The sequence below is a fragment of the Typopeltis vanoorti genome, chromosome 3 (genome assembly GCF_054136105.1).
Source record: "Typopeltis vanoorti isolate ZY-2024b chromosome 3, IOZ_Tvanoo_1.0, whole genome shotgun sequence".
NCBI classification, from domain to species: domain Eukaryota; kingdom Metazoa; phylum Arthropoda; class Arachnida; order Uropygi; family Thelyphonidae; genus Typopeltis; species Typopeltis vanoorti.
Window position 1 is genome coordinate 87,643,310 of NC_143551.1, and position 144,179 is coordinate 87,787,488.

The 144,179-nt window shown below is 35.1% G+C and overlaps 1 protein-coding gene across 1 annotated transcript; it reads right to left on the minus strand.

The window, feature by feature from the left end:
- Positions 1-4,915: 4,915 nt before the first annotated feature.
- LOC150108357 (protein phosphatase 1H) lies at positions 4,916-117,526 on the minus strand. The gene is made up of 11 exons (XM_090415760.1): positions 117,221-117,526; positions 105,501-105,840; positions 101,204-101,305; positions 92,351-92,539; positions 73,251-73,363; positions 66,342-66,426; positions 49,215-49,333; positions 38,108-38,171; positions 25,819-25,926; positions 19,890-20,053; positions 4,916-5,607 (listed from the first exon to the last, which is right to left on the minus strand). The coding sequence occupies exons 1-11, from the start codon at positions 117,457-117,459 to the stop codon at positions 5,403-5,405; spliced, it is 1,728 nt and encodes a 575-aa protein (XP_090271886.1). The 5' UTR covers positions 117,460-117,526; the 3' UTR covers positions 4,916-5,402.
- Positions 117,527-144,179: the final 26,653 nt, after the last annotated feature.

A 144,179-nucleotide genomic window follows, 5' to 3' on the forward strand; every position in this document is an offset into this window, starting at 1 on the left:
CAAAACAGAGTCAGATGGAGACCCGTGGTCGAGACCCTATGCTCCGAATAGAGCGAAGAGGAATTATGTCAACATTATAAAAATGGCGCTGATATGCACAGAGATATTTAGTAGTTCTGCCAACCTGTTCTCAAAATGTTGCACTAACATTTATTTAACGGGAGCTGTTCTGGTGCAAGAGAAAAGATGAAAAGAAACCTCCCTTGCAACGATCGAGTACGTTTTTGTAATAACAGCATAAAATGTAGTCGTTTTTTTTGTTGTTGTTGCAGTACAGAAATGTTGCAACCTGTTGAAATATGCGTGATGGGTTTGGCTCAGGGAGAATACTAATTTGATTGCTCTCTTCTGAATAGCATCAAACATTTCTAGTGAAGCTTCTTCGGATGCACCAACCCAAATATGTGTGAGAAGTATTCCATATCTGGGACTTATAAAGTTGATAATTATATAGGTGATAGGTGAAAAGTACACCAAGGTTTGGGCAGCTGCAGAGGCTATGGCTGAGATGAGAATGTGCCAGAAAATGCTGGAGTTGCAGGTCAACCCAAGAATAAAAATCTCATCGTATTTTGATATCTGAGTGCTATCGAAACTAAAGGGAAGTGACATGAAATCTTTCTCTAGAAATTATAGAAGATCGTGGTTTGGTAGTGGTGAAGTTCAAGATTATCTTCATCTCATTGAAAAATAGAATATCAAAATAGAAGGCAATAGCTTCAATGATCGAGAGCTACAAGATTGGTCAAATTAGATAGAAGAGTGGAGCACATACATCAGCATTGCTGTGGATAGGATTTAAATTCAGTGAGAGAGAGAGCGGGTCGTTTATGTATAGGGAAGAGAATGGGTGAAAGTACAGAGCCCTGGATTACTCTTGTGGAATATCTGAGGAGAGAAACATTTCCCATTACACGTAGTGAGCGATCAAACAGGAAGTTGGATATAAAGTTGATAAATTGAAAGCAGGCCATAGGTGATGAGCAGTCAGTCCTTTGTGCCAAACACAGTATCAGATGTCTCAGAAATGTCGAGAACGACTGCTTGATATTCATTCCATGTGAAATTACAAGTCATTTGTTTTATGTTTTATACAGCTGTCTGAAGGAAAAGTGCTGTCTGTATCTCTTGAAATGGATAAAATCGAATATCGCGCCATTATAAAAAATTTATAACGCCACGAATAATGGAGAAGTCATATTTACCTACAGTATATCACCCCCTCTGGGTGTGGCTCCCACTGATGAGGCCTCAATAAAGGTGAAAACCAGTCTGCGTAGTGGCCCTTTCCTTAATGCATAGCATTATACATGTCTGCAAGATGTGCTTTGCGTTATGGAAGATACTAAGGCAAGTGATGAGAGCTTAGTCCACTTTTACGAGTTGCCTGTCCTGAAGATAGTTCAGATGAAACCGGTCTAGGTAGTGGCCCTTCCCTTAATGCATATCATTATATATGCCCGCAAGGAGATGTGCTTTGCATTATGGGCAGTGGGGACCAGTGAAATTTTAAATGGGGATGCTACTTATACAAAATAAAAAAAATATTTTTTTCCCCCCATCAGTAACCAATTTATTAATAAATTGGTTACTGATTAGGAAATAAATCTGTAATTTATTTATTAATAAATTAGTTACTGATTAGAAAAAAAAATTTTTTTTAATTTTGTATAGACAACATCCCCACTTAAAATTTCACCTGTCGCCACTGATTATGGGAGATACTAAGACAAGTGATGAGAGCTTAGTCCACCTTTACCAAGAGTTGCCTCATAGCATACTAGCATTGAAGTTGATCCACATGGACGTTCAAAAAGTGAACCACCACCAGAAATCATTGATCAAGTGCATGATTGACAGTATTGGATGACTGGCGACTCAAAAGAGTGCGAAATTGCTGAGACTATAGGCATTTCAAAAGAACGTGGATAGTTTGCATTTAGAATTGCAAAGGAAAAAGCTTTGTGGTGTGCTTGCTCACAGCAGATCAAAAACACACTCGCATGAAAATCTCTCAACAGTGCTTGGAGCGTTTTAACAAGAACAAAACTGATTTTGTGCGTTGATTTAATATTAGGGATGAGACCTGGAAAGTTTGTTTTTTTTTGTCCCCCAGAACAGGCAAACGGTACTCATGAATACACATGGCTACAGTCAGACACTCCTGGAATAAGCAGTAACAAACCTATTCCATAGGATTTTTGGTTCCGAATGCCTACACAGTAAAAAGTAGGTCTACGCATGAGCTAAATTAGGACTAACACAGATGGAAAATTTTAATCCAGGATAATGGCAGCAAGATTTGCTAGCTGACCAAGAAGCTTCCTAAGCATTATCATTAGGTTTCATTAAGTATACTAATAATCAAATACAGACTGTCACTAGTATACTATCTAGTGACACTTCTGCAGAACCAGTTTTAAAATTGTAACACACACACACACGTAGATTAGTTTATCAGTTTCCTCAAGTCTAATGGTTTACTGCAGTTTCCCAAGGCTGGGCCATTCAGGGGCACATGAAAAATAATCAGTAATGGCAGAAAAACAATTATTTTCCACTATTTTACATTAAGATAGACACTGAACAAAAGTGTCAGTATTTAAAAACAAGGGGGGGGGTACAATTTATGGAAATGGATTTAAAAGGGGTACACAAGTGAAAAAGGTTGAGAACCACTGGTTTACTGCAATGTTGGCTATGGATAAGTATATGCAGGGTTACTAACAGGCCTGCCAACATGAAAGTGCAGACAGTTTGTCTTCTGCATACCAGTTGGACTTTGGCATATTCCACATAACAGTGGTTGGAACACCACTTCAGTGTTTTAACCTTAGACAATGCAGTTTATCATGGCTATCTCAGAGATCTTTGGTCCTCTCATCTATAAATAAAAATCCTGCTAGTTTACTAAATATATCATTTTATGCTGGTAGTATAAAACAAGGAAAGGTTATTTTTCTAGATGACTGGGGAGGGAGAGGATGCAGAATTATGTACCTTTTATACTTATACTGCAAGTATTTTTCTGTCCATTGGAGAGCTGTTGGAAGTTTTTCCACTTGGTTAAAGATACCAAGAAATTATATACTTGGTTTAATCCTTTATCCAAGTGTAAGCAAATAAAGTTTGCTCCTCAAGTATTTTCAGGACTGGAGAAACTCGTATATAGAAGCTGATGACGTCACATCACTTAACTTAGTATCCCATAATGCAAAGCGCATATCCTTACGGGTATGTACAGGTATGTTAAGTCATTAGCTTCTACATACAACTCGTATCTTTAATTTATATATATAAATTAAAGAATTAAAGATACGAGTTGGTATCTTTAATTTATAGTATAACCAAGTGGAAAAACTTCCAACAACTATCTCTAATCCAGAGTATTTTAATAAGGTGTGACACTTTTTGGCTACTCGTATAAGAAATTATGACTTCGGCATTACTTCAACCTTAGTATCATCTGTGGGTCTGGCTCCCACTGATGAGACCTCAATAAAGCTTGAAACCAGTCTGGGCAGACCCTTCCCATAATGCATAGAATTTTACATACCTGTAAGGATACGTGCTTTCCATTATGGGATACTAAGTGATGTGAAGTCATCAGTTTGTACTGGTGAGCTATATAATGAATTGCTATAATTTATTTCCAATTCCACAAATATTCTATCTGCACTTTTTAAAATATTTTTTCCCATTAACAAAATGCTTATATTCTGAATGAAGCATTTCTAACGATAACGGAGAAGAATCCATGTGCATATTAATCATGGTTCTTAATTTGATGAATTATCAAAGCAATTTCAAATACTTCTTATATTACAATGTTGAAATAATTGTTACAAAAGCATGAAATTTTGCATTGAACGATAATTCAATACTTTCTGTGAAGTAGCAGTGTAATTTCCAGTATAATTTAAATAAATGGAACAATCTTGAAAATTTCAATGTAGCAATCAAATTATCATTATAAATAGAAATTCAATATATACATATGAAACATGATTTAAAGGTTATTTTATTGCATGCCATCTTCATCTCATCAACAAAATATGAGAACAATAACATAAATAGCTTAGCATTTGGAGCAGTGTTCCAATAATTTATGCAATTTTTGTAAATAAAATTAATTTTTGTTCAATCTCAGAACAATAGCAATTCCACAGAAACTCAAATATCTTCAAGTGATAAATTACATTACAAAATATTTTTTGGTATAACAGTAATTGAGCTTATTACATCAATGCAGTATTAAATTTCCTAATAACTTGACAATTGTACATATATCCTGATAAAGAATGATACCTAAAATATACTCTTTTAAAGTCATTACTACCCCCCACCCCAAGTTCATATATTAACATAACCACAACTGTTATATTCATTTATTTAAAAATAAATTTGTGGCAAAAAAAAAAATTACATCACAGAAAATGAGCAGATGCAGAACATGAAAAGTGGTATGTGTATATAGTATATGTTTTCACAGATTTACAGGAACACGTATACGTGAAAGCACATATTTTATAAGAAAATATAATTATTATAACCATAACCTAGTTTCCTTATAAAAGGTATTACAATTCACTGGTGTTGCATCCAACTTTGGTATTTTCCCCCCCTTCCTTTACAGTTCTAACAGAAAACTGTTTACTCACATGTAGAAAAAAATTATTTGAATTTCTTTCATATCAGCATATGCTATTAATTATTATGTACAAGCAGCATAACAGATATGAAACAAATTTGTCTTATATTATACATATCTTTCAATTAACACTTAACTTGAGCACATATATCTAGACATTTCTGAGGATGGTGAAATACATACAGTACACATTTATTTAAAAAAAAAAAAAAAAAAAAAAAAAAAAAAAAAAAAAAAAAAAAAAAAAAAAATATCATATGAAGATATACCACTCCCACAATTCTAAAATACTAAACACATAAGCATGGAAAACAAAATTACAACAAAAATCTGAAAATGAAAATCATAAAAAAAAAGGTTATTCATGTGCAATTGTACATACGGTGTGTTTGTGTGTGTGTGTGTGTGTGTGTGTGTGTGTGTGTGTATATATATATATATATATATATAAACCATCTTATATATATAAGATGTTTTTTTTTAACCTTCATTTATTCCAAAGGCCAGATTATTTTTAAAACATGCCCATAGTGACTTATTTTCCAAACTAAAACAATTAAAAGCAGTGTGTGGCTGATTATCATAATGCACACTTTAGACAATCTGAAAATAAAACTTCAAGGAATAAAAAGTCCAATTTAAATATATAAACCGAATATACATAAAGTGACATTCTCTACATGCAACATCGATGGCCTCTAGTATAAAAGACTTCTAAATCTTTAACATGACAATGAAGTAAAGGCAGATATCACTTTAAATCACCAAGCATAATAACAGGGTGAATTTCACGATTTGTTTTCCACAGTAAATATTCTTCCTTGTAGTGACGTAATGGTATCACAAAAGCACTAATGTCATCTATAGTGGCTGCTTTGTTTTCTGCAGTTCTCCAATTACGCTCTCGTAATTTACCCCTTGAATGCATTACCAAATCTTGTGCTGCTGATGTATACCTTATAAAGTGAATAAATGTGATACAAATGAAATGAAAATGCACAAAAAAAGTATAAAGCAAAATTTTATGAATGAACACTCAATTTCTTTCCCACATTAATCAACAACTTTTCTATTCAGTATTATCCAACTACTGCATTCATGGCACCTATTTAAACAATAATTCCTTATCTACTACCCACCTAATGTGAATACGAACCTGACAGTGATTAGATGACAAATATCATCCAAATGCAATGAACATTTTAGATGTCTGTAGTAATGATTATGAAATATTATTAAATTAAACCAAGTGATAGAACAGGGGTAGAAAGCATTCAAGAGGAATGCATTTAAGAGCACACATCAATACTAGAAATAAAAATGCAATAAAAAAACTCAAATACAGAAAAGGCTGGAGTGGAAGCTCTTCAACCAGCAATGATCAGATTTATGGAGGTTCAAAATTTTATAGTGGCTGCAGTACACATGGTTAGAAGGTTAAATTCCAGATTATTGGAATAGGGATCTCAGTACCCTTCTCAAACCCTTTCATTTTTTCTTCAATAATCTTTATGTATTTTAGTCTACAGTTCACATCTGAGAGCTGCTCAACTTTTATTCGCTTTAAAACTTTCTTACATGTTATTCTTTTCAATATGAAATTCAATTTCATCCTTCTGAAGACTAAATACTGAAAACTTCCAATTTCGTCTTTTTTGTTTCAGTCACCCCTATTATGTCGATCTGGTACTTATCTAATTCCTCAGCTAGCTCCATTTCTTTGCCATTCTGGCTTCTTATGTTGATAGGCGTCGCCCGTTAAACAAGGCCCCGGTTGTTTTCACCAGAGAACCAGAGCGAACAGCGAAAAGTCAGCTAATGGAACAAATCTGAAAACGCACCCGAACACAACATCAGAGTTAAAGATTGGTACTATCAACATAAGAAGCCTGAACGGCAAAGAAATGGAGCCAGCTGAGGAATTAGATAAGTACCAGATTGACATAATAGGGGTGACTGAAACAAAAAAGACAAAAACTGGCGAGATCTTTCTGAGCAATAAATACAAAATGTTATATTCAAGCAATGACAATCAAGGAAAAGAAGGAGTAGCCATAGTATTCAACACAAAATACAAGGCTAATCTTCTTGAATGGCAGTCAGTCTCGAGTAGAGTAATGTGAGCAAATATGAGAATGGGGAACTGGACAATGAGACTAATTTGTGCTTATGGTCCCACAGAAGGGTCTACTAAGGTAGAAGTGGAGAAATTTTTTGAGGCTTTAGAAAAAGCAACTGACACAATAAAAAGGAAAAGTTGGTCTTTGTTGGGGATCTAAATAGCAGAGTAGAAAATGATTGTGAGACATACAAAAATATTTTGGGAAAATTTGGAGAAAAGAGCAAACCTTGACCAGGATAATAATAATGGCAAATATTTGTGGGATTTCTGCTCAGGACATAGACTGGTTATTACTAACACCATGTTCCAACATAAAAATGTGCACAAATTCACATGGAGAAAAGGGGCAAGGAATAAGAAAAGTCTTATTGACTATGTTATTGTTGATAATGATGTTTTCTCCCTGGTGTAGGACACCAGAGTGTACAGACAATTTGAAATTGGAAGTGATCACTATTTAGTCTTGACCAGGATAAAATTGAATTTCATATTGAAGAGGGTTTAATGAAGATGAAGAATGACATGTAAGAAAGTTTTAAAGTGAATAAAAGTTGAGCAGCTCTCAGATGTGAATGTAGACTAAAATATACAAAGATTATTGAATGAAAGAGTTTGAGAACAGGAATCAAACCTTGGAGATTCAGTGGCAAGCCTTGAAGAAAGCCCTGACTGATTCAGCTAGGGAGGCATGTGGTATGGTTGTCTGCAAGGATAGAAAAATTAGAACTCCATGGTGGCCACAGGAAGTTAAATAGGCAGTGAAGGAAAAGAAGAAAGCATATCAAAAGTTCCTGGCAAATAAGTCAGCTTGTGCTCTTAGAGAATACAGAGACAAATGCAAGATTGCTAAACACTGTGTAAAACTAGCTAAACAAAAGTCATGGGAGGACTTTGGCAAGAATACAGAAAATAAATATCAAGAAGATGGCAAAGTATTCTGGAGGTTGTTGAAGAAACTTAGGAATGGAGGAAAGAGTGCTGTAAAAGAAGTTAGAGATGATAAAGGTGACATGAAAATGGGAGAAAAAGATATCCTTGAAGTATGGAGTAATTACTTTGAAAAACTGATAAATGAAACAAGCAGTGATGACAGCACAGTGGTAAAAAACACTGACCAGGCATGCAGTCAGGAATACATATCCATACTTGAAGTAGAAAAAGCTATCAAAGGCTTGAAATGTGGAAAGGCAGCAGGAGTAGATGATATTCGACCAGAAATGCTGAAGTATGGTGGTATAAAAGTCTTACAGTGGCTGCACTACATTGTTCAGAAAGCCTGGACAGAGGGACAAATTCCCAATGATTGGAGTAGAGCTCTCATAGTACCCATATATAAAAAGGGAAATAAAACTGAATGTGAGAATTACAGAGGTATTTCCCTACTGAGTGTTCCTGGCAAGATCTATGCAAGTACACTTGAGAAATGGTTGAGAAGAATTGTTGAAGAAAAGCTGGATTCAGGCCAAATAGAGGCTGTCCGGATCAGATCTTCACTTTACAATAAATAGTCGAGAAAGCATGGGAATATAACAAAGATCTGTATTTAAGTTTTGTCGATTTGGAAAAGGCATATGACAAGGTGCCAAGAGAGAAGCTATTCAATAAGCTACAGTTATATGGTTTCAATGGGGCATTATATCAAGCAATACTTAGTCTTTATTTGAGTTGTAAGTCAGCAGTTAGAATTGAAGGAAATACACAAAGATGGCTTAATGTTAAATCTGGTGTGAGACAAGGATGTACATTATCCCCTCTGTTATTCATTATCTATATGGATCACATTATGAAGGAAAGTGGTATTAAACATGATATCAAAATTGGAGATGTTAATGCCAGCTCTTGGCTTTATGCGGATGATGTTACACTTCTAAATAAATCCGCTGCAAGATTTAGTCTGCTAGATTCTCTGACTAAATTGAATAACTGTTGTAATAGATATGGTATGAAGGTCAGCAATAAAAAGACAAAGACAATGAAAATAGGCAGAAGCATTGAAAATGTCAATTGTGTTGTGAATGGAGAACCTGTGGAACAAATAAAACATTTCAGTTACTTAGGCACGAGTTTTAGTGAAGATGGTAAATTAAATATAGAAATAGACAACAGAATCAGCAAAGCTCGTATGGGGGGAAGTCAATTGAATAAATTCATATGGAATAAGAGAGAAATTAGTCGGAACACTAAATTAATGCATACAAGACAGTGTTCAAACCAGTTTTAACTTATGGATCTGAGAGCTGGGTCAGAAGTAAAACACATGACCAAAGACTAGAGACCGCAGATATGAGAGGCCTAAGAAAGATAATAGGCGTGAACAGATGGCATCAATGGCAATATCATATTAAAAACGAGGATATTAGGAAAGAACTTGACATTTTCAGCATCCAGGAATGCGTTAGCAGAGCTAATCTCAGGTGGTATGGTCACTTAAACAGAATGGGCAAAGAAAGATTAACAAAACAAGTAATCTTGATTAGACTTTCCCAGATTTTTGATATAGATATACAGTCATTACGATTCAGGTTGGGGCGATGGAGCAAGGCCTCCATGCTTTCCTTGAACAAACGTTCGAACCTATAACGGGATCCGTGTAAGAAGCGAGTCCTGGACCAAAAGATGCTATGGTCAGTTTCAATCCCTTGTTGAGCCAATCCAGACTTTTCAGGTTTGTTGTGAAGCCTCTTATATAGATCCCATTATAGGTTCGAACGTTTGTTCAAGGAAAGCGTGGAGGCCTTGCTCCATCGCTCCAACCTGAATCGTAATGACTGTATATCTATATCAAAAATCTGGGAAAGTCTAATCAAGATTACTCATTAAGTTTTTTTTTTTTTTTAAAATAGCAAATTCAATCATGTTTCTACTTCAAAATATTCCGTTTCGTACTTAGTGATATAACATCATGCAGCGTGTTCTAATTTTAACAATTATGTGAGTATTCTAGCTTGTATTTTTTAAACTGTTCTTGTAATACCACTGAAGATGGTCTGCTATTTCCAGACCAAAATATTTGGTTAAATAAATATCTTTCTTGTGGTTACGTGATTATATCATTCAGTCTTATGTCACAAGTATCCTTGAAACAACAAATCAATACTCATCTATAAAAAACAGAAGGAATTTCCTTATAGAATGTACCAGGTAAGATTTATGCTTATCTAAGAAGAGGTTAAGAAAAACTGTGGAAGAAAAACTTGATGAATAAACTGGGTTCACACCAAACACTAAGACAAAGAGGTGAAATATCAAGAGCATATAACAATGATCTGTATTTTAGTTTTGCAGATCTGAAAAAGGCACACAAGGTGACAAGAGTAAAACTGTTCAAAAAAATACAATTATATGCTGTGTGTGGAACATAACATTACAGCAGCAGTTCTCAACCCTATTCCCATGGATGCATATGGTCCCAGGGAGCTATTTGCATGCATCCACTGTCAATTATTAAATAAGAAAAAATAAAATTAAAACTGGAAAATATAAGTCTTCTCCTAGTAATAATATTTATTGAAAATGTAAAAAATGTTAACATTTATATTATATTATGAACTTTTTGTAATTCTTCTGTCTTTGAGTATGATTTCAACTTATGAATGCTAACCTTGACAATTTTTTACAAACAGGAACATTATCATACTCCCACTGTGAGAAATTAGTCAATGAAATGCAATGCCAAAGATCACACTAATTTAATTAATTTGGTGATATACAATATTTTTTATGCTTTTATAATATTTTAACTACATTTCTATATATTTTAAAATAAATCTGAGGAAAAATCTCTTATGTGTTTTGATATTTTTAATAATTATAATGGCAAAGAATGATTATCAAATAATTTAGTTGTATAATAAATGTTACGTGTGTATTTATCCTGCTTTCATAGTTAATTTGTTAATTGTTATCATTTGATATGATAAAAAAGTATACATTTTCATAGAAAAAATACTAATGCCCGCCACTCTCTTCCCAATCAAGAGTGTGACAATGGTACACATTATCTGCATTATTCATCAATATGGATTATACGATGAAAGAAATGTGACATTAGGCCTGATACAAAAATTGAATACATTCAAACTTGGTTCTTTACTTCATGCAGATGATGTTATACTCATAAATAAATACAGTACAAGTATACAAGATTCATTAATGAAATCAGATAACTGCTGTAATAAATTTCACATGAAAGCAATAAAAAGACAGACCATGATAATATCAACTGCATCCAGCATGGGAATCCTATAGAAGTAAAATATTTCAGCTATTTAAGCACAATTTTTAGTGAAGATGGAAAACTAAATATGGAAACAGACAAAACAATTAGCAAAACTGATATGAAAGGGAATGAACTGAATATATAGGGTTATTCAAAATGAAGAAGCAGATTGTACTTGTTTATGAATTCTTTATTCCCAGCAATATAAACATGAGTTATACACTACCTGACAGGAAAATTGTCAGATATTCAGGCACTCTAGGTATGCACCACCTCCTTTAATATGACACATATCAAAATGATAGTCCATTTCATGTCAAACTCTTTGTAACTGGTGGACAGTTATTGAATTCACTGTTGCTACAATTCAATGCTGAAGTTCTTGCAATATAGTGGCACAAAAAAATCTCTAAGGAATCCCCAAAGATAAAAAAATTCACAAGGGGATCAGGTCTGAGAACCTGGGTAGCTTGCACAGCACAAGATCATCTGTCTCACTTTGACCCATCCAGTGTTAGGAAGAGTAGCACTGAGTCATGAAGTCAGCAGAGTCATCTTCGAGTTGAGGGAAAAACCAAATTTGTAACATATCAAAGTATGACAACCCAGTTACTGTTGCCTCAGCAAAGAAAAAAAGCCCATGAATTTTCCTGAGAGAAATGACACAAAACACATTCACTTTCGGCGAGTTTCTTTCACGTTCAATGTTTGCATGTGGATGTTCTGTTCCCCAAAAAGAAGAATCTTTTTTGTTACTGTAGTAACAAGAGCCCGTTCTTAGAATGTGGGGAAAAAGTAAACTCTCATAGTTTTACTTATCAGATGATGTACAACATGTGTTTGTATCACTGGAAATAAAAATTTTTCAAACAAGTACAATTTGCTCCTTCATTTTAAATAACCCTGTATTTATATGGAATAATAAAAAAATGTCAAAACACTAAATTAGCTGTATACAAGACAGTGGATATGAGAAAATAAGGGGAGTGAAGAGGACATAATTGACAATCATATTAAAGATGAAGATAATTGACATAGTTAGCATTCAAGAATGTAAGCACAGAACTAACCTGTTAAGCCACCTAAACATAATGCAAGTGGAACGGTTATCAAAGCAGATGTTTGTTGCCAGGATGTCAGCTAAAAGATACAGAGGAAAACTAAGATATAGATGGATACTCACCTTGATGTTTAATAGGAAAAAACAATGTTTAAAGATAATTATATTAATTAATAAGTTTTTTAAATATGAGTATGTCCTTCTTCCATCAACTGTTGGATGTAGAGGGATGACTGTCTTGTGAACTTTGGCCATGCCATATAATCTCAGAGTGATCAAGTGTCTGGATTTCAGTTGTTTTTTAAGGTCTTCTGTAAATTCAAGAGTACCAGAGTAACAGCAATTAATATCAAATGTTAAAAAACGTTTAATTTTCTTGACTAAAAAGCTCTGGAAGACACTTATCAGATCCTTCAACTCGCCAGAACTGAATTATAGTGCCAACTATAGAACGTTCCTAAATAAAAACAAGTGATATCATCCAAGCTCTATGAATGTATTGTATGCGCTCTGTTCTTTGTTTAATATAATTGGAATCGGTTGATTATAGTTTGTAACAGTTTTTTACTTTTTAGTGCCTTACATTAGTTATGTAAACTGAAGATGCCAACAGCCTTAATTGGTGAAACTAGTTGGTATAACTTAGTTGTTTATTATATGCACTTGATCAATATAATCCCATTAAAAGTCTTTCCAGAGCAATTAATATCTATAGTTGAAAATACAGGAATGAGTCTAGGAATGTTACATGCAGTCTCTCCACTGTTTGTAAACTCTGTAAGTGATTGCTGGCATAGGAAAGGTCTTTAATTTTACAAATGTTAATTAATGATTTACAGATGTTACCAGCATAAGAAGGATCATTCCTTGATTTCTATTTAATGTGCCTTTTGAGCAAATGACTTAGGATTTCTTGAACAACCTTTTCTCTTCTAAGTATGGCATGAAGGATAATGATGCCTGATGATATACATGAGTTGACTATCATTCGTCTTTTCAACCATAGGTATTAATTTTTGCTATTTATTATTTGTGTTAAGTAATCTCCCAATGATGCTGTTAATCATATAGACAGTGAAACATGTAGAGGAAATACATCTAGTATAAATCAACAATTGCATATGATAAAATCCTGGTTATTATCAATCAAGCAAATCTACTTATACTATGCAAAAAAAGTATATAAGTTTGAAAAAAATGTGCTATAAAATGAAAAAAGGACAATTAAGACATAGGTTCTCACTTCAACTGGTTCAATAAGTTCTCCTGCTTGAGACAAACAATGCTCTTACAAGCCACTTCAGACCTCCAGTATGCTGAGTGGAGATCTCACATGGCATTGAAAATCAGCTACTACCCAAAACTTTTATAAGCTTCATCCATGCCATACTGAAATTTGAATTCAAAGCCTGCTGGATGGAGCATCTCCATGGACCACAAGAGCATGTATACTATGTCTGTTAATTATGCATGTTCTCTGACTGGTTTATCTGTTCTGCAAGAGAAAACACACCTGAATTTTGTGAGTTTTTTCCCCCCTCACATCTTATCTGGTTTTTGCATTCTTTCTCATGCTCTACAGGATTCAAACCCAGGTCTTTCCCACTGAAAGATAAGTGGTAAATGTATTGCATCATCTGAGTGAAACCTCCCAGCTTAGTGGAAATCTGAAGCAGTTTAAAAAATAAAGTTCCATGTTTTGTCTCTAGAATAAATAGGTTTTCCAAATTATCTAGTCCTAACTCATCCAAGCATTAATACATGATAGGCTTATGGCAACTCTTCTTGAGTGGAATTCACATAAAAAAAAAAAGTTGCACTGCATGTCCTTGCAAATACACTGCACAAAAACTTCTCAATGGTTACATTACTTTTCAATGGTCAGCTGAAACCTACTATGTTATTTCTTCTGTACTATTTGTGTTGAAGATGTGATGCGTTGCACATAGATTTTGGACTAACTCTGTTACCCTGATCCAATGCTTGCATAGCCACAGGAATAAGAAAATGTGATGATTCTGTGATCTTTATTTCATCTGAGTCTCCAAGCATTCTTAAGCTGCTTCAATTTCATAAGTGTCAATTGAAGCTTTTTTTTTTTTTTTAGATTCTATATCCATTAGAATATGTTCATTTCAACATCCTTTCCTTTTATCATAATATCCATTAGCACAAACTATAACAAAAAAACAGAAACTAAACAAGTGGTTCTTCAATCTAGTCAATTTGGCAATGGTTCATGTTTATCTTTAATGTAATGGTGTCAGCATATTGCAGAGTTAAAGATCTTTTTAATGGCAATTTGTTTGCACAAGTCTTCAGGATTTCTGTGCAAAATATGTTTTTTCACTTATTTGTGCATTTTATTTCAGTGAGTTGATTTATCTCAATTTTGAACATGATTTGTTTTCCTGTTCGTTTGTTAATGCTATGGTTCAAGTGATAAGTTCTGCTACTTGGAAGTGTATTCTATTCACTTTCATCTTCCCTCAATGCATTAGACCCAACTTCCTGTCATGGATATAAACCTAATAGACAAGCTTAGGTGTTGGACATTCTTCATAACTTACTTTAATGATATAAGATCATTAAACAAACTAATATATTTTGCCTGATTTTAAACCAGCATCTTCCAAGCAAACAACGTACTACAATTTACATACGACAATGAATAAGTGAAACGATCAATTCAAATTGTAACGGACAAAAGATCTAAAGTCCTAATTTCAAACCCTTTAATGGTGTAAAAATAGAAGTATTACAATTGTGTAGGAATTTAGCTTAGGATAAGAGTGCCTCAAATTTTTAGCAAATTAATGTAGGCATACTTTTCAAGGTTAGAAGAATGCTTCACAGCCATTGTTAACTCTAAAAATAATCTTTCGAACCTGTAACGACTTCTATATAGCACACTGGTTTTTTTAATCTAATCCTGTGTGAAGGGGGATGTCCAAAGCATGGTCTGCCAGTCTAGAATTGCCATAACAATGATAGCAAATGTATTTCTTATGTTCTCCAAGGCAAATGTTAACATCTTCCTGTTGTCCATAGTAAGACAAGTCACAGGAACTTCATACAATCAAGGATATGCTATAGGATGGAGTTTGCCCTTAAGAGAGTGGATGGATGGATCATGTCTTATTTTTTACAGTAATTTACAATGTTATGTAATTAGTCTGATAAGAGATGAATTTCTCAGTTTGTGCAAGAGCACCAAGCAGAGAAATCTTGCTTAATGTTTCTATTAAGATTAATGGAAGTCCGAAATGGCTTCAAACAGTTCCATGTTTCAGCTCTTGAACAGTTTCTGGATTATCTTTCTGGAGTATTGGTTTTAAAATGTAAATATAGTGTGGCTTTTTGTCTCAAATTGTGCTGCAGTTGTGCATCGGTTAGATACAAGTGTCTTTCAGTGGTGTTATTGTTTGGAACTGTGTTGTATATTGTGTTTTCGCTGCCGTTTGTTTCACTACTTCAACGTGTAAAGATGGCGTCCAACAAGAAATGTACGTCAGCGGTGCGCAGGACTTCTACACGAAAGGCTGGCTCAGCATTAGATTTTTTGCAATGGATGCATTGCGGAAACCGCTACACATATGCGCCGAAGAATGTGAAGGATCTGTGGTCGGTCTGGCTAAATGAGAAGAACGAAAATGTCGACGTATATGAGAAGTGTTGGGATAGGCTGGAGCATTTAGGAATGGAAGCTGACATTGGGACCATAGCAGAAGGACTTCGGCAGAAGTTCATGAAAATGAAAAATGACCACCTCCTGCATGAGGAATTGGAAGTGCTCAGTAAGGAGATACTGGAAGTTAAAACTGAGTTTAATGTGTTAAACAGAGAAATTAGGACTATAGAGATTACTTTAGCTGAAGTAACTAGAACAAGATTACATGTGGGTGAATCTTTGGTGAATGATGCAGTAATAAATAGTATGGGAGTGATTGGGAGTCAACAAAATAAAACCACAAGAGGCCTAGAACAAACAAGTTCTAGGCCTCAAACATGTCGTGAGAGTGGGGGGGGGGTAAGTAATAGAGCATTGAGTAATGAAACTGGGAGAGTCATGTTGAATAGCATAGAAAATGAGTACATGAGTGAAGCTTGTGTGGACTTGAATGAAGTTAAGAGTGGTAAGATATATGGTGATTCTATGATTAATTAAGGGTATGGAGAGTGGTATGCATGAGGAGTGCTTGGCTGGTGGGACAATAGAAAGAGTGGCTTTAGCAATAAAGAGAGGCCATGAAGCAGACAAGATGATAGTTATGGTGAGTACAAATCAGGTAGGAAAAGATTTAAGAACATTGTTAGATATTGTAAAGAGGAAAAGTGTCAATGGGAGGATAGTGTGTGTGCTGCCTCGTTTTGACAATTACGAGTTAAGTAGACGAGCGATGATAATGAATGATATGATTGCAAGAATGTGCAAAAAAAGAGGTCTGGAATTTGTTGATATTTGGAGTGTGTTTGAAGGAAAAAGACAGTTGTATGCTAGAGATGGGCTGCATCTGAACATGGAAAGACATAAGCAATTGAAGAAGTTACTGTTTTCTGAACAAGTTGAAGTAATTGGGCAGGGAAACTAATATTGAAAAGGTTGAGTGTAAGAGAGAGAAACTTTAGCACCGATTGTATATTTATTGATCCTTATTTGCAGAATAAATTGCGGAAGAGAGGGGATAAAAATCGGCATGGGACTACTGAAATTAGTGACATATATCAGTTCTAAAGCTGGTACAAGATCTAGAGGGAATCTGCAATTTTTGTATACCAATGCAAGCATTCGAAATAAGAGAGAAGAATTTTTGGCATTAGTCAGTGCAATCTCACCAAAAGTTGTAGTAGGCATTAGTGAAACTAGGCTGTCAGTAGAAGATGTGGTCACTGGAACTGAATGTGATGGGTACAGTATTTTCAGGGAGGATAGAGAAGATAGAACGGGGGGGAGTACTGTTGATGATAGCTGATGTGTTGCAGCCAAAGAAAATAGTATATCAAGATGATAGACATGTGAATGAGAGTTCATTTGAGGGTCTGGTGCGAAATAGTGGCCAATGCAACCAAATATACAGTTGGATGCTGCTATAGCCCAGGGAGTACAGGGGGGAGATACTGAATTCATGCATCAGCAAATTAGTGCAATAAGTGCAGGTATAGTGATTATTATGGGGGATTTTAATTATGGTGATACAAATTGGAAGGAGGAAATATCACGTATCAAAAAGGAAATGGAGTTCATACATCTTCTGCGAGATAATTACTATTACTTGAAACAACACGTAACTAAAGGGACATGTGGTGTGAGAGTGTTGGACCTGGTTATTGGTTCAGAGGATATATGCATAAGTAAGGTGTCCTCGTTACCTCCAATTGGTGAAAGCGATCATGTGGTATTGACTTGGGAGGTTGCAAAATCTGTGGATTTTTCTGTTAAGAAGGGGTATATACGCGGAACTACAGGTTAGGCAATTATAACAAGCATCGGAGTGAGCTTGCTGCCACCCCATGGCAGAACATATTGCAGGGGAAAGATGTTAGCAGTGCATGGGATAAAATCAGCGGGTATCTGAGGAAACCAATATCAGATTGTGTCCCCATGGTCAGGAAGTCAAACAAGGCAGGCGTTAGATGGATGAGCACTAGTATCAAGCTTGACCTGCAAAAAAAGAAAACGTTATAGAGAATTTACAAGGAGAAAGGCGATCAGTACACCCATGAGCAGTACAAGGCTCAAGCTAGGAAGGTTACCAGCATAGTAAGAAAAGCTAAATCAGACCTTAGCCAAAGAGATCAAGGGTAATCCCAAAGAGTTCTTCTGCTATGTGGCAAGTAAAAGGAAGAATGACTTCGGAAGGATAACTTTAGTGGGTGCTGATGGCATTGAGGTAACAAAATCAGATGTAATAGTCGAGTTACTGAGTGATCACTTTCCAAAAGTCTATCACCCAAGTGAGGATATCTCTATACCTGTAGCAATAATTAATGTGAGAATTGAAGCTAAGAAATCAGAGGTATTTATTATATTGCAAAATTTAAATGCAAACACTGCTGTAGGCTTAGATGGAATAACAGCTCAGGTGTTGCGTGAATGTGCAAATGAATTGCCAACCCCTCTTACTTGGATATTTAATTTAAGTTTGAACTCTGGTATGGTCCCTATGGAGTGGAAGTTAGGCAAAGTGGTTCCTTTGTATAAGGGTGGCTCTAAAACTGCGGTAGTTAATTACAGACCAATCACCATCTCAGGAGTAGTGGTAAAAGTATTGGAAAAGTTGGTTAAAGACAAAATTCAAGAATGGGCAGATCAGGATATGATACTCTATAGAGGCCAACATGGTTTTGTTAAAGGTAGATCCTACCTTAGCAATCTATTAACTTTTCAGAATAGAATGACATCTGAGTTGGACAAAGGAACTGGCTACACAGTGGTACTTTTGGATTTTGCTAAGGTTTTTGACAGGATACAACATGGAACACTGTTACACAAATTGGAGCAGATGGGAATGGATACTAAATTGGTGATATGGATAGGAGAATGGCTCAGGGAGAGATACCAGAAGGTGGTGTATGGAGGAGCCGAGTCCAAGGCAGGTGACCAGTGGTGTGACTCAGGGCTCTGTGCTTGGGCCATTGTTGTTTAATTTGTATATAAATGATATAGGAAATGGCTTACACGAGATATTCAGTTATTTGACGATGATGCAAAGTTGGGTAGCGCAATAAAAAATCAAGATGATGTTGAAAGTTTGTGGATGATTTAAATAAGAATGGGCAAAAGGCAATGATGTAAAAAATGCTCCCTACATTGATAGATTGAGAGCTTGTGGATTGCAGAAGTTGATTGATAGGCAGAGAAGAGGGGATATGATAGAAACATTTAAATTACTGAAAGGTTTTTATAGGATTGATGCAGGGGAAATGTTTCAACTGTGTGATAGTGATGGAAGAACAAGAGGTCATCCCTGGAAATTAAGGAGAAGCGTGGTTAACAAGGGTGTGAAAATGAGGCTTTTTGCCTGGAAAGTGGTGAATGAGTGGAATGCATTGCCTGACTCAGTTGTGAGCTCTTCATCTGTAAATGAATTCAAGAAGAGATATGACAGATATGATATTGTTTTGCTAGTTTGGGTCTCCCGTGATGAGTCTACTGACTCCGTGGAGATACCTGTAATAATAATAATCTAATCTTAACTTACCCATAGTATTAATGTACTATAGGTTAAAAATCTTGTATGGGTAGAACTTGCAAAGAAAAAAAATAATAATCTGTCATTTATCTTTTAACTTCCCTATAAGCTTGAAGATTTCAGAGGCACAGTTAAGGAGGAAAACTGAATTCTCTAATTCAGTTTCCCTCATTAACTGTTATCTCCATTTCACACATAGTATTTTTTTGTTTATTAAGGCATGTTATGATGTGCAAACATTTATTTATTTAGTATATGATGATACAAAAGCCATAAGACTTATATAGACAGGTACAGTTCCATCTCATGAAAGCAACACAGTGCTATTGGTTGTATTGTACTTTTATTTGTAAATTGCATGTGTTCTCCTAGCTAGTAAGTGATCAGTGATAAGTGTAATGATTACTTTAGTTGTAACTAACTTTTTATCAAGTGAATATAAGTAAACAAAAGTCACAAAGTAAGAGCTGATGAAATCAGATATCCAACAAATAGAAAAAAAAAAAAAAATTGGAGGAAAATGGTTACCAGGAAACCAGAAGTGAAATATTGTATTGGGCAACCATAAAATCTGCTAAATTAACATAGATACAAGAACGTTATAATGATAAGAAAAATGCTTGATCCTATAAAGTTATGCTTACCTGTACTTATATCTTTGAATGTCATTTGCTGGAAAATGATCAAGAGACTTCTGTACAACCTCACCTACTTTCTCATTAGATGTAACATCCCAAAGGCCATCTGTTCCCATTACAAGGACATCACTATCAGTTAGTTCCTCAGAAGCTAAATCAAATACAAGTACCTAATGGGAGATAAAAAAAAAAATACTATTTTGCAAACCAACAGTTCATAAATAAAAATTTGCAATTATCAACTTGCATTTCTCCAAGTATTTGCAGTACTACTTCTGTAACAGAAGCATGAATTATACAGCAGACTTGATGCCAACAAATTTTGCTATACAGACTTAATTTCCTTCTGGATCATTGTCCATTATGCATGTTAGTGGTAGGGGTTTTCATATATATGATACTTGGACACTGTGTTATGTCATTTTTCTTTCAGTCAATTTGCATATTCTTCGAATGTCTCATTTTAATGTCACATAGTTATCTCTTTCGTTAGAGACTTCTATGGATGGGAAGTATGCTGAATTTTATGTCTGGTTTTTAAACCACAGAAAGAGACTGTTAGATAATGCAATTTTATTCAACGTAACAAGAAACCAGATATGATCCTACATCAGGTTTGGTTGTCTTTTATCATAAACCTTGTGCACACTGATCTCCAATACAATGCATCATATGAATCATGCATGTGCAATATCATTAAGTCTATTTCAAACATTCTGTCCCACTGGCACTGTTAGCTTGCTTTTTACAAAACTCAGTCAATGTAATGTCATTTTAGTTTATGTATTTCACCCTCCTGAAGAAGTGTATACAAGACAGCATTCAAACAAGTTTTAAGTTATGGGTGTGAGAGATGGGTTAGAAATAGAGTTCTAAGAAAAATTAGGAGAGTGAACAGATAACATCAATGGCAGAATCATATTGAAAGTGAAGTTATTAGAAAGGAACTTGAAATTGTGAGCATTCAAGAATGTGTGAGCAGATAATCTAAGGTGGGTATGGCCACTTAAACAGAATGCATGAGGAAAGGTTATCAAAACAGGTGTTTAATGACAGGATAGCAAGAAAGAGACCCAGAGGAAGACTAAAGTCTCTAGGTGGATTGATTCAGTCAGAAGTGCCTTAGAAGCAAAAACATTAGATATGATACTGGAGTGCTGATAAGCAACAGACTAATTTGGAGGAAAATTGTTGGCAGGAGATTAGTAATGATATAAACTGAATCATGTAATGCTGTCATAGTAACCTGAACATCCCTTGAGGGTACATATCAGGAAATTGATGATGATGATTTGTCTTATAATGAACACAAAACTGGTCAAGATTAAAACTTGGTGTCAAACACTCCATGTGGTTTAGACACCAGACAAATGTTCAGCAATTATAATCTGCGTTAATTTCACTTACAGGGCAAGCATGATGCTATCTATGTCACTTATCAATCTGTGTGGCCAAATTACTGATTTACTCATATCTAATGAACTCACACAGGTTAATATGCACTGCAAGACATAATTCAAATTTAGTAAGCAAAGTGTGACTTTAATGATATCTAAGGTTCTGACATAATATCAAAGATATTAGGTTATTACTAATTAAATTAAGGGGAAAAAAATCAGAATGATTAATTCATTCCATCTTCATTGCTGATTGGATCAAATTATAAATTATAGAAAAAAAAATTTAAGTTGCATAATTTAAACCTGGCTTTATCATAAAAGATAGGTTTAAATAATGATGTAATGAATTAATCATTCTGAGAGAGATCTTTCTGAGCAATAAATACAAAATGTTATATTCAGGCAATAACAATCAAGGAAAAGAAGGAGTAGCCATAGTATTCAACACAAAATACGAGGCTAATCTTCTTGAATGGCAGGCAGTCTCAAGTAGAGTGATGTGGGCAAATATGAGAATGGGGAACTGGACAATGAGACTTATTTGTGCCTATGATCCCACAGAAGGTTCTACTAAGGTAGAAGTGGAGGAATTTTTTGAGGCTTTAGAAAAAGCAACTGACACAATGAAAAAGGAAAAGTTGGTCCTTGTTGGGGATCTAAATAGTAGAGTAGGAAATGATTGTGAGACATACAAAAATATTTTGGGAAAATTTGGAGAAAAGAGCAAAGCTAATAATAATGGCAAATATCTGTTGGATTTCTGCTCAGGACATGGACTGGTTATTACTAACACCATGTTCCAACATAAAAATGTGCACAAATTCACATGGAGAGAAGAGGCTAGGAATAAGAAAAGTCTCATTGACTATGTTATTGTTGATAGTGATGTTTTCTCCCTGGTGCAGGACACCAGTGTGTACAGAGGATTTGAAATTGGAAGTGATCACTATTTAGTCTTGAGCAGGATAAAATTGAATTTCATATTGAAAAGAATAACATGTAAGAAAGTTTTAAAGCGAATAAAAGTTGAGCAGCTCTCAGATGTGAACTGTAGACTAAAATACAGAAATATTATTGAAAAGAAAATGAAAGAGTTTGAGAACAGGAATCAAACCTTGGAGATTCAGTGGCAAACTCTGAAGGAAACATTGATTGATTCTGCCAGAGAGGCATGTGGTGAGGTTGTGTGCAAAGATAAAAAAATCAGAACTCCCTGGTGGACACAGGAAGTTAAAGAGGCAGTGAAGGAAAAGAAGAAAGCATATCAAAAGTTCCTGGCAAATAAGTCAGCTTTTACTCTTACAGAATACAGAGACAAATGTAAGAAAGCTAAACAGTGTGTAAAACTAGCTAAACAAAAGTCATGGGAGGACTTTGGCAAGAATATAGAAAATAAATATCAAGAAGGTGGCAAAATATTCTGGAGGTTGTTGAAGAAGCTTAGGAATGGAGGAAAGAGTGCTGTAAAAGGAATTAGAGATGATAAAGGTGAAATGAAAACAGGAGAAAAAGATATCCTTGAAGTATGGAGTAATTACTTTGAAAAACTGCTAAATGAAACAAGCAGTGATGACAGCACAGTGATAAAAAACACCGACCAGGCATGCAGTCAGGAATACATATCCATACTTGAAGTAGAAAAAGCCATCAAAGGCTTGAAATGTGGAGAGGCAGCAGGAGTAGATGATATTCGACCAGAAATGCTAAAGTATGGTGGTATAAGAGTCTTACAGTGGCTGCACTGCATAGTTCAGAAAGCCTGGACAGAGGGACGAATTCCCGATGATTGGAGTAGAGCTCTCATAGTACCCATATATAAAAAGGGAAATAAAACTGAATGTGAGAATTACAGAGGTATTTCCCTACTGAGTGTTCCTGGCAAGATCTATGCAAGTATACTTGAGAAACGGTTGAGAAGAATTGTGGAAGAAAAGCTTGGTGAAGAACAAGCGGGATTCAGGCCAAATAGAGGCTGTCAGGATCAGATCTTCACTTTACGACAAATAGTCGAGAAAGCATGGGAATATAACAAAGATCTGTATTTAAGTTTTGTCGATTTTGAAAAGGCATATGACAAGGTGCCAAGAGAGAAGCTATTCAATACGCTGCAGTTATATGGTGTCAATGGGGCATTATATCAAGCAATACTTAGTCTTTATTTGAGTTGTGAGTCAGCAGTTAGAATTGAAGGAAGTACAGGAAGATGGTTTAATGTTAAATCTGGTGTGAGACAAGGATGTACATTATCCCCTCTGTTATTCATTATCTATATGGATCACATTATGAAGGAATGTGCTATTAAACCTGATATCAAAATTGGAGATGTTAATGTCAGCTCTTTGCTTTATGCGGATGATGTTATACTTCTAAATAAATCCGCTACAAGTCTGCAAGATTCTCTGACTAAATTGAATAGCTGTTGTAATAGATATGGTATGAAGGTCAGCAATAAAAAGACAAAGACAATGAAAATAGGCAGAATCATTGAAAATGTCAACTGTGTTGTGAATGGAGAACATGTGGAACAAGTAAAACATTTCAGCTACTTAGGCACAATTTTTACTGAAGATGGTAAACTAAATATAGAAATTGACAACAGAATCAGCAAAGCTGGTATGGTGGGAAGTCAATTGAATAAATTCATATGGAATAAGAAAGAAATTAGTCGGAACACTAAATTAGCTGTATACAAGACTGTGTTCAAACCAATTTTAACTTATGGATCTGAGAGCTGGGTCAGAGGTAAAACACTTGACCAAAGACTAGAGACCGCAGATATGAGAGTCCTGAGAAAGATTAGAGGGGTGAACAGATGGCATCAATGGCAATATCATATTAAAAATGAGGATATTAGGAAAGAACTTGACATTGTCAGCATCCAGGAATGCGTTAGCAGAGCTAATCTCAAATGGTATGGTCACTTAAATAGAATGGGAGAGGAAAGATTAGCAAAACAAGTGTTCTCTGCCAGGTTGGCAGGAAAACGACCCAGAGGAAGACCAAGATATAGGTGGATTGATACGGTTCAAAGTGCCTTAGACAATAGAAATATAAGATCTGATAATGTTGGAGTCTTGACAAGTAACAGATTGATTTGGAGGAAAATTGTAGATAGGAAGTTAGTAATGATGTAATTTTTTCATGTAGTACTGTCATATCCTGTACACCCCTTGAGGGTACATGGCAGGAATTTGATGATGATGATGAATTAATCATTCCCAAAAATTAGCAGTCCACCCTACTAATGTCTTTTATTCCCTATAGAGAATAAGTATAAGTATTCAAGCATAAAATTTAGCTATGATCACCTATCTGATATTGTGTCAGATTATTTTCTACACAGAAAAATGGCCAACACCTGCCTTGGCAACGATTTCACTAGATACATAATGATGGTATTGTGAATTCATAATCCCAAGCTGAATCAATAGTACAGTGTTTACAGAATATGTAACGTGCTTGATTATTTGAGTTCCTGAAAATTGGTTAGTCAAATCAAGATGGAGGAGGGGAGATGTCCTCCATGTTTCTCAAATTAAAATTCATCGTGGAGAGATCACTGATATGTTGCATTATCATCCTGGAAGAGTGCATGTGGTCTACTATAATATTAAATAGATAGTAAACATAGTACTGATGTTTACTAATCTCCCCCCCCCCCCACCCACAAAGACTCTGTGTGATCAAAGTATGCTAATTATACTCAAGAATCAATACTGGCTAAAGATAGAGGTGAAAGTTTGTTTTTCATAGTTGAACACATATACTTCAGCCAGAAAAATAATATCTACAAACAGACTAAAAGGTATAGTCATAGGGAGCCTTCAATACCATTCTTTGCTAATTACTCTTTAAACCACCTGGAGGATATGGATTTGTTTTCCACCATTTGTCAGTCCTCAAATCTTCCTGATTCACTATGTAGATGACATATTTGCCGTTACTATAAAAAAAAGTATAGCTCTGGGAGTTTGCAGGTCTTAAGGCATCCTCTTCACCCACACCATAGTTTCTAGTACCTTGTCAACCAGTATTTAATGTAAACTACCTGCAATGTCAGATATATACAAAGTTCTTCTCATCATGTCTCCCAGAGGACTGGAGTTGTCAAAACTTTAATTAATAACACACAAAATATTTGTTCCTCTCCATCTTTACAGCAAGATTCTCACAATCACATCAATAAGGGAATTAATATTTTTTATATGAACTGTTACCATCCAACAATGCAACAGTTGATTAGCCTGTAATACACTGTACTCTTTTCAATCACCAAAAGCATCCACTTCCTGTGCTTTTGTTTTAGACAGAAAGTGAGCTTTCTTTTTGAGCACCCAACACTTGAGTCCTCATGAGAAGGTACCTCTAAAGGTCTGTCATATTGTCACCTTTTCTACATGACTACAACAGTAACACTGCTTTGCATAATTATATAACCAATTACTCTAAGGTCCACTATAGATGAAGGTGGTCACAACTGAAAGAGAAGTAAGGCTTTACAGCAAGTTCAATAATAACATAATGGAAAAACTTACTTCTGGTTGTGGTGTGAGAAAAGGCTTAATATCAATATCAGTATTCAATGCCTTCAAATCATGGTCACCAAATCCTCTAGTAACTCCAATAGTTGCCAAGACTCGACTCTAATAATAAAAATTATAGATATTATTATATGCTTTTATAGAGACAGTTCATTTTTTCTTTTTTTATATATATTCATTATAATTTATTTACAAAGACTAATTATAGTAATAATAATAGAAAAATAATTATGTTAATTCTACATTATCAAGCATATACACACTAGTGTTGTATTGAAATGTAAATGCAAAAAAAAAATGTGACGGAGAGTTGTAGAGCAGGTGCCGTCCCTCGATGAGTCTTTGGACTCCCTGGAGGTGTTATAAGTAATAATAATAATAAAAACATTGTATTTTTTTTTTGCGTAATTACAAAGTATATATATTTGATAAGAAATTATATTTTTTTTAAATCCTTTATCCAAACAAAGTGTAAGCAAATTTGCATGTGAAGTATTGTCGTGACTAGCCACTTGTATATTGTTATGCATTATGGTAATGGTCACTATCTAAACACACTATCCACTGCTAGAAATTTAATCTAAATTTGACTATCTGAATATACCACCCACTGCTACAAAGTTACACAAACTGCTATGCAATTTGTGTAACTTCCTGAGTGTAGCAGAGGAAGCTATACACCTAGGAAGATAAAAAGTTAAATCAAAATTTCAAAACAGCAATATCTCATCATCTTCATCAAATTCCTGATTTGTACCCTCAAGGGGTGTACAGGATATGATAGTACTACATGAAAAATTTACATCATTAATAACTTCCTATCTACAATTTTCCTCCAATTCAGTCTGTTACTTGTCAAGACTCCGATATTATCAGATCCTATATTTCTATCGTCTAAGGCACTTTGTACCGTATCAATCTACCTATATCTTGGTCTTCCTCTAGGTCGTCTTCCTGCTAACCTGGAAGAGAACACTTGTTTTGCTAGTCTTTCTTCGCACATTCTGTTTAAATGACCATACCACCTCAGATTAGCTCTGCTAACGCATTCCTGGATGCTGACAATGTCAAGTTCTTTCCTAATATCCTCATTTTTAATATGATAATGCATTGATGCCATCTATTCATGCCTCTAGTCTTTCTCAGGACTCTCATATTTGCAGTCTCTAGTCTTTGGTCAAGTGTTTTACTTCTGACCCAGCTCTCAGATTCATAAGTTAAAACTGGTTTGAACACTGTCTTGTATACATTAATTTAGTGTTCCGACTAATTTCTCTCTTATTCCATATGAATTTATTCAATTGACTTCCCACCATACCAGCTTTGCTGATTCTGTTGTCTATTTCTATATTTAATTTACCATCTTCACTAAAAATTGTGCCTAAGTAGCTGAAATGTTTTACATGTTCCACAGGTTCTCCATTCACAACACAGTTGACATTTTCAATGATTCTGTCTATTTTCATTCTCTTTTTATTGCTGACCCTCATACCATATCTATTACAACAGTTATTCAATTTAATCAGAGAATCTTGCAGACCTGTACTGGATTTAAACATTAAACCATCTTTGTGTACTTCCTTCAATTCTAACTGCTTACAACTCATATAAAGACTAAGTAATGATTAATATAATGCCCCATTGACACCATATAACTGTAGCGTATTGAATAGCTTTTCTCGTGGCACGTCATATGCCTTTTCCAAATCGACAAAACTTAAATACAGATCTTTATTATATTCCCATGCTTTCTCGACTATTTGTTGTAGAGTGAAGATCTGATCCTGACAGCCTCTATTTGGCCTGAATCCAGCTTTTCTTCCACAATTCTTCTCAACCATTTCTAAACTATACTTGCATAGATCTTGCCAAGAACACTCAATAGGGAAATACCTCTGTAATTCTCACATTCAGTTTTATTTCCCTTTTTATATATGGGTACTATGAGAGCTCTACTCCAATCATCGGGAATTCGTCCCTCTGTCCAGGCTTTCTGAACAATGCAGTGCAGCCACTGTAAGACTTTTATACCACCATACTTCAGCATTTCTGGTCGAATATCATCTACTCCTGCTGCCTTTCCACATTTCAAGCTTTTGATGGCTTTTTCTACTTCAAGTATGGATATGTATTCCTGACTGCATGCCTGGTCAGTGTTTTTTACCACTGTGCTGTCATCACTGCTTGTTTCATTTAGCAGTTTTTCAAAGTAATTACTTCATACTTCAAGGATATCTTTTTCTCTCATTTTCATGTCACCTTTATCATCTCTAACTCCTTTTACAGCACTTTTTCCTCCATTCCTAAGCTTCTTCAACAACCTCCAGAATATTTTGAATATTTTGCCACCTTCTTGATATTTATTTTCTATGTTCTTGCCAATGACTTTTGTTTAGCTAGTTTTACACACTGTTTAGCTTTCTTACATATGTCTCTGTATTCTCTAAGAGCACAAGCTGACTTATTTGCCAGGAACTTTTGATATGCTTTCTTCTTTTCCTTCACTGCCTATTTAACTTCCTCTGGCCACCATGGAGTTTTGATTTTTCTATCCTTGCAGACAACCATACCACATGCCTCCCTAGCTGAATCAGTCAGGGCTTTCTTCAAGGATTGCCACTGAATCTCCAAGGTTTGGTTCCTGTTCTCAAACTCTTTCATTTTTTCTTCAATAATTTTTGTGTATTTTAGTCTACAGTTCACATCTGAGAGCTGCTCAACTTTTACTCGCTTTAAAACTTTCTTACATGTTCTTCTTTTCAATATGAAATTCAATTTTATCCTGCTCAAGACTAAATAGTGTTCACTTCCAATTTCAAATCCTCTGTACACTCTGGTGTCCTGCACCAGGGAGAAAACTTCACTATCAACAATAACATAGTCAGTGAGACTTTTCTTATTCCTTGCTGCTTTTCACCATGTGAATTTGTGCACATTTTTATGTTGGAAGATGGTGTTAGTAATAACCAGTCCATGTCCTGAGCAGAAATCCAACAGGTATTTGCCATTATTATTAGCTTTGCTCTTTTCTCCAAATTTTCCCAAAATATTTGATTGTATGTCTCACCATCATTTCCTACTCTGCATTTAGATCCCCAACAAGGACCAATTTTTCCTTTTTCATTGCATCAGTTGCTTTCTCTAAAGCATCAAAAAAATTCTTCCACTTCTACCTTAGTAGAACCTTCTGTGGGACCATAGGCACAAATAAGTCTCATTGTCCAATTCCTCATTCTGATATTTGCCCAAATCACTCTACTTGATACTGCCTGCCATTCAAGAAGATGAGCCTGGTATTTTGTGTTGAATACTATGGCTACTCCTTTTCCATTATTGTCATTGCCTGAATATAACATCTTGTATTTATTGCTCGGATAGATCTCACCAGTTTTTTCTTTTTTGTTTCAGTCATTCCTATTATGTCAATCTGGTACTTATCTAATTCCTCAGCTAGCTCTATTTCTTTGCAATTCAGGCTTCTTATGTTGATAGTACTGATCTTTATCTCTGGTGATGTTGAGTTGGGGTGTGTTTTCAGATTTGTTCCAATAGCTGACTTTTTGCTGTTCACCCTGGTTCCCTGGCGAAAACAACGGGGACCTTGTTTAACTGGGCGATGCCCCAGCTGGCATTAAATTTTGTCATTTTGTACCATCATTTGTATATTGGTTTAAGCCAATAAGAATACAATTTGGTCGGCTAAATCCCAAATTGCCAGCCCATCCTCTTTCATTCAGTATCCAGGTAGATACCCAACAGGGTGCACTATGAGATGGTGAGGATTGGACATTAGGTCAGAAGCCCTGGTCGCGTCTCCGCATTCCTTTAAAGGCTATGTGGAGATCTCTCAGTTATACAGCTTTGCACCTGAAGCACCCCTGATGTTTTTGTTCCAATCGTAAATCATTTATACTAACTAAGCTATTTGTTATTGATACGCCTGTGATGTTTTCTGTTATTTATTATCAAGTTACTTCAAATTTGTTTTTATAATACTTTTACCTGACTTTACTGAAAGACAATTTTACTGGAATTACACAACAATAAATTTTTTACAGCAATAATTTTCTAAATAAATGAAGATAGTCATTGTTATATGATTAGTAAGATATATCAAAAATACACCATTATGCAAGGTACATTAACTTATTTAGTACAAATGAACATACTAAGTATTTCTTTAGTCTCCACATATCACTGCATGCCAGATACTGATCTCCGAATGTCAATTCAATGGAATCCAAAGCTACATCTTTTGGATTAACTATATTGACTATAACTTCTCCATAAACTATAAGTTTGAAAGTGCTATTATCAATTTAATTTTTTTTTGAGAAAGAATGATTACAACAGCATATGCATTGCACATATAAATTGGTACTGTATTATGAATAGAATAAATACTTCTTCAATTAAGGAAAAATAATTTTTAAAATCAGTTTATTAGGTTTCATTAATTCTGCAATGTAGTTTGTTTATTTACTTCTTCCAATATGTGTATTATTATAAACATAGATTATGTGATGTCTTCCAGTGAGGAGATCATGGACTCAGTGAAGGTGTCATAATAATATGTGCAATATATACACACACACACACACACACACACACACACACACACACACATATACATATTTTTATATACTGACTATAACCGAGACTAGAATAACAATTAAATTTATTCAAAGCGCAACATGTTTCATCGGATTGTCCGACTTCTTCAGGCATGGGAACATAGAAAGCAAATAAACACTATAAGAAACATCGTACCACTATACAAACGACTATTATAAAATTCAATTAGTTTTGAACTGTAGCTGCTGTCCATGTTGAAGTTCTATTGTTAAGCAGCTGCGTGCGTCTGATTTTTCATGAGTCTGCCAATATCGGATAGCAGAGCTGAAAGAGTCCGGTAGATTATAGCTAAGGTTATTATTTATGTGATGAGGGTCCATAACAATTTCCTAATTGAAAAAAAAAAAAAAAAAAACTAATTGAATTTTATAATAGTTGTTTGTATAGTGATATGATGTTTCTTATAGCGTTTATTTGCTTTCTATATTCCCATGCCCGAATTACCACTATACAAACGACTATTATAAAATTCAATTAGTTTTGAACTGTAGCTGCTGTCCATGTTGAAGTTCTATTGTTAAGCAGCTGCGTGCGTCTGATTTTTCATGAGTCTGCCAATATCGGATAGCAGAGCTGAAAGAGTCCGGTAGATTATAGCTAAGGTTATTATTTATGTGATGAGGGTCCATAACAATTTCCTAATTGAAAAAAAAAAAAAAAAAAAAAAAAAAAACTAATTGAATTTTATAATAGTTGTTTGTATAGTGATATGATGTTTCTTATAGCGTTTATTTGCTTTCTATATTCCCATGCCCGAAGACGTCGAACAATCTGATGAAACATGTTGCGTTTTGAATAAATTTAATTGTTATTCTAGTCTCGGTTATAGTCAGTATATATAAATATGAAATAAATACTACAAATTGCTATATATATGTATGTGTGTGTGTGTGTGCGTGCGTGCGTGCGTGCGTGCACGCATGACCATGTCTCTCCTTTGCTATGTCACACCTGCAAATCTGATATCATCAATCCACCATGATTTAGGTCGACATCATGGTCATTCTTCCTCTTGTGGAATCCGATCCAGTACTTCTTTTGCCCATTGTTGATCCTGTCTTCGAGCAATTTGACCAGCCCATTACCACTTCAGATATTTCACTCTTCCTATGATGCCAGAGAGACTTTGGTTTGATTCCTTATCCACATATTCCTTTCGTGATCAAGTCTTGTGATATCCAACATACTTCTTTCCATACTAAATTGTGTTATTCTTAATTTTTGAATTTCCTTTGCATTTAGTGTTCATGTTTCACAGCCATATGTCAATATAGGAAGAATACATTGGCTAAAAACTTTTCTTTTCAGACATAATGGTAGTTGGCTTTTAAATATTGAATGTAATTTTCCAAATGCTTTCCACCCAAGCATGATGCGTCTTTTAATGTCATCCATGATATTTTGTTCCATTGATACCTGTTGGCCTAAGTATATGTAATGATCTATTTGTTTAATTTCATCATTATTGATTTTTATTATTTCTGGTTAGCTATTAAACATGATTTGGGTCTTCTTTAGGCCAGCTGTTTTTCCAGCAATTTGGAGTTCATTGATAAGAGCCTGTAATTCATCAAGTGAAATTCATGCCAAGACTCCAATATTGCCAAATCTTATAATCTTATCTTTTAAGGCACTTTTTACTATATTGATCCACTTGGATCTGGGACTTTTTCCTGCCATCCTAAAAAAGAACCCTTGTTTTGCTAACCTTTTTTCTCTCCCATTCTGTTTAAGTGGTCATACCACCTGAGATTAGCTCTGCTAACACATTCCTGGATAATAACAATGTCAAGTTCTTTCCTAACATCCTTATTTTTAATATAATACTGCCATTGATACCATTTCAAGCCCCTTAATCTTTCTCAGAACTCTCGTTCTAGTCAGAGATCATTTTATTTCTAACCAGCTTTCAGATCTATAAGTCAAAATTGGTTTGAACACCGTCTTGTATATAGCTAGTTTAGTGTTTTGACTAATTTCTTTCTTATTCCATATAAATTTATTCAGCTGACTTCCTACCATACCAGTTTTGCTAATTTTGTTGCCTATTCTGAAGTGTAACATCATCCGCATAAAGTAAAGGGCTGAGATTAACATCTCCAATTTTGATATCAGATTTAATACCACTTTTCTTCTTGTTCTTCACCAAGCTTCCCTTCCACAAGTATCCCAGCCATTTCTCAAGTATACTTGTATAAATCTTACCAGGAATACTCAATAGGGAAATTTCTCTGTAATTCTCACATTCAGTTTTATTTCCCTTTTTATAGATACTATGAGCTCTACTCCAATCATCCAGAATGCAACCCTCTGACCAGGCCTTCTGAATTATGCAGTGTAGCCACTGAACTTTTATACCACCATATTCAAGTACTTCTAGTGAATATAATCTATTCCAGCTGCCTTCCTAAATTTCAGGTTCTTAGTAGTCTTTTCTACTTCAAGTATTGTATGCATTCCTGCCGAGTGTTTCTACCACTATTCTGTCATTCCTTGTTTTATTTTGCAATCTTTCAAAGTAATTATTCCAGACATTTAGAATATCTTTATCTTTAATTTTTCACCCCTAATGATTACAGTTATTGATCATGAAATCAATAACTGTAATCATTAAACTGGTACTTCCCAGAATTCCAAAGACTTCCCTTTACACATACCTAAAAAATTAATTCATTGATAAGACAGGCATTCACCACTCCTATATACAAGGAAAAATTATATAATAGCTACATTTTTACTCAACTTTTAGAGATGACTATTTTTCTTTTCCCTATTGCTTATAAAATTTTATAGCATGATATTTTCTACTGTATATCTGCTTCACCAAGATCTGTAATCCTTATTTCCTTAAGCCAGTGTTTCTCAATGTGTGGTACGCATACCCCTGGGGGTATGCGAAAGGTTGTTAGGGGGTACGTGGCAATTTTAGGCTATGCATAATTAAAGGAGTCATTAACTTTTTCAACAAACAGTACAATTAGAGACAACCGAGATAAAAGGGCACTAACTAATGAATCACAGAATTTCAACTCAACTGTTGAAATGCTAATTTGCCTTTGGTTCGCGTGATCTTTTGTTAATACCACACCAATCATATGCAGTTCTTCACATATGATTGGTCTCATATGATATATCTCAAGTCTTGTAAATTACTGGTAATTTTTGCTTGAAATAATGGGAAAGATGACTTTGATGATGCACACAAAGAAACTGTTCTTGATGCCAAAAGTAATGATAGTGAGTAGGAGCTTCTTGGTAAGTCACACCATTTTCAGTTTTTTTTCTGAAAACTTTAGTTTCCGAAAATTCCCGCATGTATCTCGTAACACGATTTTTTAGCTTTAATTCTGGGAAAAAAGTTAGAGTTATATTCGAGTAAATACAGTATTTTTTTTAAGCTTTCAAATTCTTACGTATGGATCATTGGTTAAAGATTGGATTTATAAAACCCCCAAAAGGGAGCAATATAGCAAATACAAGTAGCTGTAACCAACAAGAAAATGTCGATATTGCATCTGGATCAAATCAAATTGATGAGAGTGTGTCGTCTGACATCTCTAGAGAACCAAAATTTTAAAAGAAATCATATTTTTTGTTTACATGAACATATAAATTCAAATAAAATAGATATTTAATTCTAATCAATATATTTTAATAAATTAATTAGGGGATACTTGGTAATAATGAAAATTTAAGAAGGGGTACGCAGATATCTGAAGTTTGAGAAACACTGCCTTAAGCTATCCTCATAGGTAGACTATTCAGCAGTTCTGCTATCTTAGTTATCTGTTTTCCCATTATATGCTCCACTTTTTCTTCATCTCCCTTGTAACATAGGTGACTTGAACTAAGCACCATAGTCTGCATAATTTTTTATATCAGAATTTATAAAGTAGCATCATAATTACCTCATTTTTTTTTTTTTTTTTTTTTAGAAATCTGTTCTCCTCACATTGCAATAATCCTTTGTGGAATTTTTCCCACCTTTGTAATGCATGGCTCAAACTCCAACTTGTCCACAAAATACTTTTTCTTAAATATCAAACTGCATAATCATATTCGACAACATTAAACTGATAAAGATAACTAAGCAGGAGTTATTTGCTTAATAGCAGTTGAACTGTCCCGGTTGGCTGAATGGATAGCACTCTAACAATATGTTGCTGTTGATTTAAATCCCACTGCAGACCAGATGTTTTGTGAATATCTTTAGTTAGGAGATGAATTTCAATGTCTAGTATGAACATTACTACTTTGCTTAGTGGAGGTCTGGAATAGCTTGAAAAGTTCCATATCTGCCTTCTAGAGAAGGGTTTCCAAAAAATTTTATTTCACTCCATCCAAAGTACTAATGTACAACAGGAGATTTCAAAATTTCACTGATAGCAGAATTCTCATTATTAAAAAAAAAAAGTTATGGTTTCTTCTTGGAAGATACCAATAAATATAAACTCTTGGCATACTGAGTGCAACTTCCAGTGCAGATAACACACACTAAAGAACAGTAGAGCACTTGCATCAACTATAAATATAGTGGAGATTCTGTTCTTCCTAGCAAACCTGAACATCTTTAAAGAAAGTGCCTGATTATCTCTACCAAAAATTTTGGAAATGGCTTTCAGTAATTGTATTTCTGTAAAACCCCCACACAGGAGAGTAATGATCATACTAAACTGAGCCTCTTAATATACTGTAAGTTTATGCTTACCATTACTATTACAATGGAGTCATTGTTGTAGAGGTAAGCAAACTCATTAAAAAAAAGTAAAATACACACCTCAACAGAGTGGCATGATATAATTAACTACCCTTAATTATACAAATATTTTGGTTTAAGTACTGTAAATATTCAATTAAGCCATTAGGAAAAAGAAAACCAGGATGTCCTCTTAAATGATTCAACAATGACTTCTAAGGCCGGAAAAGGCCATGCTAGGCCTAAATCCTTGATACACATGATGATGATTAAGTATTGTAAATTATCAGTGTATGAAACAGAATTGGGAAATTCAAGCAGCAAGAATGTAGGTAAATGGAGAATCTTATTTTTTTTATTTTTTTATATGTAGTTGCAAGGTAGCCATATGCTATTATTTGGATCCAAATTAGATGTGTGAATGTGTATAACAATAAAAAAAAAAAATAATAAAAATAAAACAAAACAAAAATCTAAGAAATACACTTACTGAGAGCAATTTCCAAAATTTTTGGTAGAAATAATCAGTCACTGAGGATGAGGTTAGAGTGCCAGAGAATGGCTTCGGCACTTTCTTTAAAGAGGTTCAAGGTTTGCAGCAGCAACTGTGTAATAATTCAGATATTCAAAAATGAGTTTAGTGACATAACAGCCTCCTTGACCAAAACTTGCAAGTACATGGAATTGAAAAGACTCCAAGTAGCAGTAAAAGTTGTACTATATCCATAGTAGATGGCAGCAAGGAGCTGATCTGATATAAGGGCTGCCAATTCCAGAGGAGTAATTGCTTCTTGTGGGAGGAGGAGGAGAAAAAACTACTGATTCTCAATAATTTTTGGGCTGTAGCCATTGATAAAGGCAATTTGTTTAATGGTAGAAATTTCTTTGTGCAGCACTTCAAATGGAGAACAGATAGTGTGGTCTTCCAATTTGATAACACCATATTTTTGCGAGGAAACTCGTGCAGATGTGTGATAAATATATCTAATATTTACCACACATCTGTGCATTATTGCTGAATGACTGAATTGTTTTAATGGCAAAATTAGGTTAAACTAAACTATAACATATGTCAAAACACAACTCTAGGTTCAACAGTTTGGGATAATGAATGATGTCATTCGCTATACAAGAATAGAATTACAAAATATAACTTTATGCTTGTCTACAGTCATCTATTTACTTACTGATTACTGCCATGGTTCTTATCGAGAATTATGGCCAAAGCAATTAAAGCTATGGTTATGTCTTATTACAGCATATTATAATCTATTAACTGCACATACTCTTCTGATATGCATGTTCTGGAGGAGGAAAAAACCCTGTACCACTGTATGAGTTTTGCTAACTTAACTCACTCTCAGCTGAAATGTCCTTATTAAGGTTCTTCACATCTTAGACAGGACACAAACTCAGATTTTTCCTAACAAATGTGTTAGTGGCATGTAATCATATTAATTTTTCTGAAGTAGATAAGCACATCTCATGGAAGATGCACTTATCTACTCCAGAAATGGGACATGATTCCAAAACATTAGCTTGCTATATAACTAATTCTAAATCTGTAAAGATTGTGATATATAGGATCATACCTCTATGTCATGATTATGAGGGCTGTTCGATAAGTCCGTGCAAAGTCTAAGGAGATGCCTCTACCAGTATGTATCGAGGTTATTTTTAGTTGCTGGCAACTGTTGGAGGATCACATAATAAGTTTCAGTCAGATAGATCTATTACTCTGTGTTTGGCATTCACTTGAACCGATCAAGTACCGTGATTTGTGAAAAATGGATAAGAAAGAATTTCGTGTAGTGATTAAACATTACTTTTTGAAAGGCAAAATGGCTCAGGAAACCAAAGCTAAGCTTAATAAACATTATGGTGAGTCTGCACCTTCGATTAGAAAGGTTTATAAGTGGTTTAGTAACTTTCGAAGTGGCCATATGAGCACAAGTGACGCTGAACGTTCAGGATGTCCTGTAGGTCACTACTCCAGAAATTATTGAAAAAATCCATGATATGGTGATGGATGATAGAAGAGTGAAGGTGCGTGAAATTGCTAAGGCTGTGGGCAACTCAAATGACTGCGTGCATAACATTTTACATGCGAGAAACTATCCGCAAGATGGGTACATGTTTGGATCAAAAGCATCAATGTGTGAACTGTTGCAATGACAGCTTGAAGCTGTTTTAACAGAATCCAGAGGAATTTTTGCATTTTTGTAACATTGGATGAAACATGGATTCATCACTACCAGCCTGAGACCAAAGAACAGTCAAAACAATGGGTTGCAAGTGGGGAATCTGCACCAAAGAAAGTGGAAATGGTTCCTTCAGCAGGAAAGGTTATAGCCACCATCTTCTGGAATGCTCATGGCATAATCCTCATAGACTTCTCGGAAAAGAGCAGAACAATTACCGGAGTGTATTATGAGTCTTTGCCGGATCGTTTTAATAATGAAATAAATGAAAAACAACCACACTTGGTGAAAAAGAAGATTATTTTTCACCATGACAACGCACCTGCTCACTCTTCTGCAATTGTGACAGCAAAATTGTTCGATTTACGCTATGAAGTCCTTTCGCCCCCCCCCCCCCCCCCACTCTCCAGATTTGGCTCCCTCTGACTAATATCTGTTTCCAAACATGAAAAAAATCACTGGCAGGAAAGAGATTTTCATCAAACAATGAGGTGATTGCCGAAACAACTGCCAATTTTGAAGAATTGGACAAATCATACTACATGGACAGGATCAAAAAACTTAAGCATCGTTGGACTAAGTGTATAGACTTCAAAGGAGACTATGTTGAAAAATAAAAAATTTTTGTCCCAAAAAAATTATGTTTTCTTCATTTTTGCACGGACTTATCGAACAACCCTCATAAATACAGAAATAAATTATACAGAATAATTTTACATGGTTTTGAACATCAATAAAGAATTATACTTACACGCTTGCCTTCTCCAAATATTAACGGAAACTTTAGGTCATCCACAGTGATAGTTTTGTAGGCCCTACATCATGAACGAAAGAACATGACAATGCAAAATTAGTTTGCCAAAATAAACATCTAAAACAAAGTACTGCTAAAATATTGTACTGCAAATAAAGAGCACATTATTTGAAATAATTATATTTCATCATCAAATTCCTGACATGTGCCCTTAAGGAGTGTGCAGTATATTATTATATTGTACTATATGAAAAACTTACATCATTACTAACTTCCTAACAACAATTTTCCTCCAAATCAACATGTTATCTGTCAAAACTACAACATTATCAGATCTTATATTTCTGTCTTCTAAGGAACTTTATACCATATCAATTCAACTACATCTTGGTCTTCCTCTGGGTCTTTTTCCTGCTAACCTGACAGAGAACACTTAATTTGCTAATCTTTCTTCTCCCATTCTGTTTAAGTGACCATACCACCTGAGATTAGCTCTGTTAACACATTTCTGATTATTAGATACTTAAGGAATTGACAACGTATACTAGAAATATAAATTAAATCAAACTTTAATATATATTCCTAGTATATGCTGTCAATTCCTTAAGTACCTAATAATCATGAAGCGTATAAGCCTTTCTGCAAGAATAACACATTTCTGGATGCTAACAACGTCAGGTTCTTTCATAATATCCTCATTTTTAATATGATATTACCATTGATGCCATCTGTTCACACCCCTAATCTTTCTCAGGACTCTCATATCTGTGGTTTCTAGTCTTTGGTCAAGTGTTTTATTTCTAACCCAGCTCTCAGATCCATAAGCTAAAATTGGTTTCAACACTATCTTGTATACAGTTAATTTAATGTTTTGACTAATTTCTCTCTTATTCCATATAAATTTATTCAATTGATTTCCTACCTTACCAGCTTTATTGATCCTGTTGTCTATTTACATATTTAATTTACTATCTTCATTAAAAATTGTGCCTAAGTAGTTGAAATACTTTACTTGTTCTATAGGGTCTCCATTCATGATGCAGTTGATGTTTTCAATGTTTCTGCCTATTTTCATTGTCTTGTTATTGCTATTTTCATAGCAAATCTATTACAACAGTTATTCAATTTAGTTGGGGAATCTTGCAAACTTGTTTAAAAGTATAACATCATCTGCATAAATTAAAAAACTAAGATTAACATCTCCAATTTTGATATCAGGTTTAATGCCGCTTTCCTTCATAATGTGATCCATACAGATAATGAATAACAGAGGGGATAATGTGCATCCTTGTCTGACACCAGATTTCCTTCAATTCTAACTGCTGACTTACAACTTAAATAAAGACTAAGTATTGCTTGACATAATATCCCATTGACACCATATAACTAGTGTTTTTTGAATAGCTTTTTCTCTTAGCACCTTTTCTTATGCTATATTCTCATGACTTCTCTACTCTTTGTCATAAATGAAAATGTGAAACTGACAGCCTCTATTTGTTCCAAATCTAGCTTGTTCTTCACCAAGCTTCCCTTCCACAATCCTTCTTAACCATGTTTCAAGTATACTTGCATAAATCTAACCAGGAACACTCAGTAGAAGAAGAATATCTCTGTAATTCTCACATTCAGTATAATTTCCCTTTTTATATATGGATACTATGAGCTGTACTCCAATCATCAGGAATTCATCCCTCAGTCCAGGCTTTGTAAACTATGCAGTGCAGTACTGCAAGATTTTTATACCTTCTTGCTCCATACTTGAGCCTTTCTGGTCAAATATCATCTATTCCTGCTGCCTTTTCACATTTCAGGCTTTTGATGGCTGTTATGATTGCATCAAGTATTATTGCATGCCTGCTAAGTGTTTTTAACACTGTGCTGTCACTTCTTGTTTCAATTAGCAATTTTTCGAAATAACTGCATTCATCAAGGATATCTCTTTTCTCCATTTTCGAGCTGTTTCAACAGACTCCAGAATATTTTGCCACCTTCCTGATATTTTCTACGTTCTTACCAAAGTCATCCCATGACTTTTGTTTAGCTACCTTCATACATAGCTTAGCTCTCTTACATTGTCTCTGTATTCTCTAAGAGCACAAGCTGACTTATTTGCCAGGAATTTTTGATGCTTTCTTCTTTTCTTTCACAGCCTCTTTAACTTCCAGTGTCCACCATGGAATTCTGATTTTTCTATCCTTGCAGACAATCTCATCACATGCCTGTCTGGCTGAATCAATGTTTTCTTCAGGGCTTGCCACTGAATTTGCACCTTCTTTGGATAAAAATCTCTGTACTACATTCTGTGAAATTCATTTGCTGCCTCTACTGCTATCTTAATGCCACCAACCATTCTGAACTTTTCAATTTCCTTAAGAATTGATATTGTTCAATCCAACTTTTCTAACAGTGAGATCATTTTCCTTAGAGACTTCAATGTCCACAATACCAACTGGCTCTCCTACTTCAACTACGCAGATCAAGCAGGTAGCGTCATCTGCCATCACCAACAACCTTACACAAATAGTACATATGCCTACCAGAATACAGACAACCCTAACTTCCTCACCAATGGCCTATCCAAGCACAGTTGTATGTAGTCCATTCTCTAGGTAGTTCAGACAATAATCTAGTGTTGATCTCTTCTCCCATGAAATGACATGAACACAATCACTCCCATCCATACATTGTATAGCATTACAAGAAAGTCAAGTGGGATAATCTGCACATTTTCTTGGATATATTATTGCTTCTGGCCACCTGACCTAAATCTATGTGCTGAATGCATCACCAAAATAATTCTTATTGGCACAGAAACATTTATTCCTTGTTCCAGAATAAGTTTCTCTCCCAGGTGTGTCAAAGCTGCACAAGAGAAGAATCAAGCATACTATAACTAGCTCACATCCACCTAAACTGTCTATGCAAAAGTCCAGAATAGGTGAAAGAAAACTATCAACATCAAAAACTGACACTGAGAAACCAAAAACAGGAAACCTGCATCCTGGTCTTTACCCAATGCAATTAGTTGCAACTTCTGTCCAACATTGTTCCCACCATTGTTGCATCATCACCCACAGAAAAAGCCAATCTCCTGGCTTCCTACTGCTCCAATTTTTGTAAATGTTAACCATCCCCCCCCCCCCCCCCCCACACACACACACTACTCTCAATGTCCAGTGTGCCCTTTTGCCCAGAGAGCTAAAAATTTTGCTCAAACTAGATACCAAAAGGTCTTCTGGCCCTGATGGCATTCCTCCAATTGTCCAAGATAGTGTAACAGTTGAGTGTAAAATTGTCATTTTACACTCTCTTATTCTGGTACTTATTCCCACTATCCTGCCATCTGGAAAATTAGCCCGTATTCAATCTATTCCTAAAAATGGCAAGAAATCTATACCCTTTCTTTTATATTTGTATATAAAATATAATTTCTTGTATATACTCAGATGATGACCTTAATATGAAGGTCGAAATGTCGGGAAATTAAAATAGTTATTTATAACATGGTTGTAAAGTCTATAATTTCTAAAATAAATGCTGATCAGCATGCAACGCTAAAAGAAAGGATTCTGATAATTCATGGAGATTTGACCCACAAGCGATGCAATCAATATGGTAAGTTAAAGATTCATATTTCTGGTTTGATCAATCGACTGGCATTTTTAAAACGTTGTAAGGACAGCAATATCATTCCGAATTGCATCAAACTAAAGAAAAAATTTACCTCAACAAAGGTGCAACGAATATACCACCGCATGGAGAAAGCGTTACTCAGAGAACAGATTCAGCCTATGAGAAAAAACTTGGCTGTTATTCAAAACCAGGTACAAAATGTAAAATCTGAACTTTCAAGTTACTTGAACGCAGATATTTGGATTATCCTCGAAAAGATCATGGTTCGCCATGTTGTCCGTTATCCTTCAAACTAAGAAAGAAGATCTCATATCCAAATTTCATAGACTAAAAGATTGACAAAACCAACGGACATATATGAATTCCTTCACAGCAAACGTTAACAACCAACCAGAAGCAAGAAACAACAGGAGCCACCAATCACCTGCAGGTAACAATAACATAGTTAACCTATGCAACCACGCCTTAAACAAAGATGAACTCTTGCTACTCAGTAAAGGTCTAAATTTTGCCATAGCACCCAGATGAACAAACTGGATTTTATTTGTAATATTGAAAGAGGCTAAAGATTCATCCCAAATAACATAGCAGATAAAATACATTTAGAAACAGCCAACATTTTAAATATAAATCATTAGAAAATAATAACAAGCAACTTAACGAAACACGAATTAACAGCAGTGAAATCATTAAAATCAAATCCAAACATCGTAATAACCAGAGCCGATAGAGGAAGTGCCACCGTTATTCTAAACCAAACCACTTATTTAGAAAAAATGAATCTGCTAGTCTCGGAAAATAGTACATACCAACTTCTTAACTACAACCCAACCAATAGAATAAAAAAGAAAACAGAGAAACTACTTAAATCAATTACTATATGACCCGAAGATAGTCAAAAAATTACTTTCGCACTACGCTCATTCGCCGAGAATTTATGGTCTATCAAAGATACACAAACCGCACCACTCTGGCCAATAGTCGAAGGTAAAGACAGCCCGAATTATCACCTAGCGAAGAAATTAGTGGCAACACTAAAGAAGTTGGTAGATCATTCCCCCCTCCTATATCAGAAACACAACACTTCATAAACATAATCAAAGACATTACATTAGAAAAAGATAATTTATTAGTCAGTTTTAACATCTCTACCCCCTTTACGAATGTTCCAATCAATGACACAATCCTCCTTTTACAGAACAAATCCCCTCCAGATATCACAGTGCTCTTTGTGCATGTATTACTTTCTGGTTATTTTGTATGGCAAAGCGCTTTCTATCTACAAAAAGAAGGCAAAGCGATTATTCCCCCCCCCCCCCCCAATTGCTAACTTTTATATGGAAAATTTTGAGCAACATGCTCTAGATTCCTCTCCTTTAAAACCCAAAGTCTGGCTTAGATATGTTGACAATGTTTTTGCGATCTGACCCCATAGCCGCCAGACATTAGATACTTTCCTTAGCCACACAAACAACACAAACACAGTTCACAATTGAGATTGAAAAACAGAAGACACTTCCATTTACAGTCTTTCCTTCACTGTTTACCAGAAACCGACACATATTGGCCAATATATACACAAACTCCTACCACCACCAACACAAAAACTAGGCATAATTTCTCTCTCTCTGATCTCATGTCTGAGGACTCGTGACCTTTCTGATGATGCTTCACTATTTCTTTCTCTCCTGTGCCTCTCTTATTGCTTGTTCTAGTTTAAGTTCGGTGATTCTTGATATTTGGTCAATCCACCTGTTTGGGGGGGTTCCCTCTTTCTTTTCCCATGCAGTTTACCTTGGATGATTACTTTTTCTAGGCAGTTGCCTTCCCTTCTACATGTGTCCAAAATATTACAGTCTTCTCTTTTCGATTATGTTTATCAGTCTTGTGTAGATATTCAGTTCTTCTAGAATACTTTTGTTTGTTCTTTTTTCTGTCCAAGACACTCTTAACAATCTTCTCCAGCACCAGAGCTCAAACACCCCAATTCTTCTTCTGTCATAGTCCAAGACTCAGAAGCATAGAGAAAGATTGAAAAAAAACTAAGGTTTCGACAAGCTTAATTTTTGTCTTTTTACATGTGCCTGTCTTTCCAGATCTTGGTTAAATCAATCATTGCTTTTTTAGCTAGTACTATTCTTCTTCTTATCTCTTTTTTACATCCATCTTTTTTTTGTTATCATCACTCCAAGGTAGTTGAAATGGTCGACAATTTCAATTCCTTCTACATCTATCTTTTCTACATTGTTTAAAATCATTATTTTTGTTTTATCCTGATTTATTCTTAAACCGTGCCTTAGGCTTTCCCATTCTAATTCCTGTTCGCTTGTTGTTATTATCACTGTGTCATCTGCATATCGTAGGTTAGTGATTGTTCGGCCACCTAATTTAATGCCTCCATTCCACTTTTCTAGAAATCTTTTCATTATAGTTTCGCTGAAAGTTTGAATAATAATGGTGAGAGTATGCATCCTTGTATTGATCCTTTTTTCAAATTGGAATGCAGGGGACAGTGAGTTTTCAATTCTTACTGTTGCTTGATTTCCTTGATATAAGTTCTTTATGAGGGTTATTAGATGGTTTGGTATTCCTGATTCTTGCATGATATCCCATAAAACATCCCACCTCATGTAGTCAAAGGTCTTGGAATAATCTATAAAGCATAGATTAAAGGCTTAAGTTGAATTCCCTTGCTTTTTCAATTATTTGTCTGATGTTAGATATATGATCTCTAGTCCCTCGACCTTTTCTGAATCCTGCTTGTTCTTCTGAGAGCTGATGGTCTATAAAACTGTGTAATCTCTCCTTAATAATGTGTAGTAAAATCTTGCTGGTATGTGAGATAAGGGCAATGGTGCAGTAGTTTTCACAGTCGTTGCGATTGCTTTTTTTGTAGATTGGGATAATGGTGGAATTGGTCCAGTCATTCGGCCATCTTCCAGATTTTGTTGCATAAATCGTGTATCCAGTTGACTGCATTCTCTCCAAGGTTTTTCAACATTTCAGCTGGTATTGAATCAGGACCTGGGGCTTTGTTTTTCCTTAATTTTTTAATTGCTTGTTCTATTTCACTTATGAGGATCTCCAGTTCTGTTTCCATAGCTCCTTCGTCTTCTTGTTGAATAGCTGGATCCTTGTAAAGCTTGGCACAATACTCTTTCCATCTTCTGGCTATGTCATTAGTGTCATTTAAGATCTTGCCATTTTCCTCTGCAATTATATTAAGTTTTGGTTTGAATTTTTTGGTTATATCCTTAACCTTCTTGAATAAATCTGCTGTTTCATTAGAGTTGGAGTGACTTTATTTTTTACAGATGTTTTGGATATAGCTATTTTTATCATTTTGACAAGATTTCTTAATAGCTTTATTCAGGATCAGGTAATTTGGGTTTTGCCAATTTGTTTCCTTTTTTCAATTAGTTCTAGGGTTTCTTTTGTAATCCATGGACTACCATTCTTTTTTATTGGGATGTGTTTGGCTGCAGATTTTGCAATGGTTTATTTTAGGTGTGTCCAATATGATTCAATGCTTTGTTCCTGAGGTGTGCTTTTTTCTTTCTCGAGCTCTGATTCAATGTCCATTGTAAATTTGTTGTCTATTTGTGAAAAGTCATATCTTTTGTTGCTGTTATTCTTATTTGCTTTCAGATGGATCTTTAAATTAGAGATTAATAATTGATGGTCTGATCCACAATCTGCTCCTGGCAATGTTTTGGTGTTAATGATTAATGTCCTCCATCTTCTGTCAATTAAAATGTAGTCAATTTGATTCTTATATCGATTCCCAGGTGCTACCCATGTGTACAGTCTCCTCTTGTGCTGTTTGTACATTGTGTTAGTGATTGCCAATTCCCTTTCCATGCAGAACTCCAGGGCATCATTAATACTCTAAAAAACAGGGCTTTGAAGATCTGCTCCAATGAACAAGCTCTGAAATATGAATTTAAAGTTATCAGCAATACTTTTCTAAAACATGGTTACAGCCAAAACACTATTAACAAAATTCTCTACAACACCTCAATAAAAAACAAAGATAGACCAGACTACAATAACACTATAACCATTCCTTACATTAAAGGGACATCAGATAAAATAAACAGAATACTACAGAAATACAACCTCAGAGCCACCTTTAAACCTCCTGCAAAATTAAAAAGCTTACTCAACTCATCCAAAGAACTACTCCCTCCAATGGCCCACCTTGGAGGGTACCGTATTTATTGCACCTGTAATCTACCATATATATGGGAAACAAGATGCACAATTCCTATCAGACAAAAGGAACATAAACGACACATTAAATATAACTATGGTGAAGCTAGCCTTTTTGATCATGCTCTGAACACTTTACTCAGAATTGACTGGAAAAGCACCAGTTGTTTACATCATACCAAAACATGGTATGAACACAAATTCAAGGAAGCCTGTGAGATTCTTATCAACCACACCAATCTGAACAATAATGATGGTCTAAAAATCCCAAGCATATGGAAGGGACATATTCTACCCATGGAACCTTTCTCCCTAAGAGTTAACTATGAACAGGGCCGTAGATAATCCAGAATCCTAAATCTAATATAACAATTGTAATTTTAAAAATAGGACATCATTGTTACTGTAAGAAAACTATTTATTAGAAGAATGTTTCTCTCATGTTATCTTAAATAGAATTTAGCTTTGACGTAGTTTTCTAAATAATTAATTTGTAATTTTATCTGTATTTTTTTTTCACTAGAGGTCATGCCAGTAAAATAACCGGTGATCAAATCATTGTTTTTTTTTATCTTACTGTGTGAAATGTAACTCAGCTTATATATTTGTATATACTTCAGATGATGACCTTAATACGAAGATCGAAACACTGGGAAATTAAAACTGTTATTTATAACATGGCTGTAAAGTCCATAATTTCTAAAATGAAATCTATACCCTCAAATTACCATCCAAATTCTCTTACTCGGGTTCTTTCTAAAGTAAGGGAAACAATTATCCCTCAACACTCAACTGTTACAGTATCTTGAATACTCTCGGTTAATAAGTGACCTCCAGCATGGATTCCCTTACTGTTGGTCAACAGGTGATTCTACTCATTTATGTCACCTATCTGAACAAATACCACGGAAAGTTTGGTGAGCCCCAAATGGTTGCCAACGATATCTCCAAAGCTTCTGATCAGGTCTCGACAAAAAAGTAAACTCCCATCATTTGGTCTTCCCCATAAATTCTACAGTAAGACTACCAACTTTCTGACTGACGATGAATAGTTCTCTAAGTATACAACCAATGCAGTGGTTCTACTCACTTTCACAAACACAGGACAGTTTCTGCTGCTTGTATCTTCTACAGATATTTCAACAGCCATTGTTCGTCAGAATTAGCATCAATAATACCTCCAACTCTGTCAAATGAGTTTAAATGCATATAGTAATTAATGAACACTCCCTCACCATTCATCTACAAACTTACAGAACAAATTTCTCCTCCTCTTCATTCACTCCTTTCACTGTATCCCTCTAGAATAGTCTGCCAATTTAGATTATTTTCCCAAGGAATACCATCCATAGCCATCAAGATAAATGTGAACAAGTTCCTTCTTGCACACCCACAGTACTAGTGTACTACAGGTTGACCAATCTCTCATGGATGGGTTCACCATAAAATAAAAACTGCATCAACCCAATATGTGTTGCTGAGTTTGAATAATTTTGTTTGTGTGCTTCTGTTGAAAATATGACTACCAAGTTTTAAATGAGGGTACACTGACATCCATTAACAAAATCATCCCTAATTAAGTTTTGATTAATGCACTGATGCTTGCAAGGAAAAGGATTATTTAGTGTTGTATCTAAATTTTTTATTAATCAACCAAGTTCAAACTGTGTTATGCTGCTTGAAGCAACATAACACAGTTCTGCAAAAGTATTCTGTGAATATCTGGATGCTTTGGGGTTCTAAAATAACCATTTCTGAAAGCAGTAAGTACATTTGCATCCATATCATTTGCATGAAGTACAGTACTTAAGGAGACAGATTATAGTCTGTTAATGAACATTTCATTTCATGCTCACAAATCTTGATGATGTTTTATTCATGAGCAAAACAGGTTGGTGAATTACTTGAGAAGAAATGAATAATACTTGTCATTAGTATTTATGGGTGTTGGTGGCAATCCTCACTAGCAGTGACAGTAAATGTATGGTGCAGATTTGTTAGGAATCATTTAATTGAAAACACTTTTTTACTGCAAAAATGAGCTACTAGGTCTTTTGAAGGATGTTCTTTAATGATGCTACAGCATACAAGTTTCTAAACTGTCATTATACCAACTGATGGTGGTTGAGGAGTCCTTATTCTCAAAGAGCTAGATCTCTCTCACTCAATCTTAAAATTTACTGCATTTGATATCAAAGCAGTGTTACATAAGTACAAGCATTTAGCAATAGGCATGCACTGCACTGAAGAAATTTGGATGCTGCAAAACTAGACAACCAAAGATAGAGAGAACAATAAGCATCTATTATCCTATTATAAGAGCATATGTAATGTTCATTGCTTAAAATAGTTGATTTCCCAACTCTTTTTTTTTTTTGTTAGATTTGAATTTAAAAAAAAAAATAGTAAAAGTAGTTTTAGAAAATAATTTAATTCATTCCAACTTTAGCAAAATATAAAATCTTTAGAACTACTGCTTGATTACCCTACCCTCTAATACATCAAAATCTAAAGAGAATTTAAAACAAAGTTTATATCAAGTATATCTTTCAAAATTATATAGTTATCCAATGTTGATGAAATCAGATGTACACTGACAGAATAGAAATAATTCTCATTTTATGATATTTTACATACATGGGACTTAAAAGCTTGGCAGGAGGAATAAACAATACATAGTTTTTTCCGAGTCCAAATTGCATGGACATTTTTATAATTCTACTATGCAGACACACAAATGTCTGTTACCTCAGTGTTGTTAGCCGGCTATCCCATATTAAATTCCAATGAAGACCTAAATACTAAAGCAAGATATATAAAGAGATTTAATTGCACTTATAAGTGATTTTCACTGTTCAGCCTTTATCTTGAATAAAGGCTGAACAATGATAAAGGCTTTATCTTGTGTTTCACTAAAAACCAGAATGACCAAGTTTAGGCTAAACAGTTAGGTTGTTGGTGGTTTATTTAAACTGTCTCTCCACACAGTATAATATGCTGATATAAGTTTCCAACCTTACATGGATTGGGTGGCTGTCATAAACATAAAGGAAGAATGATATTTGACCATCACTTCTTTAATTACCTATGCAGAGAATTATTTCAACAATTTTTATAAAATGAGTAGTTTCTTGAAATGATTTAAATACAAAAATCAATATTTTCATTAATTTAGTGTAAAAAAGAATCATCCCCAGTAAAATGTTATCTCGCTGTATTTTTAAATTGTGTTTTTCTAGACCACAAACACACTACTTACCATCCAGTCATGTAAGCATCTCTATAAAGTAACTTTTTTCCCAGATCTTTTCTAACTGGACGTCGTATAAATTCTAGATAAGTAAACTCCCCCTTAAGTAATTCTGGACGTAGTAGACCCTGAGTGAAAATGAAAAAATTATGCAAAAAATAATTTCTTGGTAGTTTTTCAGTGAAACACATGAAAGGGAAATTACTTTTTATAAACTTAGCTAGTAAGCTCTTAATTTTTAATAAAATGAAAGGCTACTCTGAAAATAATGAGAGAACTTCATAAAGCAAGATGCAAGGAAATGGTCCTTTTGTGGGGAAGTCACAAAAGAATTATTCTTATTCAGTATGGGAAATACTTCAAGAATTCAATTCAGTTCCATAAAAATCAATCATTTACTTTTATTACCAACTGAAAATCAGAAAATTGATTCTTAATTCTTTCCAATTCCGTGAACTTGCTATTATTATTAAGGTAGTCTTTAAGCAGTATCCTCCTATCTTTTTTTTTTGTTGTTTTTTGAACTACTTTATATACCACAACCAAATTTTTTCTTTCCAGCCTTACACATTATGATCTATACAGAATGGCTCATCACAAAGATGTAGTACAGTTAAAATACCATTTGAGTGACTTATTTCTACATTCTCTACCACTAAGAGCCCAAGTATCAGTTTTTTGCATGCTATGTTTGATTTTCGATATATTTTTTTAATGATCACAGTGATCCAGATGCAAAAGAATTAACATATTTCTATCCAGCACTCTTCTAGAGGTTTTTTTTTTTGTCATTACCTAACCTAAATAATATAATGCAGATTCATATTTCAGCTCTTTACTAAATAAGAAATCTAAATCTTTGGTTTTCTCTACTTTAATAACTGCTACTCTTTAATATGAATTAACTCTCTTATTAAGATAACCAAACTTGGACAAATAAAACTACAATATCTTTTCTGCATATAATGCTTAAACAGTTCAACTTGAAATATCATATTAGCATCATCCATCATTACCACTCTTTATATCACCTGCAAAAGCTGCAATGGATGTACAATGCTTAGGTTTAACTCTAGGAAGATTTAATTTTGCAGCTAGACTCAATATGTCTCCTCCAGTTCTTTCTTCAAAAAGAGGTTTAAATTTGACTGAATAAACAAAATAAGCTAATCTGTCAACAATAGGGAGGGGAGAAAAATGCACTAATCAACATATATACTTAATGGAAGCAACAGTTAATACTTGATACACAAGAAACTACTCCACAAATAAAATAAGGCAGCAGTTTGGAGTTCATTCCCTTTTAATACCACTCACTAAAATCAAGAGTTAAGAATAACACTTAAAAACTTAAAACACTGAAGGCTTTCTGCTTCAGACAAACAAAAATGTTCAATTATTAGCGAAGATACATATACCTTCCACGGAATTAAAAACCATTATGCAGATGTACATAAACATCACTTACACAGAGTATATGTAAAATACTTGGTCACGTTGTCACCACATGATCTGATAGCAACTATTAAAGAATGCTGCTGGTCAATAATTGTCAATAGTGTTGATCACAATAGAAAAACAAAAGATTTTTCAGAGTTCAATAAAGGGCTTATTGTGGGTGCCCATCTCACCAGAGCTGTGATTTTGAAAACAGCAAAGCTAACTGGTTTTTCAAAAGGTGAGATATCCAGGTGTTTAATCAGTGGAAAAATAACCCACATTGCTGTTGTCTGAGAGGGCTTGTACAGACAAACAGAACTTGTGTGCAGCAATTGACTGAAGCATTTAATGAAGGCTGTTCCCACAGAACTATGTGCAGGGATTGAAGAGAAATGGAGAATTGGCAGTTGCCTAGTTATACAGAAACCAAAAATATGTGAAAAATTTCTAAATCAGTGGCTGGTACTGTGTATAAAGAAAACAAGGTACAGCCAAATGCGAAAGCTACATATGGATTTGAAGGCATACTTAAAGCCTTCACTAGCTGCTACTCCAAAGTAATCTGCTACTGAATTACACGAGTAAGAAATAATAGCAGATTGGACAATTTCACATAGCAATAATTGCATGAAATCATCCAGTGACAGACTTCTGCTCTTCTTAGCAGAAGAATGAAGTGGCTTGAATGAACTGGCATTTAGTCTCTATAGGGTTTCTGGATTATCTTCCACTGTAATAATGTAGTGTAGATTTGCAACTTTTCTCAAGTGGGATTCAGTACCACTACTTCTAAATCACATGCATCTTGGAGATGACCTATCTAATTATAGATATTCACCTGCTAATAATTAATATTTTTCTGTAGAAATGAATGTCCACTTTTGCTTCTCATTCATGTATGCTACCTGATGTCAAAATCCAAAGATTTCATTATTATTATGTATGAATACTTGGTTCTTGAACTAATCTTTGTTCATGTTATAGCTAAACATGTGCCTTTATTACAATTAAGTAAACCAAGCTTATTTCACAAAATATTAAAAATTAACCCCCCCTCCCTTAGGGTCTTATAGTTTATCACACAACCATCTGGATCGACACCAGAAATGAATACATATCAATAAAGAAGCTCAGCCCTTCAGAGTAAAAAGTGCCTCTTAAGCAAAATCGGAAGAACGACAGTACGTTGCACCTTCAATTGGAAAAGGCCTAAGTTCGATTCTCATTATGATGAGAGGAATGTTTATATGGTTTTATTTTCAATTGAAGGTGAGTTAGCCGATCTCATATGGAGATAGCAGGGTTTTTTCTCCCAGAAAATCAGGATTTTCATCCTGCATAGAGACAAATCGGCCTTCAGAACACATGCAATTTACAGACAAAAAATTGTATTGTTGGTGATGATGGGGGTAGATGAAGTTGACAGTAGCAGTGTCGTAGTAGGAGAATTAAGTATTAGTGGAGAAGGTGAGATGTATTTAGCGAAGTAGAGTGCCATCCCATGATGAGTCTTTGGACTCAATGGAGGTGTCGCATAATAATAGTATAGTCATCATCATCAAATTCCTGCCATGTACCCTCAAGGGATGTACAGGATATGATAGTACTACATGAAAAAAATTACATTATTACTAACTTCCTATGTACAATTTTCCTCCAAATCAGTCTGTTACTTGTCAAGGCTTCAACCTTATCAGATCTTATATTTCTATCATCTAAGGCACTTTGTACCGTATCAATCCACCTATATCTTGGTCTTCCTCTGGGTCGTTTTGCTGCCAACCTGGCAGAGAACACTTGTTTTGCTAATCTTTCTTCGCCCATTCTGTTTAAGTGACCATACCATCTGAGATTAGCTCTGCTAACGCATTCCTGGATGTTGACAATGTCAAGTTCTTTCCTAATATCCTCATTTTTAATATGATATTGCCATTGATGCCATCTGTTCACGCCTATAATCTTTCTCAGGACTCTCGTATCTGTGGTCTCTAGTCTTTGGTCAAGTGTTTTTCTTCTGACCCAGCTCTCAGATCCATAAGTTAAAACTGGTTTGAACACTGTCTTGTATACAGCTAATTTAGTGTTCCGACTAATTTCTCTCTTATTCCATATGAATTTATTCAATTGACTTCCTACCATACCAGCTTTGCTGATTCTGTTGTCTATTTCTATATTTAATTTACCATCTTCAGTAAAAATCGTGCATAAGTAGCTGAAATGTTTCACTTGTTCCACAGGTTCTCCATTCACAACACAGTTGACATTTTCAATGATTTTTCATTGTCTTTGTCTTTTTATTGCTGACCTTCATACCATATCTATTACAACAGTTATTCAATTTAGTCAGAGAATCTTGAAGACTTGTAGCGGATTTATTTAGAAGTATAACATCATCCGCATAAAGCTGACATTAACATCTGCAATTTTGATATCATGTTTAATACCACTTTCCTTCATAATGTGATCCATATAGATAATGAATAACAGAGGGGATAATGTACATCCTTGTCTCACACTAGATTTAACATTAAACCATCTTCCTGTACTTCCTTCAATTCTAACTGCTGACTTACAACTCAAATAAAGACTGTGTATTGCTTGATCCAATGCCCCATTGACACCATATAACTGTAGTGTATTGAATAGCTTCTCTCTTGGCACCTTATCATATGCCTTTTCCAAATCGACAAAACTTAAATACAGATCTCTGTTATATTCCCATGCTTTCTCGACTATTTGTTGTAAAGTGAAGATCTGATCCTGACAGCCTCTATTTGGCCTAAATCCAGCTTGTTCTTCACCAAGCTTTACTTCCACAATTCTTCTCAACCATTTCTAAACTATACTTGCATAGATCTTGCCAGGAACACTCAGTAGGGAAATACCTCTGTAATTCTCACATTCAGTTTTATTTCCCTTTTTATATATGGGTACTATGAGAGCTCTACTCCAATCATCGGGAATTTGTCCCTCTGTCCAAGTTTTCTGAACTATGCAGTGCAGCCACTGTAAGACTCTTATACCACCATACTTCAGCATTCCTGGTCGAATATCATCTACTCCTGCTGCCTTTCCACATTTCAAGCCTTTGATGGCTTTAGTAATAATAATATAAAAAAAAATGAAAACTTGTTCTTGTTGAAGATCCAAGCAGTAGAGTAAAAATCAATTCCATACATGATAATAAGTATTATAGGAAAATTTGGAGAAAAGAGTCAGACCAATATGCTTTCTGACACAATTCAATTCCAATAATAAATGAAGATACCTAAAGAATTCTGCTCATCATGTAGCCTAGTCATTACTAACATAAAACCTAACATTCCAACATAAAAACCACAAATTCGTGTGTTTAGACTTAAGTGCTGGGTGGAACTTATGTTTGAGGTTTAAAGTGAAAGCACAGGAAAAGAATTCAACAATCGTTTAATGCTTCCAGTATTTCATCTCAGTCATAAACATAATAAGGGAGTACAATATAAATTTTAACCCACCCACACAAGCAACAAAGTAAAGTGAAACTTAATAGACTAAAAGTCTATTAGTCTTAACTGGGAAGGGAGTCCTTTATGGGTACTAGTCAAAAGCCTATGTTATAACATGGATAACTGTTTTCCATATTCTGGGATGTTTAATACATATCTTTAAATTTGGTTTGTTTCTAAAAGCAGCTGCAGATTCTTAAAGTCTTCCATTTTTGAAATTTCTGCAAAGGTGCATGGTATTTTTTTTTTCTTTTTCCATTTTACTGTGTGCATAGTGTCCTGTAGTCATGATCGCAGATGTATTTTTATGTTCTTCCAAGAAGATAAGTGTCTGATCTTCCAGTTTATCCACAGCAGACCAATTTTCAGGAAAATGAACTCTATACACAAAAGGAAAGAAAAAGGAGCTGGTATAGTTTCAAGTTGAAGTCTAAAAGGCAGTGCACAGACTATTCAAATTAAAAAAACTATAATGTTTCTGAGGAGAAGGTCAAGAATTGGGGTAAGATTAAGATTTTTTCTGATTCTATTGAAATTGTACTCATTAGACTAGACAGGAATGCGAGACAAACATGTTAAAGGTCAATTGTAAAAGAAGTCTCAGAGATTGATGGCTCTATTGGTTAGGGTTTTTGAGAAGGAAAGATGGAAAAGTTTGTGAACATATTGTACATTAATGACATTGGGAAGGATTTGACAGGTAGGGTAATCAGGAATGCAGCTAATATGCAATACAATTCCAGAAGATGCTGGAATTGTCGGCATGAAAAAATGGACGTCAGTTCAATGTCATTAAATGTAAAATCATGAACTTGGGCGTGATTAGATATCCAATATTGTATTATATTGGTGGGATTATGCTAGAAGAAACTGATAGCTAAGAATTTTGGAGTATCAGTGGACAGGAAGTTGAAGTTCGGGGACCATGTAGCAAAGACTGCAAATACAACTGAAATGATAATTGCAATGCTGAGAGAAACTTTGACATGCAAAGATAAGGATATCATTTTGCCTCTTTACAAGGCCTTGATAAGACCTCACATGAACTATTGTATGCAGGTCTGTTCTCCATTGTGATTCTTATACAGTGAAGAGTGTGCAAAGGAGTGTATTAAAAATGATAGGATTATGAAATACTGAGACAGATTGAGAAATTGTAGACTGCAGACACTAGCAAACAGGAGAAAGAAGGGTGATATGACTGAGACTTACAAATTTCTGAAAGGTCATACAGGATTTAATCGGTCGATGGAATTTCATTTTATGGAGGGTGAGGAAAGGACAAGGGGACATCCTTGAAAGCTAAGAATGAATGCTGTCTAGATTTTTCTCTCATAGAGTGGTGCATGAATTGCCATTGGATGTTGTTTGTACAAGCAGTGAATGAATTCAAAAACAAGTATGAAAGCTGTCACATGTAGTATATGGCTGCACTCAATGAGTCCCTGACTCCCTGGAGGACTCTTAATAATAATAATAATATATCTGCCTGCATTAACACGTTTTCTATATATTGCAGCAAGGCATATTGCTAAAGCATCTAGAAAAGTTAGATTATTGGTAGTCTCTTTTCAACATGACTTGAGGCAATGGAGTGTGTGTGGGGGGGGGGGGGGGGGGATGTGTCTGGGCCATTAGTTCAAATAGAGAGCATTATCATCTATATATCGTAGCCAGACGGAGGGTTTAAGAGGAGCTGAATCAAAGGTATGCTTTTCAAAACTTTCCCTGGAGAAAAAAAATGGCAAGAGGTGGAGGCTAGGAACCCACTGCAATACACTCATAAATCTATTTGTAAATTTTATACTTCCAAGAGAAGTAACCAGAATGAATGGAAAAGGAGAAGTGATGTGTGATATTAGGAAGATAAAAAAAAAACATTAAAATATTTTTAAAGGTGCTAAGGTGCCATCACAGCATATTAAAAAGTGAATCTTGTTTTAGAATCTACAGTTGCCCTTAAAATCAACCTAAGATACATCTCTTTTTTTTTTTTAACAGTCTTTTAAAAACCCTTGAATTGTCAAGAGTTTTTTATTAATCAAAAGGATCTCAAACCATTCACAGGATAAGGTGGTCAGCCCTATGCCCTGGTGTATCCTATGTCCTGTAGTGTTGAGTTTTCAAGGCCGGTTTGCCAGCTTTGCGGGATGAAAAAATCCTGCTGTCCATGCCCAAGACTGGCTAACTTGGCTATGGTTGAGGAAGATCCTTCAGTTCCTCACATCACCGATGGGAATTGAACCTAGGACACTCATTCCCGAGGCATATGATTGCGAAGCACACAGCCACTAGGCTAACCGCATGGACACCTAAGATACAGGAAATATTAATTCTTAGGCATATGATCAATCAACCTAGGCTTCCAACTAAAGCCCATAGAGTGCACCCAGAGGATACCAGATTTCAGTCTACTAAGTTTCATTTTATGTTGTGTTGCTAGTGTGTATGTGTTACAATTTATATGGTATCCTTCCCCCCTCCCCCACAAGTGATGTCTGTGATTGTGATGAAATACTGAAAGCATTAAATGTTTAAATCTTGCCCCATGCTGTTTTCACTTCACATAAAATCACAGGAAGTAAGGAAATAATAAGTCTTACTGATTACTTTACTGCTAACCAAAATATCTTCCAACTGGTGCAACATACAAGTTGTACAAGGGATTTGAAATAGAAATTAACAACCAATAGCAGAGTAGGAAATGATTGTCAAACATACAAAAATATTTTGGGAAAATTTGGAGAAAGGAGCAAAGCTAATAATAATGGCAAATACCTGTTGGATTCCTGTTCAGGACATGGACTGGTTATTACTAACACAATGTTCCAACATAAATATGTGCACAAATTCAAATGAAGAGAAGAGGCAAGGAATAAGAAAAGTCTCATTGACTATGCTTTGTTGATAGTGATGTTTTCTCCCTGGTGCAGGACACCAGAGGGTACAGAGGTTTGAAATTGGAAGTGATCACCGTTTAGTCTTGAGCAAGATAAAATTGAATTTCATATTGAAAAGAATGAAATGTAAGAAAGTTTTAAAGCGAATAAAAGTTGAGCAGCTCTCAGATGTGAACTGTAGACTAAAATACACAAAGATTATTGAAGAAAAAATGAAAGAGTTTGAGAACAGGAACCAAACCTTGGAGATTCAGTGGCAAGCCTTGAAGAAAACACTGATTGATTCAGCCAGAGAGGCATGTGGTATGGTTGTCTGCAAGGATAGAAAAATCAAAACTCCATGGTGGACACAAGAAGTTAAATGGGCAGTGAGGGAAAAGAAGAAAGCACATCAAACGTTCCTGGCAAATAAATCAGCTTGTGCTCTTAGAGAATACAGAGACAAATGTAAGAAAGCTAAACACTGTGTAAAACTGGCTAAACAAAAGTCATGAGAGGACTTTCGCAAGAACATAGAAAATAAATATCAAGAAGGTGGCAAGATATTCTGGAGGAAGCTCAGAAATGGAAAGCTCAGAAGAGTGCTGTAAAAGGAATTAGATATGATAAAGGTGACATGAAAAGAGGAGAAAAAATATCCTTGAAGTATGGAGCAATTACTTTGAAAAACTGCTAAATGAAACAAGCAGTGATGATAGCACAGTGGTAAAAAACACTGAAAAGGCATGCAGTCAGGAATACATATCCATACTTGAAGTAGAAAAAGACATCAAAAGCCTGAAATGTGGAAAGGCAGCAGGAGTAGATGATATTCGACCAGAAATGCTGAAGTATGGAGGTATAAAAGTCGTACAGTGGCTGCACTGTATAGTTCAGAAAGGCCTGGACAGAGGGACGAATTCCTGATGATTGGAGTAGAGCTCTCATAGTACCCATATATAAAAAGGGAAATAAAACTGAATGTGAGAATTACAGAGGTATTTCCCTACTGAGTGTTCCTGGCAAGATCTATGCAAGTATAGTTTAGAAACGGTTGAGAAGAATTGTGGAAGAAAAGCTAGGTGAAGAACAAGCTGGATTCAGGCCAAATAGAGGCTGTCAGGATCAGATCTTCACTTTACAACAAATAGTCGAGAAAGCATGGGAATATAACAAAGATCTGTATTTAAGTTTTGTTGATTTGGAAAAAGCATATGACAAGGTGCCAAGAGAGAAGCTATTCAATACGCTACAGTTATATGGTGTCAATGGGGCATTATATCAAGCAATACTTAGTCTTTATTTGAGTTGTAAGTCAGCAATTAGAATTGAAGGAAGTACAGGAAGATGGTTTAATGTTAAATCTGGTGTGAGACAAGGATATACATTATCCCTTCTGTTATTTGTTATCTATATGGATCACATTATGAAGGAAAGTGGTATTAAACATGATATCAAAATTGCAGATGTTAATGTCAGCTCTCTGCTTTATGCGGATGATGTTATATTTCTAAATAAATCCGCTACAAGCCTGCAAGATTCTCTGACTAAATTGAATAACTGTTGTAACAGATATGGTATGAAGGTCAGCATTAAAAAGACAAAGACAATGAAAATAGGCAGAAACATTGAAAATATCAACTGCATTGTGAATAGAGAACTTATAGAACGAGTAAAACATTTCAGCTACTTAGGCACGATTTTTAGTGAAGATGATAAATTAAATATGGAAATAGACAACAGTGAATCAACAATTGGTAGGAAGAAATATGGTAGGAAGTCAACTGAATAAATTTATATGGAATAAGAGAGAAATTAGCCAAGACACTAAATTAGCTGTATACAAGACAGTGTTCAAACCAATTTTAACTTATGGATCTGAGAGGTGGGTTAGAAGTAAAACACTTGACCAAAGACTAGAGACCACAGATATGAGAGCCCTGAGAAAGATTAGGAGCATCATACTGGGGGGGGGGGGGCAGTGCCCCCCAGTATGATGTAAATGAGATATTATACAGAGCAATACATAACAGCTTAGCAGTTATGTATCTCACAAGGTTCAGTTCTCTCACAGACCCTCTTCCTTCTATATATCAATGACCTACTTCAGTTGACCTCTAACCCAATACACAGTTTTGCAGATGACAGCACATTACATTCCTCCCTTTCATTTGACAAACTCTACTCTACACAACTCACCTCAACCCACAGAACATCAATCACCACTGCCCTTAATTCTAACCTCCAAGCCATCTGCTAATGGGGTTGAGATAATCTCATCAACTTCAATGCTAGTAAAACCCAGTTCTGTCTTATTTCTCACAAAAAAAATAACTATTTTCCCCAACAGTGATGTTTTCGATAACACTCAAATTCTCAGACAAGAAGAAATTTCTCTTCTCGGAATTACCTTGACACCAAGCCTCTCTTGGCATAAACACATCACAACTATTGCATCCTCAGCTTCCAAAAAACTAGGCTTCCTCTTTTGCTCAAGATGCTACTACTTCACCTCTAAACAGCTGTTAACACTACACAAGTCACAAATCCGTCCAGCTCTGGAATACTGCTCTCACATCTGGAGTGGGGCTCCAAAAAGCTCGACTCAATACAGAGGAGAGCAATTAGACTAATAAATGACCCATCCCTCACCAACTCACTCCCCTCACTTTCACATAGATGCCTGGTCTCCACAATCTGTATATTCTATAAATATTTCCATGGGAAATGCTAATCTGAAACAGCATTAATAATTTCCCACCCTGTACTAAGCCCATTGGAACACGTCCTCTTTCGTTCAAGATGCTACTTCACCTCTAAACAGCTGTTAACACTACACAAGTCATAAATCCGCCCAGCTCTCAAATACTGCTCTCACATCTGGAGTGGGGCTCCAAAAAGCTCCCTCAAAATGCTCAACTCAATACAGAAGAGAGCAATTAGACTAATAAATGACCCATCCCTCACCAACCCACTCCCCCCTCACTTTCACATAGACGCCTGGTCTCTGAAATCTGTATATTCTATAAATATTTCCATGGGAAATGTTAATCTGAAACAGCATCAATAATTTCCCACCCTGTACTAAGCCCATTGGAACACATACAGCTGCCGCCCAACATCCTTTCACAGTACATCTCGAAACCCACAGAACAAGTTTCTTTTCCTCCTCATTCATCCCTGCTACTGCAGTATTGTGGAACAGTCTTCCCCCAGACGTATTTCCCAAGGAACACAACATATAGGCGTTCAAATCAAATGTAAACAATTTTCTCCTTCACAACCCACCACCCATATACGGTACTAACATACTATAGGTTGACCAGCCAACCTCCTGTATATGGGTCCAACATAAAAAAAAAGAAAAGAAAAAAGTTAGTAATGAAGAATGTACGCAGAAAGTTTGATAGCATTTAAGAAACCATAGAAATATAAAAATAGTCTGAATTTAAGTTTTGTAGAACAGAAAAAGGATGATAAAATGCCAAAAGAAAGAAAAGCTCTCAAAATGTCCCAATTATCTACCCTATAATATAAAATGATAAGCTTTTTTTGTAACGCTTTTTGTCAAGTTATTTGAAATGTTTTGAAACTCAGGGTTACCTGAGTGTCGAGTCTTCAAAATTCAAATCATCAGAATTCAAGGAGAACCGGCCTACCAATCCAGAGCTCAGGGGGAGTGGGATACCCCCTTTTGAGTCACCAGAATTCAAACTAATAACAAACTAAAAGCTACTGAATTCAGTCCTTTACTTGACTGTAGATGATATGATACTTCTAAATAAACTAAATAACTGCTATAACAAATATAGTTACAGCAAGGCATGAAAATCTCAATAAATACAGACACTACCCACATTCTCAACAGAGAATATCTAAATCAAGTAAAACATTTCAGCTATTTAGGTGCAAATTTTTTGTGAAGATGACAAATTATATATGAAACAGATAAGAGAATAAGGAATTTTTCTCTGGCAGTAGTTTAAAAAAATTTATGGAATAAACGAGAAATTAGCCAAAATACTGTACTGGCAACAAACAAGGCAATGTTCACAACAATTTTTACTTATGGGTTACAAATAAAATGGTTGATCAAAGACTAAAGATACAACAGAATTCTGGGAATGTTAAAGAAATGAACAAGTGGCATCAGTGGTGGATTAATATGAAAAATGAAGATATTAGTAGAAATGAACCATTCAAGAATGTGTGAGCAGAACTAACCTAAAACGGGATAGTCACTTCAACAAATTTGGAAAAGATATGAGAGCAAAGACTGGTGTTTAATGCCTAGGATGACACAATAAAGACCCAATCTACATAAACTAATGTAGTTAGTAGTGCCTTAGAAGACAAACATGTAAAATTTGACAACATTAAAGACTTCAAAAATAACAGATTCATTTAGAAGAAATTTAATGATAAGAAGTTAGTAATAATATAAACATGTAGTATTATAGTATCTTGTACATCTCTTGAGGATACATATCAGGATATTGTTAATATTAGAGATTTTTATATAGAGGATATTATCATAACATTAATCCTACCGGCTGCACCATTATTTAAATATAGGATTTTTATTAATTTAATCCTGTATATAGAAATGATCTCCGTTCAACAATTATTTTAAATTTATTTTAGAGTGTACCTATATATTATATGCACAAGGGTTCACTCCGATTGGTGCAATGATCTCCTTTTTTACTATTTCTTTTCAGAATTCAGAAATGATCACTGACTCGAGATCAAAATACAAAATAAATACATTTAATAAAACACAAACAATATATATATACACTTCAAACAACTTTACATAACTATGACTAAGTACAGAATTAATTGGATCCAAGGCCTTTTAAAAATAAACTTGCACTTAAGACTAGACTAAACACTTTGTTTTCACAATGACAAGATGTTCATAGCCAGTTCTTTCTCTGTCAAGGCCCTTTTCCGAAGATATATGACTATTCTTCATTTTCACAGGATCCTTTCTTATCACTCATGTAGCACATATTAATTCTTCCTGACTCAATTCTGTCTCCTTTTTAGTAGAAATAATAGTTAGATCCGGCTTCCTTAAGACAGACGAAATTTCCTAATCCGAGTTTTCTCGAACATTCCTTTAGAACGTAAATAGCAACTTCTTTTATTCACTAATGCTTATTGACAGTCTTAACTCATCCACTTTAAAAAATTTACAGTTCTACGATTCCCTTTTTGGAATCTACTATAAATCTTCCAATTAGCGTTTCCTTGAATATTCCTTTTAAAACATAGCAATATTTCCTTTTTATTTATCAATACTTATTCCACTTTAAACTTCATAGTTCCACGATTCCTTTTTCGGAATATACTATTAATTTTCCTCCGACTGTCACATAAAAAAACTCAATTTTCTTCCGAATCTAAATATCTGCTGCCTTGTGTTCTAATTTTCTTCTGAAAGCTATCTTGTTTACTCTCCCGCTACTTCCATACTGAACTTGTCAGCTGTCAATCACACATCAAACTTCTCAGCGAGCATGGACACTCCATAAACTGGTAAGCAAGAAGTTAGGTTTAATGGCTGACATGTTGTCTCCGTTAGCGACAAGAGAATGTCTTCATAAAACACAACTTTTGAGAATTTTAAACTACAATAAAAATTCCTGTAAGTAATACAAATATCAAATCCAGTAAGTACATAAATTTTTTTAAATGCTTTACATATCACTTTGACAAAACAATTTCAATAACGGGAACATCACAAGTGCTGACAACGCGTGTTATGAAACTAAAACTAATAAACATACTAACATAAACAATTCTTAAAAATATTCAGAATTTTAAATTATGATTATTTTTACGTAGGCTGTTCAATAAGTTATAAGACTATATTTATACAGAAAACAGATTACCTTTAATCGTCATCATTTACATGGTCTTTTTCGAAGTAACTACCGTGAGACGTGATGCATTTGTCCCAACATTGCGTCCACTTCTTAAACACATGTGAAAGTCCATTTTTTGAGAGTTCTTTCAAAACTGCCTCCGCAGCTTTTACACATGCTTTGTTGCTTTCGAAATGGCGGCCTCTTAGTGGTTTCTTGAGCTGAGGAAACAGCTAGAAATCGAACGGTGCGAGATCAGGACTGTATGGAGGGTGTGGTAGGATATCTATGTTGTTCTTCTGCAAAACGTCCATTACACAACCAGCAATATGTGGCCTTGCATTATTGTGGTGCAATAAGAAGCCATTGCCATTCTTTAGCAATGGACGCTTCCTTTTGACGTGCTGTACCATTGTCCATAAAACATCCACATAGTATGAGCCATTTGCAGTATTCCCGGGTACTACAGCATGTTGGTAAACAATGCCTTCGTAGTCAAAAAACATTATGGTCATAACTTTACCAGCTGATTTTACAGTTTTTGCTTTCTTAGGGGGGGGGGGGGGTAGGCAAAGACAGATGCGTCCATTCACTGCTTTGTCGTGTGAACTTCATTCACTCATCGTAGGGTCATAGTGATACAACCAAGTTCATCTGCTGTAATGATGAGTTTTAAGTTGTCGCCTTCTTGTTCCAGTCTTTCTTTCCATTCTGTGCACACATCCACTCGATGCTGCATTTGCTCCGGTGTCAAGAGTTTGGGAATCCATCGAGCACAAACACGTTTCAGTCCCAAATGTTCAGCCATGATTGAGTGAACACTTCCCACAGAAATATTCAGAACACCATGCAGCTGGCGTACTGTAATTCTGCGGTCCTCCTTGATTATAATCACTGCTGTGTTGATCATTGTCTCTGCAATGTCTTGAAGGTCTTCCCTCACGTTCAAGATCTTTCACATTTTGCCTTCCTTCCTTAAAAGTTTTATGCCAGCGAAAAACACTTGCCCTTGACATTGCTTCATTGTGGAAAGCTTCGCGTATCATGTTAAAAGTGTCCAATGCCGATTTTTGCAAATGCACACAAAATTTAATTGCATAACGCTGTTGCAAGGACGCTTCAATTTCGATGACTGGTCATGGATCATAGGCAAGCCGAAACAAGCTTGCGTTTAGTCACGTGACACTCTGGCACATCAGTCATCTATCAACCTCTTTTGTTAATACAGACAGCAACATTTCTTTATTACACAGAAATTAATATTGTGATGAGTGGTTTCGCGACAGTAAAATTAGTCTTATTACTTATTGAACAGCCCTCGTACATCAGTTTCGTCTTTCTCTGAAAATTTTTTTGAAAAAAATTTTAAATATTTAACCTATATTAACAAAACTTTTAATGTATAATAAAATTAGTTTAATCCTTTATCCAAGTGTGAGCAAACAAAGTTTGTGCCTGGAAATATCTTCAGGACTGGGGTAAGGTGATACAACACCAGGGCAACTCGTTGCAGGGTGGAGCAAGCTACCAACACTCCTATCTCAGTATCTCCTATAATGCAAAACACATCTCCTTGCAGATATGTCTAATGTTATGCATTAAGGGAAGGTCCACTACCCAGACTAGTTTCGACCTTTACTGAGGTCTCTTCAGTGGGAGCCAGGCCCAAGTGGAGATACCAGGCAGAAGCATTAGCAGGTCATCTCTACCTATAGATAGAGGTAGCTTGCTCCACCTTTGCAACAAGTTGCCCTGGTGTTGTATCACCTTACCCCAGTCCTGAAGATACTTTCAGGTGCAAACTTTGTTTGCTCACACTTGGATAAAGGATTAAACTAATTTTATTATACTCTAACCAAGTGAAAAATAAACTTTCAACATCTTTCTCTAAATCCAGAGTAATTTATTAAAAAAGGGTGGCACACCATTTGGCAACTCCTATAGGTAGAGATGACCTGCTAATGCTTCTGCCTAGTATCTCCACTTGGGCCTGGCTCCCACTGAAGGAAGCTCAATAAAGGTCGAAACTAGTCTGAGTTGTGGCCCTTCCCTTAATGCATAACATTAGACATATCCGCAAGGAGATGTGTTTTGCATTATAGGAGATACTGAGATAGGAGGGTTGGTAGCTTGCTCCACCTTGCAACGAGTTGCCCTGGTGTTGTATCACCTTACCCCAGTCCTGAAGATACTTTCAGGCGCAAACTTTGTTTGCTCACACTTGGATAAAGAATTAAACTAATTTTATTATACTCTAACCAAGTGAAAAATAAACTTTCAAAAACTTTTAATGCTTATTCCTAGGTCTGAAAAAATAACGTGATTCTTGCTGATCATTATTTACACTCTCGGAATCACTGGTTTCAGAATCATCTGATGCTAGATATGATTCAGAATTTACATCTTCTAATTTACTATACTTACAAATTTTATTTCTATACTTTTCAAATATTTCATTTAAACTACTTGAATTATGTCCTAAATCTACAGAATCATCACTATCAGAATCAAATTCTATAGCTGTCTGAGATTCTTTATCCTTATTAACTAAATTACAAGTATTTTCACATTTTTCTGGTTTATTTAACTCTATTTTTATTTAACTTTATTTAAGTTAACTAACCTATGATATTCTGCTATAATTTCATCCATGTTAGAGTCGATTTGATCATCATCACTCTTACATTGTACATTATCTGAATTATTGACCTTGGGATTTCTAAAATTTCCTGCACTAAGTTTTGTTTTACCCAAATTTCTTAATTTTCTCCCTTGCTGTTTATTTGAATTACGAGCTTTAAAACTATTCCCTTTTCTACTATTTGAATGAGATGCACAATTAGTACTAGGAAAACAACTCTCATCCTTCAATATTCTATTCATATTGTCTCCTAATATAACTGAATTTTTACTCCCTAAAAAATACTTTGTGTACTAATTTTCTTTTGAACGCTATCTTGTTTACTCCCCCGCTGCTTCGATACCAAACTTGTCAGCTGTCAATCGCACATCAAACTTCTCGGCGAGCATACGCACTCCATGAAACTGGTAAGCAAGAAGTTAGGTATAATGGCTGACACATCGTCTCCGTTAGCAACAAGAGAATGTCTTCATAAAACAACTGTTGATAATTTTAAACTACAATAAAATTCCTGTAAGTAATACAAATATCAAATCCAGTAAGTACATTTTTTTAAATGCTTTACATATCGCTTTGACAAAACAATTTCAATAACGGGCACATCGCAAATGCGTGTTATGAAACTAAAACTAATAAACATACTATCATAAACATTTCATAAAAATATTCAGAATTTTAAATTATGATTATTTTTACAATATGATGATGTTTAATTTTTCTAAATTACTAATTCATTTAATCTCATGATACCAAGAGGTGAAAGGAAACCAAGTGGCATCATGCAGTAAAAATGTATAATGACATCGAAAATATATTACCAATTTTCTAATCCTTTCCCTCTCCGATTCTGGTGTAAAATCACGTGACATTGGTATCACTTTTGTTCCTCTGCAGATAATAGCCCTGTGGTAGAGAAAGTTATAATCTACAGATGACAACAAACATAAATTCAATCCAAAGAGAGCAAAACATATCATTAGTTAGTAAATGAAAAGTGTCAACACATTTTTAGACTGTCACTATAATACTAGATGTATAATGAACTGCATGTAAACCTAATGTACAACACCATGATGACATGCAATAGCCAAGGTCAATGAAAATTATCTTGCATCCCTATTATAATCTGGCTTTTATTTTGAAGCAATTGTATCATGTTTTAGTTTGTTATTTGTGTGACCAAATACATATGCTCAACAAAAGAAAAGTAATTTCGTGTATCATTTAGATATTTTATTTTTTGCAAATACAATGGTCGATTTTAATTTTATTTATTCGCATATTAATTCACATTTAGACTTTTTATTTTTAATGCTGTAAAAATTAGTAATTAGGGGAAAGATTATACTACTAAACTTCATAAATTAAATTTTAATTACAAACAAGAAATTAGTAGAATCACAAGACAGAATATGAATGCAGTGAACTCAAATACACTGCCAACAAAAGAAAAATAACTGATCATGTCATTAAGATAAAAGTTTATGCCATGTTATTCAAAACAGTCAGTGAATGGGCAAAAGGACAAATTGCTTTTGCAGAAGTGCCCAGTCTTATTGACAGTGCATGGGAGGCATTTAAACAATACTTAAATGATGAGATATTAGAACATGTCCCGAGAGTTCAAAGAATAAATAGGATAAGAGTCAAATGGATGTGTAATCTTATTAAGCAAGAGATTAGTAATAAAAGGATGATATGGAAGGAATACCGTGTGCATAAGGATGATGTCAGTTATGAAAATTATAAGCAGCAAGCTAGAATAGTCACAAGTGTTGTGTGGAAAGCATGAAAAGAAACTGGCTCTGATTGCTAAAGACAACCCACATGAATGCTATCAATATACCGCAAGTAAAAGAAAAAATGATTATGAAAGAATAACTCTTTCAAATGCAGATGGCATGAGGATTGCTGGCCTGATTGGCCAAGTGGTTAGCGTATCTGCTTTCCATCCAAAAGGCTGCAGGTTCGAATCCTGTCGTGGGCATGGATGTTTGTGATTGTCTGTGAAAATAGTGGTGGTCGGCGGTAGATGCCGCTGATGTAGATGATGAAGGTAGTTGCGGTTAGTGGGGTTAGGTGGAGACGGAGCATTGTAGAGCAGGTGCCCTCCCTCAACGAGTCTTTGTAATAATAATAGATGCAGAAGAGAGAATGAATGCCGCTAAGAAGGGGGCGAGGACCAGATTTCTTTTTCATAGGATGGTGTATGATTGGAATGGATTGCCAGTGGATGTTATGAGTGCGAGCAGTGTGAACGAATTCTAGAATAAGTATGATAGCTGGTCCATGTAGTATGTGGCTCTCTCAATGAGTTCCTGACTCCCTGGAGGTCTCTCTTAATAATAAAAGTAAATATAGTATTTCAAAAAGAGCACTGTAGAACATATAACATAGAACATAGATTATATACCATAATCTATAACGGCATTATGTTAAAATCATTACATTTAATAAAATGACATTCAACTGAGAAAAAAAAAAAATATCAAACAGCATGCACAAAATGTCTATGCTCTTAATTATCTATCATGTAATTTCAGGGTACTTTCATCCTTATGAATGAGACATCATCAGAAGCTTGACTGTAGAGAATGTGATGGAGGAGAAAGCAATAGTGAGAAGGAGGCATATGAAGAATTAAGTAACCTTAATGCTAATAAGGCAGTAAGACTTTACAACATATATCTGGATGACAGCAGAATGTTCCAGGGAATTAAGGGTACCTGTGACATAACTGTTTAAAAATGAGTCTTGCAGCAGGGTGGTCTCAAAGAAGTGGAAAGAGTAAAATTTTACACTTCACAAAGGGGATAGGAGAATAATACAGACTACAAATTATAGACCAATCAATGTATCATCTAGAGTTGTAGTTAAGATTTTATTGAGGTGGTGATGACTAGGATTCAGAATGGGGTTGATAATGGTAGTATTTATATAACGGTCAGCATTGGTTTGTTAAAGGAAATTCATGTTTTAGCTTTATGCTTACCATATACTAGGCTTGGTGCATTTGTCATATATACAAGTAGTAAAAAGGTGTATCATCTTATTGTTAAAACACCTTGGACTACAGATCGTTTTATTTTATTTTTTACTTGGTTGCAAATTAAACTTCACAAGAAATTATATTCTTGTTTAATCCTTTATCTAAGTGTATTGCAAACAAACAATGTTTGCACATAATGCTTCTTTCCAATCAGGTTACTTGTATATGCAAAATTTTGTGATTTCTGCATGAATTCCACTTGGTATCTCTTCTGGGATACACAAAAATTATTGAAGAAAAAAAAAAAGAAAAGAAAAAATGAATGAGTTTGAAAACAGGAATCAAAACTTAGAGATTCAGTGGCAAGCCTTGAAGAAAGCCCTGATTAATTCAGCTAGAGAAGCATGTGGTGAAGTTGTCTGCAAGTATAGAAAAATTAGAACTCCTTGGTAGACACAGGAAGTTAAAGAGGCAATGAAGGAAAAGAAGAAAGCATTTTAAAAGTTCCTGGCAAATAAGTCAGCTTGTGCTCTTAGAGAATACAAAGACAAATGCAAGATTGCTAAACAGTGTGTAAAACTAGCTATACAAAAGTCATTAGAGGACTTTGGAAAGAATATAGAAAATAAATATCAAGAAGGTGGCAAAATATTTTGGAGGTTGTTGAAGAAGCTTAGGAATGGAGGAAAGAGTGCTGCAAAAGGAGTTAGAGATGATAAAGGTGACATGAAAACGGGAGAAAAAAAGATATCCTTGAAGTATGGAGTAATTACTTTGAAAAACTGCTAAATGAAACAAGCAGTGATGACAGCACAGTGGTAAAAAACACTGAAAAGGCATGCAGTCAGGAATACATATCCATACTTGAAGTAGAAAAAGCCATCAAAGGCTTGAAATGTGGAAAGGCAGCAGGAGTAGATGATATTCGACCAGAAATGCTGAAGTATGGTGGTATAAAAGTCTTACAGTGGCTGCACTGTATAGTTCAGAAAGCCTGGACAGAGGGACGAATTCCCGATGATTGGAGTAGAGCTCTCATAGTACCTATGTATAAAAAGGGAAATAAAACTGAATATGAGAATTACAGAGGTATTTCCCTACTGAATATTCCTGGCAAGATCTATGCAAGTATAGTTTAGAAACGGTTGAGAAGAATTATGGAAGAAAAGCTGGATTCAGGCCAAATAGAGGCTCTCAGGATCAGATCTTCACTTTACGACAAATAGTTGAGAAAGCATGGAAATATAACAAAGATCTGTATTTAAGTTTTGTAGATTTGGAAAAGGCATATGAAAAGGTGCCAAGAGAGAAGCTATTCAATACGCTACAGTTATATAGTGTCAATGGGGCATTATATCAAGCAATACTTAGTCCTTATTTGAGTTGTAAGTCAGCAGTTAGAATTGAAGGAAGTACAGGAAGATGGTTTAATGTTAAATCTGGTGTGGGACAAGGATGTACATTATCTCCTCTCTTATTCATTATCTACATGGATCACATTATGAAGGAAAGTGGTATTAAACATGATATCAAAATTGGAGATGTTAATGTCAGTTCTTTGCTTTATGCGGATGATGTTATACTTCTGAATAAATCTGCAAGATTCCCGGACTAAATTGAATAACTGTTGTAATAAATATGGTATGAAGGTCAGCAATAAAAAGACAATGGAAAGAGGCAGAATCATTGAAAATATCAACTGTGTTATGAATGGAGAACCTGTGTTACAAATAAAACATTTCAGCTACTTAGGCACGATTTTTAGTGAAGATGGTAAATTAAATATAGAAATAGAAAACAGAATCAGCAAAGCTGGTATGGTAGGAAGTCAATTGAATAAATTCATATGGAATAAGAGAGAAATTAGTTGGAACACTAAATTAATGTATACAAGACAGTGTTCAAACCAGTTTTAACTTATGAATCTGAGAGCTGGGTCAGAAGTAAAACACTTGACCAAAGACTAGAGACTGCAAATATGAGAGTCCTGAGAAAGACTAGAGGCATGAATAGATGGCATCAATGGCAATATCATATTAAAAACAAGGATATAACGAAAGAACTTGACATTGTCAGCATCCAGGAATGAGTTAGCAGAGCTAATCTGAGGTGGTATGGTCATTTAAACAGAATGTGCGAAGAAAGATTAGCAAAACAAGTGTTCTCTGCCAGGTTGGCAGCAAAACGACCCAGAGGAAGACCAAGATATAGGTGGATTGATACGGTACAAAGTGCCTTAGACGATAGAAATATAAAATCTGATAATGTTGGAGTCTTGACAAGTGACAGACTGATTTGGAGGAAAATTGTACATTGGAAGTTAGTAATGATGTAATTTTTTTCATGTAGTACTATCATATCCTGTACACCTCTTAAGGGTACATGGCAGGAATTTGATGATCTCCTCTGGGTCTGGCTCCCGCTGAGAAGACTCCAATAAAGGTCAAAACTGGTCTGGATAATGATCCCTCCCATAATGCACGGCATTATACATGTTCAAAAGGATATGTGCTTGAATTATGGGATACTAAGGCAATGTGAAATCATCGACCTCTATATACAAGTAGCCTATTTAATTACTAACGAAGTAAAAAAAAAAAAAAAATACTACAGACTAATGGCTGACTGGCTGTCAGATTGACACCAGCAATTATCCATTGGGTGGGGGGGGGGGCATCCCAACCTGGAAGCTGTATAAGGAGTATATGAGCAAGGCAGTGAGTCTCAGTTCGTGTGTTGAGGGTAGTTAGTGAGCCAAATTTGCATGAGATCGAGGACCCCCATGATAAGTTTTGAATCCTTGGAGGTCTGATGTTAATAATATCATACCAATATTTTCATATTTCTTACATGCAGTTCATCGGAACAAATATACTTGAGAAGAATCACATTTTGTTTTGGTAGATATTACCTAATGCACAGCTACTCAAGGTGAACTGTACCATACAGTTTTAATAAATCTTGTTATTTTAAACATTTGTTAACACAAAAATTATTTTACAATTTCAACTATTAACTTATTTTCTAGGTGTTGCTGGGTACACTGCTTGGAAAGATGTCAACAGATACCATAGTGTGAGGAACAAACAGTCATGGCACCCACCTTAAGATGTAGGACCTTTTGCTGCGATGACTGCAGCAATACTTCAAGGCATAATTCCACATGCATACAACTGCGAACAATTGGAATTTAGGACCACTCTTCCTGTAGGCATGTAATGAAGTCCTGGACTGTTGGGGGGGGGGGGTGTCTCTTGATCTCACCCAATGCCCAGTTCATTCCACAGATATTTAATAGAGTGGAGATCAGGGCTCTGTGGAGGCAAGTCAAACATGGTGATTCATGTCCACAAACCACACAGAACAGTAAGAGCAGCCTTATGATACAGTGCACTGTCTTGCTGAAAGAGAATGGTCAGTTCTGTAGAAACACCACAAAGTAGGAAGCATTGCACTGCCAGAATATTCAGATATCTCTCAGAGTTCAATGTTTGTGGCACCACAAACAGAAGTCTGAGGACAAATCAGGAAAAACGGGACCATACCATTTCACTACCACTTCCAAATTTCAAATCTGGAGTTATGTAATCTGGTAAGAGATGTTCACCAGGCATCTGCCACACCTTCCACCTGCTCGGTAAAGGGTGTAGGAATAATTTGTCACTCCATAACAATGGAATATCAAACAACATCTGATATTCCAGCATCATCTCTGCACCACTGAAGATGATGCTGCAATGTTAGTTTGGGTCATGTGAGGCTGGTGTATTGCAGTCCTACTATGAAAAACACATTGTGAACCTTGGTTCTAAATTTTGTTGTGCAAATTCATCTTCCAGTCAATGCCCAGAAAACTCCACGTTCAACATATTGGCCAATGAATGGTAGTTTTTACATATTATCCTTCGTAGCACCTTATGGTCATGTTCAGTGAGCGTGGTGGGTTGCACTTGCAGTTGACTCCATGCACTTCCATCTCAGTATGGTATTACTGAGATGAAACTGGGATGGCCCAATTTGTCAACAATCTGCCAAAGAGATCAGCTTGCAACATGGCATCATATCACAATGCCTTTAAATTCCATCAGTTCCCTTCTCATAGCCATTTCACCTGGACAGTTGCACACTAACTTAGGGAGCATCATGTTCCTCCAATTTATACTGGCTATAAACGACTCGTCACATGCCACAAATCAACTTACCTGTGTGTGTGTGTGTGTGTGTGTGTGTGTGTGTGTGTGTAGGGGTGGCCATTGACTTCTTTCCAAGCAGTGTATAAAGTAAAAAAGAAATGTGTGTGTTAAATCTTTAAGTCAGCCCAAGATTTATCCATGTAGGTCAAAGAAGGCTCAGTTTTAAAGGGCGGTGCTAAAATTTGTTAAAAAAGAACAATCAAACTTGGAAATTGATAAGCAATCATCTTTTTATTTAAATCTGGAATACTGCTGAGAGGCTGTACAACATATATGGAATAGTCCTTTAGATAAAAAATATATATACTTAATACCCCTTATGAATATTATTATAATTCTAGTAGTTATGTTTGTTCTTCTCAGAACTAACAATGCTATTAGCTAATAGTAATATTCTGCCTGTTTCCAACATGCTGATTTTCATGTTTCAATAAATGCAAACTATCTATTACAATATTTATAGACAGCCACCTAATGTCCTTTTGTATAGATGATAAGTGAATTAAAATTAAAAATAATAATAAATCTAAAACTTTCTTTTTTACCTGCTATCTCCAGCATTTGCAATATACAGTTTTCCTAAGATGAAGACTGCCACTAGTACTGTACAACCACCTGTCATTGTAAAATTCTTTTTATCTTTTGCTATAAGCTTGTCCTAAAAATAAGAAATGTCTATCATCTTTAAGGAAATGTTAGAATATAAAAATAGACACACTCCACATTATCCAACCACAAGGCATCCTCATATCTGGCTTGTAGGACAAAAGAGCATCACTGCAACTCGTCAAATTGATAATGAGCTAGCAGATAGTAGTTGCTAATTTTTGACCAGTTTGTCCTATAAGTCAGATATCATGTGGGCTAACAGGGCAGATGGATAACATCCAATTTACTATATGAAAATGACAAATATAAATTTATAATAATTACTTATTTGTTGGAAATCTTGCTTGCAGACACACATTTAAGTCATACTTTATATGTTATACTAAAACAACTTTAAGATTAAAATAAATGAATAATAGAATGATAAGACAAGTTTGGTCAAGAAAGACTGAAAACTGTGCAAACAAACTCCTACTATCAGTTTAGTATTTTTAAAAATTATGCAGAGCTGATTTCACTAATGCAACTTAACAACAGGGGTCATTATTATTAATACATGATGCACCACAGAGAATTATACTGATGGACATGACTCCAGTAAAATTTTCTAATTTTCTCATGTACTGACAATATCATTATACATAATTTGCAACTTCTAATAATCATGATTTGAGTCTGACTAGCTCAACTCAAAGCTAAGAAAGAGGTTAAGAAATTCTTATGGTCATTAGATATAACCAAATCTTAACTACATTCAACAACAACGAACACTAATCCTAATATTTAAAACTGAAATATTGTCTACAAGATTCCCAAAGAGGTGAAGATTGATGAAAGGGCTGTGAAACTCATCAACCCACCTTTTTTTTTTGTGATAGGCCATTCTCTAAACGAGGAAATTTATTACATATATTGCATAACATAAAAAAGTGAATGCTTAAGATCCTCCATGGCTTAATTAATAGTGACACCCTTCGGTTGCAAAGACTAGGTTCAAATCCATATAGATTAGATAAGTTAGCCAGCAGAGTCCAAGAGGGAGACAATCGATATAAGAGATATCAATGGAAAAAGAAATGGAACTAGCAGCAGAATAAACAAAGTACCAGATCAACATAATAGATGTTCATGATAAAACAATAAAACACAAGAGACAAAAAACAGATGAGATTCTTCTAAGCAACAAATAACAAGAAAAAGAAGGAAAACCATAGCATTCAGCACTAAATATGAGGATAATCTGGAATTTCACCCAATATCGAGTAGAGTGGTGTTGGTAAATATCAGAATGGGGAATTGGACAATGAGGCTTATTTGTGTTTTGCCTCCCCAGGAGGTTTTAATAAGTGGGGTAATTTTTCAAAGCATCAGAGAAGAGCTGCCACAAAGAAAGAAGAGTTGGTCCTTGGAAATCTAAAAAGCAGAGTAGGAAATGATTACGAGACATACAGAAATATTTTTTTTAAAAATTTGGAGAAGACAGCAAATCTAATAATAATAATAATACACAGCTGCTGGATTCAGGACATGAACTATTCATTACTAACAATACCTACAAATTCAGATGGAAAGGAGACAAGAAATAAGTCTCATTGTAATTGTTGATGGCAATATCTTCATGCTGCTTCAGGATATAAGGATGCACAGAGGATATGTTAGAGTAAAAAAAAAAAAAAAAAGTTGAGCAGTTAAGGTGAACTGTAGACTCAAAGGAAGAAATATTCAAGAAAAAATAAAAGTCTGAAAACAAGAACCGAACCTTGGAGATTCAGTGGCAAACATTAATGAAAACTGACTGACTCAGCTAGAGAAGCAAGTAGTGAGGTTTTTGCAAGAACAGAAAAATCAGATCCATGGTGAACTGAGGAAGTTCAGGAGGCAGTCAAAAAAGAAAAAAGGAAAAAAAAAAGCATTTCATAAGTTCCTGGCAGTGAGTCAGCATGTACTCTATGAATACTGAGAAAATACAAGAAAGGAAAGCAACGTGTTAAACTAGGTAAACAAGTCATGATAAGACTTATGTAAAAACATAGGAAATAAATATCTGGAAGGTCACAAAGTATACTGGAGGCCTATTGAAAAAGTTTAGAAATAGGAGAAAGAATAATGTAAAAGGAATAAAAGATGATAAAGGTGACACAAAATAACTTAAGATAAAGATATTATAAATGCCTGGAGTGATTAGTTTGAAAAATTGCTGAACAAAAAAAAAGCAATGACAGCACAATGATGGAGTACATAAATACTTGAGGTGGAAAAAGCATTCAAAAACCTGAAATGTGGAAAGGCATCTGGAGTAGATGATATTCAATCAAAATGCTCAAACATGAAGACATAAGTGTTTTATAGTGGTTTACGCTACGTAATTCAGAAGGTTAAATTCCAGATGACTGAGCAGAGCTCTCATAGTACATATATTAAAAAAAAAAAGCCAGCCTGGCTGGCCGAGTGGTTAGCATATCCGATCTCCAGCCAAAAGACTGCGGATTCAAATCCCGCCGTGAGCATGGACATTGCGAGTATCTGTGGAAATACTAGTGGTGGTGGTCGGCAGTAAATGGCATTGGTGTAGTTGCAGTTAGTTGGTGGATTGAGCAGTGGAGACAGAGTTGCAGAGCAGGTGCCCTCCCTCAATGAGTCCTTGGACTCCCTGGAGGTGTCAAATAATAATAATATGAGACAACAATATGAGAATTATCTATGCAATTCTCAACAATATGAGAATTACATAGAAATTTTGGAATTTCCCTACCGGGTATCCTGATAAGATTTATGCAAACTTACTCGAAAAAAGACCAAGAAAAACTGTGAAAGGGGAACTTGCAGAAGAACAAACGTGGTTCAGAGGCTGTCAGGATCAGATTTTCACTTTAAGACAAAACATGGAAATATAACAAAAGATCTGTATTGTATATATAGTAGTACCCCCCCTTATCTGCAGGGGGGGACACATTCCAAAACATCCTGCGGATACCTGAAATAGCAGATAGTACTGAACCCTATATACAGTATGTTTTTTCCTATACATAAATATACCTATGATAAAGTTTAATTTATAAATTACGCACACTAAGAGATTAACAACAATAATGTAATAAAATAGAACAATTATAACAACATGCTGTAATAAAAGTTATCAGAATGTGAATGGAATCTTAGCAACCTCAGCAGACTTTTTTTTTTTTTTTTTTTTTTTAAGCTGCTCTTTGGCATATCCAAATTTACAGCATCACTACTCTTGCACTTTGGGGCCATTATTAAGTTACTTGAACACAAGCACTGCGATACCGCAACAGTCGATCTGATAACCGAGAACTACTCAGAATGCCATGCAATTCCAGATATTCTTGACTTCCAAAAGGCTGCAAGGTGCATGTAGCTTTTTCTACCTTTGCAACAAGTTGCTCTAGTGTTTGACAACTTCTGGGATCAGCTGAATTGTCTGTTACTAAAAGAAAGAGCCATACAGCTTCATTCTGGTGATGTAAAATTAAATAGGCAAAGTGGATATTACATCCAATGTCCACTTTGCTGATGTAATTATAAATTGTTTATTTCTGGAATTTTCCATTTAATATCTTTGGACTGGGGTTGATCGCAGATAACTGAAACTGCAGTTAGCAAACCTGGGGATAAAGGAGGGGGACTACTATACAGGGCAAGTCAAAATAACGCAAGCGATTAGAAACATTTATTGAACACAACAATACGAAACTTGCATTTGTTGAAATAGTAACTGAAACAGTTTTTGTACCTGATTTTTAAAAGTTCAACATCATTGACATCCCTGAGTTGCACTACCTACTTGACTTAAGTAGCTAAGGTAACTGGGAATGGCGATGATTGTATTCTCGTAAGCTCTCAGGTCAACTTACAAAACTTTCATAGTTTCTACAAACATTCGGCTTTGAAATAATGTTGAATCTAATATCCACTTTGCTGATGTAATTATAAATTGTTTATTTCAGGAATTTTCCATTTAATACCTTCGGACTGGGGTTGATTGCAGATAACTGAAACTGCAGTTAGCAAACCTGGGGATAAAGGGAGGGAGGGAGAGACTACTGTACAGGGTGAGTCAAAATGATGCAAGCGATTAGAAACATTTATTGAACACAACAATATGAAACTTGCATTTGTTGAAATAGTAACTGAAACAGTTTTAGTACCTGATTTTTAAAAGTTCAATGTGCACATGTGTTGCATGCCACACTTCAATGAAATGTGACTTCTTGCCACACAGAAACCAACATCTGCCAATCATTTTGAAAGTTTTTTCACTTGGTTAAAATTTATTTATCTGATGGTCAATCATTTCTAAAGCTCTGAATGTGATCCTTCAGATCAACCAAGTTTTTTTTAAGGTTGTGCATAAACTCTGTCCTTTACATACCCCCAGAGGGAAAAAATCTAGGGGTGGGAAGATCTGGTGACCATGCAGGCCAGGCTGTAGGACCATTTGGCCTATCCATCTCCCAGGAAGTTAAATGAATATTCAAAAGGGACATGACTTTGTGATGAATATTCAGCGGTGCTCCATCTTTCTGAAAGATGGTAATCTTGCATAATCTGAAACTCTTCGAGTTTCCTTTTGGCATTTTCCTATTGTTAATCGTTTCTTTGCAAAAACAGGGAGAAATCACTCGCATTATTTTGATTCACACTGCGTGTGAATCAAATATACAGCATATATATATATATATGCTGTATATATGTGAAAATGTGCCAAGAGAGAAGCTGTTCAAAATATTGTAATTATACAGTGTAAGTGGAACATTATACGAGGGTGGTTTGAAATGTTCTCGGCCTCGAACATAGATAGCAACACCATCGGCAAGATTTTTTTTTCTTTCTAAGTTGGTACATCTGTTATAATCATCCATGTGAAATCGCAAGTCATTCTATCAAGTAGTTTCTTTTATAGCTGTCTGAAGCAAAAGTGTTGTCTGTATCCCTTGAAATGGATAAAATTGAGTATCATGCGGTTATAAAATTCTTTGTAAGAGAAGGTTTAACGCCAAAAGAAATTCATTCAAAGTTCATAGGCACTCTTCTCCTTTGTTTTTGACAATTAAGAAATGGGCTGCCAACTTTAAACGTCGCCATACTAGCCTTGAAGATGATCCACGCGAAGGATGTTCAAAAAGTACAACACCACCAGAAATCATCAATAAACAAATGATCAAGTGCACGATATGGTATTGGATGACCAGCAAGTCAAAGTGTGTGAAATTGCTAAGACTATGGGCATTTCAAAAGAAAGTGTAGGATATAGTTTGCATGAAGAATTGCAAATGAAAAAGCTTTGTGCAGGATGGGTACTGCACTTGCACAGAGCAGATCAAAAACGAACTCACATGAAAATCTCTCATCAGTGCTTGGAGTGTTTTAACAAGAATAAAACTGATTTTGTGCATCGATTTATTAGGGATGAGACTTGGATTCACCACTAACACCAGAATCCAAACAGCAGTCAAAACAGTGGACAGAAGCAGTGTTCAGTGCCTCAGTTCCATCAGCATGAAAGGTCATCATGGCATCGGTGTTTTGGGATGCTAAAGGCATTTTGTTTATTAATTATCTTGAAAAGGGTAAAACAATAACCAGGGAATATTATTTCGATCTTTTAACCAGACTAGAAGAAAAAATTCGTGAGAAAAGACCCAATTTGCAGAAGAAAAAAATAGTCTTTCATCAGGCCAATGCACCTGCCCACCAAGTTGTTTTGGCAATGGGAAAATTAAGGGATCTGCACTATGAATTGTTGGAACATCCATCCTATTCCCCAGATTTGGCTCTCTCTGACTTCTATCTCTTCCCAAAACTAAAATCTTCCTCGCTGGTCAGTGTTTTATTTGAATCAAGAGGTGATTGCAGCTGGAGAGGGGTATTTTGCAGATCTCACTGCTTATTACGAAACGGGATAATGGTGCTGGAGCATCGCTTGAATAAATGTATTAGTCTTAAGGGAGATTATGTTGAAAAATAAAATAATTTTAAAATTATAAATTTGTTTTTTCATTGTTAGGCCAAGAACTTTTCAGACCACCCTCGGATAAAGCAACATCATCGTCACAAATTTCATGATATGTACCTTCAAGGAGTAGTACTACATGATTAAGTTTACGTTATTATTAATTTCCTATCAACAATTTAACTGCAAACAAGTCTATTACATGTGAGCAATCCAATATTGTTATATCTAACATTTTCTGCTTCTAAGGCACTTCTGACTGAATCAATTCACTGAGATCTTGGTCTTCCTCTGGGTCTCTTTCCTGCGATCTTAGTGGACCAAATGGTTTTCAGCCAAGAAGCTGCAGGTTCGAATCCAGCCAAGGGTATGGATGTTTGTGATTTTCCTACTAACCAATTACTATATGTACTGCAGTGACCTATGTCTAGGCACAGTATGACTTTGTGTTTTATGCCATAAAAAAATAAAATCCTATCATCTTGGCATCAAACACCTGCTTTGCTAACCTTTCCTTCACCCACTCTATTTAAGTGACCATACCACCTTAAATGAGCTCTGATCTTCATTTTTAATATGCTACTGGTTCACTTCCCTAAAAGATCTGTGGTCTCTAGTCTTTGATCAAGTGTTTTTTTTCTAACCCATCTCTCAGATACTAATTTAAAACTAGTTTGAACACCATCTTGTATGCTGCTAGTTTAGTGTTTTGGCTAATTTCTCCCTTCTCCCATATAACTTTATTTGTCTTGATACCCACCATACCAACTTTGATTATTCTGTTGTCCATTTCCAGATTTAACTTGTCAGTCATCTTCAATAAAAAAAACTGTACCTAAATAGCCGAAATATTTTACTTGTTCTATAGCAGTGGTGTTCAATCTTTTTTACTACTTTTTTACTGATATCTGATTAGGCACAAAGAAACAACTAAAAAAAATAGACAAATACACAACTAAAAACTTTGTGTATTTAAAAATTTATTTATCAATTTTAATTATTTTAATACAACAACATCAAAAAAACAAATATATTGGAATAAAATATTTATTTCTCTATTTTGGAAAACCAAAGTTAGAAAACTCAAGTTACAGGAAATGCTGGTCGATTTAAAAAAAAAAAAAAAAAAGTTAATGTGAAATTTGGCATTGTTTGGACCTCGTAATATTTTCATAGTCAAGTTATGAAATGGCTAATTGCAGACAATCATCCAAATGATCATTTGTAATTTGGTTTCTTAATTGATTTTTATGATGGTCATATTTGAAAAAGCGGATTCTGACAAGTATGTCGATCCGAAACATGACAGAATTTTTCGCACAATATCAGTAAATACTGGGAATTTTTCATGTGCATACTTCCAAATGATTTCATTGTTTATTGATTTTAAATGTAAACTATTCTGAATGTTCATTATCTCAAGTTCTACTTCAGCTTGGTTTACATCAAACAACCCACTAATTTTATTTGAAATTTCTGTGATGTTCAAGTTTTCTTGAAATGGATTATTGATAAAAGATACAATCATTTCAGTTTTATTAAAATCTTGAATTTATTTCTTCCTCAACTAATTCTATTTCACGAATAAATTCTTTTAAATCAGCAAAGCATTTCTCGATTTTGTTCAAAAAATTTTAATAAATAGGAGAGATGTCTAAATTCGCGGCGATTTGTATTTTTCTTTAATAAAAGTAAGTATTGTTGGAAAGTTTTTATTGAACTTAACATGTCAATTAAATTTTTTATCTCCACCTTGTAACTCTAAATTTAAATTGCTTAATTTCGTACAGAAATCTACTAAAAATGATAAGGGTAACAACCATCTTTTATCACTCAATTGTGGATAAATATCTCCTTTTTCATCAAGAAAATTTTTTATATCGTGAATTAATACAAGAAATCTTTCTAAAAATTGACGTCTGCTGAGGCAGCAAACATTATTGTACAACAGAAGTTCCCTATCATCATCTGCCTATAATTTAAATAACTGCCGTTGCAGGGCTTTTCCTCAAACAGAATTTACAATTTTAAATGTAATATCCAAAACATCTTTTGTGTTTAATCTTTTACTACACAGTAGTTGTTGGTGAATAATACAGTGGTACATTAAAAAATCTGGATATTTGTCATCGTTTTTACATAATGAAATGAAGACTGATTTATTACCTATCATTGCAGGAGCACCATCAGTAGTAATAGACACAAGTTTAAAAAGCGGAAGTTTGTGTTGTTTCACAAATTCATCAAATGCCGAAAAAATGTCTTCTCCCCTAGTCCTTCCCAATAATGGTATAACTTTCAAAAGTTCTTCTTTACTTGAATAATCTTGAAATACCATTAACTAAGCAATATCAGTGAAGTCGTTTGTTTCATCAAATTGTAATGAAAATGCAACACACCAGTGAATGTCTGACATTAACCTCGCCTGGAAACTTTTCTCCGGCAATTTGAAACCTTGTCTGTGGCCTAGAAGTAGGTAGTCTCTCTCTAGCAACGTCTCGAACCGAGAAGCTCCTCTCTCAAGCAATGTGGATCCGGCAGTCTCTCTGACGTCAATTCTGGACCGGGCAGCCTCCTCTCTGACAGAAATTCTGGAACCGGGACCCCTTCTGCTTGCTTCAGTCCCTTTTTATTAGGCCTCCTCTGAGACCTCGCATGAAGTTTGGCAACCCCAAAGAATCGGTATGAGTCTTTCACCTTAAGTTTCAAGTTCGACACGGCTTTTGTTCTCCTCTGCTTTCTTTTGATTGCAAGTTGCCGGCCACTGGAAAGTTGTTTCAACTCTTTCTGACTGACTTTTCTGAGATGTTTACACTTAGAGCATGCAAGCCTTTCTCATACATACAAGTTTCAATAACAATCTTTCTAATGCTGTCATGTACAGCTTGGCCGACAAAAACATTGCCTTTGTTTTTAACACTCTAACATATTCTTATTAAAGCAGTATATAAAGCTAGCTTTAAAACAGTTATTTACAAAAACACCTAATACAAACTATACTGAGACAAACAAAGTTTATTTTATTACAATATTCACATGGGACTTAATCTAAGTAAAACATCGATGTAATGTGCTTTGGAATATTTAATATTTAAGCTAAAATTTTACACTTTGCTTATAATCGTATTCACTCGGCTCGCTGTTTGACTTCCACTGATCCAAATTAATTAATTTACCCGGACTTATAAGAAAATTACCGATTTGACAATTTTAATGAAAAATAAACAAACAATAACAATACACTTAAAGCAAATTAAAAATAATACAAAATAATGATAAATAAAATATTATTTTTTCAGTTTTAATTAAATTTGTAAGTAAGGAGGAATACACAAGAGATCAGCCAAAAATCACTCCGTGATCGATGGGTTGAACACCCCCTGTTCTATAGGATTCAGAATGTAGCTGAAGTTTTCTATGTACCTGCCTATTTTTATAGTTTTGGTCTTTTTATTTGTGATTTTAATGCCAAATTTGTTACAGCTGTTATTTAATTTTGTTAGAGAATCTTAACGTCTTGTACTAGATGTGTTTAGGAGTAAATCATCATCTGCATAGAGCAAACAGCTAAGTCTGAAATCTCCAATTCTAATATCAGGCTTAATGCCACTTTCTTTCATAATGTGATACATAGATGAATAAGAGTGGAGATAATGTGCATCTTTGTCTCACCCCTGATGTCACATCAAACTATCTTCTTGTATTTCCTTCAATTCTAACTGCTGACTGACAACTTAAATATAGACTATTTATTGTTTTGTATAATGTTCAATTCACCCCTTTTAATTGTAGTGTTTAGAAAAGCTGCTCTCGGCACCTTGTCATATGATTTTTCCAGATCTACAAAACTTAAGTACAGATCCTTGTCACATTCCCACAATTTCTCAACTATAGTGAAAATATGATCCTCTATTTGGCCTGAACTCAGCTTGTTCTTCTCCAAGTTTCTCTTCAATAATTTTTCTTAATCTCTTTTCAAGAATACTTGCATAAATCTTACCCTGGAACACATAATAGAGAAATTCCTCTGTAATTTTCACATTCAGCTTTATTCCCTTTTTTTTTTTTTTTTAATAGATGGGCGAGAACTCTACTCCAATCATTGGGAATTTAACCTTCTGACCAGGAATTCTGAATTATGCAGCATAGCCACTGCAAAATTTTTTTACTTCCATATTTAAGCATTTCTGTTTAAATATCATCTACTCAATCTGCCTTTCGACATTTCTTCAAATTTTTGACAGTTTTATCTACCTCAAGTTTTGATATATACTCCTCTTCACATTCTTCTTGCAAATTTTCTAGTATGGTTCTGTCACTGCTTGGTTTGTTTAACAGTCTTTCATTTCCACCTTCCCAATATTTATTTTCCAAATTCTTACCAAAGTCTTCCCATGACTTTTGTTTAGCAACTGTTACACATAGCTTAGCTCTCTTACATTTTTCTCTGTATTATTTTAGGGTATCTGCCGATTTATTTCTTAGGAACTTTTTTTGGTATGCTTTCTTTTTTTTCCAGAACTGCTTCTTGTGTACACCTTGCACATAACTTCACCACATACCTCCCTAGCTGAATCACTTGATGTCTTCTTCAGAGTTTGCCACTGAGAAATCCCCCCCCCAAAGGTTTGGTTCTTGTTTTTAATCTGTTTCAATTTTTCTTCAATAATGTTTGTATAGTCAAGTCTACAGTTTACCTGTAAGAGTGGCTCAACTTTAATTCTTTTTAAAACCAATATATATATATACAGGGTGTTCGGGATAAATTTGACATATTTATAATTAATTATATTTTTCCGTAAGTTACATGTATTAACACACACTTCTCTTCATTTAAAAGTTTGGACCCTTCTTCATTCATATACAAGATGTCAGAAAGGATGGATAGCTGGAACCCACCTGAATCATGGAAGAGAATAACTTGTATCATGATGATTCGTGCCCGCCATCAAAATAAGGATATTACGACTGCTGCCCAATGCTCCCTGAATATAGTAAAGACAATCAGGCATGAACTACAGACTTGCAATGGTGACTACGAGGATGTAGCAAGAAGAAAGATCCCTAGCAGACGATCTGATTGCGTTCGTACAGCAGAATTCCTCGCAAATCTGCAGGAACAGGTGTTGAAGAACCCTGGCATTGGAATTCGGGCTTTGTTCGTGGAGTTGCTAACTGTAGTCAAGCCCTGGATAACAAGGGTAGCCAATGGTAGGCCGTATGTATGGCAGCAGGATTCGGCCCCTTGCCACACCTCTGGGAAAAGTCAAAAATCGTTGTCTGAAAATTTCTACGACTTCACCAGTCCAAATGTTTGGCCTCCAAACTCCCCAGACCTTAACCCCATGGATTATTTTGTATGGGGCGCAGTTGAAAAAGACACCAATCGCACTTCCAGTAATACAAAAGCCCAGTTAATGGATAAAATTAAAACAGTTTTTGCGGCCCTTCCCAGGGAGACTGTAGCATCAGCTTGTTCGAGGTTCTTGTTCGAGGTTCGAGGTTCCGAAGCAGAATTGAAGCTGTGATCGATGCTAATGGTGGTTATTTTGAGTAAATCTTGTTGATAGTATTGTAATTAACTCTGCCTGTAATGTTTTTTTTGTCAATTCATTAAATTTAATAGATACAAAGAAGATTTTCTTTTTCCTTACGAAACTGTCAAATTTATCCCGAACACCCTGTATATAGTCTGTATTTGGGTTGTATGTCAGAAGTTACAATTGAAAGAAGTACAAAAAAATGGTTTCATATTGTTAGGTTTGAGATAAGAGGGTACATTAACTTGATATCAAAATTGAAAATGCTAATCTTAGCTCTTTATGAAGATGGTATTATATTCCCAAATATAATCCAGCACAGATCTGCATGATTCCCTAAACTGAATAACTGTTGTAATAAATGTGAGATGAAAATTAGTGATAAATTAGCAATATGAAAATATCCAAGATATTTTCTCCTGCATCTCCTGAATGGAGATGCCTATAAAACAAACAAAACATTCAGCTATTTACAAGTAGACAATTTTTAGTGACGATGGAAAATGAAACATGGAAATTCCATATAAATGACTAAATTTATATAGAATAAGAGAGAAATTAGTCAAAACACTAAACTAGCTGTATAAAAGATAGTGCTCAAACCAATTTTAAATTCTGGATCCAAGAGATGGGTTAGAAATAAAACACTTGATCACGGAATGGAGACCATAGGTGGTATCAATGGTAGAATCATTAAAAACAAGGATATTAGGCATGAACATGACATTGTTACCATTCAGTGATGTGAGACTAAGCTAATTTCAGGTGGTATCATTACTAAAAATGAATGGGAGAGAAAGGTTATCAAAACAAGTTTTTTGACAGAATGATAGGAAAAAAAAGTCCCAGATCTGAAAGATGGATTAATTTTGAGGAAAACTGTCGACAGGAAGTTAGTAATGATGCACACTTTCATGTAGGAGTATCATAATATCCTTCTACACTTCTGAGGGTACATATCAGGAATTTTATAAGTTAATCTATTTCATACAGAAGCAGTAGAATTTTCCTTCCTGGAAACTGAAGATTTTCATCCAAACAGTCAAAGTGGCATGGGAATATGCAATAACAGACAGCTTGTGCACATGCTTCCGTAGCTGCATCAATCAATGTTTTCTTAACACTCAGCCAATAATTCACTAAGGGTTTTATTCTGTTAGCTATTTTCATATTCAATTTGCTATCTTCACTAAAAGTTGTCCTTAAATTGCTGAAATGTTTTACTTCTCTATAGGTTCTCTACTGATAACCTATAGAGAATATGGAAAACAGTTAATGTTTTCCATATTTCTACCAGTTTTCATAGTTTGTCTTCTTATTGCTTATTTTCAAATCAAATTTATTGAAGCAGCTATTCAATTTAGTAAAAGAGACTTAAAGACTTTGAAAGTTTATTTTTGACTTGGTTAGAGTATAATAAATTTAGTTTAATCCTTTATCCAAGTGTGAGCAAACAAAGTTTGCGCCTGAAAGTATCTTCAGGACTGGGGTAAGGTGATAACACCAGGGCACTCCTTGCAAAGGTGGAGAAAGCTACCAACACTCCTATCTCAGTATCTCCCATAATGCAAAACACATCTCCTTGCGGATATGTCTAATGTTATGCATTAAGGGAAGGGCCACAACCCAGACTAGTTTCGACATTTATTGAGGTCTCTTCAGTGGGAGCCAGGCCCAAGTGGAGATACCAAGCAGAAGCAATAGCAGGTCATCTCTATCTATAGGAGTTGCCAAATGGTGTGCCACCCTTTTTTTTTTAATAAATTACTCTGGATTTAGAGAAAGATGTTGAAAGTTTATTTTTCACTTGGTTAGAGTATAATAAATTTAGTTTAATCCTTTATCCAAGTGTGAGCAAACAAAGTTTGCGCCTGAAAGTATCTTCAGGACTGGGGTAAGGTGGCACAACACCAGGGCACTCCTTGCAAAGGTGGAGCAAGATACCAACACCCCAGTCGTGAAGATACTTTCAAGCACAAACTTTGTTTGCTGCTGTTGATAGTCTTAGTCGCTTGTCTCTGGAACCTCTCCAATGTTTCCACATCATATTGAAAACTAGGTGTGGCACAATAGTTCAAGTGTGGTCTGACCAGTGCTTTATACAGTGGCACAGCCACTTCCTTATCCCTACATGTTAGAGCACTTCTTATCATAGTGGCACTAAGATGTGCAGTCTTTGCAACACTTACATATGCCCTCTAAACTTCAATCTACTGTCAACCATCACTCTCAAATCTTGAATCTCATCCACTTCCCACAATATGGCACCGTTAATATAGTACACAGCTTTATATAGTTAGTAAATTTATGCAGAGGATATTATAATCTTAATAATTCATTACAAGTGTTTAAGTCTAATAAATTTAGTTTAATCCTTTATCCAAGTGTGAGCGAACAAAGTTTGCGGCTGAAAGTGTCTTCAGGACTGGGGTAAGGTGGTACAACACCAGCGCACTCCTTGCAAAGGTGGAGCAAGCTACCAACACTCCTATCTCAGTATCTCCCATAATGCAAAACACATCTCCTTGCAGATATATTTAATTTTATTTTATGCATTAAGGGAAGGGCTGCAACCCAGACTAGTTTCGACCTTTATTGAGGTCTCTTCAGTGGGAGCCAGGCCCAAGTGGAGATACCAAGCAGAAGCATTAGCAGGTCATCTCTATCTATAGGAGTTGCCAAATGGTGTGCCACTTTTTTTTTTTTAAATTACTCTGGATTTAGAGAAAGATGTTGAAAGTTTATTTTTCACTTGGTTAGAGTATAATAAATTTAGTTTAATCCTTTATCCAAGTGTGAGCAAACAAAGTTTGCGCCTGAAAGTATCTTCAGGACTGGGGTAAGGTGGTACAACACCAGGGCACTCCTTGCAAAGGTGGAGCAAGCTACCAACACCCCAGTCGTGAAGATACTTTCAAGCGCAAACTTTGTTTGCTCACACTTGGATAAAGGATTAAACTAAATTTATTATACTCTAACCAAGTGAAAAATAAACTTTCAACATCTTTCTCTAAATCCAGAGTAATTTATTAAAAAAAAAGGGTGGCACACCATTTGGCAACTCCTATAGGTAGAGATGACCTGCTAATGCTTCTGCCTGGTATCTCCACTTGGGCCTGACTCCCACTGAAGGGACCTCAATAAAGGTCAAAACTAGTCTGGGTTGCAGCCCTTCCCTTAATGCATAAAATAAAATTAAATATATCTGCAAGGAGATGTGTTTTGCATTATGGGAGATACTGAGATAGGAGTGTTGGTAGCTTGCTCCACCTTTGCAAGGAGTGCGCTGGTGTTGTACCACCTTACCCCAGTCCTGAAGACACTTTCAGCCGCAAACTTTGTTCGCTCACACTTGGATAAAGGATTAAACTAAATTTATTACTTATAACTAAATTAGACGATAGAAATATAAGATCTGATAATGTTGGAGTCTTGACAAGTAACAGACTGATTTGGAGGAAAATTGTAGATAGGAAGTTAGTAATGATGTAATTTTTTTTTGATGTAGTACTGTCATATCCTGTAAACGGCCCAGAGGAAGACCAAGATATAGGTGGGTTGATACAGTACAAAGTGCCTTAGACGATAGAAATATAAGATCTGATAATGTTGGAGTCTTGACAAGTAACAGACTGATTTGGAGGAAAATTGTAGATAGGAAGTTAGTAATGATGTAATTTTTTCATGTAGTACTGTCATATCCTGTACACCCCTTGAGGGTACATGGCAGGAATTTGATGATGATGATGATGATGACTAAATTTATTAGACTTAAACACTTGTAATGAATTATTAAGATTATAATATCCTCTGCATAAATTTACTAACTATATAAAGCTGTGTACTATATTAACGGTGCCATATTGTGGGAAGTGGATGAGATTCAAGATTTCAGAGTGATGGTTGACAGTAGATTGAAGTTTAGAGGGCATATGTAAGTGTTGTAAAGACTGCACATCTTAGTGCCACTATGATAAGAAGTGCTCTAACATGTAGAGATAAGGAAGTGGCTGTGCCACTGTATAAAGCACTGGTCAGACCACACTTGAACTATTGTACCACACCTAGTTTTCAATATGATGTGGAAACATTGGAGAGGTTCCAGAGACAAGCGACTAAGACAATATCAGGGCTGGAATGCTGACTATGGGAGAGGTTGAAGAGATGTGGATTGCAGAGTTTGGTGGATAGGAGGTAACATGATAGAAGCATTTAAGTCTATGAGAGGATTTTATTGAATTAATCCAGAGGGATTATAAAAAGAGTAGAAGGCAGGAGGGGAAGAACCGGAGGCAATTCCTAGAAGTTATATAAGAGTGTGGCAAAGAGGAGTGTGTGAGGAGTAGATTTTTTTACAATGCAGAATTGTCAGTAAATGGTACACATTACCAGAATATGTTGTTAATGCAAGGAATGTTAAGGATTTTAAGATTTGGTATGATAAATATGTTGTCAGCTGAATGAACCTCCCATGATGAGTCTGCTGAGTATAATACTACTACTACTAATAATAAAATAGTAATTATGGTTTTGATATTAGATTTAATGTTGATGTCAAAATCGACACTGTTTCTCATTGCTTATAGGGATTGATTTCTTTCATAATGATCCCTACAAATAATGAGAAGGGGAGAGAGACAGAGAGAAAAAGCATGCACCCTTCTCTTATACATGATTTTATGTCCAACCTAAGATCTCAGATGGTCTGACATAAGGCCTAGAATCTACATACTTCACTTCCAAATGCTGATTTCACTTTCAGTTATTGTTTTCATCACTTTTCTTAAATACTTATTTCACTCCTATTATTTTTTTTTTTTTCACTTATCCATATTCCCACCCCAACCAAAGTCATTATTTCTCTCTTTCTGCCTCTATTTCCTTCTGTTTTTATTTTCTATCCTGTCTTCTTCATCTTTCATTCCTAGTTTGTTGTGTCAGGTCTATAAAGAGCATCCAAATATCTTTTAGCATTTTTATTTCTTTATCCTAACATACTGTTTTCTGAATATTACCCTTCTGATCTTCCTTTTCTTAGTTTCTTATTTTATTTACATCCCATTTAAGTAATAGTAATATAATTTTATATTATTACTTGATTTTTTCTCATTAAAAAAAAAAAAAAAGATACTACCAGAAATGAAACCTTGTTAAACAGAGTGGAATGCTTAAAAACACCATACATGCAGAGCTTGAAATATTTTGTGCCAGCTCATTGGTCAAGTAAATATCTCACTAATCTGATGTTGGCTTTTGTGTACTCCACCATGGTTACCTAAAATATCATAATCATGTTTAATCCCATGGCTAATTTTTACCTTGTATTTATTTACAAAATGTATTAATTACTTTTATATTACTAAAATTTCTCTTAAAAAGAAAATTTTATAAGAGATAAGACTTTTTTTTGATATACTATTTTTTGTCATGTTTTTGCTTCTAATACTTATGTCTTGAGTCACTTTAATGGGAAAAAAAAAAAACACTCAATTTCTTCACTGTCATTATAAACAAATATCAAAACCATAAAGCTTAACAGTATAAGTAACACCGAGAGGAAAAAAATACATTTATTAAACTCATTAATATTTCACTAGTTTTCCACCTAGCATCATCAGAGCACAATGAAACTGTGACACACACAGCACTAAACCAAGTAATTGTAGAAACAATTTAAATTTTAACTGACACCTAATAACCTTACGTGCCACACCCTCTATAGGTTAGATAACCACAAAGCTAATTCTGAGAAATCTGGCTATTAGATCTTAAAATGATAGTCCCCCAGATCTTTGGTAAATTAATGCAAACACATACTTATTCAGGTTGGGAGAATGCTTCATAGCTGATGTTAATTTTAAGAATAGCCTCTCAAGACCTGTAATGACCTTTATGCAATAAAATATGACTATCATTTTAAGACCTAATAGCCAGACTTCTCTGATTTAACTTTGCAGTTATCTGACCAATATATGACATTGTAACTGACATTTAAACTGTTTCTACAATTACTTGATTTAGTGCTGTGTTCCTGTCACAGTTTCATTGTGCTCTGATGATGCTGGGTAGAAAAGCAACAAAAGATTAGCGAGTTTAATAAATGTATTTTTTTCCCTCTTGGTGTTAGTTATACTGTTAAGCTTTATTATGGATAATGAACAATACCTAAGCCTTTCTGTAAAAAATATTGAAAACATTTAGAATTACAAAAAGGTCTACATATAACCAAATTATTTGCATTTTTTAAATTCTAACACTCTCTGAAATAGTCAGTGGACAGGACCTGTGATGTCATATCACATGGCTGCCAACGCAGAAAATCGCTGAATAACATTTTTGATTAGAATGAATATAAAGAAATATTTTTGAAAAATAAATACCTCTTCCTCAAACTTTTCAAGCTTCAATATTCACCATTAACAGTCAAATCCTGCATATTCCTTCAGTGAGTAAGAATTAAGCTAATTACCACTGTCTGCTGCATATTATTATTATATGACATCTCTAAAGAGTCATGTCTCACTGTGGGATGGCAGAACACTCCACTACATCCAACTCTCACTCTCCACTACTTAATCCTCTAACTACACAACGATAATACTACCATCATAACACACAACATTATCTACTGCTCAGCACCACCAATAGTAGATTTTGTCTGTAAATTAGGTGTGTTCACATGGCTGGTTTGCCTATATGAAGATGAAAAACAAGTTTCTGAGAGAAAAAACCCTGCTACCTTCATATAAGATTGGCTAATTCACCTTTAGTTAAATAAAAGCACATAAGGATGCTTCCAATACCCCATATAAAGATTCTTCTTTATATGGGGCATTTGAAAAGACCAAATTGAATTCTCAAGATGAGAAATGAATTCGGGTCTCTTCCAAACAAAGAATGCAATGCTCCATTGTTCTTCCAATTGCCCTATGCCGTGAGGTGATTAATTGGTTACCTCATGGCACAACTGAGCACTCTTGAAAGATAACATGATGCATGTATATCCTATCTTCTCACTGGTAGTAACCCATTGCAGCAAAAATCAGGAATAAATTCCAAAGAATTATAACCCCAAAAGATGCGATAAGTAAAGTGAACATATAAAGAAAAACAATTTATGATATAAAATATGAAATAGAATCAGAATTATGTAAATAAAACTGATAAATAAATCTAAATTGCTCTTCTGATTTCACTTTTCAGTTAAAAATGTTCACTTATCACAATGGCAAGTGAATGAATGCATTTTTCAAGTGCTAATCATATTCATGACTGCTGTGCATTTGAAATTAGAAAACAAACACGTTTGTTAAAAAAAAAAGGATAATTTTACATATATCATAATTTTTAAGTATGCTTCTGATATTCCATGATACTCCAACATACTATTTCAACTCTTCTATTTATTCTATGCAAACAAAAAGAAATATTCAAAATGAATTAGGAATAGACATTTAAAACAAAGAGTCATTTTACTACCAGGATAAGATGGCTGTAAGAAATGAAATGGCTACAGACTTACCATTTCCCAAAATGATGTTTCCAATGCTCCTGTTATAAGACTGTCAACTGTGATTCTTTTTTCTTGTACAGAATGTATGAGGAAATTATTCTGAGGAAAAGATCCTGCTTCTCCTCCACCACCTCCTCCTCCTCTTCCATTATTCTTACATGCTGATAACAACAGTTCACTAACACTTTGTAACTTGTCCTGAAATGGTTAACAAAACATTTAACTACTTTCTAAATGTGTAAGCAAAAAGATGTAAGTTTGTTTGTTTGTTTTAATTTTTAACCTATAAGGATTGCTTGAAAAGTTCTAAACCTAACCAAGAAAAGGTTGTGTATTATTTTTCAATAGAATCCTTGGATGTTCAAGCTTTTCCACTAGCAATGTCATAATGATATAATCCTCCCAGTGAAGAGGATTAATATTGTATATACCAATTAACTATTTTTAAATAACCAGTTAATTCACTTTGAAAACAGATGAAGCATAACTGGAACAGAGAAAAGAAAACAGCATACAGCCATGAATATCACTAGCTGCTGTGCATGACTACAATATGCAAAATCCTATGCATCTCAGAAGACATATGACACCACAAAATAATTTATCATTATCCGATCTAACATACTTCATTAATACCTTTCAAAACCATACCACCTTCTATTGTTTCTTTAAAACAATAGAAGATAGTATATTTCTGTTGTTGCAATTGCAGCTTGATTTTCTACTGACAGCAATATCCAGGTCTCACTCATTATCATCATCAGTTTCCTGATATGTAGCCTGAACACTCTCAAGGCTACTATGACAGCACTATGTGATTAAGTATGCATCATTAATAATCTCATAGCAACAATTTTCTTTCAATTTGGTCTATTACTTGTCACCACTCCAGTATTGTCATATCTAACATTTCAAACTTCTAAAGGCACTTCTGACTGAATCAATCCACCTAGATTTGGTTTTCTTCTGGGCCTCTTTCCTGCCATCTCGGCATCAAACAGCTGTTTACTCATTATTATAAATCATGAAATAAAACATACAACACAAAAGTGCTCTCTTTCTCTCTCTGGACACATGGTCAGAAATATCTGTGTTTTTTGAACTGCTTTATGTTGTAGTCCTTGGTGAAAATGTTATGGAAGTGGCTGTTCCAAAGAACACAAGTAGAAAGAATGAAAGAGAAAAATAAGAAGTTGGTTTATATAGCAATGAAGCTCACTAGATGATAAGTTTGATGCTGAACCATGTACAGACGTTGACTGGCAATGTGACAGAACCATGGTGGCTGGTTGGTTTGATGGAGACACACGCCCATGAAAACACAAAGCAGTAACAAAGTTTCTTTGAAAAAGTAACTGGAGGAAGTATGTGAGAGTGAGTGGAAGGGGGGGGGGGGTGTATAGCAGACTATTCTCTTCCAGATGGTATCAAGTATACTTAGGGAAATTTATGGCGTCCCCACCCACAAATGTGAGAGTGTATTCAAAGATTGGGTAGATATAAAAACTGGAGATATATGATTAAAAGTAAAGGAGAGTAAAGTAAATATTTCTTAAGAGTAAGAAACAAGACTGTATTTATAGCAATGAAGTTCACTAGATTATTCTCATTCCACTAGGTGATGGTGTATTTTTGATCTGGAGTTCAAAGGCTATATTCGTCTTTAATGTCTTCCATGGATGTCCCTGTGTCCCTGAATGCAAAACTTTTCCTCCCCATTCAGTTAACTCATAACTATTGCTGACTGCTCATTTTCCTGACAAGTAAATTAATATACTTTGTATGTCTGCAAAACAAGAATAAATTAATGAAAAAAAAAAAAAATTAATGGCATGGGGAGTACTTCATTTAAAAAAATGGGGGGGGGGGCAGACTATTTTACTTTTGATTTACTTCTGATGATTAATCCTCCAACGATGAAAAATTTTCCTTACTAATTTACAACAATGCATGGAAAAGAAATCAAATTTTGCATGTTATGAGTGCATTTTTTTCTGTTTTTTTTCCTTTCTTCAAGCAAGACTGAAGTTTAACATTTTCTGAAGGCAACAAAGTCTCCCCCCCCCATAAACTCAGCTTCGCATACTGCAAAACAGGTGGTCTGAAAACATTCATTTATAGACAAATATTTAAAAAAAATTTTTTTTTTACAATACCCAAAGACAATGGATGTCATTCAGTCTCCACCTCTCACCACTGTCAAGGTTGTAGTGCATTCCAAGGTATGCTATCATAGATAGCTGTTCATAATCTTAACTGGTATTTATTTATTTGTACTGGTGTTCCATGGTTAATTTTGCAGCACCTCAAAAGTAAAATCTGAAACTTCAAGAAAATTGCTCTGGAAAAAAGCAACTAAGTTTATATCAGACAGACTTGTGTATTATGTCTGGAAGTGCACGTGTTCTGGGTAGCTGGTCTTGTTTTGTAGAATGAAAAACTAGACTTTCCAGGAAGAAAAAAAAAATGGCCACATCCATTTAAGACCAGCTAACTCACTTTCAGCACAAAGCCCTTACTGATTCAGAGCAATATTCAGTAATTATAAGAACACAGACACCAGAAAGTTTATTATTAATCTAAATAACCAAATATATTGATATGAAACTTGCAGGTCATCTTCTATGTACTTGACAATTCAAAAATGTAAAATAACAACTATGGATTTCATAAGAGAAATGAGCTGCATGGTAGAGGTGAGAGACAATAGATGTGAAAATGACATACATATATTATCATCATTACCATTTACAACTGATATGGATAACTTTTCTATATGCTTGGTAGGGAAACAGTGACAGCAGTTGAAGTTGGGAGAAATATAGAAGCACTTCAGAACTCTCTTCAAAAAGCACTCAAACCTGAAATGGCATCTATGTAAAAGGTAGGTCCTACATGAAGATTCTGTGACAGGTGTGATCTTTCTTTATGGATCCAATATTAAAAAAAAACATAAGTTTGTACAAAATATGAGAGAAAACAATCACCAAGGATCTGCTAACCACTTGGGAGAGAGAGGGGAGACAGCTTACCCTTGGTAACATGGAAAGTATATCGATAAGAAAGAAAGTAGGAGCGAGTTATACTTCTGCATGATCTCTGCAATTGTTTCAGAGATTTCTGTGATTTAAGGGATAGGAATTCAATGTAGACAGTAGGAGTTCTTAGGAATAGGTCTGTAAATCTCTATTATGTGCTGGATCTGCTTTAGACGGAAGTCACATGTAAAAATTAGCTTTGGGAGGGGGGGGGGAAATAAGAACCCGTTGTAGTATGATCAAGCTGTTTGTATATTCTACTTTTCCATGACAAATAACCTGAGTATATAATGAATCTGAATAATTCAAATACATTGGCAAATAAGGAAGTCAAAACTGATCATAATGTCTGAATTTCATAGGTTGCAATTCTTTTTTCAATTTTAAGGCGAATACAATTTTTAATGAAGTAGAGAGAGTTGCCCGTGGCAGGGAAGCGATTCTGCTTTCTTAGCAAGTTTGTAATGGGATTGTCTGTATTATAAACTACAGGTTGGACGTGTAATTTTTGTTTTAATAATTTATACACTTTTTTTTTCCTATTTAGATTTTGTGGGATCCTGATCTATTACTTGATAAGCAGAGGATTCTTTCAGAAGACAGATTATTTTTCTGTTACATACTATTTAATTCAGGGGTGCTTAAGGGTCAAAGCTGTATAACTGAGAGGAGACCTCCACATAGCCTTTAAAGGAATGTGGAGAACCGACCAGGGCTTCTGACCTAATGTCCAATCCTCACCTTCTCGTGGTGTACTCTGTTAGGTATCTACTCGGATACTGAACGAACGAGGATGGGCTGGCAATTTGGGATTTAGGTGACCAAATTGTATACTTATTGGTTAAACCAAAATAAAAAATGATGGTATGACATGACAAAATTTCATGGTGGCTGGGGCGTTGCCCAGTTAAACAAGTCCCCCTTGAAGTAGAAAAAGCCATCAAAGGCTTGAAATGTGGAAAGGCAGCAAGAGATTATATTCAACCAGAAATGCTGAAGTATGGTGGTATAAGAGTCTTACAGTGGTTGCACTGCATAGTTCAGAAAGCCTGGACAGAGGGACGAATTCCCGATGATTGGAGTAGAGCTCTCATAGTACCCATATATAAAAAGGGAAATAAAACAGAATGTGAGAATTAAAGAGGTATTTCCCTACTGAGTGTTCCTGGCAAGATTAATGCAAGTATACTTGAGAAATGGTTGAGAAGAATTGTCGAAAAAAAGCTTGGTGAAGAACAAGCTGGATTCAGGCCAAATAGAGGCTGTCAGGATCAGATCTTCACTTTACGACAAATAGTCGAGTAAGCATGGGAATATAACAGAGATCTGTATTTAAGTTTTGTCGATTTGGAAAAGGCATAACAAGGTGCCAAGAGAGAAGATATTCAATATGCTACAGTTATATGGTGTCAATGGGGCATTATATCAAGCAGTACTTAGTCTTTGAGTTGTAAGTCAGCAGTTAGAATTGAAGTACAGGAAGATGGTTTAATGTTAAATCTGGTGTGAGACAAGGATGTACATTATCCCCTCTGTTATTCATTATCTATATGGATCACATTATGAAGGAAAGTGGTATTAAACATGATATTAAAATTGGAGATGTTAATGGCAGCTCTTTGCTTTATGCAGATGATGTTATACTTCTAAATAAATCCGCTACAAATCTTCAAGATTATCTGACTAAATTGAATAGCTGTTGTAATAGATATGGTATGAAGGTCAGCAATAAAAAGACAAAGACAATGAAAATAGGCAGAATCATTGAAAATGTCAACTGTGTTGTGAATGGAGAACCTGTGGAACAAGTGAAACATTTCAGCTACTTAGGCATGATTTTTAATGAAGATGGTAAATTAAATATAGAAATAGACAACAGAATCAGCAATGCTGGTATGGTAGGAAGTCAATTGAATAAATTCATATGGAATAAGAGAGAAATTAGACAGAACACGAAACTAGCTGTATACAAGACAGTGTTCAAACCAGTTTTAAGTCATGGATCTGAGAGCTGGGTCAGAAGTAAAACACTTGACCAAAGACTAGAGACTGCAGATATGAGAGTCCTAGAAAGATTATAGGTGTGAACAGATGGCATCAATGGCAATATCATATTAGGAAAGGACTTGATATTGTCAACATCCCAGGAATGTGTTAGCAGAGCTAATCTCAGGTGGTATGGTCACTTAAACAGAATGGGCGAAGAAAGATTAGCAAAACAAGTGTTCTCTGCCAGGTTGGCAGCAAAACGACCCAGAGGAAGACCAAGATATAGGTGGATTGATACGGTACAAAGTGCCTTACACGATAGAAATATAAGATCTGATAATGTTGGAGTCTTGATAAGTAACAGACTGATTTGGAGGAAAATTGTACATAGGAAGTTAGTAATGATGTAATTTTTTTCATGTAGTACTATCATATCCTGTACACCCCTTGAGGGTACATGGCAGGAATTTGATGATGATGACTATTTAATTCAATGTGACAACTGCATTATTCCTATTTGCTGTGCTTGCAATAATTTTCTGTTATATAATTTTTTAATGCTGCTGTTAGGAAATTTAGATTTTATCAGAAGGCCAGCCAAACAAGTCCAATATTAGTTCGGATGTGATTGACCTACTGGTCTGTCCAGTAGATCAGCTAAAATTCCTCTCAAAAAATATAAAACTACATTTGCAATTACCTGTATGGCAAATGAGGACTAGAAAACTATCCTCTGGAAACTGTGTCACATATGATTAAATGGAAGAAGATAACTGCTGCCTAGAAGTTGCTGCACATCTGAAACTACTATTAAAATTAGCATCAGCTGTGAAATTGAATATTTCTTTAAAATATATATCAGTATTCCAATGAAATAAGCACGATTTCTTTTTTAACATATTTAGGTTAAGCTGATCGTAGCTTGCTTGCCCTGAATCCTGCCATCTGTCGAAGTGAGCAAATTTACCGGCAATTACTTTCCTACATGTCTGACTTTTCATAATGGTTTCTTCGATTGTAACTAATCCTACATTGAGGAGAGGGGGATAGGTAAAAAGGAAGGTTCTTTTCAGAATATATTAAAAAAACAATAAATAAAGAGAATGATATATTTCATTATTAGTTACTATACTTGATTTACTAAAAGATGTAAAGAACAGCAAATATAAGGAAGAGAAAGAAAAGGCGTGAATAAAAATAGAGTACGAATACATCTGTGATATATGTGCGTTGTGTTATAAATATCTGGGGGAGGAGTAAAGAACACGTGATCCTATAAGCTGCAGACTTTCATATTTGCACTTATGATGGGCATAATTAACAATAAAAAAACATGAATAGATGGAAAGGGATTTGCAAAATATAAGTCACTAACAGTTACTATACTGCAGCCACAAGAAAAAGAAGTAGTTTATTGTATCACTGAATAAGGTACAGAGACATTTGCAGTCTGTGTAATATATTTGTCAACAAAATAGTGCAATTAAAGACAAATGGGATAAAAACAGCACTACCTAATGAAACATGTCTCCTCCAACAGAAACTATGCTGCACTGACTCAAAACCGTTTGTTGTACTGCCAAACACAGCATATAACTAAAAACAATTGTTTGAACATTTGTCCAAAATTTCAATTACATAAATAAATGTTCAATTGCATTTGAAATTTTTGATATCATTACGATAGATCTTCAAAGAAAAGTCTGTCGAAAGAGTTGCAATAAACATGGGGCATTAACTTTGTATCAGTGAGGTTGCCTGCCAGCCCAACAGAGGAGCAGCAATAAAATTCTACCGAAAGCTTGCAACTAACACACCACGAAAAATTTCTTCAGATTGGTCCACCCGGAGGATGGGGAAGAGGCACACAAACAGTAACGAGAAGTCCCGTTAGTATGATAAAAATGGTCTGCCAGGCCATATTGACCATAGTCATGATTGCAGATGTAAGATCTGTATTCTTCTAAGCGAATAGTGGCTGATCTACCTGTCTGACAGATCTGCTTAGAACTGGTAGATCAGCCACATCTGCTTAGAAGAACATAAATCATACACATGCAATCACGACTGGTCAATGCAGCCTGGCAGACCATGTTTTGGATACAACCCACAGGATCTCCTGGAAAAAAAACACCACGCTCCACCATAGTAAATTAAAAAAAAAAAAAAAAAGGCTATTTTTAGAATCTGTGGCAGCACTCAGAAATCAGCCAAATTTAAATAAATACGGTTGCATAAAACTTCCCAAAACTTGGGAAACATTAATTATCAGAGATCCCACCTTACATCCTAGGCCACCTATGCCCATAGAGAATGCATCACCTGCATAGGTCTTTAGTGTTATCCACATGATGTCCTCCCAGCACTTAAGCATTAGCACTTGGTACAAGATGCTAAGGCTTAACTTCACAGTGCTTGTTTTAGCTTTCCATAATGCAAAACACATACCCTTTATTACATATTTAATGAGATGCATTATGGGAAGAGCAACTACCCAGACTAGTTTCAACTTTTATCGAGATTGTAATCAATCATGAACCGTTTCAGTACTTGTATATGGGAAATATAAGACTTCTGCATTAATTCAAACTTAGTATCTCTTGTGGGTCTAAATCCCATTGATGAGACCTCAATAAAAGTTGAAACCAGTCTGGATAGCAGCACTTTTATGTAATTTTTGTATGTGGTTTTGATTTCGGTGGAAAATACATACCACTGTACTCAAAAAAAGTATAAAGTTTCTTGTCTCCAGTCCCCATGAATAGATACAACATGAAACAATTTGTCCTTGCTCAACATGACCATGCTAAGAACCTCAAGCTTATAATTGTTTAATAAATATCACATTTGGGGACTAAAGGTAACTAAATTCTTAGCCTTTTATGAGGTTACATTTTGTGGAAAATTCACTTCCCTACAACTTATTTCAGTGTTGCTTTGTAGTATCCCATACAATCTTTAATATTTGGCTTAACATATAGGAAACTTAGCTCAAGCAACAGTACTTATTAGTCAATGATGAAACTGATTATACATTCAATTTTTCATTAAAACATGCAAAGAAAAAAAAATTAAATAAATGAAAGTTAAAATACAACTCAAAAATAATGAAATGCCCAATGTTCTTTTTCAGTCCCCCCCCCCAAATATCTGTCTTCTCTAACTCTCATGTCATGGCAGGATAAGATTACATCACGCTATGACTGCTGGCTGACCTGGACACTCATGCCATCTTCATACCGTGCTGGACTTAATGATATAGCAGTACATACCATATGCAAAATGCATGGTAAACTATGCTTTTCAAAATAATTGGTTTTATGTTACAATCAGATATGCAATTGTTAAAATCAACACATCTGTGTATGAGTTAATGTGAATTTTTTTTTTTACTAACACTATCGCTACTTACAACCTGCTACTAACAATTACTTGCAATTATTACACTTTGCTTATTCATTTACAAGCATACTGCTAGATAATGAACTGCAATTACTTATAGCATTTGAATACTATTTTTACCAGCTTAAAACACTAGTGAAGATTCTGCTTTCATCAGATCTTTAAGAGGATGTTTTTGGGAAAGTCACTCAGCAAATATCACACAATTCTAATCAATGAAAATGAATTTTAACTCTTGCTAAAGTTTATGTAATTCTCTAAAGTGTCATCTACATTAAAGTTCCATCCTAAAACCAAATTCCATCCTAAAGTACACAAATTCCATCCTAAAACCTTTAGTTATGCATTTATTTGGGTACTTCTTATTTTTATCATAGTTACTAAGTAAACAGAGAAAAGCAAAAAATGTTAATGGACTTGGAAACTGTCATACCTGAATTATTTTTTGTAGTGTATTAGCTGCAGCCACAGCTACTCCAGATCCTGCATGACCATCAAATAAAGCAAAATATATCCAAGGTATTGAATGATCAACCTATAAAAATATAATATAAATTATACCATTACATCTGAGAATCTTCTGGCCTGATTGGCTAAGTAAATATCTCCACACTCCACCTAACAAGATATGGGTTTTACTGTGGCATTGATGTTTCAAATTAACAAATGGTAAACACTCTTCACTGCCCAGTATGAAATCACTATCCTGCTAATGGAAAGTACAATGTTTTATTGGAGGATTTTCTCATATGATATAATCTCTAACTCGCCTACAATATGAAAGGTAGTACTGTAGATGAGTTAAGATACGTTTGCCACAAGTTTCATAGGTAGGTTTCACATAAATTCCTCCATGGTGTAATAGTTGAAGTTTAATGTTTTATTGTTGACTTGTGTCTTTATTATTTATAGCAGTGTGTGCTTTTTCTCTCGTAACCTTTCTCACTTATTTTACTGCATACTATGTTTATCCACCTTTCGTATTTACTAGTCGTATGCCTATGAACACTAGAAAATTTATTTATTGAGACTGCACCACCAGTATAACTATATCGGCACAAGACTCAGTAAAACGTATGGTAGATTTCTCTCTCTCTCTCTCTCTCTCACTAGCATAAATTCCTTCAATAAGGTTCACATAAACAGTCGTGGTTTCTCAAGTACTTAAACTACGCCTTTTATGCCTTAGTTCTTTCCCGCTCACAAGTCCGAATTTATTTAGGAACAGTGCATTGTAAAATAAAAGATCAGGCGGCACTCTATTGACATATAATTAAAACATTTATTTACATTAAAAACAAAGTACATACATAGCAATAGGGAGGTTACTCTCTCTATCTATCCTTTAGACTTTTAGCATAAAGAAACAAACTTTCCGTTTTCAATACTAAATTGACTATACAATAATTACTATTACTTCTCTACTTATTATATCAAATTACCGAAACTAATTTACTCACAAAGAGATTATCTAGCTATGCCAAGTTATTTCACAAGTTATATTCTAATTAATAACTAATCAGAGGACTCTCTTATAGATACTTCTTATTACTATTTCTTATCAGTCCATCTATAACATATCTCCTAGATTACTTTTATTGTACAAAAGGAATGTACAATAAAAGATGGAACAAATATAGAGGCTCTTTGTCACACACACACTCTTCCAAAGGTCCTGTATTAAAGTCTTTATACTTTTTCTTTCGTCTAAGGCCTTAGGTTTCCATCTGGAAAGTCTTGCTTTAGGGGGCGTTATGTCTGGATATAAGCTTTGGACTGCAAATTTCCTGGTACTCAAAAAGCTCAGGCAAGAGGTTTCAGCATACAGGCTTGAGGATCGCTCTGCGGCTTTTGGCTTCGGTTGACCCACAGCAAAAGGACATCCAACCGATACTTGGCTTGGGTATTTACATCGGCTGTTCTCTCATCATTCCTACTATTTTCCTCTGGCATGGGTTTGCCGTAACATCTGGTTCTCTGGATCCGACTGCCCACTCTGATAACTGCGTCTCTCCTCTCCTCACGATGTTCGGCTCAGTCCCTTTTTATTTTGCATTCTCTGGGACCTTGCAACAAGGGTTTAACCCCTGAAGAAATCGGCAAGTCTCCTTGATCTTTTGTTAAGGCTGAGCCATTCTTTCTCTCTTCCATGCAGTCTTTTTTTTCTTATCTTGTCGGGCAGCAGAAACTTGTCTGAACCTAGCGGATCTCTTTGATACTAACTTCGAAGGTGCTTATGCGCAGAGCTCGCAAACAACTTTCTCACACACTCAATCATGAACAACTTTCTTGTGCTCTTATATACACAGCTATTATACACAGTTCCAATGGCAAAGCATTGCCTTTGACATTCTAGAAATTTTAGTTAAAGCAGTAAATACAGCCAACTCCCATAGGGTTAATTACATTAATATTTAGCATAAAATACATAGAGACAAACAAGATTATTTTTGTAACAGTTCTCATGAGACTTAACCTCTGTAAAAATTGATGTAAAGTGCTTTGGTATTTCTAAGCTACATCGAGTTTTACAACGGAATCCTAACACTCATTTATGGGAGGCCCACGTTAACTATACCCACATCTCTCCTTAAACTCATTCATTTACAATACACTAATCACTTATTCTCTACTTTGTGAAAATCTAATCTTCACGACCTTACGAACACACTTAACTTTCAAGAGTGAAAGTTGTTCTCTCCCCTCTTATGATGTACTGAAAAATTTCTTCTGCACCTATCCAATAAAATGCATGGTAACTTATGTTTCAATCATATGCACCTTTTTTTCTACTAATTAATCATATTTTATAACCCAAATGTTCAATTTCGCTTATAGTGAGGCAAAATCCTGTCAGTCATGTTTGCACCATCCTTACTTATTAGCTGTGTTTATCAACCATTATTTGAGGTATTTTGCCTACTTTTCTATATGTCACCACTATCTCAATTCCCTGTACGTCACTACTTCCAAATCCTCATCAATTTCTTGCAGTGCAGTGCAGTCCTATCATTGTAACATAGTTTGATTTCTCAACCAAAAGTGCACAACCTTACATTTTGTGTTAATTTATTGTTACAGTATTGATTACAACAAGAATGATATGAAAATAATTAATAATTAACTTATTAATTGATATTATATCCAGCATCTTCAGAGCACAAGAACAGTTTGTCACAGTACACGAAACAACAATTTGGTACAACAGTGGGACTAGTTTAAAAAAATTGTAATAGACAACATAAGAACTAAAGTACTAATTAGGTGCTATCTATGTTGGAAAAGGAGATCAAAAACAAGTATTAATTATTTGCATTCTTGTTGTAATCCATACCGTGAAAATAAATTAATAAGCAAAATGCAAAATAATTGTGTCCCAGATTTTTGATAAATTCATACAGCCATATCTGTTGAGGTTTGAAGTATGTTTAAAAGCTGCTGTTGACTCCAAAAACAATCTCTTGACTTATGTATAATACTTTTGTTTTCTTCCATTTGATCCTGTGTGAAAGGGTACAAAAAATGTGCTATACAGAAGTCTTAAATCAGAGAGTTCTCCAAACCTCAACAAGTATGGCTGTATCAATTTACCAAAAATCTGGGAGTTTTTTGGTCGACTGATGACAACTTTAGTTCTTTGCATTAACTGTTACAATTTTTTAAAACTATTCCCACTGTTATACAATACTGTTGTAATTTCATGTACTGTGACAAAGATACTGGATATAATACCAGCAAAATATTAGCAAATAAGTTAGTTATTTTCTTATATTCTGTGTTGTGAATTAATACCATTAAATAAACTCATGTGCTGTCAACACAAGTTTTTCTACTTGTTTAAGAACCTTACCATCCTGTTTACTCTGTCCTTCCTGAAAATACAATTTCCTTATATACTCACCATGAGCATGAGTGTTTGTAAATCTTTTGGTTGTAGATGAATTTCACTGCCCAGTTACTAGATGCTTAAAGCAGCTTGAAAATGTTTGCTCAGTCTCTAACAAAATTTCTAGATTATCATTGCTTTACATTAACATACTACAGGTTTACAATGATTCCTTCTAATTACTTTCAATCTTGTTTGTTTTCATTGCAGTAAGAAGATTCTTAAAATGTTTCAGAGAGGGTTAAAATTCTGTGTAGCAAATGAGTGGGGAAAGGGAACTGTAATCATTAAGGAGCCATTCTGTTATCCACAGTAAAATATTTATATTACTAGACCTAAAAAATCCAACATCTGCACTGCTGATGAAACTAATGCAGAAGACATAAAAAGTGGAATGCACTTTGAACTTCTCAAAATCCAGTTAGTCTGGGGCACAGATTATCTTCCATGCAACAGGCACTAAAACATCAAGAAGAAGACAATTTCCACATTTTGATGCAGAAATTATCTAGAATGAACTTATATAATACAGAGACAACTTGTTCACCATAACAAACTAAAAATTTCTAGCCAAAGCTCCATAGAATGTTATTTTAAAGAAATTTACCATAATAAATCTCTTTTGATTTCCTCTGAGTCGAATGTAAATATTTGTACTATAATGATCCACTAAAATAATTATTTTTAAAGTGATCTACTTAAAACTTTATTAAATTACAATTAATTTAATATAATTTTTTGATAAAATAATTGAAGAATCAAATAATGAATGAAAATTAGACATTGCACTATTTGCTAGCTTAAGTTTAATGAGATGAAAAGGACAATTAAGAAATAGAACCACCTGATGAGTTGTTTTCCTGCTACCTTCTGGAGTTGATGGTGGAGTACGAAAGTGATGTTCTTCTAATGGATTAGTAAGGACACTACTTTTGCTAACATCTTTACTGTTATCAGACTGTGAATCATTAGCATTTACAATAATTTTGTTTTCAGGAGATACAGAGATATCACCATTATTAACACCTTTCACTTTGGTACTACTATTTGCTTGTACTGGAGGTGGAGAACTAACTTGTTCTTTTGCTACTCCTGGTACTTCAGGATGAACTGTTGGATATAAAACACCTCTAAAAATTGCACCTTGATCTTCATTTCTTATGCTTTTACCAGCATTGATAGCTCTATAGAATAAATATGATACATAGTTATATTACTTAACTAAATATGCAATAAAAAATACACATTATCCAGATCTTTATATTTAGGGAATACATTTTACTTTGCTAAAATGTATGTCAAACATCAGCTGTAAGATGTGCTACAACTTCAGTTAATAATGAAATACAAGTTTATAACTATTAGTTAAAATGACAGCGACAATTATCACAATTTGTGACACTAAAATGTTACATGACATACCTGAACAGTAAACCTGAAGGTCTTACTAGAGTAGAATATGTTGTTGAAATATATTTTATACAAAAACCAACAATGAAACATGTAACCAATTAATTATTTATAACACATCTTTCTGAAATATTCAGAAGGATAATAAAGTAGAATTAACTTGTGGCCTTGTCACATTTTTCAATGAATATATTATCCTTAGACAAAGTTGCAAATCCTGCAGCATATCAGTATCACATACAAGTAGTGAAACATTGATAGCAGAATAATACATCAAACACTATCATCTGAGTAATGATTGAGTAATGATTTTGCTGAAAGAAAGGGAAAAAAAAAAACTGGCATTGATATTATCTGGGATGGAGTACTTATTCTCCCACTCCTGATCCACAGCATTTCCAGTACTTCTTTACTGCAGGACTAAGTAATAAAACATAGGACTGAGGAAAACAAAAACATGCTAATTTTGCAATGTGATTTACTACATCATCATCAAATATACATTTGGAATGCTAATCTAAAAAAGAAACTACATAATAAGAAAACTCATCATTGGGTTAGATTTAAAGGAATTATGCTTTTAGTGAAAGAGTCAAGTATTAGAATAGGCTTCCAGTAAGTACTGCAGAGACAGATACCATAAACCAATTCAAAGAGCTTCTACACAATTATCTACATGTTATTCACTCTTGCTCTATGATAGAAAGAAAAAAAAAATCAGTAAACATTTGGCCCTTGTTAAAAGTATTAAGCATGCATTTGTCTGGAAGGTACAAGAAATTTTTTTTTCTATAATCAGTACTCGGTAGACAATAGGATTAAGTACCAAGAGCCAATTTATTTGACTGATACTAGGCCAAATATATAAACTGAAGACGCTGGTGTGCGATTTTTTTAACCACATATGTCCATCCCACCCATAAAAGGGATTGGAAATTTATAAGTACAGTGGAGCCTCAGTTGTCGAACTTGATTCGTTCCCAAAGGCTGTTCGGAAACTGAAACCATTTTCCCATAAAAATTAATGTAAAATGGATTAATCCTTTCTCGAATCCCAGATGATTGTTTATTTAAACCTTTACAACAGTACTTCATGCATAAGATCGTATACAAACATAATTAAAATGCATAAAATCTTACATAAAAAGAATAAACACAATAAATAGATAAAATATAGATGAAAATTGATCGTCTCTTTATTTTTGAATATTGTACAGATCGTTGATTTCGCCATACCGAACTGCATAGCAAGATCCAAGACATTAACGGCATTTTCATGTTTGGATATGATTTCTTTTTTCATTCTATCGTGGTTCTAACAACTTTTCTTTTCGCTTTGCTGCTATCACTATTCTTCTGCAGCCCCATGGTGGGTTAATTAATAATAATTTATGAAAAAAAAAAAAACTCGCTGCAAATTCGAGCAGGTGTCTGCACTGAATGAAGGCTGTCGCGTAACTGATGCCTTCCCGCTTTACGGTGGAGCATGTGGTTGCCGTTTGCCTGTTCAGGAACCGAATTGTTCGAGAACAGAGGCATTCGACAACCGAGGTTCCATTGTATCTAGAGTACCATGGGCGAGCTTTAAACAATTCATTAACAGCATTTATTCCATAAAATTAGAATTAGAATCCATTAATTTTGCTCTGAAAACAAAATGAACTTTTTCATGTTTAGTCTTTACAGCAAAGATAATAGACTTCAGGCTGCCAATGAGCATTCCAGTAACACCTTATATCAGGTAATGAAACTTAACTAATTTTCATCATCTGGTATAAGAAATTACGTTTTACTAGCATCCATGCCACAGTAGATTTTGAACCCATGGCTATACATTAGAGGAAAGATGCTATCTGCTCAGCCAACCAGGCCAGGTGATGGAGATATACAAACTACTTGAGAAAGAGAATTTCAGCTTTTAAAAGAATCTAAAACAAAGCTATAAGTTATATGATAAGCAATTAAACAGTGCTGCACTCTGTAGCAAATTTTTTTTTTTTCAGTTATTCAGATAGCTGAAATTTTACTTTTATAGGTTCTCCAATGCAAATACAGATGTTATTTTTTATGTTCTTGCCTATTTTTAGTTTTTGTCTGTTAATTACAGATTTTCATTCCAAATCTGATACAGCAGTTATTAGTTTCATTAGAGTTCTAAGGCTTCTGGCTGATTTATTTAGCAGATGACTTCATCATTTGCATAAAGTAAAAAGTTGAGTTTAATATCTTCAAATTTCAAATAGCAGATTTAATACCACTTTCTTGCAAAATGTAATCTATATAGATGATGAATAACAGTGATGACTGCATGCACCCTGATTCTGAAATTGACATTCACTCCCCTAATTTTTCTAACCCTCATATCTGTGGACTAGAGGTACCATCATATCTCTAGTCTTTGATCAAGTGCTTTTTTTTTCTAACACAACTCTCAGACCTGTAACTTAAAACTGCTTTGAACACCACTGGCATTTTTTTCTAATATTCCATATCAATTTATTCAGCTGGCTACCCACCATACCAGCCCTGCTTAGTCTGTCGTCTATTTCTAGATTTAACCTTCCATCTTCACTAAAAGCAATTGCACTTAAATAGCTGAACTATTTTACTGGTTCTATACGATCTCCATTCAGAATGCAGATGAAGTTTTCTATGCTGCTGCTATTTTTATAGTTTGACTTTTTTATTGCTGATTTTCATGCCAAATTTGTTACAGTTATTATTCAATTTAGTTAGAGAATCCTCTTGCACTAGATGTGTTTGGGAATACAACATCATCTGCATAAAGCAAAGAGCTAAGTTTAACATCTCCCATTCTAATTTCAGGCATAATGCCAATTTATTTCATAATGGAATCTATATAGATAGTGGAGATAATGTGCATCCTTGTCTTACTCCTGATTTTATATCAAATCATCCTCCTGTATTTCCTTCAATTCTAACTGCTGACTGACAAATATAGACTGGCTTTTGTTTAGTTACTTTTACACATTGCTTAGCTCTCTTACATTTTACTCTGCATTCTTTTAGGGCATCTGCTTCTAGGATTGATTCTTTAACTTCTTGTGTCCACCATAGTGTTCTTGTTTTTTTTTATCCTTGCAGTTAACTCCCTAGCTGAATCAATCAGTCTCCTTTAGAGTTTGCCACTGAGAGTCCAAATTTTCGTTCCTGTTTTCAATTTCTTTTATTTTTTTTTCTTCGATGTTTTTATAGTCGAGTCCACAATTTACCTCTAAAAGCTGCTCAAGTGTTAATTCTTTTTAAATCTTTCTTACATACCGTTTTCTTTAAATGTGATATCCATTTTTATCCTGAACCATGATGATATCACTATCAACAATGACATAGTCAATGAAGCTTTTTTTTTATTTCTTGTGTCTTCTCTCTATGTGAACTTGTGCACATCTTCATGTTGAAACATGGTGTTAGTAATGACCTTTTCTCTAAATTTTCCCAAAATGTTCTTACAAGCCTCATGGGATTCATTTCATACTCTGCTATTCAGATCTCCAATAAGGACCACTTTTTCAAATTTCTTAATGTCAGCTGCCTATTCTAATGACTCAAAAAATCCCTCCATTTCTTTCTTAGAACCTTATTGTGGGACCATTGGCACAAATAAGTTTGATTGTCCATTTCCCTATTTTGAAGTTTGTCCACATAACTATTTGAAACTACCTTCCAATCAAGAAGTTTATCTTAATGTTTGGTGTTGAATGCTATTGCTACTCTTTCCTTTCCTTGTCATTTCTGAAAATAACATCATATACTTATTATTTAGTAAGCTTTCACTTGTTTTTGTCTTCTTTGTCTCAGTAATACTAATTACGTCCACATGATACATCTCCATTTCTTCTTCAAGTTCAATTTCTTTTCCATTAATACTTCTTATATTGATGGTTCCTATCTTCGATTGTTCTGATGTTGGATTTATTCTTGTTCTAGATGTTGAGTTTGAGCTTCTTCCAGTAGCCGACTTTTCATTAGTTGCCCTGGTTCCCCTAACGAAAACAGTAGGTCCTTGTTTAATTGGGTGACACCCCAACCAGATAAAATCTCATCATGTTGTACCATCATATGCAGTTGCAGTTTAAGACAACAGAGAGTAAAATTTGGTCGGCTAAGTTCCATATTGCCAGACCTTCATTCGTCCAGTACTCAGTAGATGCATACTAATGGGGTGCACCACGTGAAGGCAAGGACTGGAAATACGTTGCAAGTCAGAGGCTCCAATAGGTTCTCCACATTCCCAAAAGGCAGTCTGGCAGTCTCCTCCCAGTTATTTGGCTTTGACCCTTAAGCAGCCCCTTTCAATTTAATTGCTGGTTATATATTGGTCAGTATAATGTCTCAATTATGCCAAATACTTAGAGCATTTTGAAAAAAGAAAGTTCTTTTGGAATCTCATCATATGCCTTTTCCAGATCTACTTAACCCTTGTTATATTCTGGTACTTTCTTGACTATATATCAAAGTAAAAATCTGATCCTGAACCCAGCTTGTGCCTTCCTAAGTTCCTCATCAACAATTTTTCTTACCTTCTCAAGTATGGTTGCATAAATCCAATCTTGACTAGTCAGTAAAGAAATTGTTCTGTAATTTGTCTTGATGAACTATGAAATGTTGCTACTGTAAAACTTGTACATCTCAATATTTCTGATCAAATATTTACTCTGGCTGCAGCATTCCTTTGGATATTTTTTATCAGTTTTTTTTTAATGCATGTACAGAATCCATCAAAAAAAAATGTATACACACTTCAGCACAAGAAAAACCTGTATAAAAATTGTAATACTAAATTTATAAAGACATCAAGGGATGAATACTTGTTACCTTTGACTTCTACAATTACATGAGGTGGTTACCATCAGCATCCAGACACTTATTATGGCGAACTGCTGCTTGGGCAACAACGTTAGCCAAAGTGTCCAGTGGGATTGCTGCACACGCCATTTCAATTTCTTTCTGGAAGGCCACCAGTGCAGCTGGTTTTCTATGATACACTACATCCTTCAGAGTCCCCCCCCCCCATAGGTAGAAGTCCAAGAGTGTTAAATCAGGAGAATGTGGAGGGAAACTCAACTACACCTCTTAATCCAATCCATTGTCCCTTCAAACTCTCATCGAGATAAGTTCTCACATCTCGGTGGTAGTAGCCATCTTGCTGGAAGTGATCATTCCCATAAAGTGCATGAATGGCAGGTAAGATGGATGTGCATAGCATGTCTAGGTACACTTGACCAGTAACAGTGCCTTCAAAGAAAAATGGTCCTATTAAACCCCTAGATGACAATCCACACCAAACATCGAGCCCCAGTAAATTGACTGCCTTGTCCACGTGAATGGCTGGATTTTCTGGAGCCTAGTAAATACGATTATGCTGATTCACTGTCCCATTAAACTTAAATTGTGCTTCATCTGACCAAACCATCTTCCTCACAAACTCCTGATCTACCAAGTGTTGAAACTGCTCACACTACTGCATTCTTCGATCAGGATAGTCTTCATGTAATAATCATTGGATGTAAACTTTCCATTTAGCTGCCTTAAGAATGCAATGAATGTTTGCACTGCTAACTCTTGTCTCACATGCACATTGTGTGGTATACTTATGTGGCGAATGTGTAAACTGTTTCAACACCATAGCTAAAGAAGCAGGACTTGTTGCTGTGCGAGGCCTCCTGGATCTTCTCTTCTGCACATCATGCACAGTACTATGGGGCTCAAACTAATCACGAATACGTGCAATTGTCAGGTGTGTTGGAGGTTGTGTTGCAAACTCATGCCTCCATTGTTGTTGAACTTCAACAACATTCTCAAATTTGAAATACAAGTCACGCGTTGATGCTAGTATTCATGTGAGTAATGACATCTTTTGAGAGAACATCATACTACACAATGCTACCATAATTCAATCCAACTTTGAAAAATGTCCATAGATGACATCTGTTGAAGTGTGTATATATATTTGATGGACTCTGTATATCATTTAATATTTTTCAGAATAAATACCTTAGGCATCGAGAATATCCTTTTGGTCAGATTTTATTATATTTTATCATCTTATCTTTTACAGTATTCTCTCCTACATTTCTAAGCTTTTTCAACAGTCTCCAGAATATTTTGTTGTTTTCATGATTATAATAATAATAAGCTAATGCTTTTTATTCCCTTATAGGGAGTACATGAGGCCTTTTAACCCTTTTTGAAGACTGACTGGGCAGTTCAATCTCCACCAGTAGCCAATCACAGATAGCTGGCCCATGACTATCACTAATTATAGGTGGCCACCAATGAAGAGACCAGCAGTACTTCCATCTCTTGGTACCTAACCCTAACAGGATGTGTTACTGCCTTAAATAGTGCAAGTTCTGTGGTCATTTTTCTTGAGTTTACGGGACAAAAAAACCTGCTTGTCCATGTCAGAGATCAACCAAATCGGGAACCGCTCAAAGAAAGGCTTAGAAAAAGTTCCTCCAGTCGGTGACTAGACTTGAATTATAGGTCTATTTTCGGGCAGCCTACTACAGAGGATGCAAGTGTCACTTCCACTGAGTTACACAGGCCTTCTTCATGATATTTATCTTCCATATTCTTCCTAAAGTCACCTGATGAATTTTGTTTAGCTTCATTTGTTATTATTATCATCAGGCCTCCATGGAGTCAAGAGACTCATCATGGGAGGTCTCATTCACATGCATATCATATCTTACTGTTTGCACCCTCCTTATACAGCTTTCAGGGATGGCCTCTTGTTCTCCCCTATGGATGACATAATTACCAACTTAGGTCTCAATCATGTTGCTGCTCCTCCTAACAAGCTCCAATTTGCATTCTCTCAATCTGTCCTCATAGTCCACATTCCAGAAACCAACTCAGTAAATCATCTCTAAACCTTCTCCAACAACTCATCTTTTTGAAAACCGGGCAACTAAATCTGTGCACCATAACCCACATGCAGTCTATTCATATGACATAATATCTTTACTTTTCTGCATGCCATAATCTGCAGTGCTGTCCTCACAATTTAAGCAAAAGTTCCTCAAAATTTCAAGTGTCTATCCACCATCACCCCGAGATCTTCCATCTCCTTCACCTCCAGCAAGATATTCCCACTAACTTATACTCTGCATCCCATCTTTGCTTTCCAAATTTTAAAACCTAACACTCTGCTACACTGAACTGACATCCCCACACACTTGTCCATTCATACTGTCTATTCAAGTCCTCCTGCAAGGCTACAACATCCATTCTACTACTTATAGCTCTCCCCAACTAACATCATCTGCAAACAACTGTACATTACCAGTCAAGCCCTTTCCAGTGTCATTTAGATACAAATTAAACAACAATGGCCCTAAAACAGACCATTGGAGCACACCATTAGTGACTTCTTCTTTTGGAATATCGCTCCCCCATACACAACCTGCTGATACCTATCAGACAGCCAACCTCCAATCCAACGCACTAATCTACCACCCAATCCCATCTGTTCGAATTTAATTACCAGCTATCATGTGGCAATTATCAAAAGTATGCATCCCCCTTGTTCAATTTATTTATCATCTTGTTATAATAAGTAAGCAGATTGCTAAAACACAATCTAAATCCTGGTTCTCACTAGCCTCTCTAACACCTTGACCAGAACTCCAGACAAGAAGTTTGGCCTATAATTCAAAGCCTTAATCTTATCACCACTTTAGGAAGCGAAACAATTTGTCCACTAGGTTCCACTTCTTTGGAACCTAGGCTAATCTCTAAGACTTATTAAAAAGTTAAAAGATGTTTTTTTTATGGTGATATACCTCCTGTTCACTCAATATCAGTGGTCTACTCCTCTTCCCACTGCTCTCAAATTCACTTACATTTGATTCACAAGGATTGAAAACTGTAACGAATTGCTCATTTAACACCTTTACTATATCCTCTTCAGTAGTTATCATTCTACCATTATCACTGACCAACATCACCATAATCATTCTTCCTTCTACTGGCCACATATAAAAAAACAAAAAACTCCCCAATTTCTTTTGGCCTCATTTGCTAAATGCTGTTCATACTGCAATATCACTACCCTTAACAAAAATTCTGTCACCTTCCTTGCTTGCTCTTTGTACTCCTCATGTAATTAATTATTGCCACTCATCTTGTGATGCTACCACAATACCTTTCTTTCAGATTGCATGCTTCATTCACCTCTTCAGTCATTCATTTTACACCCACCTTATAATTAATTTACTGACTTTTTAATTTACCTTTGGATACACTGTCATTGCCTCTGCTAAATAGTTCCTGAGCATCGACCACGCAACAGTGAATTCCTTCCCATCCAATTCTTCATTCAATGATATAGCTGCAAGCTGCTTCCTGAGTTTGTCAATCATCCACTTTATAGTTCCACATAACCCTTTCTCACAAGTCCTGATATGGCTCATCACCAAGTGATCACTTAATGGTCACTTTCGTCACTGTCACCAAATGAAGGAAGATTTGACACCTGATTTATAATAAGATCCTCTGATGAGATAATGAAATCCAAGAACCTTGAAAACTGCCTATCATTTTTTCTGTATTTTTTTTAAGGACAAGTAAAGACTTACTTGCCAGTAACTATCAATATGACTTCTATACCAGGCCTGCATCTAATCTTCCTGAGTCCACCATAATAGCCTAATTTTTCTATTCTTGCACACAAATTCATGAGATGCTTCCTTAGTTTATCAATGTTTTCTTCAGATTTTGTCACTCAGTCTCTAAGGTTTCGTTCTTGTTTTCAAATAGCTTTATTTCCTTTCCAATAATACTTATATGACTGCTATACATCCATGTAATCTTCTCAACTTTGATTCTTTAAAAGTCCTGGGTAAAATGAGTATCATTTTACCCAGCTCAAACAGAATGGTAATTGCATCGTATTTCATATCTCCCGGAATACTCTTATCCTCAATCAGTGTCAAGCTATCACTACTGACAATAACATAATCAATAGGACTTTTTCCCATTTCTTGTGCATTCTCTCCATGTAAACTTATACAATCTTTGTGTTGAAATACAATATTAATAATGACTTAGAAAGCCTAAACTTCATAAATTCAGCAAGTTCTTACCATAATTAGTTTTGCTCTTTTCTCCAATTTTCTCAAACATTTCTGATTTGTGATTGGCTGTGATGTATATCCTCCTGTGCTCGTTAGGTCTCCATTTTTTTAATTATTTCTTTCCTACTAGAACCTTCTGAGGGTTATTCACAAATAAGTTTCATTGTCCAATTCCCAATTTAAATTTCCTACATCACTGAAAAGTGCCCGTTATTCAAGATGTTTTGTATTGAATACTGTAATGTCTTCATTTCCCTATTTACTATCAGCTGAATATAACACATTAAAATCTTAAAATGTAAAGAGAGATTTCACTTGTTTTGGTTTTCATAAATACCTATTTCTATACCTGACTTTTCACTATTTGTTCACTGGTTTCCCTGGTGAAAACAACAGTGCAGCAATGGTGGGAAGGCTCATCCCAAGCTGGTATATTTGATCCTGGCATATCTTTGTATTCGAGTGCAATTTAAACCAATACTGAATACTATTTGGACAGTCTCCTACAGACAGTCCATCTTCCTTCGGTATTCAACATGAATACCAAAGTATGCCTAGTAACAGAAGGTAAGGACTGAGGATCAGATACCATAGCTAGTTATCTGCATTCCTTAGAGGACACATAAATATAAACTTTGGTTTATCTAAATTCTGTCCCTGGTTTATTATTTTTCAATTATAGGCTGCAAAACTAAAAACTCATCACTGATTTTCATTAAGTTGTCCGTTCCAAACATGAAAATATTATTAAAACAATTTTCTGCATAGGTAAAAATAAAAATCGTTGTGGCATTTTGGTTTTTTAAATCACTGAAGAATCTCATAAGTACTATTTTCTTACTGAATAATAAAAATCCGAAATTGAAATATATAAATAAACTGTAAATCAAAACTAAAAAAAAAAAAACACTTGCACCTGCTAATACTCTTTCTCCTGATATTTTCAGGAATATATCTCCAAAAACAATATTTAGATGTATATATCTTTATATACTTCTTTACATACATGAATCTAAAGGGTCCAACTATTAGGAAAAGTTGCTAGGCAACTTTTTCCTAATAGCTGGACCCTTTAGGGGCAGCTATTAGGAATGCCTAAAGTCTAACTTGCAATATTACTGATAACATTCGTTATTAAATTCATGATACAAAATATTAATTTAATAATTTAATAGCAAATACAAGTTAATCATTTTGAATATAAAATTCTTAATATTATATCCAACTATTTGCAATATATCAAGATGCATATTAATGAGACACTGCCATACATATATGATGCAACGAACATGGCGATATGGTATACTATTCGTTTGATTAATGCATTTTTTTTTTTTTTAAGCAGCATAGTCATATTTCATTAGCCATATTTTCCTCCTCCTCGTCCCAAATATCCCACACAACACATATAATCACACAAAAATACTGCAACTACCCATTTATATTTAATTTTTAACTTATGTATATTATTTCTGGGAAACCTCCCATGTTACTCCTCTTAATAAACTATTATAATTACGGCTATTTTGCCTGCTTCAGTTTAGGAGTGCCCCTGTTTAAATGTCATTGGCTATTTACTCACGGATTCTTAGGGCATTGTAGATGTAAGTTTATGCTACATACGTTTTGGTAAACTTACATCTACAATGCCCTAAGAATCCGTGAGTAAATAGCCAATGACATTTAAACAGGGGCACTCCTAAACTGAAGCAGGCAAAATAGCCGTAATTATAATAATAATCAATTTTTAACAATTTCTTTAATGCTAAGAAACCAAAACATATTTGCGTCACTTACTTAGGTAATAATTATATAATAAAATTTCAATTTGAATAAAAACGCAAATCATCATATGAAGTATACATTTCATGAATACCAAATATTACAAACAGCATCATTTCATAATTAGTAAACAATACTTTTTTTTTTCCTTATGCAAAGGCACAAAAACTATCACATCTCCGCATGCTTTTGGAGCTTTCTGTTTACAAATAAATAAAAACAAAAGCATACTTCCATAGGAAATAAAGTGTGAATAGTTATTCCTACTTACTCTGCATAACCCGAATTCCAAGGAAGTTTAGTAATATCGCGAGGAACTATAATCGGCCTAATTACATGGTCGGCTGACACTTGAACCTCGTCATCTGTTGTTAATTGTAAGAAATGGGGTCTTGTATAACGAAATTTAAGGGGCGGTCTGTCTAAGGGAACTTCCCCATCGCGAATTGCAGGAAGAGCTTCTAATCCACCAACAACATTATATAATACATTCTTCACTCGGTTAAACATTCTGTCAAAATATCATTACAAATCGCATAAGTTAAACGCGCAGGCCGCCATTATGAAAACTGGCATAGTCTCGTTCACTATAATGACCATGGGTACACTAAACATTTTTAGTTCGAGAGCTTCAGTTAAGTTCTCTGTTTTGCATTTGCTACTTCGTATATTTAAAAAAAAAAAAAAAAAAAAAAATCATGAACGCATATTACGAGCATGCAACCATACAGAATATTTGACTGACAAAAATTATACAAGTTTGGTGCAAACGAGCAATTTTTAGTCATCTTTTTGCTTCAGAACTTGATTCCAATATAGGGAAAAACTAAACATTAATAATAATAATATCATTATGGTGTTGTTCTTGTTACGACCAGTAACTTTAATTGCAAATAAAAAATTGGCAAACTGATTCTAATGTTCCTATAACAAATTTCTCTGGTTAATTTGCATAATGCTTATAACACATTTTAGCGTAAGCACGATTTCGCATTTTCTAACGTTTAAAAATATAGTCCCCCTACCCCAGAAATTCTACTTAAGAAATTGTTTCTGTATGCTGGTTTTTTGCTTACCCACCCCCGCACACACACACACACACACACACACACACACACCTACGCACAAACACAACGCAACAGTGTGCAAAGTGAGCATCTAGGTTCAGACGTGACGTAAAATTATTTCTGTACGCATAATTATACAATTCTACTCTTACGCTAAAAAAAAAAAAGCTGCAGATCTGAAATTAAAAGAAGAATTGTTATGGTGAGAGGGGCAATGACATAACTACAGAAGATGTGGAAAGACAGAAAGATCTCCATGACCACCAAAACTGTTCTGGTTAACAACCTTGTATTTCCAGTTGTCCTATATTATTATTATTACGTACCACCTCCAGGATATCCAAAGATTCATCGAGGGAGGGCTCTCTATCACTCTACCACTCTCCCTCTTACCACTCAATCCACCAACTATAGAGAACTTTGCCTCATCTACTGTTGCCATCAGCTGTCCAACCATTACCACTAGTATTTTCACAGACAATCACAAACATCCATGCCCACTGCGGGATTCGAACCAGCAGCCTTTTGGCTGGAGAGCCGACGCGCTAACCACTCGGCCAACGAGGTCGGCATATTAATAATAATAATAATAATAATAATAATCTTCACTTTACATGTTGTGGACTTTCAGAAACAACATGGCAACGCAAATCCAATGCCAAGTGAGAGGAATGGAAATGCCTATACTGCAGAGAGGACAAAGAAACGCCGCGATCCACGACGCAACTGATTGCACCGGACGCAGAAGCGGACGATGAACTGAACAGACAAAAAAAAAATACTGGTTTGTCTTATAATTTGAGTTCTGTAAATTTATTACTATAAAAAGGTTTACAAAATATAAAAGCCAGCTTAGTAGATCTTGTCCAAGAACTATTTGATAAACAGAATAAAGAAATAACAAAAAAATTAGCGAATATGAAGAGTTTGTTAAATTTAATAATTCAAAAGTCGAAGAAGTCTTACAAACGGTAAAAGACATTAAAACCAGCATTAACGCATTAACTGACAGGCAGCACAAATTGATAAAAGACACATCGGAACTTCGTCAAGAATTTAATTCCCTGAAACTACAATACGAATTTAGTTTTAAAGTTAGGCCATGCAATTGGCATCCCCCTAGAGCATAATGATATTCAGACCATAAATCAGTTTCACAGGAAGAACAAAAAACAAGGCTCGCCATGACCCGCACCAGTCATAGTTCGTCACACAAGCAAGGCTACAAGAAACAATCTCATAAAAGCCAGAAGACCAAAAAAACCAGTAGTCAAGGATTGAAATGCATCGCAAGACAATACGATCATCTTTCTATCTGAGTATTTAACACCTTTCAATCAGAATCTTTTGAACCAAGCAAGAAAAGAAAAAACAAAAAAAAGTATCAATTTTTCCGGATCAAAGACGGCAAAATATTCTTGAGAAAATCACAGACTTCAAAGTCTATACAAAATAAAAAGCTCAAAAGATATAGATAGGGTGCCAGAGTGAAACAAAAGACTCCAACTTAGTTCAATAAGAAGATCTCAACACAACAAAAATGAATGTGAACCATCAGATAGATGTAATTACACCAGAATACATCAGTAATTGTACTTTCGAATCGCTTGATGCATGGAAACAACAGACAGTACAAGCGAGAGGTCTCTCAATCTTGCATATTAACATCAGAAGCATCCGAAAACATTGGTTATTGTTACAGGCTTATCTGAGGAATTACACTGATATTATTGATATATTGATTCTTACAGAAGTATCATAACTAATGACGAAGCGACTGCTTTCCAAATTCCAGGCTTCCAACAACATAAATCATGCCGCCAAACAAAAAGAGGGGTGGAATATTTATATTTATCAAACAAAAATTAATAGCAAAAGAAACGGCCTATCAATTTGAGCATGCTGAAACCCTTTGCCTCGAAATCACTAATACCACCAATAGACAGCATCCCAAAATACTAAATGCTATTTACAGGCCATCAAACCTAAACAAGATAACATTCTTGCACGAACTCAATTGCTGGCTTTCAAGCCAAGAAATATGCTCAACCGAATACCTAATGATAATTGGCGCCATAAACATAAATATTGCAAATGAAAACCAGAACAACACTGTACAATACTTAGACACGCTATCCATGTATAATCTAATACCAACAATAACATCATGTACTAGAGAAGAATTATTCGGAAATACTATCACTGCCTCCTGTCTAGATCATATAAACGTCCGAACACTACCAAACAGTTATACTGCATCAGTCATAAAGTGCAGAGTAGCAGACTATTACTTCACCGCTCTAAACCTGCACACCAAGACAATATCCATGCAATGTCCCACAGAAGAAACACGACAGAAAACAATAATAGACGAAGAAATAGTCAACCATGATATAACTGGGAACACCTGGCATCTGATCCAGCAGATATCTTATACAACAACATTAAACTCACACTGGAGGAAATATATAAGAAAGCTACAAAGAAAGTCAGAATTCGTTCAAAAACAACACAAAATCCTTGGATAACACAAAACTTAATTCTAGAAATACACAGAAAGGACGCTTTATGGAAAGAATTAAAGCGATATCCAAATAACACAGCTTTAAAAACTGAATATAAGATAACAAGGAATGGCCTTACAACAAAATCAGAAATGTAAAAAGAAGCTACTACAGAGACAAAACCTCTGCACAAAACAACATGAAACAAATCTGGCATCTGATCAATGAGATGCTAGATTTGGTTCCCAACACCACCACCTCCGAAACCATAAAACACAACTTCATGAAAGACGCAAAACCTATTCAACAACTAGCAAATGACTTTAACCAATACTTTGCAGACTCCATCCAAGAACTGCACAGAAATATTCCCCCAATAACAAAACGAGACCCTCCACTTGGACCACAATCAAAACAGACATTATGGTTCCCAACCATAAAAGAAACAGAACTTCTCTCTGCAATACATCAAATCAAACCAAACAAAGGCCCAGGAATTGATGGTATCCGACCTAAAGATATAAAGCAACATGCAACTAGTTTAAGTCCTATCCTACTAAAATTAATAAATAAAATATTTAAAACAGGACAGATACCAAGTATGCTAAAGACCACCATAATCACACCCATATACAAAACATGGAAAAAGACATTTAATCAGTAATTACAGACCCATAGCAACATTACTAATTATCAATCAAATTATGTAGCAGATCATACTGAAGAAACTCACAGCATATACTGAGATCTTTCATATTATCCCCAAAACACAATATGGTTTTCAGAAAAATAAGGGAACAACATCTCTCTTAGAAGACTTTAACAGACGTAATTAATGCCGCCTTAGACAAAAACAAAATTGCCATGGTAATCTTTATTGATCTAACTAAAGCATTCGATACACTTACACATCAAACCTTGTTAGAAAAGCTGAGGCATGTTGGAATAGATGGGCCTCTTCACAGGTGGTTTACAAAGTACCTTCAAAATAGAAAGCATATCACACGTATCGGGTCAATCCGAAGCAGACAGCTACCAGTAACCTGTGGAGTACCACAGGGAGCTGTACTCTCCCCAACTCTATTCAACATTTACACGCACGATATTAATCAGCTACTACTCAAAGGTAAGATATTCCAATACGCAGACGATACAGCTATAATATCCATCCATAATAACGCAAGCATAGCCCAAACAAATATGCAACATGACATAAATCTGATCATAGACTGGCTCACGAAAAACTCCATACACCTAAACTCAGAAAAGACAAAATTGATGATATTCAGAAATCCCCTGACTCGACCAGTTGATACCAAATATATAACCATCCAACATCCACTTTCCAACATAAAAAACACACAGAACAGCAAAACCACTACAATCACTCAGGTTGAAACAATACGATACCTTGGAATTTACTTCGATGAAGATATAAACTGGAATAGCCACATAAACCCATCTACACAACAAACTCCGAACAATAAGTGGCAAACTCTACAGGTTAAAAGACATAGTTCCCATACGCCTAAAAACACTAATATACAAAGCACTATGCCAAAATATACTAAGATACCCTATAACAACGTATGCTTTCTGTGCACCCTACAAATTAAATAGATTAATGTCGCTACAGTACAAAATGACAAAACTGACCTTTTGGGAACAAAGAGAAAATAACGAACTTGTGTACATTGCAATGTCAGAAAACAAAATATTGACAGCAAAACATTTATGTCACTATGCAGCTTTGCTAAAACATTATTTAGATGCCAACTACAGGACAGTCAGAAATATATACCGTATAACAAGACCTCAGACTACTAATTATGTCACGTATAAATACAATAATCACTACGGAAAGGCCACGCGAAACTTCTACATCCCAGACATGATAAAAAATTTACCTTTTGAATACAGAAACCTTACGAACTACAATAGCCTGAAAAGAGCTCTAAGGACATACAGGGTGTTCGGGATAAATTTGACAGTTTCGTAAGGAAAAAGAAAATCTTCTTTGTATCTATTAAATTTAATGAATTGACAAAAAAACATTACAGGCAGAGTTAATTACAATACTTTCAACAAGATTTACTCAAAATAACCACCATTAGCATCGATCACAGCTTCAATTCTGCTTCGGAACCTCGAACAAGCTGATGCTACAGTCTCCCTGGGAAGGGCCGCAAAAACTGTTTTAAATTTATCCATTAACTGGGCTTTTGTATTACTGGAAGTGCGATTGGTGTCTTTTTCAACTGCGCCCCATACAAAATAATCCATTGGGTTAAGGTCTGGGGAATTTGGAGGCCAAACATTTGGACTGGTGAAGTCGTAGAAATTTTCAGACAACCATTTTTGACTTTTCCCAGAGGTGTGGCAAGGGGCCGAATCCTGCTGCCATACATACGGCCTACCATTGGCTACCCTTGTTATCCAGGGCTTGACTACAGTTAGCAACTCCACGATCAAAGCCCGAATTCCAATGCCAGGGTTCTTCAACACCTGTTCCTGCAGATTTGCGAGGAATTCTGCTGTACGAACGCAATCAGATCGTCTGCTAGGGATCTTTCTTCTTGCTACATCCTCGTAGTCACCATTGCAAGTCTCTAGTTCATGCCTGATTGTTTTTACTGTATTCAGGGAGCATTGGGCAGCAGTCGTAATATCCTTATTTTGATGGCGGGCACGAATCATCATGATACAAGTTATTCTCTTCCATGATTCAGGTGGGTTCCAGCTATCCATCCTTTCTGACATCTTGTATATGAATGAAGAAGGGTCCAAACTTTTAAATGAAGAGAAGTGTGTGTTAATACATGTAACTTACGGAAAAATATAATTAATTATAAATATGTCAAATTTATCCCGAACACCCTGTACTATGAACAAGAAACACGCACCCAAAATACCATATACAAACAATGAAATACAATACATTCGTTCAGGCTTCAAGTTCAGCGAGTATCAATACATTCCAAGTTATTTGTGTGTGTGGAGGGGGGGGTGCGGGCGCGCGAATTTCTCAATCATAGATTTTGTAGCTTCCCAACACAGCAAAAAAAAAAAACAATAAATAATAACCAACTGGTGTCATCCTCAGATAAGCTTACATCTAAGCCTCGAGAATGAAAGCAGAGAAATTAGTTCTCATCCAAGATGTATCATATGTAATCAAATGCATGTAATGTACGTATCACATGTAAACCAAAGTATGTAATGTATGCATTATATGTAAACAAATGTATGTAATGTAAATATCATAAGTAAACAAATGTAAGTAATGTATCATATATAATCAAATGTATGTAATAACAGTAACAAAAGTATAGAGTGATTATATCCATTGATATTGTATATATAGAAACATCTGTAATAATCATCATTATGAATATTATAATAATATATGTTGTAAACAGTTATTGTTATTATTATTATTTAAAAAAAAACTTTATGTACGAGAAAGTATTTGTTATGCATAATTGTCTTCGTATAATGTATGTAATTTATCTGAGAAATAATAAAATGTTAAAAAAATTATTATTATTATTATTATTATTATTATTATTATTATTATTATTATTATTATTATTATTATTTGACACCTCCAGGGAGTCCAAAGCCTCATCGAGGGAGAGTGTGCCAACAGCATCGAACGATTGGTCCCCTTCCAACTACTAACCGCGCTCAAACTTACTGGTTCAGTCATGGACACTAAATAAAAGGTTAAAGGAAGATTCAACTCCTTTGGGATTGGTGGTGTGCAGAAGAATGCTGAGGATTTCATGGATGAAAAAAAAGAACTAATGCTAGCATCATTTTACAACTGAACATAAAAAACACGGCTAAGTGATATTGTTGATAAGAGAATACTTCAATAATTTGGACACATATCTCTAAGGAAGAATGATGATCATGAAAAGATGATGATGATGATGCAGTGCAAGGTAGAAGGAAACAGAAAAAGAGGGGTGTCCAAATATGGCTGGATCAAATCCCCAAAATATTGTTAACAAGGTCTCGAGTCCTCAGCCATGAGCAAACCGTAGAAGAACTCTAACGCTATTTTCTAAGTAGAACACAAGAGCAGAAATAAGCAAAATCACTAAGTGTAATCCTTATTTGATTTTTTTACTGTACATAAAAGAGATTATCAGCATCAGAGTAAGATTGAATAGACTAAGACTCAGTCTGCTAGAGGGCTATGCGGTATGTAGTGTTTGCAGAGAGCTCCCTCAAAGATAAGTATTCTTTTGAGAATAAATTGGCAATATTGATTTAATCTTGACGTCGTATTGTTTGTTTTTGGTAGCTTGGTGTGTCTGTGTGATTTTTGGTGTTCCACCTTAATTAAACTAGTAGTTTAAAGATACGAATGATAGCACATGGCGCCAGTGCGCCGAAAAAACAATGGCGACCAAGACTTCGAATCTTTGTTCAAGAACTTTAATATAAGGGAATTCGTCCAGTGTGACATGTGTGGTATGTATGCATTCCCGAAAGAGGCTGGAGTTTGGATAGCTAATGATAGTGGTGGGAGACTGTGCCGAAAGTGTAAGGAAAGTGTGGAATTGAAGTGTGGATCAGGTCGTGAGATAGTTGTAGAAGAACGCCAGAAATGTGAAAGAAAATAGTGGTTTGACAGTAAATTGTGATGTTGTACAAGATAGCAATGGGAGTGGTGATGAAAGAGAGAGTGGAAGTAATTAAACAGAGAGAGAAAATGGTTTGAATGATGAAAAAAATGAGAAATTAGCTGTGAGATCGCACGGTTACGTGGAGTAATACATAGGGCAAAGCAGCAGTTGGAGAGTCTGCAAAATTCTTTCCCGAGTGCACCGGCAAACAGAAATAAACAAGTGTACGAAAGGAATAATGAGCATATCATGGGAGTGTTTCAGAAATGAAGGAAAGAGTGTTGTATGGTGACTTATTAGTAAGCGGTGTGATAGATGAGAATTTGACTAAATCGTACTTACCGGGTGCGAAAATTAAGGATATAAGTGAGAGTATTAGTGCGCAGAAGCTGAGGGTGAAAGAAATGATAGTCGTAGCGGGAACGAATGATTTGAAAGGAGATAAATTTGATATGAGAGAGGACGTGAAGGAATTATTAGAGGTAGCAAAAGAAAAGAGTGACAGAGTTAGGATAGTGAATCTGTTGCTGCGGTATGACAGAGAAGAGTTTAGAAGGAGGGCCATAATCACAAATGACTTTATGTACAGGTTATGCAGACGGTGTGGTGTGGAGTTTGTGGATGTGTGGAGTGTGTTTGATGGGCGAAAGGATTTGTACAAGATGGATGGCTTACATTTGAATGGATTTGGTGTGCGAAGACTGGAAAAAGTGTTGCTGAGTGAAGTGAGAGTGGATGTGCAAAATCAGGGAAACTAGAACTATTAAGGAGGGGAGGAAGTGGATAGGCAGACATCAGTGAGGCAGTTGAGTGTAAGAATGTTTATAATGTGCCCGAGCCAGTATGAAGGACAAGAAATCAGAATGGGATAGTTAGTATAATGCATCAAGATAGGGGGTGGGACAAATGGACCTCTGCATTTCATGTGTACTAATGCCAGGAGTATTAGGAACAAGAACGAAGAATTTTTGGCCTTGGTTGGCTCTTCCTGGCCACAGGTTATTGGCATTAGTGAAACATAGCTGACAGAAGATGATATAGTTAGTGGGATAGAATGTGTAGGGTATAGTGTGTTCGGGAGGGACAGAGAGAATAAAATGTGGGAGGAGTGTTATTGATGAAAGCTGATGAACTGCAACCAAGGAGAATAGAAGTTGTATTGCAGGATAGTGAAAGGAGCTCATTTGAGTCTATTTGGTGTATGAGATTGAGACTAATGGAACAACATGTACAGTTGATCACTAATACATTTCGTGCTGCTGTAGACCAGGTGATGAAATAGATGGTGGAGATAGTATGCATAGGCAAATTGATGAAATGAGTGGAAGGAGGGTAATTATTATGGGGGATTTCAACTATGGTAACATTGATTGGAAGGAGGAGAGGACACATGTGAGGAAGGAAATGGATTTTATTCAGTTACTGAGGAATAACTATCTGAGACAGCATGTAATGGAAAATACTTGGGATTCGAGGGTGCTTTGACCTAGTAATAGCATTTGAGAATTTGACTGTAATGAATATGATCATGTTGCCACCTATTGGTGAGAGTGATCATAAGGTCTTTACCTGGGAGGTGGCTAAATGTGTGAAATTTTCGGTTAAGACAGGGTACACGTGGAATTACCATGCTGGAAAGTATGACACGCTTAGCAGATTGCTTGATTCAGTGCCATGGCATGTAAAACCGCAAGGGATGGATGATTATAGGGCATGGGAAGAGGTCGAGGAGCATTTGTAAGTGGTTATGGCAGACTGTATACCTAAAGTCCGAATAGTAAATCAAGTAGGGGTTAAATGGATGAATAACACCATTAAACTTGAGTTGCAAAAAAAGAAACAACTGTGGAAGGAATTTAAGGAGAAAGACGACCTGCAGGCACATGAACGATATAAAGCATAAGCCAGAAGGATAACGAGTGTGGTGAGAAAGGCGAAAACGGATTATGAAAGGAAATTAGCCATGCAAGCTAAAGAGAATCCCAAACCGTTCTTTCAATATGCTGCTAGTAAAAGAAAAACTGTACATAGCAGAATGATTTTAAGGAATGCCGATGGCAGGGAGGTCACTGAATCAGTTGATTTAGTGGAATTACTGAGTGAGCACTTTGCAAGTATATATCATCCAGGTGGTGACGTTGAAGGAATGAAGGAACCATTGGTTTATATGGAAATTGTGGTGAATGAAATGGAGGTGAATAGTCTATTACAGAACCTTAATGTTAATACATCTGTGGGATTGGATGGTATATCAGCACGGGTCTTACGTGAAGCGGCTAAAGAATTGTCAGTGCCTTTGACCTTATTGTTTAATCTGAGTCTCGAGTCTGGTTTAGTCCTGAAGGGGTGGAAAGAGGGGAGAATAGTTCCACTGAATAAAGAAGGATCCAAGACTACTCTCGATCGATAATTTGCAACAGTCTTGCAAATTACCGACCGATCAGCATATCAGGAGTCGTTGTTAAGGTCTTGGAGAAAGTAGTCAAGGATAAAATACAGGAATGGATTGATGAAAATGAGATACTGTATGGGGGATGGATGGGACGGTAGTTGATGGAGAGATACCAGATTACTCAGGAGTAGAGTCCAAAAGACGGCCTGTGACTAGTGGTGTGCCACAGAGTTCTGTTCTGGGACCACTGCTGTTTAATTTATTCATTAACGATATAGGGAAGGATCTGAGAGGAACGGTTGATTTGTTTGCTGATGATGCTAAATTGGGTAGGGCAATAGTGAAAGCAGACGATGTCAAAATTTTGCAGGATGATTTGAATAGAGTGGAGGTATGTGCTAAGGAGAATGGATGTCAATTTAATGTGGTAAAATGTAAGGTTATGCATTTTGGGGTGAAAAGATTAGCAACAGTATATCACATTGGTGGAACTGTATACTCCAGGAGATTGATGAGGACAGGGACTTGGGAGTGTTAGTGGATAGGGAGTTGAAGTTTAGGGGAAACATCGCAAAACTGGCTAAATCAGTTTATCAAATCACTTAGATGCTGAAGAATACTTTGACGAGCAGAGATAAGCAAGTTATTGTTCCTCTGTATCGAGCCTTGATAAGACCCCATCTTGATTACTGTGCCCATATATGGCCACCTAGGTTTCTTCTTGATGGGGGAGGAGGTTGAGAGGATCCAGAGGCGAGTGACCAAGATGATAGCACGTCTATGGAAAGAACCTTATGAAAACAGGTTGAAGCTTTGTGGATTGCAGAAATTGGTTGATAGGCAGAAAAGGGGAGATATAATTGAGACATTCAAATTGCTGAAGGGTTTCTATAGGATTAATTCAGAGGATATTTTTGAGAACTGGACTGGTGGTGGGAGGACTAGGGGACATCCATGGAAGCTGGGCAAGAGTGTGGTTAGTAAGGGTGTTAGAGCTGGGTTTTTTACTTTTAGAGTGGTGAATGAGTGGAATAAGCTGCCAGAGTGTGTTGTGGGCGCTATGACAGTGAATGAGTTCAAGGCAAAGCATGATAGATACTGTGTGAATGTCGAATAGTTATGATGGAGATGATGTTTAGGGGCTCCCTCAATGAGTCTAAGGACTCCTTGGATTCGTCGTAATAATAATAATAATAATTGCAGTCATTAATTAAACCTGGTTCTCAGATTCAGATGTATTAACTGGAATCGAGTGTAAAGGGTTTAGTATTTTCAGGAAGAACACAAGAGATACGAGGCGAGGAAGACACTACTAATAATATCAGATGATTCAAATCCAGTGAGAATTGGAACTCATTAAAGCAATAATAGTATTAATAATATTACATGGAGTAGTGAGTTTGAGGTAGGATATTTCTACTTATTTAGGAGCTCAGTTGCTAGGTTTGATGAAAGGCATAGCCAAGTTACCTTGATCGACACGAAACGAGAGTAATCATTAACATAAGTTATCCGAGTATTTATTGGGTAGGAGAGTTTTCTCTGTTTTGCCACCAGTTAGTGACTGTGATCATGCTGTGCTGACAGGTAAATAGTACGTATATCGATGTTCTAATTAAGAACATCCATATACTTATTATATGAATTATAATTATATAAAGTTAGTATGCTGTGTTTGCAAGCAATGCTGAACAATAAACTATATTCTTGTTTTAATACTCTACAAAATCATAACAAAACAACAAAGTTTGTGCTTGGAGTACGCTATCTGATCGAAAATTCTTTGCACGCCTGCTCATTCACACTCTAATATGAAAGGCATTAATGTGGAGTTGGTCCACCTTTTGTTGATATAACATCCTTCAGTCTTTTGAGAAGGTTTTCCTCTAGATTTTACCATATTGCTACACTAATTCCCGTCCATTCTTCTAGAAGATGATCAATGACGTGTCGGGCGATTCAACCTGGCTCGCAACAGCATTTAAATTGGTCTCAAATGTTCGATGGAGTTGAGATTAGGCGAACTTGACTGGGCAAGCCAGTGAAGTTTGTAAACACTAATCTGACCAAACTCTTCCTTAAGAGATCTCACTTTGTGGTGAGGAGCATTGTCATGTTCATACGTTCACCAAACTGTTGCCATATAATTGGAAGAAGATAATTGTCTAGAATGTCATTATAGGCTACAGCATCAAGATTCCCATCATTGGAACTAGGGGGGACGGGGGGCTGCGTCAGAACCATGGAAAACATTCCAGACTGATGACTCCTCCTCTAAATGTGCTGTAGAACGTTACCTAGCATCAATGAAACCCAGACTCGTCCATCAGACTGCCAGATAGTGAAGCGCGATTCATCACTCCAGAGAATGCGTTTCCACTGCTCTAGAGGCCAAACAAGCTCGGCACCACATCACTGGTGTTTTATGTTACCCTTGTTAATGTTAGGCATGTGTGTGGTGGTGCAGCCATAGGAAACCTATTATTCTTCACAGTTGGGTAGAAATGCTTTGGTATTGGGGAAGTTGTAAACGTCACTGGAATCTGCATGGCGCCAGCGGCAGGATATTTGACCAATTATCGAAACTGTCACAATATAAAAGGCTAAAAATTTATTAAGAGAGCTACAAGCCTAGCTATGCTACTAATGCTTCAGCACCCGACGAACAGTTGTGGTGCTAGCGATGCTTGCAAAGATATTTCGAATCTAGGCAGCAAGTCTTTCAACCAAAAGCAGGCCATTTTTTTCGAGTCAGCACTTCAGCACTTAATGGTCCCGCTCTGTGATTTCATGCGACCTAAGAGGTTGCAATAATGCTTTTCTTGCTGCTAGGCTTTTCGACTTTACAATAGCATCACTCATTCTTGATAAGGGCAGCTGCAGCAAGGCAAAAAATTTCCAACCAGAATTATTGCAAAGGCGTCATCTTATTATATTGCCACTTTGAAAGTCACAGCTCTTCATTTCGACTCGTTTTACTGTTATTGTTTCTATGAAGATTGCAAGACTATGCGTTTCCTTTTATACCTATATGAACTATAGTGCGATGTATATAGCCATACTACTAATATGGAAAGGTATCCGGTCAGTGTATCATCACGATTAGTTTAGTTTTGTATACAGACGCCTGACCTCAATCAGTTGCTTCAGTATAACATAATGCAAACTGGTTTTGATCTTTATTCAGGTTTCATTAGCTCGACCCAGGAAGATACTAAGGTTAATTCAATGCAGAAATCATGTATTGTCTATGTGCATTTAGTAAAATGATGTTCATAGCATACATGCATGTTCCTCAAGCAACCGATAGTCAAGAGATCTGCCCACATTGAATATCTTCCTACTTCAGATGATGGTATATGACTGTTCACTGCTGCTATATGCCACTGAATGCCAGTTCTGTTTAGGTCTTGTTTGATATTGTCGATGCATCTCATTTGGAGCGTACCTCGTTTCCTAATGCCTTTGAATCACTCAACATAACCTGTTGACGGACCGAATATCCTGCATTCTGTCAACATGGTCGAACCAGCGTATCCCTTCCCTAAAATAGTGCTAAGGAGTGCTTTGCCATTCTTCAGACGTATCTTATCATGATTCACGCCGTCAAACCATCTTAGTGCCAAAATACTCCTTAAACACCATTGATCAAAACCATCAAGTCTCCGATTATCATTCTTATCCATATCTCAGCTCCATAACGCAAGATAGAGAGAACAAGATTATTGTAGATTTTAATTTTTGATATCACTGATATTTTGCTACCTTTCCAAACTTCCTGTAATTTTTGAAGATTTCTAAAAACCATCCATAAACTTTTATCCGCTTCATGCCCCATTTGACTGATATCAGTTACATATCTATAGCACATCCTTTAAGAAAACACAGGACTCATCATTATCACCTGTTTTTATTATTTTTGTTTCTCAATATTGATAATCAAGCCCAGTTAACTCCCAGCCTCATCAATTACAGCAATAAAAGAGTTTATTACTCTCACGTTATTTATGGATAAGGCCTAATCATCAGCATAATCCAGATTAGATTCTAAGATTCTTAGACCATTTTAACCCCCCTCAGTTTTTCCTTTGCAGAGCTTGTTCATCACAAAATAAATCAGCATAATCATCTTCAGCCATTTTTCTCTCCACTGCTAGACGAAGGACTCTCCCAAAGTCATCTGTTCAGTCCTATCCTGAACTTTTTGATGCCATTGAGTTACAGCCATCTCTTTAATCTCAAGACCACCATCTCTTTGGTTTTCCTGTAGCTTTCTCTCTCCATCTTCGGGCCATTCAGACTCAACTTTGTCTATTTTTGAGTTTTAATTCTTGCATATGACCTGTCCATTGCCATTTGGATCTTTTAATGCTATGATATCTCTCATCATAGTCTGAGCTCTGACCCAAGCATTGCGCTTTCTATCTAGAATGATAATACTGAGTAATGATCTTTCCATTTTCCTCTGAGTAATTATCAACTTGATGGTCAATTTTTTAATCGAAGTCAACGTTCATTCCAATATGTCATGTATCCAACTATTGGATGTTTTTCTTTTAAGGCAGATTAGGATGCTACCTTTAAGTGTTTCAGGTGTTTTCCAAAGGTTATCCAACCAAGTGGAATTCTACGTATAATTTCTTCTTCACAGCTTCCCTCTATCTGTGATATTTTGTTCCTAAGTAAATATAGGAGGTTCCTAAGTAAATATTATACCAGTTTCTTGGTGTTCCATTTGTACAGGGCTTTTGGTGATGTATTTATTATGCATTATTTTGTTTAGTCTTTGTCTATATTCAAGTCGTTCATTTTCACTTTCTACATTCAATTCATTGATCATATGCTGAAATTCTTCTGCAGAGTTTCCTAAGAGAATAATATCATCAGCAAATCGTTGGTGATTTCGTTTTTTCCATTAATTATAATTCCTGTGTTTTTGGCAATCCCGATTTTTAAAAATTTCTTCTAGGGCTGCTCTAAATAGTTTGGGTTAAATGGCATCTCCCTGTCTAACTCCATTCATTTTTTTTTCTTGAAATTTCATATTTGTTCCTGATTTTACAGATACATTTGAAATTTTATATATATATATATAACTAAGTATATTATTATTATTATTATTATTATTATTATTATTATTATTATTATTATTATTATTATTATTATGCAGCAAAACTTTTTCGCAGCAAAACTCTTCCAAGTTAAAGACATTATTCCACCCAACATAAAAAAACTTCTATATCACGGTATCTGCGAATCCCTACTCAGATACGGAATAACAGTCTATACAAATACATCAAACAGCCACCTAACAAAATTAGAAACACTACACAGGAAAATCGTGTCAACAGTGATCTGGACACCTTACACGCAACAACCAATATCCGACAAGCAAATGGCTATACACAGAATTCTGAGCATTGAAAACCTGAAACACTACACGACACTAACAAGGAATTACTTCAACATCATCTATCGAAACAACAGAGACACATATCGTATAACACGACCTACAACAACTCTCTACGTCCCCACACCCTTCAACAACTCATACGGTTCTTTTGTGAGATCACATCAGATACCCACGCAACTGAACAACCTACCAAGAAAGTTAAAACACGTAGATAACTACAGAACATTAAAAAACGAACTCTGGAAATTATACCAACAAAGTTAAGAAACCATTAACACTAATATACACATCACAAATCACTAGCATCCAATGCCTACATCCCATACATAAACAGTAGCAACAACACAAATAGTGAAGGCTAAATCCCACTCTGTTCATAAAAGCTAACCCAAGCTTCGAAGTAGGTCGGATTACCTTGCCTCACTTATCTACATGTAATCCTTATAAGCAAATGCAAAAATTTGTATGTATAATCATTCTTTCTCGAACTTAAAAAAAAAAATAAAATAAAATAAAGTAAAAATAAAATAAAATAAAGTAAAAATAAAATAAAAAAATAAAAAAAATTATACAAAAAATTCAGTATAATCTTCATTGTTAATATTAGAAGAACATGTGTTGTAAATACATAATATAAAGGCAAAAAAGTATTATTAAAAAAATTTAATTGAAATCGAATGTAGGAATTGTAGCACTTAGTGCTGAACTCTGTAAAATTATAAGATGCAATGTCACACAAGATGTTTATTGTATGTATAAATATTTTAGCAATCAATAAAATATATTTATATTAAAAAAAATTATTATTATTATTATTATTTTATTTTAAGAAAAAATCTATTTTGACTGCGAGAAAAAGTTCTGCTTATTTGCTCCTAATATCAACTAATTCTGTAATGGGGCGAGATAAAAGTCAAAATACGAAATAAAAATCTTCTAGTCGGGAAAAAAAAAATTATTATTATTGCTGTTGTTGTAGGGTTGGAATTATTTGTTATGTGGTATTATTAGATATGAACCAACACAACTACCACAACACACTCATAGAACGGAAAGGCTAAACATCATCATCAGTTATCTAGGAGACTACAGGGAAAACACGTGCACAACAATGATCCCGTGGTCTACATAAAAGCTTAACTAGCTTCGAAGATGGTGCGATTATAACACCACGTTATAACCCAGTTCATACGACCATAACCATCATCATCTACAGAACATTGCTCCTGTACTTGACCCTTAAAAATATTATTAATTCTTACACCAGTGAGTCTCATCCCCATTTACATACTTAACTCTGTTTGTGCATATGATAAAATTGCTTTTGTTCTAGTCCACATCTCTCAGTATTCTTTATAACTGAATCTACCAATAACATTATCATCCAATTTTATTATTACTTGTTAATAATAATAATAATAATAATAATAATAATAATAATAATAATAATAATAATAATAATAATAATAATAATAATAATGAGTATAAACCATATTGGTCTGTTCTGGTCTCATTATCCATCCAATATCCTTTTTTGAAGTCTACCCTGCCTTCTCTTTCCAATTGACTTATATTTTAGTATTTGTTTAGGATATCGGGTGTTGGCCATTCGGTTTATATGTTTCATCCTAATAATAACAATAATAATAATAAATTATTTTTATTGTTGCTGGTAGTATGCTTATTGATCTAAAAACGTATTTTGTACTGTACGTTTGTACTAAACAAAAGATTAATATGTGAATTGTGTAAATGTAAATAGTTTGTGTGGTACCACTTCGTCGAACGTTAAAAAATGTAGCATATAATCATATTATCTAATATATGTAACTGTGAACTATAATTGCAAACTACTACTGTGGCTGTTATTATTCTGCTATATGAATTGCATATTGTGCAAATTATAAGCATATTAAGAATCTGAATAAATTATATGTAATAAAAAAAAAGAATGTGACACCTCAGGGAGTCCAAAGACTCATCGAGGGAGAATGTGCCAGCACCATCGAACGATTGGCCCTTCTAACTACTAAACCGCGCTCAAACCTTCTTAACTTTTAGCGAGCCATTAGCAGCAGAGGATCTACCAATCGATCAACCTTCGCTGGCATTAAAAATATTTTTTTTTTCAATTTGTTGATTTTTAGGGCTTTTAAAATATCTAACGTTGAGATTGAATCAAATGCCTTTTCAAAATCAATAAATGTCGGGGGAAGGTCTGAAAAGTTCTGATGAACACCAAGAGCAAAAATGATATTAAAGCAACTGATATAACCACAAGAAAGAACATACGAGGATATAAGAATATAAGTTATCTTCATAACTCTGCTACTAACATGTTCTTTCCTGTGGTTCAGAACTTTCTAGGTTCCTCCTTCGCGCGCGCGCGCGTGTGTGTGTGTGTGTGTGTTAGAATTTTACTGACTAGAAACACCGATTTAAGATAAAAACTTTAATTAGAACACAACTAGTTTCATCGGAATGCCGACTTCTTCAGGTATACATACTATCACAAAAAACAAAAAAACTTGAAAATTAGCAAGATAAATAGTGAACTTTTCACATAAACAATTTAGGAACACAACAGTCAAGTTCGAACTGGCGTCCGCGTGGCAGGTATATATATATATATATATGTAGTAAGGTCTTATTATTTGGTAGTTTTTTTTTAGCCAAATCTTAGTTCATACCAATGCTATAAAATTTCTCTTCCATTTCTTTCTGGAAGAACTTTTTTTTCCCCAGCTTTGGTAAATGAATAGAGGGTATTTGAGTTTTAAGCAGTTTCTGTTTCCCATCTTTTGTTAATAACAATTTTGATCTCACCAATCTGTGGCCACTACATGTACTAAAACTATTTATTATATGTGTGTCTTGGACAGTATATTGTAATACCTCTCCGTTTAGACTTCGCCATGTTTATTTTCAATTCTTTCTTTCTTTCTTTTTTTTTTTTTGAATAACGTCTTCATTATGTAGAGCTATCTGCTTTTAGTAAAATCAATTGCAACACTAAATAGATTGGGTGATAGTATACATCCTCGTGTTACTCCAGATGTTATATTTCAACCATTTACTATATGCTTTATCAACTTTAACAGAAGTCTCAAGTATTCAGTATAAAGCAGTCATAATGCTAATAAGTTTGTCAGGTATTCCATAAGTTCTTACAATCTTCCATAAATTTGACCTTTCAACTGAATCAAAATCCGTTTTGAAGTCAATAACACACGATCACAGGCTTCTGAAATTGTAAACATTTCTCAAGAATCTGTCTGAGTGAAAATGTTTGGTCTTCTTCCTTTTCTGAATCTTCTTTGCTCATCTCTAAATTGCTTATAAACCAAGTACTTTATTGTGTTGAATATAATAATGCACAGGACGTTACCTGGAATAGACCGTAAGCTGATTCCCCTATTATTCTGACACACGATGCAATCAACTTTCTTAAAAATGGGCACTATTATACCTCTAGGGACGCATCTGGGAACTTTACAATTTTGATAAAAAAAAAAGTGTTCAAGATCTTATTTAGCCGATTCACTACACTCTCCTTACCTGCTTTTCTGAAGTAATCGCGTCATATCCTGGTGATTCTAACCTGAAACGGTGTAATGGAACTTATATCATATTCGGAAGTGGAACAAGACTGTTGCTGAGGATAACCGAATCACCAGACTGAATATTATTTAAAACATTATCATAATGTTCCGCTCACCTTGCCGCTCTTGCCATTCAACTGGGTTCTTACCTTTATCTTTTAGTGACTTCATTCCATTCTACCCTCTTCATATATATCTTATTGAGCAGAAAATACAGCTATATAGCAGCATTTTCTGCTTTCTTTTCCATGTGTTAACCGAAATGTTTTTTAAATCTATTTTGAACCGTATTTTTATTTGTTTAAATTCCATATACATTAGTCTACTTTCATTAATAGGAATGAAATTCCGAATCAATGCGAACCTTGGCATTGGAATCCCATAAAATAATCGTTATATCCCCTTTCTTAAAATTGCTTATGTAGCTGGTTAAAGAAGCATCCTTTATTTTCATCTTCTGAATACTTAGTAGAAGCATAGCAACGAATCACATGATGATAAATATCCAGATAAATAAAGGATTAAAACAAGAATATAATTTCTTGTAAAGTCTACTATAAAGATTTCGGACTGAAATACATTGCTTGTTTAAAGAGACATAATAGCGGTTCTTCCAGTTTGTCAGGAACGAGATCGCCATCATCTGAGGAAACTTATACGAACAGAACTTTCTATATGCAGCATTTGACCGAAGCATTTAATGAAGGCTGGTCCATACTTTTGTCTCACCGAACTATGCGCAGAGAATTGAAGAGGATCGATATTGGTAGTTGCACGCCTACACGGAAACCACTGAATTAAATAAAAGTTTCTAATTTAGTAGGATTATGCAGAGAGAAACTGCTGAGGCCTGAGATCCTAAAATTGAGGTAAATAAGAAGATGAAATTCAAACATAGCAAAAGTTGCCAATACCTCTCAGAAAATGATTGAAAACGTGATTAACATTAACATGTATATATAAGTCAGTCACTATGTCTCTGTAGAAGGTTCTGAACACACCCACATGAGATACTGTACATTGGTTCCAAGGAACTGAAGAAGACGTGGAGAGGGTGCAAAGGAGTACCGAAATGATGATATTAGGAATCAGGGGCGGCTCGTGCATAGGCACTGCGGAACTGCAGCACCCCCAATTTTTCTCGATATATAAATATATTTATTAATTTATTTATATTTGCTTGTAATATTTAATTTTATCATCAACAATCCTATACAATTCTCTTATTTTGTATAAAAAATAATAAAAATCCATCTTGTAGCACTTAGGAGGGCGTAGGATGCTAGCAGTGTTTACCACAGTGTCATATTGCTACGAGCGCAAGCATGTGCACGTCATAGTGAGATGCGAGCTATTAGCGTAATGCGGCACTGTCCGTCGCGCAGTTCCACTATTGTTTATATGCAGTTTGTGCCAGTAGTAGAGTGTTCGTACAGAGAGAGTGTTTATCGTGTTTACTCCGTCTCTTTAAATATTTGGACATTACAATTAAAGGATTTCATTGTAATGTCCAACAATTGTAAATCCATTCCTTTAATTACAATTAAAGGAATGGATTTTATTTTAAAGTAATTTTGAATTATACTAAACTGTATAATTTTATCGATAATAATCAATATTTTTTCATGTTTAATTTTTTTTTAAATTTTTACCATAATTTTGATATTTCATCCAACTATAGTTACAGTGTGCATGTATATTTCGAAAGCTGCAGCACCCCCAAGATTTCAAGCCATGAGCCGCCACTGATTAGAATAAGGGAATGCAGATTCCCTTATTCTAATGATTAGCATATGGTGGACAAACTGAGGTTATGTGGACTACAGACACTGGCAAATTGTTTGCAGTCCACAAACTGGCATCTACAGAAAAAACTGGGTGATAGGATATGCGTATAAACTTCTGAAAGGATGGTATGGGGTACTTACTGATGAAAAGGTTTGCTATATGGAAAGCAGGGAAAGGACAATGAGGCATCAGTAGAAGTTGAATTTGTGTGCAGTTAAAAAGGGAGTGATAGAGAGATTTTTCTCTGACAGAAACAGCTATTCATTTATTATCATAGATGATAATAAATGAATAGCTGTTTAATTCTTCATACCATTCTGACTAATGGAATTTCAGAAAACTTCCAGTGATAGTTTTTAGAGTAAATTATAAATATGGAACCGACAATGAACTTACTGTTATTCCTTCAGTCATAGAGAATAATGAGAGACAGCAATTATTTCTTTTGAATGTGAAGAGCACTTGTGCGGTTCATTACCAGGAAATTTGTATGCGGTAACCTCTAAATAATGAAGAAAAGATGAAGAGATGGAAAGCAGTTATCTTTATTTTATATATTTATTATTTTATTTTATTTTTATTAATTTATTTATTTTATGCATTTTAATTTTATGTGGAAAGGATCGAAGAGATACTTTCAAGATATGGAAGTATATCTCTAGAAGACGTGAGATTACAAGGCATTATTGTAGTAACTATTCAGATATTTTGGATGATTCAGAAATATACTATCGTCATAAAAACGTGTTTTGTTAAAAAAACCAAAAAAAAAACAAAAAAAACTCATCAAATCTTAAAAACCGGATTTGTCTTTTTAAACTTTTGCGCTCATCTGAATGGGGAAAATGGTAGTTAAGATAATAATCAAAAGCACTTTTTAATATAGATTAATTTTATTGATTTCAAGTCTCTATATCTCAGTTTTACGATGATTGTCTTTATTTCTAAAGACCTGCATTCATTTCTTGTCTAGGATGAAAAGGATTTTTATAAGAGCTTTTCAACAGAGAAGCCTGTCATTTTCATATTAGCTCTAATACACGGGGTGTTCCTTTCAGGTACACCAATATTTTGATATTTTAAAAATATAAGTGGAATTTATTTGAAAAAGGAAATTTTCTATTTAGGATGGAAAGATATTGGCTACTAAAAGAGGTAGATAGATACAGACCAAAGGGAGAGAGAGAGAGAGAGAGAGAGAGAGAGAGAGAGAGAGAGGAAAACCAGTGAAGCCTGAAGCGGCAAATGTCTAATCCTTGAAGAGAAGAAGAAGAAGAAAATTTTCAAATAAATCAGCCATCTTGCTTTCGCAAACAATAAGTATCTCATGCGTTGCACAAAAGGACACAGGTATTATTATATTTAATCGGCTTCTGAGTGGAAGAACTGCACATTTAGAGCAAAAGTGGATAGAAACTGAGTGGCAACTTTGTCACCATCACTACCACCAAACTCCTAGATAATTATTTCTACTTGCGTTGTAGAATTTGATCAAATCCTTGCGCAAGTTTCTTTAACTTAAGGAAGAAAACCTTGAAATGTTTCTTCAAAGTTTTTCTTTTATTTTTGTTTATGTTAATTAGCTGGACTTTAAATTGGTGAGAAGAAAACCTAACAATTTAACATTGAGAGTATCTCTTAATTTATATTATTAAAGTGCACACAATAATAATTTTTTTTAATTTTTATAGTGAATAATATTTAAAATCGGATAATATGTTAACATGACTGATTAAATTTCCTTTATTATGACTAAACTGGATAAAAATATATTAAAAACTCTGTAGTAATTAGGGGTGCATAAAAATGTACACACTTTATACAATACATTATATACATTACCAGCAAATACATTAACTAGTAATGCCAACAACAGTCCATTATTTTTGGTATCATTTTTGCTCCAACTAAACTAAAGCTTTCAGCAGATATTAACAGACTTCACTAAAAGTCACTGCCAAATTGATCAGTAGTGATGTCAGTTAAGGAAATAATTTCAAATCTTTTGGTCCAACTGAAATTGATGAGAGACTTTAAGCAATCTATGCAAGTTCAGATTTCTTAAAAGACTAATAACACCAATATTCAAAAAAGGTCTATGTGAACGACCCAGAAAAATATATACAAGAATCGCATTACTTCCTGCGACTCTCAAATCTATAACAGAACGCTTCGAAAACGAAATAAACTATAGGAAACACCTCTTTTGCTCAAAAGTCAAGCAAGCGTTTGAAATAGAAGCACTATTGAACAAATCACTGCTGAGGAAGGTCGTTGAAAGAAGTAAGAAACTAAAGTAGGAAACATCTAACTAAAGTACCACACTTTTGAAGAAGTAAATTATTTTCTGTATCCTGATTCTTATATCGATACTCTAACTGACATAGCAAAAAGAAAACACAGAGTTCTTCAGTTCCATAAAAAAAAAAAAAAAAAAAAAAAAAAAAAAAAAAAAATTAAGATCTGGAAATCCAAACTCATCTCCACAATTACCAAAATTCGTTGTACAAAACTATCAGTTCCAACATATTTAACACATAGTTCCCAGGCATGGAACATTACTATTTAATGTGCTGATATCATCAATAGCTTTGGGGTAACATGCCTTCGATCAATATTAGCATATCCATAGCGAGATCATTTTCCTGTTATTCTTGTCATTTCCTGTCATTCTAGCAAAGTCCTCTAACTGTAAACGTATTAAATAAAAATAAGTGGTCGAAGAACTTTTTTGTTGACCTCGGTTACAGCATCTCATTATCATAACGCCGAAATATTCGAAATCCATCTATCTAGTGAATGTGAGCCGAGGTTATACTTCATAATGTCCACATTTAAACCGTAATTTGACGTAAAATTCATATAATAATAAATTATATACTCATAAGAATAATGTAAACCATTTATTTTTAAACACCGAACAGAGTTTGATTTATTTTTCCTTGAAATTGAAATTTTAACGTTTCAATCTCGTAACATCTCATCTTGGTTTGGCAGTAAAAATATATTCATATTTTTCATTAGCTGACATACATTCATAGAGTTGTGTACTTTAAGCTTGTTTCGTCCATAAAGCTATAGATTCAGAAATGAAATGTTCAATCATTGTGTTTAAATGTCCTTAACTTATTATTTTACTTCTATATTAGCAATTGAGTAGCCTGTGTAGCTCAGTGGATGTGGCGTTTGCACACCATCGCGCTAGGCCGCACGAAGGAAGTCTTGGTTTCGAGTCTAGTCGGCGACTAGAGGAAATTTTTCTAAGCCTTTTTTCAACCGGTTCCCGAGTTAGTCGATCTCTGGCACGGGCAAGCAGGTTTTTCCTCCCGGAAACTCGGGTTTTTCGTCCTGTAAACTCAAGAAAATCGACCGTAGAACCCACATTATTTCAGACATTAAATATATTGTGTTAGGGTTAGGGGCCACGAGATGGCGGCACATTTGAGCCGTCTCTCTTCACTGCGTACCGCTTAATTAGTGATAGCTTTGGGCCATCTGTCTCTGATTGGTACCAGTGGAGATTGAACTGCCCACTCAGTCTCCAAAGTTAGATAGGGCTAAAATGGCCTCGCCTACTCCCGTACATACGGGAATAAAAAGGCGTTAGCTGATTTTTTTTTTTTTTTATTAGCAATTGGCTTAAAATTTCGAACATATGGGGATGTATGCCTGGGGAAGGAGTGTCCCAGGTTCGATTCCCGTCGTAGACGTGAGGAATTTGAGGATCTTCCTCGGACATAGTCAAGTTAGCCGGTCTTGGGCACGTGCAGTAGGGTTTTTTCCGCCAGTTTATCTGGAGTTTTTTCATCCCGCAAGTAGGTAAACCGGCCCCGTGAACATACGCCTCTACAGTCAAAAATATATCTCCCCCCCTCCCCAGCGGCAGACCAGGCGACAGGTCGGTTGGGAGTAGTACTAACAAGAAGTCGCATCTAAGTAACACGCGGACCCTGCATAGGAAGCGGGAATAACGCGTAGTAGAAGAAGAAGACTAACATATGGCGATGTAGCTGTAATGTTTCAGCTGCATCGCCATAGCACAGGATCAGAAGACAATTGTTGCTGTAGTAACAGAGAAATGAGGAATAGAGTCTAGTCGGTAAAATGTAAAATGCCTTGTGTCTGTTTCTAACCTCATATGTAACCTCATTTGTGTCTGTTTCTAACCTCATATGTAAGCTCGTTCATGTAATTAATAATTACTGAATAGTAGGATATAAAACCCAAACATTTAACATGCCGATATATGTAAAACATAACTTAATTTTTAAGTATTCTTAAATGGCTGCTATATATCTCATGCATCTGCTACAATGAATAGTTTTAAACAAGTATATTTTAAACACTTGAATTGATTTGCGTAAATTGCTCAAAAAAAAAAAATTAGTATTTATTTTTAGCATTTTTGGTGGACAACGTTAGAGCCTCAGCACCTCAGTTGGTTTAGACGAGCCCTTTTGGTTGGAAGGACCAGGTACGATACCGAAACACTCTCTACCACCGTATAAGACTGGCTAACTCACGTAATTGACCATTATCAGGTGAGTTAGCCAGTCTTATACGGTGGTAGAGAGTTTTTCGTCCCTCACATTAGGTAAACCGTTCCTGAACGTATAGATCAATAGGCATAAAATACTTGTTTTTCAGGGATGCAGCGGTTCACGGACAATTCATCGCCGACAATCATGACGGGAAAATTCATCGCGGGGAAAATTCATCGAGAGGACAATTTATTGCAGGGAAAATTCATTGACAGGAAAATTCATGGCGTGGGAAAATTCATCGAGAGGAAAATTATCGCAGAAAAAATTCATCGAGGGGAAAATTCATCGCAGAAAAAATTCACTGAAAGCATTATTCGCTAGAAAATTGAAATGATATTGCATTGATACCGATATATGTAAAGTAAATGCAGTAAGATAAATTTCACAAAGTATAGTTTTTTTATGTATTATTTGTTTATATTTTAATTAGATTTTCATAATATTTTTATTCTTTTACAATACAGGTAATATATTATCGATCGGTGAGTTTCTTAATTTAGGTTTCGTCTTAAAAAGTTGTAAATATTTTTTATTACTTAAATACCGCAAGTTCTGCTGATGGAATATTAATATTTACAAAACTGTAATAGGTATAGGAAGAAAGGGCATCATATTTAAGAATATTTATTCTGCGAACCGTTCGTTATATTTCTGCGCACTTAGACAACCACCGATGTGATATATATATATACGAGGGTGGTCTGAAAGGTTCTCGACCAAACAATGAAAAAATTAATTTATAATTTCAAAATAATTTTTATTTTTCAACATAATCTCCTTTAAGACTAATACATTTATTCCACCGATGCTCCAGCACCATTATCCCGTCCCTGTAGTGGTTCTCAGTAAGATCTGCAAAATACCCCTCTATAGCTGTAATCACCTCTTGATTCGAAGAAAAACGCTGACCAGCGAGGAAGAGTTTTAGTTTTGGGAAGAGATAGAAGTCAGAGGGAGCCAAATCTGGGGAATAGGGTGGATGGTCCAACAATTGATAGATTCATAGTGCAGATCCCTTAATTTTCCCATTTCCTGAATACCTTTGTGGGCAGGTGCATTTGTCCTAATGAAAGGTGTTTTTTTCTTCTGCAAAGCGGGTCTTTTCTCACGAATTTTTTCGTCTAGTCTAGTTAAAACATCGGAATAATATTCCTCGGTTATTTTTTTACCCTTTTCAAGGTAATTAATAAAATGCCTTTAGCATCACAAAACACATGACTTTTCTTGTTGATGGAACCGCCTTTGTCTTTTTTGGTGCAGAACAACCGGTTTCTGTCCACTGT

Excerpts from the sequence above, each read along its gene's own strand:
- LOC150108357 (XM_090415760.1), bottom strand. The coding sequence starts at position 117,459 with ATGTTTAACCGAGTGAAGAATGTATTATATAATGTTGTTGGTGGATTA. Across the intron at positions 101,306-105,500 it reads GCAGGAAAACAACTCATCAG|GTTGATCATTCAATACCTTG; the intron begins GTGGTTCTATTT and ends ATATTTTTATAG. Across the intron at positions 49,334-66,341 it reads GGGAAAGGATTAGAAAATTG|GGTCTACTACGTCCAGAATT; the intron begins GTAATATATTTT and ends ATTTTCACTCAG.